This window comes from Protomyctophum bolini (genome assembly GCF_963924005.1).
Source record: "Protomyctophum bolini genome assembly, chromosome: 8".
Taxonomy (NCBI): domain Eukaryota; kingdom Metazoa; phylum Chordata; class Actinopteri; order Myctophiformes; family Myctophidae; genus Protomyctophum; species Protomyctophum bolini.
In genome coordinates, this window is record NC_137869.1 from 10,024,000 (window position 1) to 10,132,386 (window position 108,387).

Sequence of the window (108,387 nt, forward strand, 5' to 3'; positions counted from 1 at the left end):
CCTTGCCGTCTTGTTTCCATTCGCGTCCTATATGAACCCTTACCCAACGGCTGGGTCGATGTTGGTTGCAGGCTGCTACATTATCAAAGCTGCACCGTGTAGTGATTGATTGAAAGACGTTATGCAGAAAGAATTTTGTCATTTTTGTGTGTTGTGTTGGTACATTATATGCTATATTATCGATTTTCACATTTGCATCTGAAGGCTAAAGTCAGACTCAATCTAGTGTGTGTGTGTGTGTGTGTGTGTGTCATTCAAACTGCAGTGTGTGTGTTCATTACATTAAAATTGCAGTGTTGTGTCGCCCGCAGGGCTCCCGTTTAAAGCGCCGCAGCAAGTTGACCAGCCAGCGCAGTGTGATCATTTGCTTCTGTCTCTGGAACGACTGTTCTCAGAGTAGTGCAATTTGACATAATCACAAAACCACTGCAGCCGCCGCAAAACACAAATAATCCCCAAATCGGAGTAAATATGGTGCAAAATAAAATCACCGAAGTCACCGGATTCCACCGCTCTTTTAAGGTGAGACATTTGACACCAGTACAACAATAACATACAATACAATAATTTTCACACAAACGTGTACATGTTGCAAAACCATTTGCTATATGGTTATAATATAATCTAATGAGAACATAAGGAAACCAAGTTTTCCTTTGTGTAAGGTATGGTTTGGTGTTTGCAGGGAATGCTATTGCATGTTTATCAACATGTTATGATTATACAATGGTCAGATAACCATAACCTTTTGTGGTTGTTTCGGAAAGTGTGTATACCGTTTAGTGTGTTAACCGTTTATATGGTACAGGGAGGCATGTTTTTATTAGTTATGACTCGAGAAGCTATAATGTATTAATGCAATGATGTATTGACACTCTAAATAGCATTTCAATTACTATATTCTGCTCCTCTAGGGCCAAAATCCATTTGAATCTGATGACTTCACCAAAAATGGATCCCATCTTCTTGATTCGTCATTTAATTTTGATTCCTCCCCAAGACATGGTGAGTGGTTTTATGTCTGTAGTCTGTGAAACAGTAACTTTCCTATGTTGGACCAGGAAGGGTGCCATAGATTGTAGAACCCTTGTTGGCCAATGATCACAACATAAACTGAAATGGCAATTAAGGCCAGGCGGCATTACTGAACAACATGGAAGACATGGACATGTTTAGCATTGTCAATGTTTAATGTACATCTTCATACATGCACGTCAAAATGCTTTATAATAATATTGATTTTCAAATGAGTGTGCTGCTCATTAGAAATGTGAATGCATTGACTTACGCCCCCCCCCCCTCTTCTTTTTTGCTTTTCTTTGATAGACATACCCTCTAGCCAGCCTATTGACATCCCCGATGCTAAGAAGAGAAACAAGAAGAAGAAACGTTGCCGGGCAACTGATAGTTTCTCTGGACGTTTTGAGGGTAAGCTACGGTTTGTCAGCATGTTGATCTCAGAACAATGTTAAAGAAAAGCAAGGTCAAGACATTAATAAATACATTTCTGTTAAAGACATTATTCTAAGTTATATTTTCCATTAACCTTTCAATCGCAGATGTCTACAGGCTGCAAGAAGAAGTCCTAGGAGAAGGTGCATATGCTAGGGTGTTGACGTGCATCAACCTAATCACCAACAATGAATATGCTGTTAAGGTAAAGATCTTAAAACCCTAATCATTGTGGCCCATTTGAATCTGGACATGATTTGACCTTATGTAATGCCATAACAGTATTTCAGGGCTGCTGCGATTCTTTGACTACTGTAGTCTGAATTTTAGTATCCATGTGAGCAATGAACATGTGACCAACTGGTTATTGAGCCCACGCACAGTTCTGGTCAAATCTCTGACTATTATCTACATTTTTATATTGGTGCATTTTCTTCACAAAACGTGCCATGGCAGCATACTTCAGCAAACACCCACTCTCCTCTAAATCACGTTTTTAGTTTGGTAAATGTCTTTATGAAGCTTCCCCATGACAACCAAGGTAGTTTCTTTCTCTCTGCATATCACCAGTTTAGTTTTTGCCTCGACTGGTTTTCATACTAGCGTTCACTGCCACTGGAAACGGGCTCTGACGCAGGGCACCTCAGAGAGAGATAACAGTCAGAGGTGTGATGTCACACGTCAACCGGAGCCTCACTAAATGAAGCATTAGTGAATGAGGAAGTATGCAGGGGTGTTCAGTGATACAAAACGGGCGCTCACGTGTAACCCGATGACATTTGTTTGGATATTCATTGGTCAACATAATTATGGAGGATCAGACCTCTGTATAATAATTCATAGGATATGGATTACTAAATGAGGGTAAAGATAAAATACTGGATGAATCACTAATCGATTGTAATAATAAATAATTTGTAGCACCTAGTAGTAGGCCTCCCTTCCCTGTAGATGCATAGATGGTCTATTTCTTAATATGACGCCTTCCCACTGCCTAAGTCTGTTTCCCATGCTGATGAGTGGTGTGGATGTTACATTTCAAATGAATGTGTGGATACTGCTTAGCCTTGGGCTGTGAATTCATTGTAGTAGTACTGGACATGTAATGCTATGGGGTTCTTGTACCATTTCATGTTTTTCAATGTCCATATGGAAGAATAACTTTGAGAGGGTTCAGGAAGGTAATGTTAATTATGTGCGTCACCAACTGTGTCCTTGAGGATGAGGTTTTGGTACCAGTGCTTGTGTAACTACTAACTAACCTCGCTGGTGTGGTGTGTGTGTTACGGTCCTGGGACAGGAAGTAAATGTTTTCAGAGTTCAGCGCACCAAAGCAGATGTCTGTAGGGCCCCCTGTTATGATGTTGCTGTTCTAGTTTTTGAATGTGAAGCGCTAGCCACTGTTCACACAGACATCCCCTCACTGTTTTCTCTCTCCATTAGCCTATAAGAGCTCTTGGAACACAATACCCACCCTTTTGCTTTGTTCCTATTGGCTGTGGATGCTTCTAGTGGCGGGAACATTGTGTACTTGTGGCCATGCCAAAACAAAACCCACATATGGAGAGAGGAGGGGTGCAGGACTGTCCTGGGGTGTTTACACAGTTTTGTTCTCCTTGTGCAGTAGGGCTTTATTTCTTCTCAAATGGGGCATGTACTGACAAATGGATTCTGCACTGTGCTGCTGCATGTTTTTGTAACTTTTCTGTTGGTCCTGTTTTGAGTGTGTGTGTTTGTGTGTGTGTGTGTGTGTGTGTATATATATATATATATATAATTTTCCCCCTTTGAACGTAGATTCATTTATATTTTGCCAACCAATTTGATTATTTCCAAAGTCCCCAAGAGGTTTACTCTTGGGCATTCAAAGCCTATTGCAGACTGCAATTTGCAGTTCACTCCAGTTCAAGGGCTATTTTCGATAGTTCAACGCAGTGTCACCTTGAGTGAAAGAGCATATATTTTTGAATAAATACTGCAATGGAATTTGCGCACAGGCTCCCACAAGTGTACATGGTGCATTAGTCATGTTGTTTACCCAGGGATGTTTCTCTTGGGACCTAGCAGTATGGGGGGGGGGGGGGGCTGGTGCAGTTCTAGTAGTGGAGGTCAGTTGGGGTTAGGGGTGTGTTTAGACTACTCCTGCCAGATGTCCTTCTCCTCCACCTAGTCAAGGGGGTGGTGGTGTTTCAATCACAACAAAGGCCATAGAGCTCGGGAGCCATGCCTGCCTGCCTGTCCCGTCTGTCTTGGGCCTCAGCCCTCTACCCCTCCTCCTCAAGGTTTCTTTCACAAGCTTAGATAGATTTACAGAGCCACAGCGTGACTCAGTTGGGCCTCTTCCACAGCCAGACTGCTGTGAATCTGATTTATCCCCCCCTCTGGTGGTGTACGTGACTGTTTCCGCACAACAGTAAACCCTCTTTCTTCCCTGGGGCACTGATGCTATGTTTGTATTGTCCAACTCATAAACCCCCTAGCTATTACTGTCGTCTCTGCTTATGACAATTTATCTGTTTTGCTCCCGTCTTTTTTTTTCTTCTTTTTTTTCTCTTTACATTTTTACATGTTATAGTCTGTGTAATTAGTTTGTTGTGATTGGGAGAAAGTGGGCTGATGTGGGTTGTCTGTATGCTGACTCAGATGTGGTCCAGTGTGTTGTTGGCTTTAGGCTGCACACTAGCCTCTTGTCTGTACATTAATCCTAGACACACACACTGCACTCTGGCCCCACTGGGTTTCAATGGCAACTATAATCCTACTAGCAGGAAGAGAACCATGCACACCCCATGAGCAGACAATAGCTGTGGCTGGAAAATTCAGGCCCTTTGCTTTGGTGTCAGCAGTCTCTCTTTCTGTCTCTCTTGGCAGTGTGATACACGGCTTGCATGGGGCCCCAACCATGTTGTTTCCAGGATCTGCTAGCTATATTTGGAGCGTTTTGTTTATCAAAACTATTTTGTCGACTCTTGGTGTCACTAAGGATCACCGTGGCTACTTAAAAGCACTTAAGATTGGAATATAGGTTACACACACAAATGTTATATTTAGAGTTTTGGTGCCTATACACATTCATTCCTTCAGTTTGGCAGGATGTCAGTAGAAGTAGGTTAACCATCCTTGCTGCATTGTCGGGTGAACTGGGTAAAGGTTGAACTGGAAGCAACCCAGGAAATTCAGGGGTACCTTATACTATATACTAGTACACATGATTAGTGCTATACCATCTGTGACCTATAGTTGCCATATGTAGTAATACATAATCAGTGTTTTTCCATCTGTGACTTATATTAAACTGTCTGGAGCCTTCCTCTAACTAACCATTGCGTTCCGTTTCAGATCATTGAGAAGAGGCCAGGTCACAGCCGTAGCCGTGTCTTCCGTGAGGTTGAAATGCTCTACCAGTGCCAGGGACACAGGTAACCCTACAGCATAACCCAGCAGTCGTTTCACTAACACAATGACGTGCGACACTGCCACAGATTATTTTAAGCCATTGAGACCTGAGGCGGAGTCTACAAATGCCTTCTAAATCAGTAGTTTCAAGATTTTAGATAATGTCATTTTGAATGGCCAACGAAAAAATCTAAAGTGGCACTGATGCTTTCCCGGTTTACTGGGTTAAACTCAAAGATGTGGTGCTCGGGCCCCGTTATTCCATTACACTTCCATGTTACTATAATGGTGCGATACCCTTACCATGTGATCCCTAGTGCCCTATTCTGGACATGTCAACTTTTGACAAACTTAGATGAACCTTCAACAAAAATGAAAATGGCAGATTTACAAAGATCACAATGAAATGCTGTGAGCTTGTAGGAGTATACACTCCTGGGGGAGGGTGGTGTCAATGAAGTACAAGACTATATAAAATCTATATTGTAGTGTTTATGTTAAACCATTTAGCTCAACTCATTTAAGTAAAGTGTAACTGGCCAGACTTTAATTTCATGCCACTACCATAGGCTGATCCCTTTCTGTGTTTTCCCTCAAAAGGAATATCCTGGAGTTGGTTGAGTTTTTTGAAGAGGAAGACAAATTCTACCTGGTGTTTGAAAAGCTGAGAGGAGGTTGGTACATCCAGCAGAAGGTTTAAAAATCATTTTTATTTGTTGTTAAACAATATGGTAAAGCCCCTCTTACCGTCAAGTCTGTGTGGGGTAAATTTAACCATTCAACCAGTATGTTGTGGCTAGATGCTGTCAAAGCAGAGTAATGAAGGGGTTCACTTGTTCACCTTTTTCCCCCCTTTTTTTTTTAGGGTCTGTCCTCGCTCAGATTCACAGAAGGCGACACTTCTGTGAGCAGGAAGCCAGTGTTGTGGTGCAGGACATCGCCAGCGCTCTAGATTTCCTGCATAACAAAGGTAAGTCGACTATAAAGGGTTCACAGATTTATTGCTTTGTAGGAATGGGAATTATTTGGCTATATTGGAGAAGTGTCCCCTAAAGCTTTACTTAATTGTACGACGGTGCCTTGTGTAAATGAGAGACTAGTTAAAAGTCCACAATGCGTTGTTGATGCAACACGTTGTAAACTTGTAGATTAGTTATATTTGCCATGCGACACCGGCATACAATGAAGAATAAATCGGCTGCCTCGCACCGCTCCACTCTGCCTTCCTGTTAACAGACTTCACACAGACCACAGTGACACGGAAGCCTTGGTGTCGCTAGGCTTTTAACTTGCTCTGTATTAGAAAGCACCAACATATAGCATACAAGTGTACACTGGGTATTCTGCACATTTAAAACGTTACCGTTTATTTAAGGACTTAAGACCTTTTTAAATGTCAAATTGTAAAATTTTACACAAAGGGGCAAATATTGTGTCAATATGTGTTTTTCAGTCGGGTGGTGGTTAATTAGGTGTATTTATTTCAGGAATGGCACATAGAGACCTGAAACCTGAAAACATCCTGTGTGAGAATTCAGACAAGGTGAGTTTACTACAGGCATGCTCAGTTAGAAGTGCACTTATTAGGGTGGCAATGTCTGTCTCTGCAGTGATAAATTACACACAAACATTTGTGTATTTTGTTCACTCTCATAACTGACATTTCGTATTGATTTCTTCTTTTTGTCAGATCTCCCCTGTCAAGATCTGTGACTTTGACCTAGGCAGTGGGATCAAGCTGAACAGTGACAGCTCACCCATCTCCACTCCTGAGCTGCTAACTCCTGTAAGTCTGCCAGCCCAGTCGTCTGTTCACCCTATTTGTGACTTGTCGGCACGTATAAATAGCAGAAGGGAAATGCATGCTATTGGGAGGGGTACTGTAAACATATAAGGAGCAAGGCAAAGGTTAATCTCAGTCACATTGCCTGCCACTATGGTTTGTCACCCTGAGCTGTATAAGCAGGGTGTTTCCTTTTTTTTGTTGCTAGTCTTAAACAATGCCTTATCAATGCTGGATGCCTATTGGTCAATACTTGATGGTGCTAGCTACAGGAAAGCCCCCTGATTGGGAGAGGAAGTGTTCTGGTCCTTGAGGTTGAGGACAATGAGGTCACTGTCGGGTGTTGACTCTGAGCCTGTGTACGTTTGCTAACTCACCGTCTCTTCCCTGGCAGCTCTCATGCTCTTATCATAGCTGAGATATCGGCTACACTCAGGTAGATACGCACCTTGGTCTAACGTCCACATCCTGCTGCTTATCAGTCCCAAACAGTGAGGCACATGAGTTGGGTTATGCGTGTTTATCATCACAAGGTAGAGCACTTAACTTGGAGGTTAGCTTTGAAAGTCAGAATGGCAACTTGGAATAGTTTTAAGAGGGTACATTTCAAAGGAAAGGTTTTCCACTGTTTGAGTCAACAGATGAGTCTGCGTTGGTTGTCAAGCCGGGTGTATCGATGGACTAGAACAGGTGACAAAGATAGCTGTAGGGAGTGAGGGAATTGTGGGATGGATGGTAGGGGGTTTCTGCCTTGGTAACCTGAGCTTTCTTTAGCCAGACGGACGGCCCATCCCTGTACTATTTGTGTGGGGGGGGAATAGTTATGGTGACACTAGGGTCTTTCACATGTTTAGTCTATGCTGACTACAGGGTGGAGCTGCTTCATTTCTAGGTTGCCCATTTGTCCTCAAGACTTGACAAGAGTGAGTGGCATGCCTGCTTGTTGCTTGTTGCTTCATTCTGCCTGTTTTTTCTTTTTTTTTGCTGTGCTTCTCAGATGTGTCTTTGTTCTTTCTGCAGATAATTTAATGAGCTAAGTAGCTAACCTTTATTTTCAGCTTTTAAAACAAAGTAAAGGACAGGACCTGGTGTTCTATCCTTGAAATGTTGCAAGACAACTAGAGGGAACGCACTGTTTTACAGGGCTTTATCCAGTCATGAGGAAGTGGAGGAAATCAAAACATAACAACCCCCCTCTCTCTGGTATAAACCCGCAGAAGAGAAAAACAACATGCCATAAACCACCAACCCCGTCTCTGCCTATAGTTGTCTCCACCCACTGGCCCTCACCACACTTGTGCAAGTCTGCATTTTCTTTGTATTCTCCATACAAAAGGCCATGCCTACAGCCTGTTCTCGAAATGTAGTCTTGCCCCCCAGACCTAGCAACTGTGCTTTGATTGGCCAGAGCGGCGGGAGGGGAAGGGAGGGGGAGGGGTGTACAGCCAAGTCTGCTCATGCGCACTCTCTTGTTTTCTTTGCCTTGATCACAGGGGCAATCTTATCTTTTCATCTTGCTGTAGCACTCGCTCTCTCTCCCTATGCCTGCATTCCTACTGTGGTTATTGCTCAATAGAATATGGCATTGCATCCATTTATTTACCCCTCCTTTAGTGTTCAATCCAAGGGCTGAACTCAACTAGTGCTCATACTGTGTTTGTAGCCTGTGTATTTGGTATGTGCTGGGCTTACAGACAGGGAGGGCAGTCGCAGAGGGGAGGAGTCGTTTCTAGGAAAATGCTAATTCCAGCCTCTTCTAAGAATTCAGTCTGCCTGCGAGTGACGGCCTGTCCGCTGAACATTAAATTAAATCTGACTGTACATGTGTGCATAACATGCACCAATGAACTGCATGTACGAGGCTGTGTACTGGCTGCATGCAAATGCAGTACACACAGAACTCGTGATGCTCCTAAGGGGAAGCGAAGAGCTGCAGCAGTTGTGTGGGTTTGTTTGGCCCAGATTCAGATGCAGCTGCAGGGCTGATGACAGAGCTGTATCTGTTCCTGTAAGCCTCTTCGCCATAAGCCTTTCGTTTACCAACAGCAAAGGTGTGTTTGTTATCTGTGGGTGTCAGCTGACTGTGTGGTCTGACCAGTCACCTGGTTTGAGGAAAGCCCCAGACGGCGTTGCCAACAAATCCTCTGGTGGCGTCTGCTGATTATCTGCCATCTGTACATTGCAGAGGGATTGGAGTTGAGACTGATGCAAGCCTGCACAGGAGTGGCATCAGTACCTGAGTGGAATGATTTGAAGTCCTGCATTATAAAGACTAGACCTTACCCGTTCTGAATATATATGAACACCTAATGATGTACAGTGTTGGTGATGCGATGTAATAAGGGTGTTCGATATGGTGATAAATATCGTCGGGATGATACAATGTCTCCACGATACTTGCTTTTTAGAGTTTATCGTTTCCATCACGATAAATTCGCTGCATCAGATGCATGTTCTATGATGTGTAATTTATACTTTTGCAGTAAGACAGTATTGTTCACCAAAAATAACAAATCTACAAGCTAACAACGCTTCGCTACTGCACCGCAATGCAAGACATTGTTTGCTTATAGATCGGTTATGTTCTGAGGAGCACTCTCAAAGTCGTCCCCCCCCCCCCCCCCCCTTTCTTCTGGGCAGAGAGGGACACACTGCGCTCCGCACAGAATGATATGTAAAAGAAATGGACGGGCAATTATACTCAGATGTCAAGCGAGTGTAGGTTGAGAAAGGGCTATTTCCCAAAAAGAACTGTACGTCAGTGTTATGGAACTATTTCGGATTCTCGGTAAAGGACAAGGAACATTATTTTCAAACTGCTATAGTTTTGCAGACGGCCACTTCATAGTTTGCAAAAATACACACTGTGTGTTACATCGTCCATCAGTGTTCTCCCTTGCTCTATAATGTAGACTACATTAATCTGCAACGCCAAAACTCAAGAAACTTTCATAATGACAATTTAAAGTGAATCCTACTTGATGCGGCGTGCATCCATTGATGATAGCCTACTCCTTGTAAACTGAGTTTGAAACGTTGCCACGTTCAAAAACTCAACAAAACGTTATAGTATTCCATGAGCTTAGGCCAGGGGTGCCCAAAAGATAGATGTTGTTCTACCAGTAGATCACAAAGGCTGTTCAGGTAGATGACCTGCCCCTAAAAATATATAATACAAAATAAACTATTTTTGGCATCTGACACTTAAGTTGACTTGATTGACCTGTCCGCTTAAACCCACAATGCAATACGTGCACACAGTCACAAACATCAGTAGCATTAAGGTTATTTAAAAAAGAAAACTCTACCAATTAAATTCCCCCCCCTCCATTTCCCATTCCAAGTGCGTTTGTCTCATATATAACACCAGCGCCGCCATTTCAAAGCCCCCCAGGTACATTTTTAAACTATTTTGGTGGGTAGATCTTGTTGAGCTTGTCGGATTGAAAGTAGCTCTCAAATCAGTGGCTTTGATACAGCAGTAGCCAACATTCATCATCGGATTGCCTTGTTAACAACATTAAAAGAAAATTGCCCATGTGGTGTTTTTGTTTGGGCTGGGGGAGCTGAATTTGACCTGGATTCTGGGGGTTGGGATGTGTGTTGTGGGGGCAGTCAGTGGTTGTGACGATGGTGGTGGGGGTTGGGTCTGTCTGAGGCTGAGCCCGACAGAAGACGCTTTGTCTGAGCTGAGATTCCTGCACTGCAAAATTTCATTACATAAGGGTGCAGCAGGGTGGAGGAGGAGCCAGGAGACAGCTGGGACACGGTACTAGGGAACAATGGAGGCCTGCTCTATGTAAACACATTCCACCATGAGGATGATGGGTTTGGATTAGGACTAAACGTTACTAAAGCATTTCAGCTTTAGAGCACTGAGGACTGCTTCAATGAGAGTAACAAAATCAAGATGCTTATTTAGAGAAATATTGATCAGCTATTTATCCACAACACCGCTGTATGAAGAACTTCAATTCATGAAGTATAAAGTTGAAATTGATTTAAGTCAAGTGTGTGTTTCTGGCTACTTTAAAGCTGTGCAAAGGAGGAAGTACTGTCTGGAATGTCTTTGTTCACGTCTTGCTGAACTAGAGCCCCACTACATTTAATACCCCTCCCCCTCCTCTGTTCCTTGGGTATTAAAATGGCATTTGGTGTTTTGCAACTAGAAAGTTGCGTAACGAGCAGAGGCTCAGCTTTGTTTGTGGTTCTGCTGGACAGCCAATCCTCTTTCTTCCCCCCCCCCCTGCTCAGTCAGTGTTTGGCCTAGTTTCTGTCTGAGCTACATAACATGGTACCACTGGAGAGAGGCTGCCCTTGCTCTCGGCTCATTCTGCTTGCCTGGCCTGCTCAGCGGAGTGCTGAAAATGGACAATGACTCACTCACACTGCTGCCTGCCTACCCACACCAACCTGCCTAGCCCTTCCCCTGCCTTGGATGGATGACTGCACATTATGGTCCTGCTAATGCCTCCTTATATTTTCCACAGAAGAGAGAGGAAAGCATTGGAGTAATTTCAAATGGATCGACCACAGTGGATAAGCTATGCCTCCCCCTCTTGGCCCCCTTAGCTTTTTGCCCCTGCTGACTCCTAGTGCTCCACCATGTGACTCTCATACAGGCAGCCCCCCACACAAGGCCCCAGCCTCTATAAAGAAGCACATGAGATATCAGCTGAACTAAGGAATGTACACCTTTGTTCTCTTCCCTGCTGCTGACAGTGCCAGCTTGTGTGCACATTTTCTTTTCTCCGGTTTTATTGTACTAAGTAACGGTCTCTACCACCGTGTTGTTTACACAAAACACCAACCGAGGCCAGATGCCAACTGTGACTCACACTTTATTTCCCTCGGGGCTAACAAAACATTTTTCTTTGTCTCATCCCCCATCCCTTTTCTTTTTTACAGTGTGGCTCTGCAGAGTACATGGCACCTGAGGTGGTGGAGGCCTTCAGTGAGGAGGCCACCATTTATGACAAGCGCTGTGACCTGTGGAGCCTGGGAGTCATCCTCTACATCATGCTGAGTGGCTACCCGCCCTTTGTAGGCCGCTGTGGGGGTGACTGTGGCTGGGAAGTGGGAGAGCCCTGCCACACATGCCAGGTGAGAATGTTAACCAGATGAGCTCTGGTGTCGCTGCAAAAATGTCACATTGAGTTTGTAGAATAGCTATTTCCACTTAAGATATTTGATGTAGGAGGGGAAATGGGAGTGAGCTTATAGACCCCTGGGAGACTCCAGTCGATTAAGCCATCTCTCTCTCATTTTCTTCTATCCCGTTACTACTACTTTTGTTGCTGGAGTGCACCTGAGACAACATAACCTAGCCCCCCCCCCTCCCCCACCCCTGCACACTTGCATTATATAGTCCAGGGCACACGTGACGTGCTCCACACACAAGTGTAACTTGAACCCTTTGCCTCCTCAGGTCACGGTGTGTATATGATAAAAATGCTATCCCTGCCCTCTCCTCTCTTTTCAGAACACTTTGTTTGAGAGTATCCAGGAAGGAAAGTATGAGTTTCCTGCGAAAGACTGGGCTCACATCTCCTTAAGTGCCAAAGACCTTATATCCAGACTTCTGGTACGGGATGCCAAAAAACGTCTGAGTGCCAGCCAGGTGCTGCAGCACCCGTGGGTGCAGGGGGTAGGTCAACACTCATCAGAAACCTCAAACACATGTTCTCTGCATGTTTATGGAAGGATGTTTGTGTCTATTGGGCCACCTGTTGAAACCTGTCTTTTTCTCTTTACACAGGGTGCCTTTAACACTTTTCCAACATCCATTATTCATCAGAGGTGAGACTTTTCTTTGGAACATATACAAGTTGAAGATTAAATTGTATTGCAAGTTAAAGAAATTTCCTGTTGGCAGTGTGTCACTGTTTTAGTCTATTCATTTATGGTCGTGTCTGCTTGTCAATCAGGACCAGCAATGCCAGGGACCTGACATTCTACACCGGCCAGGCTATGGCTATGAACCGGCAGTTGGCTGAGCAGGATGGAATGGAGGACCAAGAACAGGAGGGTCCGCTGATCATAAATGCCAGCAGTTGCTCCTCCATGCATCTCTCACGTCCTTCTAACTCCAAGCTGGCCGGGCGCAGGCAGAGGAGCGGCCAGCCTAATGGCGGGCCTGTCTCCGCTGCAGAACTCTGCCAGCTTCTGGCCCCCCTAGTCATTGTGGGAGACTGTGCCTGAACCCTAACTTCTGACTCGGATCATGTGACCCTGTTCTCCTCCCTTCCCAAGTTGTAGGGCCCCTTGCTGACTCTAGCTGGCCTTGGTTCCTCAGTCATTCAGGCTTTCTCTGATCTGTAAAGGGAGACTGCTGCCTCTATCCCTTCTGCTAAATGCCTTGTGCCCCTCTGCAGCACTTAAATAAGCACATAAATCCAGGGCCTGCATATATCAAAACAAATATGCATGTCCAGGCTGGGGGAGGGTAGGCCAGCTTAGAATCTGGGTTGAAGGGGGAGGAGGCATTATTTTATAGTTATGTTTTCTTGTCCTTCAACTCGATTCAGAAGAAACTAGTACATTTGTATCTTTAAAACCAAGCTCAGACACCAAAGGACAACCTGTTGTGCTGCTTCCACACGTTACAACTGGATCCACTGTGAATTACGTTATCTGGAATGCTCTCTTGCCTGTATGTATACACACGAATGGCCCTTCTGCAGATACATACAAGCTTATGCAATATGCCAAGATAAAGGCCGTTCTGTCTAGAAGGGGTTCAGTGTAGGGGGTTAAAAAGGGGCTGTGTAAGCCAATGCATCTGTGCCTGGTGTGGTCCATTATTGGGGGGGGGGGGGGGGGGGTGATTTGGGGTCTCTAGAAGCATTCACGTTTATTTTATTTTTTCTCCATTTCCATTTGAGAAATTCCTCACAACTGAGTCTGTTGTGTGAGTGAAGTGTGATAAAGCCACATTCTATCTTCTGTGGCCATGTATGTTAAAGCTCTTAAAGCCACGAGGCTGTCTATAACCAGCCAGTTATAGCCTGACCACTGTTACTGGTCAATGCAGATGTGTTTTTCAATTATGAACCTATGCCCAGCCCAACTACCGGTGGCTCTACTGATGTTTATTTTTATTTTTATGATGCTTAAGTTGTAATCGAGCAGTTCCTCTGGAATGTCAACACATCTGAGGCAGGAAATTAAACCGTTCCTGGATTGTTTTCCCTGGGTTGTGATGCATGGCCACAACCAAAACAACAGGGCCTCTTGAGTCAAGCTTGGACTATGACTACTTAAGTTCTTGGCACGGCTACATCATTTGATAACGGGCTCGGGAGCTGAAATTGGTCTGGTGTTACATTCTTTGAGACACAATTCTCACACTCTTTTTCTATATATATATTATTTTTTAATTATAACCTGTTTTTGTCACCAAGAGTCCAGAATATGCATTAGATGTAAAGGTAAAATAAGCAGGGGGTTGAGCTAGTGTCACCTGAGTGTAATTTGTAAACGTTAATCAATTCGTTAACTTGGAAAGGTTGGATATCTTCCCCCCCCCCCCCCCCCCCTTTTTCTCTTTACATGACCTCGGCTCAGAGTTACCGGCAAAAATGGTATGACTTTGGGAGAAATTCCTAGAACAAGATTATTGAAATAAATAGGCAAAGGAGTGTTTGGAGGATATAAAAATGGATAGGGGTTAGAAAAAGGAAAAGCATTCCAGAAAAATAAAATGCAAAAAAAAAGAGTCTTCCAAGGACATGTAGCTGTATTAATGAGTTGACTTTGTTTGTTTCGACTCCATGTCTATGTGCCACACTGATATTGTTCTGGCTGTTCTAAGCTCTTTTCTATAGTGATTCTAATGCAGGTGTTTATCAGTTCAGGTGGAACACCGGATGTTTTACTTTTTTTTTTCTCTCTTTTTCTTTAAAAAAAGATTGTCTTTGTATATGTTTTTGAGAGTTCAGAGTATGTGGTGTAAGAGGTGAGGTGGTGGCAAAAGTTTCTTTGTTTATCTGGAGCGGTTTGTGCCCAGGGAAGGCTTTTTGTTTAACTTCTCATTTGTGTCAGCAGCAGTGCTCAACCTGAATAAGTTGTCTCTTCCTGTAAATGACAGGTAATAGCATGATGATGCATTCTGATGACACCAGCCATTCACCAAAGAGGGGTTTAAGTCATGTAATTGAACGAGTGAAAAGTTGAGTTATCCATCTCCTAAACAAGAAATGGGTAACTAGTGATCCATGTGATGTTGCCTGCACAACAGCGTGCGGTACTCTGGAAAAGGTCTCCCTTGGTGTCAAAGGGCCCATTATGCTGATACTAGGACACTGATTGTAATAGTTCTAAACAACCTTTCTACCGATGCATCGTTGTGGGGTTTTATGTCTTATAGTAAGACTTACTTGAAATTTGTGTATGCAGCTGTTTTTGTTCTCCGTTTGGGAAACTACTTTGCTATCAGTCATATAAACAAAGCATTAAGATGATGATTAAGGCAATCTGGGTTTTTTTTTAAATACCTACTCAATTCAGTATTTCTGCCTTTTTCTCCCTTTTGAGTACCAGACAAGTTTCTCCCTATATTTTGTTAGGGTTGGGATTCTCGGAAATGCACAAAGATTTGGGCCATACTCTCTGATATCTTGAGGGGTATAAGAGTTTCCTTGGTCACGACCATTTCTACTTTTGTCAAATGCAGTAATTTGGACTGCTTTTTTTATTGGGGAGAGGGATAGAATGATATCCCAAGCCTCAATTCTTTTTATATTGTAAGTCATTTTGAAGTCAGGAAGTGTTAAAATTCAGTCAATAATTTAAATGGATAGTGTACCAACTACACAATTTGAATGTAGCCCACAGGCAAAGCATTTAAGATCCAGCAGCATCGATCAAACGTTTTATAAATAGTTCATGGACAGGAGATGGGGTTATGATTTCTGTCCACTTTTGTTTTCTGTTTCCCCCCCCACCCAACACTGTTGTAACACTGTCAGAATCCACCCCAAGCCCAACATGTTCATGGGAAGAATATTTGGAATAAATGCAACCTTCAAATATTCCCCCCCCCCCCCCCCATTTAATATAAGCACTTTACTGTACCATGTGAATGATTGCAGTTCACTCAAAGCAACATTTATGACAGTTGCTCCAGAATTTTGTATTGTTTTTCTAAGAAAATAATGCAATAAATGCTTTGAACCACAAATTGCTTGTTATTTTTGCTTTGTTGACAACCACTACTTTCTGAAATGAGTGCTCACTAGTGGTGGAAATTATGAATGACCACAAAAATAAAATTGTAATAACTACAAAAAACCAGTAAAGTAAAAGTACCTCAAAGTTGTAGACTAAGTTAAAGTAGTACTTAGTAGGCTCCACTTTAGGCTAGGCAATTTGTTTATGTACTTTGTTACTTCTAATCTCCAGTTTCATATTTACTATAGCAGCCTTATCTTTTAGCTGAGGTAATCTGATTTAATACTGTAAATCCTTTTTACTTTATCAGCAACACTCCCGATACGTGAGTTGACTTATATGGCTCATTTGTCCTTGACTGTTGGTAAACATGAGTTCATTTCAGTCATCTTATCCCTATGCACAACGTGTTGGTTTATTACCTTGACACAGAGAGCCTGTGGGGGTTTTCAGAGCAGAAGGACCTGTTCTCTCATGATGCAACCTGCTGCAAGTGCTGCCCTCATGTTTTCCCTGGAGATACAGTCTCAGAGAGTTCTTCTGAACACATCAGGGCATGCTCTCACTCTAAATGCCAACATGTGTCACTTCCCCGGTATTTTTAGTCATTCTTAGTCATTCAGTATTGCTTGTTATTGCACTCCATTGCATCTAGACTAGAGTTGACCAAGTACAACATGATATCATAGCCATATGCTGCCGCCTAGATATAGTCCACTTGCCAGAATATGAACCCAGGCATGTTGAGTACACCAAAGTTTTATGTTACAAATGTTGAGTATGGGTCCGCCCCTGGGCTTCTGTTTAAAATGTAATAAAAAAGAGTTTGAGTATGGGTCCCTAGCATGTAGAAACTGCTGGATGCTAACTTGCATATGTTGAGCAATTTTCATAATTGGCATAATATGTGACCATACCATTAACAACCTATAAGGAAAAATAAAATCAAATTTTCATCATACTTTTAAGTAGCATGTGTCAATGTGACATGTCAAACTAGGGGTTTTTCATGATGCTGAATCCATTCCAAGCATTATTTTTGGACGAAAAACACTCCTTGGGCTAAAAACGGCCATAGCCGTCATGATGCAAAACATATGCAAGTTAGCATCCGGCAGTTTCTACATGCTGGGGACGCATACTCAACATTTCTAACATACAACTTTCGTGTACTCAACATGTCTGGCAAGTAGACTAGAATAGAATAGAATAGCTCAAAACAGCGGTACAAAGCTAGCCATTCATTACCAATGACATTGTGTTAGGACTGTTTGTGTTTACACAAACTCTCAAAGCTTCATGGACATGGAACATTATATGAAAGTGTTTGTAGGCCTGTATGCCTAGACTAGCCTATGTGTTCCCTGTGCTTCTTCCATTTTATTGTGATACTTTTGTATGTTATCCTTTTATAATAAAATAAAATCACACCTGTGTGAAGTGAGTGGTGCAAATCCGTGTGGGGGTCCCCGGAAGTTCCAGACCCACAGGAACTCTCCAGGGTGCCGGCCCGAAAACGGTCAAGAAATGACTTTGTGGGGTCCCCGGAACATCCAGACCCCCAGGAACGCACCCAGTGGGCCGGCCCGGTTCCGGCGAGCCGCCCGCATCCGAAAATGGTTGAGAAATAACAGAGTTAAGGTGGTTGCACACGATGCGTTTTTCTGAAAACCGACGGAAAACGCGCCCAGTGTGCAGGGACCTTTACCGTGTGGGGGACCCTCTACTGTACTGTCACTGTACTGTACAGTAACACCCCAAATCATCATATTGTGTGTGTCAAGTGTGTGTGTGTGTGTGTGTGTGTGTGTGTGTGTGTGTGTGTTAGGCTGCGCAACAGTGACACTTCGTTGTGAAAAAAAAGACCCAGCCAGGGAACCAGTCACCCAGGGACACACACAGGTGTCTATAGGAGTGGTTGCAGCACTCAAAAATGACGCAACATCAATGTGCTGGTTAATTTATTCATGTGGCCAGCCTGCCATTAGGGGACATGGGTTACGTCAGCAACATGCACTAATGTTGCGTTCAGACGGGCAGACGCAACGACGCGGTCTACAATTCATTGTCAATGGAAGGCAACGACATGACGATGCAAAGACGCAATGATGCTGCATGCTCCAAATGATACTCTCCCATTCGTCTTTGAGTCTGCCCGTATGAACGCACCGTTACAAGTAGGCCATTTGTCTCCCACTGGTGGAAGGTTTTCTCACTGTCTGGAAACTGCTGGGGGAGAAATGGATTCAGTTGTGTGAGAGACTGTGTTGTGTGTGTGTGTGTGTGTGTGTGTGTGTGTGTGTGTGTGTGTGTGTGTGTGTGTGTGTGTGTGTGTGTGTGTACACGTCTCATTGTTGGTTTATTTTTGATTGAGATGTTCTTATTTTATTCCTTTTATTTTATTGTACAGCACCTTGTAACACAACTGTTTTGAAAGGCGCTCAAATAAGAACATCTCAATCAAAAATAAACCAACAATGACATAAAAAACAGAGCAGCAAAGACAGTACCTAGAAATAGATAAAATAGAACAGTACATAGAAATCAACAACAAAATTAAGCAATCACTGGAGCAAGCCAAAATGTTTGCGGTGCAAATGAGTTTTTAGCAGCTTCTTAAAGATGTCAACAGACACAGTGTTTCTCAAGTAGAGTGGTAAGTCATTCCACAGCGTAGGAGCAACAAATGCGTAAGCTCGATCTCCTTTGGTTCGCAGCTTAGTGGCGACCTTTGTCTGAAGACCTAAGTTGTCTCATATTCACCTTGGGGTGAACCAGTTCACTTAAATAAATTGGGCCCAGCAGCCCATGAAGAGATTTATAAGTAATTAATACAAATTTAAATTTAATTCTGGAGTCGATTGGTAACCAATGCAAGGCCGCAAGCACGGGAGTAATGTTCTTTGTGTATTGGTTAACACTTAACAGTCTAGCAGCCGCATTCTGCACAAGTTGGAGGCGGTATAGAGGATCGACTCAATGTAGTAAAAAGGGAATTAGTTACAATAGTCCAGGCGGGACAAATAAAAGCATGGATAAGTTTTTCCAGGTCTTGTGATGTTAATAATGTTTTAATTTTAGCAATGTTTCTCAGTTGGAAAAAACATGTTTGGACAACCTTTTTTATAATTATGTGGTTCGAAACTCATTTGGTGATCAAAGACTACACCTAGATTTTTTGACACCTTCGTAAAATGTGCTGTAATACCCATAGACTCTCGGGTCCTATAATTAGGATCTCAGTCTTGTCAGGGTTCAACTGTAGGAAGTTTTGGGACATCCAGTCCTTAATAGAATTAAGACATTCTTTTAAAATAGATATAGGTTAGATTGCTGAGAGGATTTAAAAGAAAAATACAATTGGGTGTCATCAGCATAACAATGATATGAAATATGATTAAAACAACTAATTAAAACGCCAAGAGGTAGCATATACAGGGAAAATAAAACAGGGCCAAGAATCAAACCGTGAGGCACACCACAGTTTAAGTGCGCGGACTCCGCGGAGGCTGACACATGGTCATTGATGGAAACAGCGACAGTCCTATTTGACAGGTAAGAGGCAAACCACTGTAAAGCAGTCCCCCGTATACCTACCCATTCCTCAAGCCTATTAATGAGAATGGAATGGTCTATTCAATAGACCATTCCATGGTCTATTGAATTGCAGCCGTCCGTAGGTGCCCTTGTGAAGGCCTCCAACTGTATACCTTTCGACACAATAGACTCTATTGTGTCGAAAGGTACAGTTGGAGGCCTTCACAAGTCAGTATCTACAACCTCAGCAGTGATCTTAAGGTTGTTCCTCTCTTCACGTTGGCTCCCGTCGATCTCCAGCTAAGGTTTACAACTAAGGTTGTTTGCCATTGTGGGGAGATTGGATAGAGAAGACGATGCCCACCCTCGACACTATTTCCTCCAAAATAAGAAAACCTTTGCTCCCACACAGATCAAGTTCATCCAGTGTGGCGGCATCTAAACCAACGGACCGCAGTGAACAAATTATGGAACAAAACTGCCTGTAATACAATTTAAACACAACATTGCGTGGATTGGTGGTTTTGAGAAGGTGCTGTTGAACAGTGTAAAGTAACTAAAGCCTCATTTGGTATCAAGGTCAGGTGGTGGTGCTATAGGCTACTGCTGTGCCAGCCCGATCTCACCTAAACAGTGAAATAGCACGGATTGGCAATTCCGTACATATACACGCCCAAATCCTACATATTATACTACTACTGTTTTGACCACAACGGAGGCGTGGCTTTCACTAGTATTGTATGGAATTGCCAATATGTGCCATTTCACTGTTTTTGGATGAGATCGGGTTTGACAATATTCTATGTTATTGGGTTACAACCAACTCGGACGGGGAAGAGTCGGCTCTACCAAACTTTGCAACATTCGACACAGCAACTCGGTGTCTTTTGTGGCTATAGTTCAGTAGAGGCAGCGCCCCTCCGTCAGTCTGGGGAGGATTTCAGTGTACGGATTTTGGGGTTTTCTAGGCGTGTATGTACGGAAATGCCAATCCGTGCTATTTCACTGTGTTTGGGTGAGACCAGAATGGCTGTGCCACTACCAGACTAACTGAATGCCTTTTTGTGTGTGTGTGTGTGTGTGTGTGTGTGTGTGTGTGCGTGTGAGCAGTGTGTGCGTGCGCGCATATTACAACTTCAACAACATAATTGGATCAATCAATCAAGTACAAATACCAGTATTTTTGTATTCTTCGACAAAGTGTGAAATATGGTTGAAGTGAAGTGGTTAAACCTTTTAAATTGGCATAAAAAGCAAACGTCTACTGAGAGACTAGGATACGACCAGAGTAGTGAAGAAATGTGTGCCCTGGGGTCTGTGTTCCGTATTTGTAATGACGTAGTAGAGAATGCGACACGTGGGAGTGGAACTTCTCGCGACAATTTCCTTTCCGACCATCCAACATGGCGCCGTAGGGACGTTGTTATTATTCCGTTGCTTGTACAAAGGCTTTCAATGTATTGTTTCCAGCGAACTTCGAATTTACATTAACCCGAACACTTGCCGGCGGGTATGGTAGAATTATCTGGAGATAATGCTGAGGTCCACCGGTTTCTTCCGAGGGATTGACTGCCCGTTTTTCAAGGAATATAGCGACGACAAAGGCGACAAAAATGGGTGTAAGAGACCGTACTGTCACTTCAGACACAGCAGCCAACAGAGACGGACGTCACTCGCCACCGCGATCGATGCCAAAAAGCAGAGAGATCTTCAGTCCAAACACAAGGGTATTTGGTTTTTTGGATTATGTTGATGTAGTTAACATTGTTTTTAGCATACGGCTATCCGTGTTAATGTGCAGCAGTTCTGGTTTCGTTGCGCGAAAGTCTGCATGTATTATATTTTTATATCACAATGCATGCGCACAGTAAAATCCTGTGTGGATGTAACCAAATGGACCCTCTCTGACTTAGTTACAATGGATAAAACGAACACTGACGATGTTACTGTGTTTAGTGTGTTAGCACAAACAAGGGACTAAATTAATTTCGCTCCTATGCCACCAAAATGTGGAACGCCCTACCTCTACAGTCATTAAGTCATGCGAATCCCTTGACTCCTTCAAAACTGCTCTCAAAGGGCACCTACGGACGGCTGCAATTCGAAACTGGCCCCCGTAAAATCTGAATCCCCCACCCACCCCTGTTCCCCCTCCCTGTATGTTTCTTTTCCCTTTTTACCTCCTATGATGATTTCCTGTTTTGACTATATAGTTGTGTATATTCGTGCGTCTCTAAGTGTTTTGATGAATTGAAAATGGTGGGCCCTATTGTAAACAAGTGCTTTATGGTGTCGTCCACTCACAGTTAACAGTTTTTGTATTGAGTTGTACTGTAATTCTGCAAACTGTTAATAAATCAACCAATCAATCAAAAAGCCCTGGAAATCTTAGGTAACTGAACGGAATATTTATCTGTGGGTTTTGAATGTTCAACATTGGGATCTTTTGTTAAGTAGACCTGAGAACAGATTCTATAAAATGTCTTCTAAATCCAGAAACAGTTTTCTGAAAAACCTATGTTTCTATGTCAGTGGTGCTCAACCTTTTTCATGTCAAGGACCCCCAGAATTATCTGTATTTGGCTGCGTACCCCATCTGAATATATGGTGTTCCTTCCAGGGACCCTCCCAGAAGTAAATATTTTAGCTAAAAACGTTCACTTTGAAAGAATATATATTCAAAGATCTGCGACACGTAGCACAGCACTCTGAGCTTGTAGATCTGCTATATTTCAATAAAGCATAAACATAATGCTTAATACACCAAAAGGTGTTCCCGCCCTGAATGGGTTAAAGTGCCATGTGATGTATGTTTTGTTATTTCAGAACAAGGGTATGACCCATGCAAGCCAGAGGTCACAAGGCATGAAGAGCAGCAGAATGGAGACTCATCAGGGGACTTCAGTGGTGCTCTGGAGCTGGTCAAGCAGCAAATTGAGGCGGTCCGCACTCAGGTGGAACGCCAGAAGAAGAAGCTCTCACAGATCGGGGATGACGAGTATGAGCCGAGCTCCTCCGCCAGTTTGCCTGCACCGGTGGAAGCTGTTAAAAACAGATCCAGTCCATCAGCAGTGACAGCGCACTTGGCATATGACCCTGGGAGTTATCAAATGGCCACAGTGGACTATAATCCCACCCCTGGCTGCAGCAAGTACACTTTGGATTCAGACAGTCTGGGGAACCATGCTAACTCTATGGAATATGTCCCCACCGCTGTGAAAAAGTCTGCTTCTCAGACGTACACCCCCCAGGTCTCCTCTCCTCACGTGCCTAAATACTCCAATCACAAATCCTCCTCCTCCTCTAAGTGTAAATACACCCTGGACAACTCCAAACCATCCACAGACATGGAGTATGACCCCCTCTCCAACTACTCTGCCACAATTGCCGGGAAGATTAAGAGGGATGAAACTGCACAGGCTGCTAAGGTAGATGTGAGCAAAGCGCATAAACTGTCAGGGTCAGGGCGATTATCAACAGATGAGGAGTACTTCCCGACGGTGAAGAAGCCTCGGCAGCAGAAGGATGAGAGTGCACGTGGTGCTAAAATAGAGGTTGGCAAAGCACATAAAGTGTCAGGGTCGGGACGATTATCAACAGATGAGGAGTACGTGCCGACGGCAGTAAAGAAGCCTCGGCAACAGAGGGATGAGAGTGTACAGGCTGCTAAGATAGAGGTGGGAAAATCTGTTAAACTGTCAGGGTCCCGCCGATTATCAACAGATGATGAGTACGTGCCGACAGCAAAGAAGCCTCGGCAGCAGAATATAGACACACAAAAGTACACCTTTTCTGACTCGGAGGAGGAGAGCTCTGGGACAGAATACCGGCCCATTTCGCTTAGCAGCCTCCAACGAAAGAAAGGCAATGGTGGTTCAGTTGAAGATGCTGTTGGGGCAGGGAGCAAGGAGGTAACGGGAGGAGCTCTGAGTATGCTGACACAGAGGAGCAAGGAGGTGTCCAGAGAGCAGGCAGGGGTGACAGAAGAGTGGGACAGCTGGGATGATAGACTGCAGAAAGATAAAGAGAAGAATGAGAATGAAAAGACGGTCTCAAAATCAATCAAAATTCAAAAGAAGAGCAGCAAGTGTGAGAAGGCGCAGAAAGTCGAAAAGGACTTGGGTAAGACATCTAGCAGTAGTCATGGTGGTAACCATAGAAACATACCCAGCAGCAAGGACAAAGTGTCGACAAAAAAGTCAGTCTGCGAGTCTTTGAAAAAAGACGGCAACAGTCAGGGAAAGAAAGATGATGAGAAAAGCAAGGTCAAATCGGACGATAAAGTTCTGAGGGAAGGCAGGGAACAGAAGCGAAACGACAGCAAGTTAAAAAGCACAGAAAGGGTCAAATGCGACTTGGGCAAGAGAGATAAGGACAGGGAAAATGGAGGAGGGGAAAGCAAGAAACCCAAGTCATTGGACAAGGAAAAGGAATACAGCAGGCAGAAGATTCATCACAACAATGGTAAACTAGACAGCAGCAGGATGGAAAAGGACACCAAGAAAAGCAGTAAGAGTGTTTCCAGCAGCAGCAGTAAGAGCATATCCAACAGCAGTAGCAGGACCATTAAAGGAATCTCTCTGAGCATTAAAGACAAGATAAAGAAGAGCAGCAGCAGCTCCTCTGATGGGAACCTTTCAGTCAAGAAGAAGCGGCGAGTGGCAAGTCTGAGCCATGCTGACCTTTTTGGCGACGAGAGCCCGGATGAGAGGGAGCCCGCAGATGAGGCAGACGATGACGTCAAGGAAGTTGTGGCAAGGACATTGGACAGCACTTTAAAGAGGGGAGGAGGTCTGAACAAGAGAAAAGCCTCAGTGATCACGGTCTCCTCCTCTGAGGACGAGGGTGAGTGTGGTGTGGAAGAGGACATCGATTATGGAGAAGTGGACTTCTCAACCCTCCAGGCGGATGTGGACTTTGACTCAGATCCCATGGAGGAGTGCCTGCGGATCTTCAACGAGTCCAAAGACGTGAAAAAGGAGGACAAGGGGAGACAAGCCAAACAGGTAGGCCTATTGCTGCACCGTCCTCATCCTTTAACCCAACACATTCAGTCGGCATGAGATATCACTGTCTGTTTCAACTACTGTGTTTAATCCACCTGACCTTCTGTAAGTGTCCCATCCTCGTGCCAGTTTTAACTGCCTAGATTCCCATGAATATAATAATAAAAAACAAAAATAAAACAACATGATTATGTCTTGAATGACAATTGTTGTCGTTAGGAATCATGTCAGTGTGTTGTTCTCAGCCCTCTAGAGATTCAGAGGATGAAGAAGGCAATGAGAGCACTTTAACTACTCTCTTCCCTGGTCAGAAGAAGAGGGTGTCCCATTGTGTGAGTTTGACATTTTAACATCATCCTGGATTAGGATATATTCATTGAAGAGAAGTAATGTAACCATATATTGTGAGATTACACAGAGAAGTACAAGGCATCAAAGAACATACATTAACAATGATAAATTATTTGCATAGAAGCATAATGTAGGTGTAGGCTATGTAGGCCTTTACAACAGTAATTATCCTCTCGTTCGTGTGGTTATTTGTTCTGGAGTAGATATCCCTAGAATGTAATGGTTTACCCTGTCTTGCCAGACTGAGACAACCCCCAAGGTGCGACCGTACAGGAGACCCTCAGCCCAGGAAATGTGCTACCAACGGATGCAGATAGCCCAGCAGCAGGCTGCCCAGCTTGCTGCCGCTGTCAAGAGTGCCTCAGCCTCCCTGAGCCCCAGCCCTGGCTGCTCTGGAGAGAGAAAGAGAATAGCACACCGTCCCAACTCAGTGTCTGGGTCCTCTACCAAATATGGTATGAAAACACCATCTCCAACTTCTATTTCCAACTCAAGTTGTTTTTTTAAATTGTCTTTGGGGTTTCACTTTTAATTAGAGTCAATAATTCTTTACTTTTACTTTGTATGCTACTATGCTTCCTCCAACTAATTTTAATGCCCAGCCATCTCAAAATCTTCCATGTGTGAGCTGTGAGCCAGTACCAGTACAATGACAGTCGTCATGTGGATTGAAGTAATCTGTGTGTTTAACTCGATACCTGCAGATGCCAAGCCAGCTTCCAGTCGAGTGTTATCCCCCAGCACGAACCTCACGGCTCATCTGTCTGTCAAGACCCACACCTTCACTGGTATCTTGTCCAAGACCTCCACCACCATTGCTCAGAAGAGGGTAGCGCACACACCCACCATGAAGGTATTAGCACAGCTTTTTACAGTGTCTCATCATTCGCACACATGCCATCATACCTGCCTTATAAATTACTTACTGACATGTCTTGTAGGATTTAAGACTTCAGGCTTTTTGGATAAAAATGTTGTCTTCGTTACCAATTATCATTTCTGTTTTCATGCTTTTTGTTTTGGCTTCTACTGATATGATATTATTCTTGCTTTGCATTTTGTATGCACGGGGCTGTATTTGTCTAGCCTTGATAACTGGTGTTCCACATTGGCAACTAACTAACTTTTATGCTTTTATATATAAATAGAGAACCTTTTATAAATGTCTAATATTTTAAATAAATACAAATTTTCCCCATGTCCCAGAGCTCTTCAATGAAGCGTCCTGTCATCCCTACTGACTTTGGGGCTAAGGTGCCGACCAACGTCCGCCAGCGCTACCTGAATACCTTCATTGATGAATGTGTCAAGTTCTGCCCGTCAGAGGATGCTGCCTTTCAGATGGTATGGAGGAAGAACACTCTGCACCCCCTTCCATAACACTTTATGGCACATTTGAAATGGCATAATTACAGGTGGTCCTTGGGGAACTGTTAAAAATTACCCGACATACATACATTACATACATACACCTTTCCAAAACATTTGAATATCGTGGAAAAGTTGGTTTATTTCCATAATTGCATTTAAAAAGTTTAACTAGATTTCATAGATTTAGTGCACACAACGTAAAACAGAATGTGAAGAAATCACCATTTACTCCTCAATTTTTGCAGAGCATGAATGTTTTAATCTGAATGCCACATTAAGAAATTAGGATCAAATCAATCATATCAAAACATGGTACTGTACAGAAATGTCAATCTTCAATACTTGTTTGGGAATCCCTTTGCCTTCATCACTGCCCCGCCGTGGCATTGAGGCCATCAGCCTGTGGCATTGCCCGGGAGTTATGGAATCCCAGTAAAGTGTACATTTTATTTGGGAATCAAGGGTTTGGAGGAAGACGGGTGAGGAACAGAATCCAAGCTGCTTGAGGTCCAGTGTGAAATATCCACAGTCGGTCATGATTTGGGGTGCAATGTCCAGTGCAGGTGTTGGTAAACTCTGCTTTCTTAAATCCAAGGTCACCACAACAGTACCAGAATGTTTTAGAGGACTTCATGATTCCTTCTGCTGAGGATCTTCCAGCTGGACCTGGCCCCTGCCCATACCGCCAAAAGCACCACAACCTGGTTTGATGCCCATGCCATCACAGTGCTTGACTGGCCAGCCAATTCACCGGACCTAAACCCCATTGAGAATCTATGGGGTATTGTCAAGAGGAAAATGAGGGGCATCCATAACTCTCGGGCAATGCTACAGGCTGATTAGCTCAATGCCACGGCGTATCGAGGCAGTGATGAAGGCAAAGGGATTCCCAACCAAGTATTGAAGATTGACATTTCTGTTTTGAAAGTACCATATTTTGTTTGATTTGATGTGATCCTAATTTCTTAATGTGGCATTCAGATTAAAACATTCATGCTCTGCAAAAAATGAGGAGTAAATGGTGATTCCTTCACAGTATTCTAATGAAATTCTGTTTTAGTGGGTTTTATGAGCTGGAAGCCAAAATTGTGTAAAGATAAACGAATAAATACTTGAAATCATTTATGTTGTGTGCACTGAATCTAATCTATGAAAGTTAAACTTTTTGAATGGAATTATGGTAATAAACCAACTTTTCCATGATATTATCTTTTTTTGGAAAGGTGCTGTACATGCATACATACCCAGCCGATCACCAAACGTACCTAAGTTACGTCAACGTCATCAACTTGCACACTCTGCTCGCGCAAGTAATAATGCCCACATTTGAAAACGGTTAAGACAAAATGTGGACTCGCAATTAACATTCAGCATTTCAGAAACGTAGCAAACTCAGACTAACGAAGACTCACTTCCATTCATATTATCGGATCTGGGAGAGTTGCTCATTGGATATACTGTAGTGTGGGTGGGGATATTCGACTAGGACGTTGGGTTATACGACATGTCTAGTATGACAATCCCATATATGGATAGATCTTATTGACTCAGTCATCGTGACAAAGCATAGTCTGATAATATACTGTATAATAGAGGTGCAGAAGGCGAAGCATCTTGGTTTAAGTTCTAGTTGGACACCACTGCGGTGAGCTATTATATATACAGACTGTCTTTTAAAGTAAGCACTTCCTTGCTCTTTCTTGTACTCTTTGTTTGTGTGATTGATGTTTGACGTTATATTATCTATGCTGCTGCATTGTCTGACGGAAGCCAAACTAAATGAGGTTTTACTCTTATGTACCTGTACACAAGATGTAACAATGTACAACCCTGAACCATGGAAAATGTGAACCCCACCGTAACAGGGTCTGTTGTTTCAGGCTCTGGATGAGGAGAAGACTGTGTACGACCGCAGCAATAGCAAGAACATCTACCTCAATGTAGCCGTCAACACTCTGAAAAAGCTTCGCGGGAAGAGCAACTACGCTCCCTCACCAGTGACCAGTATGTCAGCTCAGTTTTCATTCATTCAACAATAAATCAAAGCACTGCACAGTACAGAGTCAATATGTACATTTCAGCTATATCGTCCTCATGGCCGTGTGAACACACCTACATGCAGGTTTGTGTACCAAATGTATGCAATTAGCCCAAGCTAAGCAAAACATCAAAGTAAGTATTGTGTCGTGTACAAAGTATGTGTGCAGGACTCGTCTATGTCACAACATTTATTTTCTGTCCGGTCATGTTCTCCTTTGTAGAGGCCCCAGCATTCACAGGCAACAGGAAGCCTCTGTCCCATGAGGAACTGCTTGGGGGCCGTCTGGCTGCTACCACCAGCTTCACCATTAACAGGATGGGCAGACAGCAGGAGGAGAAACTTACTGGTGAGGAGCAGGGATATATCCTTTGGCCATGGTCACAAATGGACCCTAGTATCCCTAAAATATAAACAAGGGTGTGAATTTGATTGTTGATACAGTGCTTGAGTTTTTTCTGTTCTTCATCGTGCCCTTGGATTGTAACGTGACATTTACGTTACAATCCAATTTAACCTCTTAAACCCTATATGCTTAGTTGAGCTTTTGGTCAGATTTTTTCCCTAGACTACACCAAATATTTTCACAGAAAACAAGCTTATTTACCAGCTTACAATGTGTTGCGGGCCTTGTGGCACATTGTGATGCATTGTGACGTTGTTACGAAGGCCTTCATGTTATCTAGAATTTCTAGATGATCAGACAGGTCACCTTTGTTGTGTTCTAATTGTCATAGTCATTACATCTTTTTTAGACCACCTCCCAAACCACACAGGTTAGATATCCTGGTTTAAGTTCTAACCGTGCACCACTGTGGTGGCTCCTAGTCCTAGCCTTTGAATAGCAGTCCTTTCCTTTAGTAGAATTTAATAGACGCATTGTAAGCTATTTTTGCAGAATGTAAAATCAGTCAGCAGCAGTGTTGGGCAGTAACGAGTTACTACATATTACTGTAATATTATTACTTTTTCCAGTAACGAGTAATATAACTAATTACTCTGCAGAAATAGTAATATAGTAACTATTTACTCCGCCAAAACACGCTTCGTTACTTATTACTTTCACTTACAAATGAGCGTCATTTGTTTTGGATGGTTACGCACCGCCATTCAGAACCACCGCCATTCAGAACCCTAACCCTAACCGGGTTTCTGAATGGCGGTGTTTCTGAATGGGGGTCTGTTCCCGTTTTGGTTCATTCGTTCGGTTATGCACTCATAGTAGATGGTTGTTGCATGGCATACAAAAATAGAACAGATCTACAAGCTATCAACGCGTAAAAACAGACGTGCGTTGTAGCTTGTAGATCTGTTTTTGTTGGCCTGCACAGTTATGACGTAGCGTATGCGTCTGGGGTCTCGTCTCACTCGCTTCACTTCCAAAAAACAACAGAGACAGACAGAGACCATGGGGAAAAATAGAGTCTGCAACACTGGTATGAAAAACTCAGCTCCACTGGTTTATTTGACTCAACGTTTCGATCGCTTAGGATCTTCTTCAGGAATAGACAGAGACCATGACAGAGAAATGTATCGGTATTATTTTGCATTCTTGTCCGTCAAAGATGCCAAGTATATTAATGTCCGTTGTAAATCTATCGTTTATCTAAACGTTTTGAAGCATCTGTTTAAAGACGCACGAGAAACACAAATCTGAAGAATTGGCTCGTCGCTGGGTGTATTGTTGTAGACTAGAGGTTAACCCGTCCCTCATGAACAGTTGACACGGCCTCATTTAATCAGATCCATCATGGTCCGGAGCGGTTGCTCAAAGACCTGCCCGGAGTCAGCACTGTTTAATGCAATGTATGTGTGTGTTTAATATACGTTTCTTTTTTTATTACTCATGAAACAAGTTGTAAAAGTCAACAGTATGTATATCCATAGAATAAGCAAGCATCACGCTAGCAGACAATACACTAGTTCTGTCTTTCAATAATTTTATTATTATTATTATTATTGTTATTATAATATTTTCACAATCTGATACACAGATACGCCTTCTACTTTCTGCTTGCTTATGTTATGGATATAGGCCTAGGCTATACTGTTGACATTTACAACTTTGTTAACAAAAATACTTATACATGCAATGATGCACAAATAATTTGCATTAAACAGTGCTGCCGGGTGGGTCTTTGCGCAACCGCTCTGGCATTGGAAAAATAAACTTTGAGGTCCAATGTTAGGCTGCCTCCAATCTGAGAACCCATCGGCAAATAAAGGAATAGCAGCGCCCTCTTTTTCCTTTGAATTGGACGTGAGTCAACAGTCTGTCTTGAAAGGCTTCCTCAAAAAGTTCAGAGACTGTTTTATTGTTTGTTATAGGCCTACTGTCCGTTTTGAGATGCTGCAGCCATGTGTGTGCAGTTCAGATTGTTGATGTTGAATCCCATGTGGAATATGCAGCATAAAAAGGCTGATGAGAGACTGATGACTATTTTTGTTTTATATCCTGCAATTATTCAGTTTGGCTGATTGGAGACTTCTTATTGGATTCAGTTGTAAAAGGAGCTGGCTAAACAGATTGTGTTCTTTTTGTGGGTGGAAGGGGCCCGGATGAAAAATAATATAAAGTAATATGTAACAGTATTACTCTTGATTCCAAGTAATAAGTAATGTAATTATTACTTTTTCTAAGGAGTAATAAGTAAACGGTACAGGAGTATTGGGGCAAGGACAACCAGGATGAAAAACAGTTTTTTCCCAAGTGCAGTGAGGCTCATAAACGAACTGCGCCCCCTCCCCCGGCAAAATTGAATGAAGCGTTGGACTGAACTGGACAAAAAAATGCACTTTGGATGCACAACAGCACTTTAACAGTGCTGGTAACGTTTTGTTTTTAAGGATAGCACCATGCCACTTTATTTATTTATAGGTTGGGGTGGTGTTGGTAACTTTTAACTTGTCCATATGAATTGCACGTCATCATACATACTGGGGTCTCTTTTTAAATGTCTGTCCATGTTTGGTTTTAGTTTTTAGCTTGTGTTTTTAATATAGGCTCTATTTTATGTTGCACTGCCAATAACTGTGGGGAAACGATATTTCATGTTCTTTTGTATGCAAGTACATAGGAAAATGACAAATAAAATGATTCTGATTCTGATTCTGAGTAAAGATATTACTCTCCTAAGTAATATTGCCCAACACTGCAGCAGAATGGTACAGTATATAGCACTATATTGCATGTAGGTTAGTAGGACTTATCACTGAAGCTCTAGCTTGTTTATTATTTTTTCAGCGAAGAGGAGGCTGGCTGTTTAATGAAACGATTCAGTAGCCTATCCTTGTGACCAAGCCCAGAGGAGGAGTTGTTCTTATTTTGTTTTCTGTAAACTGCGAGCCCCTGTGTCTGATTCAGTATCCTATCCTTGTGACCAGGCCCAGAGGAAGAGTTGTTCTTATTTTGTTTTCTGTAAACTGCGAGCCCCTGTGTCCTGCAGCCACCAGCGCTTCACACTTTACTTGGTTTTGCATTATATATTAAGGTCAACAACAACATGGTGGGCTGACGGTTAGAGGGACTCCCCTAACTGCAGAAACAATGGATCAGTTCCTGCAGCAGTGTTTCCCGTCTTAACTCCCAACTGTTCAAGTGAATCTGCTTAGTGGCCAATTTTCTCTACATAGAACAAGAGCAATGTTACAAAACAACATTCCTCCTTGTATTTCTGTATGCTCCATGTTATAATGGAGGTATTGAGGAAGTGTTTTGTCATGTGCTCTCTGTGCAGAGGTGTTGTTGTACAGGAAACTGAACGATTACCTGCTGACAGAGGAGCAGCTCCAGGAGCATGGCTACCCGAGATCAAACCCAGATGCATCCGGGCGGGCTGTGATCCACAAACTACCGGAGACGAAGGCCCCTGCAGACCGTGAGTGACCATGTTTACCCAGCAGTGTTCATATCCTATTATATTAAAATTGGCTAATGGCAGGGGCCAGGGGGGGCAGACCACGGACACATCACTCTGGCTCAGCCATAACCATAAATGGAATGGCAAAGGTTCTGGACTACTGGATATATATATGCCTATGGCATATTGTTGCTGTCCAGCAGAAACCAGCTAAGTCCATTTTTCATGTTTGTAATCCCCCCCCCCCCCTTAAATCAGTGCTATTGAACTCTGTGTTGGTTAAAAAATATTTAACCAACAATGACCAAGTATTAGAAAGTGCTTCTGATAAAACCAGCTAACTCCATCTGACCATCAAACTGTCTGCTAAAGCAGCTAACTCCACCCCCTCTACCCCTCTCATGCAAGACAAGTATCTGACAATATATAAAGTAAAGTCACAATACTGACTTTGTGAGGCAGTATTGCTTTGTTTAAAAGAATATAAGGTTTTATTTCAATTGCTGAAAAAAAAAAAAAAAATCTTCATTTTCAGATTTTCTTATTTTGGAGTTAGCTGGTTTCTGCCTGACAGCAAAGATATATATAGATATCCAGTTGTCCAGAACCGCCCATCCAACCGATCTACCCATATGTTCCCCTCTAGTTATTAATCGTTTATGACTAAAGCTGTCATTCATTCTCAAGTGTTTGAGATTGATTTAAGATTTTTTCGTCTAAATCTTACCCCTCTACTTTATGATACGTATCCAGCATTCACCAAGATATGCTGTCGATGTGGGACAGAATACAGGATCAACGTTAATGGCAACTGTGTGCGCAACGAGGAGTGCAATAATCACTGGGGGCGCCTACGGAGGCACAAAGGTACACTTGTACATTTTTATGCCAAATACTTATCACGTGACGTTAATGTCTTTGTATAATCAAATCTTAACTACTGTTGTGCTCTGTTATCTCACTCTCTCTGTCTGTCTACCAGTGTCTGGAGGCTGGGAGACGAGCTACAATTGCTGCTCTGGGGCGGTTGGCTCTCAAGGTTGCCAGGTGACCAAGGTAACAACTCCTAATACCTGTATATATTATCATTCAATGTCATTCTTTGTTGTCTATTAAGAAATCAGACAATGAATGATCCAGTGTGTGAAACCTTCAACAAACTTGACTTTTTTTCCCTCTCAAATGATTTGGCACCAATCAGTGATGGAAAGAAAAACGTACTGACCTATCCTGACCTATCCTTTCACAATTCTGACATTCTCTTATATGCCTGGTATTTTTTCTGTTTGCTGGATTGTTAGAAATGCAACTGTGTTGTGTAACAGTGGTAGTAATGATCCTTTTACACTATTGCCATTGGGGTTAACTTAACTATATGCACATTGAGAGTGGGTACTGGGTTCAAAAGGTCACATACTTAGTTTAAAGGATAAATCTGCACACTGAACTATGGTTCAGACTTTTTATTTTAAGTTTGCATCCATGCAGCGGGTAAATTGAACCACTAGGGGGCAATATATTGCCATTGTTTTTCACAGTAAGAGTAGAAGATGGTAGTCTCCAGGACCATTATTTTTCTTTGAAGTAGACGCATACTGATTTCATTAGATGTTCTTTCATGTGGTGCAGACTGAGTCAGATCATCTCTAGTGTGTGATTCATACTGATTTCATTAGATGTTTTTTCATTTGGTGCAGACTGAGTCAGATCATCTCTAGTGTGTGATTTATGCTGATTTGATTAGATGTTCTTTCATTTGGTGCAGACTGAGTCAGATCATCTCTAGTGTGTGATTCATGTGGTGCAGACTGAGTCAGATCATCTCTAGTGTGTGATTTATACTGATTTGATTAGATGTCCTTCCATTTGGTGCAGAGTGCAGACTGAGTCAGATCATCTCTAGTGTGTGATTTATGCTGATTTGATTAGATGTCCTTCCATTTGGTGCAGACTGAGTCAGATCATCTCTAGTGTGTGATTCATTTGGTGCAGACTGAGTCAGATCATCTCTAGTGTGTGATTTATACTGATTTGATTAGATGTCCTTCCATTTGGTGCAGACTGAGTCAGATCATCTCTAGTGTGTGATTCATTTGGTGCAGACTGAGTCAGATCATCTCTAGTGTGTGATTCATTTGGTGCAGACTGAGTCAGATCATCTCTAGTGTGTGATTTATGCTGATTTCATTAGATGTCCTTTCATTTGGTGCAGACTGAGTCAGATCATCTCTAGTGTGTGATTTGTAACCTTTTGTGTTTTCACAGCAACATGTGCAGGATGGACGTAAGGAGTCATTGGACGGCTATGTGACGACGTTCAGTAAACAGCTGCCCGCAGACGGTAACGGAGGCGTGTACGCTCTGGATTGTGAGATGGTGAGCAGTTATAGAAAAAGTACTCAAATGTTTTGTAATAATAATCAAAGTAACTAGTAACTCCACTAATACATGTTGTAAGCGCCCTCGGTTTGTGAAAGAATTAGAAGTGGATGGTCTCAACGGGTGTCGTTTATTGTTTCTTCGGGTACAGATGAAGGACAGGAAGTTCCAAAGTAAAAGGGGAACCAAATTACCAGAAATGTCAAATTAAAGGTTAACCACATAAGCAACGAAAAATAACAATTAACACCAAGTGTCCCCGGCAGTTACAAATGTAGTGGAGTAAAAGTACAATACTTGCCTCTGAGAAGTAGTGGAGTACAAGTAAAAGTACAATACAAGTTACACTGATGGTGAGGGACAGGATTCCATTTCAGAAACAGTTAAAAATGTATTCAATGTAAACAGCCTATAGATGGAGACACTGGCTCTGCTCTATTCACTCTGTGCTTGTTTTGCGGAACAGTGCTATACGAAGCAAGGACTGGACCTGACCAGGGTGACGGTCATAAATTCTGAGCTCAAAGTAATCTACGACACATTTGTGAAACCCGACAGCCAAGTGGTCGACTACAACACACGGTGAGACTTCACTCTTACTAGTTTCCTGCAACTTGATATGGTAGCATTTGCGCATGGATGGGCACTGGGCAGCTATAAGCACCACCTCACACGAGAATTACGCTCGCCCCCGCGCACGCACACACACACACACACACACACACACACACACACACACACACACACACACACACACACACACACACACACAAATAGCTTTGGCTTACAAACCCATGTCACTCATCACTTTCTCTCACAGTCGTGTACTGTCTCACAGATAGAATTTCTCCCAAAGTCTATTTGTAAACAAGCATTAAACTCGCCCAACTTCTTTGAAGAAGGCCTGCTTTTCCAAAACTACGCTTTAATCCCTGTCATTTTGATCCTTTCGATTTGCTTCACACAACTGACGTTTGGATGAATATCAAAACAGTTATAGCATAGGGAGTTTTACAGTACAGTGTGTGCAAGTTTTTGTTAATGTAGCATAATTAAGTCATAATTTTGTTTTGTAAGTCGGAATGCCTTCAAATAACCACAGTCCTAGATACTGTTCCAAACACACTACGTCTTTATCGACTGAGCAGGTTTTCAGGAGTAACGGAGGAGGACTTGGAGAGTGCCACCATCACGATAAGAGATGTTCAGGCAGTCCTACTCAGTATGTTCAGCGCAGAGTCCATCCTTGTAGGACACAGTCTGGAGAGCGACCTTTCAGCTCTTAAGGTACTCTCACTCAGTAGATCTCAACCTGGAACCCAAATGCCCTCCATGGGTATGTGTGATGATGACTGGTAGTTTGTTACTATAGTGTAGAACTGTAGATCATTCAGGAATATAATAAACCATCAATTAATTATGTGAAATTGTAGATAGGTATCCCAATGTATGCTCCTGCTCCTAAACTACAGATGTACTGTACCAAAGTACCGTATTATACTTAGCTACAGATATGGGACTTATTCTTGTAGCCCCACAAATTATAAAGTTTGGTCCAAACCACACCAACGGTTCCTAGTAGAACGCATATAGACACAAGTAGATGCATGTTGTTGCAAGCAATTAACCACAGCTCCTTTGAATTTAATCAGTTGGGTCGACATGCACCACCATGCACCGAAGTGCAACAGGACATATCACATCGCTGCGACGAACGATAAAACCGCTCTGTTGCGTCTCGACCCATTGGTGTGGTTTGTGCATAAGAGGCTGTCATTTTTTATTTTAGTCTGGTGTCCAAGTTAACATTTCTACTGTCAAGTTGATCATGGGCTTAAACCTTTTAAAACCGGTCTCTTCTTCCTGCCATGCTATTCCAGCTTATCCACAGTATGGTAGTGGACACAGCTATCGTGTTTCCTCACCGTATTGGCTTGCCCTACAAGCGTGCCTTGAGGAACCTCATGGCCGACCACCTCAAGCGGATCATCCAAGACAATGGTATGTAGCTCAAGCAAAAGATGATCTATGTGTGTATACTGGAATACCCTTTTACTGCGTGGCTCTGCAGTCTAGCCATCTATAACACAGCGCTGTCGGTCTGTGTGTCCATGCCATTACCATGTGGATCCCTAGATCGCTTTTATAATTAGGGTTGGGGATCCGGAACTGGATCCAAAATCACATTTGGAACCATTTCCAGAACCGGGTTTATCACACTGTCAGACCTTGTATGTGGACTTCACATCTGCTATAGTGGTTCTCAAACTTTGATCATCATAACTCTGAGGTTTACAAATCGGGTCCATTTGGTTCCATTTCTACCCTGTCACTGTCAGAGTTAAAGACTTAAAGGTTTGTTTCACCCCTTTTGCAACCAGATCTTATTTTACTGATGTTTCGGAGACAAGAAACACTTTCCTGGGGGTTTTATGTGGGTAATATGTGTTTTTAGATATTTTAATATTTCAAAGTGTCTGTGATGTCACAGACACTGGTCTCACTTCCTTCCTGGACTACACTTCCTTCCCTCCCCCTCTCCACAAGGTGGGGTGCAATCCAGTCAAACCCTAGTGACTAGGGTTTTCGTCCAATACGGCCCCCACCCCAAACTGAGTTCTACATCCCTGCCCTAGTCCAACACACAGACTACTTTATTTTTCTGGAGACTTATTATTACTTACAAATTTCAAATTGTGCTACTGTTATCTACTACAAATACTATTAACATTGAATGACTGGAGTTTCTTCCATCTGTGAAATGTCCCTTGGAATCGGACTGTTAACACAATCTGTGCCGGGATGCCTTCAAAATAGGAGCTCTGGGGTGCCGGAAAGACACCTACAAAATCCTACAGGATCCCAAACCTATTTACAATCTGCATTACATTCACCCATCCACACACATGTTCACACTGACGGCAGAGGATACCATACAATACCATCGAGAGCACACTTGGATACTAACCCACAGGTAGTCAGGGATCGAAATGGGAACCTTTGTTTCCCAAGCGGTCGCTCTACCTCCTGAACCACTTCGTGGACGTTTTTAAGATATCTTTGGGCAAGTTTGGGGGGCTTTTTGGCCTTTATTTATAGTTACACAATAGTCAGTCTGGAAACAGGGAGCGGGAGATGGGGAGAGACATGCAGAAAAGTTCATCAGGAACGGGACTCGAACCCGCAAAGCACTGTCAAGCTACATTGTAGCCTACTGTAGAAACTCAGACCATTACACCTGACCGGTGTACCAGTCCACACCAGATCCAGGCCGACATTTTTATTAATCAGCAAGTAACCCTACATTTCTATTATTGTATCTATAAGCCTATAAAGTCTAGGGGGTGGACCCTAAACAAACAATAAATGCAGTTTGTACAGATTGTGTCATGACACTCATTTATTTTCAATCTTGTGTGCGTTTCCAGTGGAGGGCCACGACTCCAGCGAGGATGCTTCAGCCTGCATGGAGCTCATGTTTTGGAAGCTCAAGGAGGACGCAAAGGTCAAGAGATGACCTCTGACCCTCCACTCTTCTCCCCTCATAATTTCCTGCCTTCATGTGGAGCTGACACCACTCTTGCAGACTGAAATGCTGCAGTGGAGCGCTGCCTGGTGGCCTCGATGGGCCGTTGAGTCCAGTGCTGGAGCTTCATTATGGTGTTACTCATTGTCAAGAAAGACAGAGGGTGGGAAGGGCGGATAAAGGAGCAATGGTTCAGCCCATTAAGCCTGCGTTATACTTTGTTGTGTGCAGGGGTCGCGCACCGAAAACAGCAGATCTACAAGCTCACAATGCGCGCGACTTCTGCTCAAAGCTTAATATAACTCTGGTTTTAGTGTTCTACCAGGGACAAAGCGTACTCTGATTGTTGTTGTTGAAAGGCGCTACCTCCCTATCCGTCAAGAGCATTGCAGTGCAAGCCCCTTTTGCTGCTGAGCATCTGAGGCAAACCATCATTTTCTCATTTCGGTTCAACACTGTAAAATCCTGAGTGTTTTAAGTTCACTCAGGATTTTTCCAGTGTGAATTATGTTACCTTATTTCTGTGTTCTTCTGTCAAATGTTTTTTCTTCTGGTTGAGTCTGGTCTTTTCTTTTAAGGATTCACAAATAAAACCTTTCTATAGAAGTGCTAGAGTATGTAAAATGCCAGGGCATTGTCTGTTGAATCATGGTGATTAATATGCTATTGCTGCCGAGCCTTATGCTCAGCCCAACTTGCACTATGGAAAGGCCCTTGTGTTGTAGAGGGCCAATGTCTTCGAGTACCTCATCTGTACGTATAATAATGCATACTCCTGTAGTCACAAGTGACTACTTTTTAGAGTAAATTATTGCATTAATGTCATAGAGGCTATGGAACACAGAACGTTGCTACCTAAATGCACTTGTTTATTCCCCCCACCCTTTTCTTGTATACTCACATCAGGTTTAATGTGGTTCATATTAAGGTCATTTTCTTGGCTCTCAAATATGAGTAATTCTATAATACTTGGCAAACGGACCCCTTCCCCAGACAGAGGTTTTAATTAATGTCTCTGCGACTACCAGTTTGGTAGATTTGATGGAATATATTCATTCAATAGTACAAAACATGATATTGAATATATTCAGTAGTCTCTTTGTGCCCTGTGCACTGCATGAAAGAAAAGATAGGTATTGGAATCGCACAGAAAGAACATACTGTATAGTCCTTCACAATGTCAGACCTTGGTTCAGTATTGATCTAGAGATCCAATAATTGCAGTTATAATTTATAGTATACAAGCTAACGTGCCATTTTATGTTGAGAGTAAGATGGAAGATATTGTACATGAGCGCTGTAAATATGCTGTAAGTAGTTTCTTTTTGTATTCGTTCATTTTTGGGGGGGGTTTATCTTTTTCTATTAAAATGACTAGTGAAAATGAGATGCTGACTTGTCAATGCACCTTAACAAACCTTGTAAATTACAAACCAACACTGTTTGACAGTTCGTTAAGCTCATTTACAGTACAGCACAGGACTCTTGTGATCCCCATCCGTCCACCCATACATGTGTCCTTTAACAGCAGGTGCAGAGGCAGGGAGTGAGGCTCCTTTCTTCAGCAGATGTGTAATTTAAAACAAAATGGGAGAGAAATGCTAAATGGTGAAGCCCATTCTTTCTTCAGCATTTTCCTATTGAGCTCCTCCTGTCACATGTCAGTATGCATTTCCCCAGGCCAGGCCACAGACCCCAGGTATTAAAGAGCCAGTTAGCTGGAATCAATACCTACACATTGTTCAAGTGACATGGAGGGGGCGTCCTAGTGTTTATCGAGTGTTGAAGAGATTTGAACATGTGGGGCAAAGCAGCTTAGAGGGGTCTTCCTCATTATCAAATTCGATCAGCGACACACTCCCTGTGATCACCTTTTGACTAGCGGGGGTCGCTAGGGGGAGGATGGGGCCCTGGACTGAGCTCCAAGGGACTTTGAATTGACCCCATGCTGAGGGACAGAGAGGCTTTATCTCTTTTAAAAACCAGAGGAAAAGACAACTTGATGCTTGATTTACTTGCCCTGTTCGATTCTCAAATGGATGCTGTGCTTTACCATTTGCTGGATGTATACCATATAGCCTGCTTTACACTTTTCAATACTATCATCTGCCAAGCATTCTATGTAATACAAGCTCACAACGCATCACAATGCCACACGTGAGCTTGTAGATCTTAGAGATCGTCTATTTCCGGCATGCGACAGCAAATTAAGCATAATATCTGCCAGGCAGTCATTGAAAAAGAAACAGACAATGCATTTTCTCAACTGATTTTTTTAATATTCTATTTATTTTCTTTTAGGTCTGTATGAAACTCTGTAGTGTGCAAGTTGACCAAAGCCTTTGGAGTTTGTATTATGGACAGGCTTAAAATAGGAAAGGTTGTTTGAAAGCCAAGGTCTTATGCAAGGGTGTGTTTGGAGCTCACCAAGTAGCACCCTCCCTCCTCTGTTGGTGCCCTTGACCCTGTGGCCAGGCCATGCTGAGCTGGCCAGTCCACAGCTGCCTGTCCCTCTCTCTGACATTAATCGCTCAGTCCTGCTGCCCAATTAAGTGACTGATCTTTACTCAGACCCTCATATTGATCTGCCCATTGAGCCACCTATGGGCATACTCCCAAGGGAGGAGGGCAGCAAATCATAAGAAGCTAATAGGAAGGTAATAATAAGGCGTCCTAAAACTGGAATTACCAAATGCAATGCATTTCTCAGACTTCAGTTCTCCACCGTTCCCATTTAGATTAATTTTGGGAGCCTTTGGAATTTGGCTCAGTTGGACCTTAAGAAATCAGTTTAAGAGATTGTCTGGATAACTTCTTTATACTAATTTATATTGATAACTGTCCTTATCTTTTGCTATATGAAATGGAGCTAATCACCAATGAAGCATACAATACAGGTGATGCTCATAGCTCCATGCTCTGTGTGTGTGTGTGTGTGTGTGTGTGTGTGTGTGTGTGTGTGTGTGTCCTTTGTGTGTGTTTGCACACAGAGCAATGTCAGTCTAAGCTGTGAGTGTGTCATAGTCAGTGTCAGGGCTCCCAGCATGATCCTGGCACTCACAGGGGCTTAAGAGGGGCTACTGACCCACCGACAGCTCTCCCTGTCTCCGTCAGGTCAAAGGCCACCCGGCCCTATTGATTTCCGCCAATGAAGAAGTGTTTAGCTCATAGCTGCTCTCTCCCCCTTGGCCCACATGCTCCAATACTAACATCACAGCCGTGAAAGGGTTTCAATTGTGTTTTGCATGCCAATCGATCCGGCTGGTTCCGAGGGGGCCTGCCTTTGAGCGTCTCTCCCACAGATAACTGACAACAAACAACTCCCCGGCTGACAGCTCCTTGTCAATACAAATTTCCACTATTGATAAGTAATTAAAGAAAGCACAGGTCTGTTTTTTGGCAAAGCCGGCTGCAGGGGTGTTCTGTTCTCTTAACTGGAACATCTGTTAAACAGGAGACATTAACAAAAAGTAAAATGAAAACCGCTCCTCCACCCTCATCGTCCTCAGTTGCCTCCCATTTCATATCAATCTAAAACTATTTTTTTAAAGAACTCATGAACAGAGTTCTGCTTGGGATTTTATTATTATATTATTCAAATTGTTTATTCCTCTTTGTACAGTAACAGAAGACTCCTGAACTGGTCTATCATTGCAGTCAAACTAAACACCTGCAGGCAATACTTGAATGTGCCATATAGCAACGTTGCAATAACCTTTTTTTGTTGCTTGATGACAGGAAGCTGGACAAAGCTTGACATTCTATAAAAGTTATTATTCACATTTTCATAGTCTTATTTCTAGTAGAGCTCTAAAAGCCTGGTGATTCTCCATGCTGTTAGACAACTGATATTAAACCCTACATGTTTTCACCTGCTACAGGGTGAGACTTATCCAAGGATATCCTTTGTCTTTTATTCGCTGTAATCCATGGATGTGTGTAAGTGGTTCTTCTAAAAGGTCCGGGTGCATAACTCCCTTTTAGCCGTTTTAAACACTACAGTAGTACAGGACAGAATACCTTCTCTTTTTACCTCTGAACTTTATTCATTCTTGAATCCTGAGGCATACTTACCATGTTGCTGGCATCATCGCAAGATGTATAATCCTATGTTGAATGATAACCTATGTTGAATGATAATCTCATGCCATCAGGGAATGGGCATTGGTGTTGTCCTTGCGTCATTACTCATTTGCTGCACACTGTAAAAATTGACCATTGCAGGTCCAATTTTACACTTCGGATTACTCTGTATTTTTCAATTTCTTTGTATTTTGTTTGCTACAGGACTGAAGACAAAGCAGGTCGGCGGTGGATGGCTGGAAGGGATAGGAGCTAATCAGTGAGGCCATCACTCATTTGGAGTGAACTCTGAGTATCTTGACAGTGGGGCTAGGGAAGAGGTGAGCCCAGCCAGACCCTGCCAGGCCTGCAGAGGGGTAAGTGATCCAGGGGGGCAGTGAGTCCAGGGTGGTGGCTATGGGAGGGGGGTCACACACACAACCGTACTCTTTGTGTGACTATAATCCCCCCAGCCAACACAGCTTTGGCCAGGTTTCATCATGAAAGTGCCATGAAATAACTACTTTTTTTCTCTCTTTGCAGTAAATCTCCCCTAATCCTGCAGGCTGCGGAGACAAAGGCCTCTGGGACCTAATCCTGGAGCTTTTAGTGGGGTTGAGGGGCTGGCCGACAGAGCCTCTTCTAAATGACTTATTTCTATCGGACACTAATATAGCTTGACAGCCAAGAACAGCGAAAAGAGGAGGAAAAAAGCCAAGGGAGAAAGAACACAAACATTTTCACATATTGGAGGTCTGAAGTGAAAGTGAAAAGAAATTGGAAGAGGTGAACCATGGTTATGTCTACTCCCACAGCACATAAACCTGTAATAACCTGTTTTGGTTGCTTGATGACAGGAAGCTGGACAAAGCTTAATGTTCTATCAAAGTTATTATTCACATTTTCATAGTCTTATTTCTAGTAGAGCTCTAAACGCCATGGTGATTCTCCATGCATAGACAACTGATATTAAACCCTACAGGTTTTCACCTGCTACAGGGTGAGGCTCCATGGATGTGTTCTTCTAAAAGGACTTAAAGGAGCATAACACCCTTTTACTAGCCGTTTTAAACACTACAGGACAGAATATCTTCTCTTTTTACCTCAGAACTTTATTCATTCCTGAATGGTCCCACAGCACATAAACATCTCATTTGTTGAACAATGAATCCTGATACAACCATATGACCTACAATGCATGACATGCATTGCATGTTAAAGTAACATGTTATTTAGAACAGCATGGGTTTCTTTCATGAAATAAGTTATAGCTGTTTTGTTGTATGGTGCAGTTTTTTTTGCCCAGTGCAAGCCAGTAGCTACATCTTTCTTACCCAACATCTTAAAATTGATGATTGGCAACAAATACTTGGGAAACATTATCTACTGTATATGTTACGATCTGATGCTTAGCCTATTGGTGCTTTATTGGTGCTATATTTTACTTTGTCTTTGCTAACCCCAAACACCCATGGCACTCTATTAACACATTTGCACACATCATTCACAATGTAAGTGAGTGTGTGTGTGTGTGTGTGTGTGTGTGTGTGTGTGTGTGTGTGTGTGTGTGTGTGTGTGTGTGTGTGTGTGTGTGTGTGTGTGTGTGTGTGTGTGTTGGTGTGTATGTGTGTGAGGGTGTGTGTGTGTGTGTGTGTGTGTGTGTGTGTGTGTGTGTGTGTGTGTGTGTGTGTGTGTGTGTGTGTGTGTGCATGCGCGTATGTGTGTGTGTGTGTGTGTGTGTGTGTGTGTGTGTGTGTGTGTGTGTGTGTGTGTGTGAGTGAGTGAGTGAGTGAGTGAATGACTGACTGACTAATACTAATAATGATAATGGATGGCTTTAGCCTTGTTTTGTTATTTTCCTTATTTAGCTGGAAATAATAGTATTCTTTTTGGGAGCCTTTGGAATTTGGCTCAGTTGGACCTTAAGAAATTGGTTTCAATGGGCAATGTCTAGATTAAACTTCTCATGCTGACAGTTTATGGGCAAAATATGGTGCCTGTTTAGCAAAACAAACCATAGAGAACCCCCCCCTCTGAGAGGAGGCTGTCAAAGCCAGGAGTATGGGAGAAAGAGGTCTGAGAACACAGGACAATCAAAGGCTGTTATTTTAATCTGTCCTGCCTCGGAGATTAGCCGACCACATTGTTTTAATTGTTTTAACGGGAGGAATGAATCGCTCGCTTATAGGGGGATCCTTGGCGTAAATCTCCCAAGTTCAATAGTTTCAAAAACTTGAGCCTCTGCACCTCCCTCTTTTCCCTCATCCCACCTAATCCCAGCTAATACCTTTCTTTCTATTGGCTAATGGCTGAGGGGAGTCGAGAGTAAATGCTTCTTAAATAGTTGTGGGTGAGAATGATTTCGGAGAATTTGATCCATGAAGTAGGTGTGGTGCACCCAACGAGGACAGCGCATCATTTGGGATATATTTGGGACTTAATTGGACCTCTATGTGCAAAAGTGCACAACGATCTTTTGTGCATCAGGTAAACTAGAAATGAATCCAGCTCTGTTCTTCACTGGAAGGTTAATTCATTAAATGTAGATTATTATTATTATTATTATTATTAAATAATATTCAGCCACTACCATTAACATTTTACGCACGGGAACTATAGCTTAGCCTACTGTTACGTTTTCATATAGGCCTAGAAGGCTAGCTAGCAGATCACATGCATGATTGCATATTAACTTTCCCTTCTTTTTGTTGCCACGATGTTAACTTTTTCATACAATTGCCTACTTAGTACTTACGGATGTTGAGGTTTAAAATATGCAGCTATTTTTTTCTCCTATTCCAACAAACTTTCAAATTAACAATGCATTTGTCAGGCCATATTACCTATATATGCTCTATATTATATAGATTCACCATGAATTCACGTTTGAGTTTATGCGGTGCATCAAGTTATTGTGGCAACGGCGTGTATCCTCATCACGGCTTCAACTCCATGCTGGTTGACCTTCACCACCAGATGGCGGAACAGTACCGAGTTTACTCTTCGGCCAGTCCCACAGTGCACACCCTTGCTGTTGCTGAGAGACTGGCAGGTAGGTTCTCAGAAGAACATGTAATCACATTAATATAGGCTTACCTCTTTATAGTATCTTATCAACAAAGGTGATGTAACTAAGCCTATAGTATTTATTTTCTATCTCAGACTGAGAAATTACGTATCTTTTTTTCAAGTTTTTGAAAGTCCTGAAAGTTTGTTCAAAGATTACCTATTTCGCCCTCACTCTCAAAAGTAGTGTATATTGTAATAATGCAATTATGCCAGTAGGGTTATTATTAATTACAGTGTCAAATATTATACAAGGGCGGATTAACCCCCACGAGGTACCCTGGGCTGGTAATTTTCTGGGGGCCCGCACGGGCATGCAGAACTTTCATGATTTTTTTGTTATCATCTTTTTGACCTAAATTTAACAAAATCATTGGCCAGTGAAGGGCCCCAGGAGCCCTTTTCAGGGCCTCAAACGCAGTACCGCGCAGCCCAATTTCCCCGAAGGGCCACTGAGAGCTAAGGGTCCCTGGGCCACGGCCCCAATGGCTAATTTGGCAATAATATTATATATATATATTGCATATTTGCCTTTCGAGTTGGACAAGAGGCCTGAGGTCATGACATCTCGCATGTAGCAATTTAGGAATTTCATACAATTACAATACAATTTATGAGAATAAGTGGGTCAACATACATAATGCTTCTCATCATGGTCCACATTGTTACCTTTCAACAAGTCCTGATTGTTTTGGTGACGGGTTCATTCTGTCCCTGTCCCAGCAGAGCTCATTCTAGAAGCTCGCTATGGCAACCATCAGAAGCAGCGTCGCAGCCGCACAGCCTTCACGGTGTCCCAGCTTCAAGCTCTGGAGAAAGCCTTCCAACAGACACAGTACCCAGATGTCAGCATGAGAGAGAGACTAGCCGTCTGCATCAACCTGCCTGAGGCAAGAATTCAGGTCAGCATAACATGATAGCCTACTCTTCACAAGATCAAACCTTACCTGAAACGAGTGTTGTCAACAATAGTGTCTTATGATTGTCTTTTTTAGGGAGGGGTGTAGGAAATGGTGCTGACATGCCTCCTTTGCTTATATTATGAACTGAATTTAGGGAATAACTAATAGAAACTATTCTTTAATGTCTCACTACATTGCTTTTGTAACAACTGAGAACTGAACCTGGGCCTCCCACATAGGAACGGACACTAAAGCCAAACAGGTCTTCAGGCAGAGAGTACACTGAGTCACTTTGCTACACTTGCAACTGCAAATAAAGAAATACAAATAAACAACTACTGCTCACACTGAAACAATGTTCTGTCTCATCCAGGTGTGGTTCAAGAACAGGAGGGCAAAGTTCCGTAAAGGTCAGAGATGTTCCCCGCTTTCCAGGGACTACATTCTGGAGGAAACACCCTACAGCAAGATGGGAAAAGATGAGGTCAGGAGGTCCAAAGACAAAAACGACATCAACAAAATACACAACGACGAAGATGACGAGAGTCCTCCTTCTCACACACCTCGTGCAGAAATAAAGGATGTTCCCACTCGTTCCTCCCCTACAGACTCTGATGTTTCCCAGTCCCACCTTCAGCTGCTAGTACACTCGCCTCTGCTTTATCAATTTGCAAACGGAGAGCGACACAGCCACCTACCATGTCCACAGGCTCAAGAAATGCTGTCCATGGAGCTCCCCCTCACACCAGCGTTCTGGCCCATCATACAGCAACACAGCCCTGCCTTAGGGGCACTTCCCTCATCAATTGTTAAAAACTGTAGCTTGTCCCCTTCAAACTGCTTGCTGAAGTAAACCTGTGCCTTATGCCCCCCCCCCCCCCCCCCCCCCCCCCCACACACACACACACACACACACACACACACACACACACACACACACACCCCTTCGTCAACAAACACTGTCCTCAGGGCTGTGGACATGTGGATCCAGGTGCACGGTATTATGTCAGCAGAAAATATTGAATAATAAGGCAGAGAAAGGCTGCTGCATCACCAGCATCAACATGAACACAGATGGAGTTTGGGCTGCATAAGCTGTTCAGTGAGTTGTGTTGTACACCTGTCTTTTAAAAGGGCTGTAAAGGTGAGGGGATTTGTGTCACCAGTACTCTCGGAGGAGGTTGTATAGTAAATGATGGCAGATTCATTGTCTTCTTCACCCCTATACTGGTTTTTAATTCAGTCAATGTTATTATGTCTCTGTTTCGTTGAAGCTATGACTTGACTCTTTTTCATGACAGAATGCAGGCAAAATATCACAATTAGAATATGTTCCTATAACATTCTTTGTATTATGTTGACATGTCAAACAAAACAGAAAGGAGAGGTTTCGACAAGCTAGTTGCCTTCTTCAGGGTATGTGTTGACATGTAGCAACAAAGTGATGCTGATGACACTGACAACACTGGGGTTGCACAGCACTTCTTATGTAACAATACAGTAACACAAATGATTGGTTTGAAAATGTGAACATTGGAAATAAAATGAACTGTTGTTTAATAATTCTTAATACTTTGTGGAATAAAATACAGACAAAACACATTTAAAACTAAATCAGATGATTTTCCATAAAATGATGCAAACTCTTAAGCATGACGTGAGTTTGTTTTTCTCACAATGATGAATAAACCTTAGGGCCAACTGTGGATATATCTATTGTCATATCAGAAATATTGGCCTCAATATTGTGTGTGCACAGTTGCTTCAAATATAAAGTGTGTTATGTTTTATGTTTAATGGCAATCTTCAACCTTACTAATCATTGGATACATTTTTATAAAATGTATTTTCATGTATTTCCTATACATCTTTGTATCTCATACATTTCTCAAACCAGTATTTATATTTTGTATTGTGATACATTTTTTGACCCAGTATTTGTAATAGTGATTTAATAGTGATAGCAGACAGCAGAGAGCTCTATGACTCAGAGCAGCAGTCGTACCCAGACAGACAGCAGAGAGCTCTAGGACTCAGAGCAGCAGTCATACCCAGACAGAGAGCTCTAGGGACTCAGAGCTGCAGTCGTCCCCAGACAGCAGCAGAGAGCTTTAGGACTCAGAGCAGCAGTCGTACCAGCAGTGGTGAGGGCACCTCATGGCAGTGGTGAGCGCACCTCATGGCGCGCTCTGCTTGCGTACAAGTAGGCCATACATGGCCTATACTTGTGTGCAAGGCGCAAGTTGGAGAGAGAGAGTGCATTTCTAGTTTCATCTTTTCGTGTGATAATATTGTCACCCACTTTAACTGAGAAGCCATCGGCCTTGATGATTACTATTTGATCCAAAGAGAATGGATTCAGTTTTTCCCAGCTGTAATGATAGTTTGTTATCAGTTTGTTATCAGGGTGCAGATTATGAGGTCAGAGCCTAGGGCCTTTTCAACCTGCAGTTTGTTCCTGTCAGAGACCAGCAGTGCCGAGTCATTCGTGAACAGGAACAAGTTGCAGTCAATGTCATGTCGTTTACATAAATTAGGAACAGTAATGGTCCTAGCATGCTTCCTTGTAGAACGCCACAGCTCACTGGGAAAGGAGAGGGACAGTGTTCCATTCACCTCCACCATCTGTTCTCTCCCCTCCAGGTAGGATTGCATCCAGCTATCAAAACCAATTGCTTTTAGCTTATTAATCAGTATGGAGTGGTTTACGTTGTCGAAAGCCTTTTGGGGGTCCAGCATGACCATGCGGCAGTATTTGCGAGCATCCACCTCATGTTTGATGTGGTCGCTCAAATAGAGGAGGCATGTGTCAGTGTAGTGGGATGTTCTGAAGCCAGATTGGAATTCGTACATTCGTTTTTTGTGGCAAGATACTTTTCAAACTGTTCATAGACTATTAGTTCTATCACTTTCCAGATGGAGCTAAGAATAGAAATAGCTTATTAATCAGATTCAGTATGGAGTGGTTTACACTTAGTGTCGAAAGCCTTTTGGAGGTCCAGCATGACCATGCCACAGTATTTGCCAGCATCCACCTTGTCTTTGATACATGGTCGCTCAAAGAAAGGAGGCATGTGTCAGTGGAGTGGGATATGTTCTGAAGCCAGATTGGAATTAGTTAGTTCTTTATTGGCAAGATACTTTTCAACCTGTTCATTCATAGACTATTTTTCCAATCACTTTTGATGGAGCTAAGAATAGAAATAGGGCGGTACGGGGTCTAATGTTGTCTCTGTTGTGCAAAAAATGTATTAAGTGTAGTCTCCTCTCAGCGCAGCATGCAATGCAACTGCGTACGTCTCCCTGATGTGTTGGCTTGTATTCTTCAAGGGAGAAGCGCTCACGCTCATTTGTCAGCATTGGAGTAGTAACGCAGGCTCTGGAGTAACGTAGTGTTGGCTGCTGCCGAGTGCGACGCTAATGCTTTGCTTATCGGCAGGAGGGGAGGCTTATGAAGACAGAGACAACAGCAGAAAACCACAGGAAGGAAACAGCAGCAGACAAATACATTCTGAAAATGCGTCTCAATAAATGAACAACCGTGACGCTGACGACACTTCGATGATTCACGTGTGAAAAGGTACGAGATGGGTTTCTTCGTCGATGTAAGTTCATTTTTGTATGAGTTCTTCTTTTCGACGGTGCTATGTCGCGCCGCAATGCATATGCAGGCTAGTGCTAACCTAACCTACGTCCACTGTCGTTAGCGCTAGCATGGTTGCTAACGAGCTTTTTAAGGGCTACTTATACATCGTCGCACGAGCGTGTCACTCGACATAAATACCGCATTTTTAAATGATCGGGTGTCCACACTTTTATCAGTTGGAAAAACGTCATTTTTGTGAGTGACACTCTTGCTCTATTAAGTATTATTAGAAAATGAGGAGTTGTCCGAAACAAACGTACCTCTTGCTCTCTCTCTCTCTCTCTCTCTCAGGTGAAATTATGAACACTAGTGTCTGTTGTGGAAAATGTTTATTTTACTGTCATAATGAAGAGTTGGCTGTCTACAGGACGGGCGAACGTTATGCTTCTATGAATATTTCACGTAGCTGGCTAACGTTAGCCAAATTCAAGTGTTTACAGTAGGACTGGGTTTCCTGCTAATGGCTAGTTGAACGTTGGCTAGCTGGGTTTCTAATTTCTATCAGCAAAGGCCAAGAAGAGCGACGTTATGGTCGCCAGGTTGGCTAACGGCAGGTCGGCAACCCACTGGACCTATAGTGGTTGACATTGAAATGAATTGATGTTGCGTACAAATCATGGCTATTATCTAGATAGTAGTTGGATAATGTTACATCGCTTAACGGCATCTGGCCTAGTCAAGTCGACCCAGCTAACATTAGCCCAACGGTCACTTTAGTTTCACTCCTCGTCTCCTCTGGTCGTACGATTTATGCCATGAAACACAATTGTGTTACAGAACGCAGCCTGTGTTTTAATAAGGAGTCTGCAATAAAATGAGCTAGTAGTAGAAGCATACTTTAGCAAAACATCCAGGGCACTGTTGGCTTTATTAGATCGTAGTAGGCCTACTGCAACTATTTGGCGTTATTATCATGTATATATCTGTGTAATGTAGTGACAATTAAGGGATAGACATTATAAATGGCATGCTGGCCCGGAAGTACTATTTAGAGTACCTTCCGACCAGTAGAACTTGCAGAAGTTACCCAACTTCCACTTACTCAGGGCCACTTGATTTTGTGAAATTGTCTGGTTAATTACAACATTGCGTTATGTGTTGATTAAAAATAATCACTGTGCCAGAGGACCAGTGGCAAATTTGAAATTTCCCTTAATGTTAGCCGCAATTTGCAACTCTTTTTATAATGGGATGAATCTAGAGTTGCAATACCCTCCATTGACTCCCTACTCATCCAATTTTCATCTGCGATCGATCTGCTTGTATTAAACAACGTTAAACTCCCCAACATTGCAGCTCTAGGCCAAGCTTGAATTATCCTCTTTCAATTTGCAGAGCTTTTGTTTCATAAAAATCCATTGTAGACATGTTATGAGCTACTTTCTGTCAAGAAATTCTGTGCAGGTGATTCTTGTTGTGTTGGAGTTTAAAATCACTCGTTTCATATGTTTCAGATTGAAAGAGGATAATTCAAGCTTGGCCTAGAGCTGCAATGTTGATGAGTTTAACGGCGTTTAATACAAGCAGATCGCAGATGAAAATTGGGTAGGGAGTCAATGGAGAGTATTGCAACTCTAGATTCATCCCATTATATAAAAATCTAGAGTTGCAAAATGCGGCTACCCCTGCAGTATGGTTATTTTCATTGTAATGTCTAACATTTTATTCGGGAATTGTGGCTTGTGGTGGTGACCTCGAGCTTTGTGGGGTTGGGTCAGTTTCTGCTCAGTTTCATGTCCTACTCTGGGTCCAACAGTACAATACATAGAAAATAAAAATACAAAGTGCTTCTTGAGTGCACAAATATGACATTAAGTAACATACATCAACAATCCCTAACATCCACAACCAGGGCAATCTAATGATCTTGACTTGACTGACTCCATTAGTTGGAAGAATACATTTGTCTCACTCAGAAGCAATCAAACAATCCTGTTTTAAAAACACATTTCTTACTATTCTCTTCATGGCTGCTTGACAATTTAAGTGCATAATCATTACTTTGTGTAATTTGTAATTTTAGTCCTTATTAGCTTACTTTGAGCTTTTGCCTTTTAATAACTTTTCCATTGTACTTATCTGGTGACCAGACAAGATGACAAGAGGCTAAGCTGTCTCTCACTTGTTCTGTAACACGTGACATGCTACAAGGAAAAGGGAGTGATTTAATGATTGACCTGGCTCATACCTGCCTTTACCACATGCCTCTCAGTCTTGTTGCTGTACATACAAATAATACAGACAAATACTTTCTAGTAGGGCCAGAAAGTTTCATTCCTAGGCTCTGGTCGTATGATTTATGCCATAAAACACATACTTATGTGTTTTAATTATTGTGTTTTATTTTAGATTTGTGGAATTGTTGACATAACATGTGGACACGCAGGTTATCACATTTTAATTCCATTTGCCAGCCTGAAATATAGGGCAATCTATATTAATTGGCAACACATTAATTTGGACAGTTAATTTTCCACTATTGGTTTTCTGACTACATTGTAATGGTTGTCGCTTAAAAAAAGAGGTTTGATTTGAAACCTTTATGTGAAATGTTATATGTTTTCCTGTTAAGAAAAAAAATATTATTATATTATTATTATTATATTATTATATAATAATAATAATTGTATGACTGGGACACCATCATTTTCTAAATTTGTATCAGTATTATACACTTCTGTCTGCCAGTAGTGCCTATACTGCACTCTTCACTCAACACCTGCTGTGTTGCACATAAACAAACATGTGTGTAGGCACTGGCAGGCATACTAGGCAATGTGAGTTTGTGGCCTTTTAACACACAGTCAAGTCAAACTGTTACTCATACTAGACCGTATGACCATGATGAGGCCCTGTGTATGAGAGAGGGACTTGAATAATGGTATTTGGCTTAGGCTCTATGAAAATCCTGCTTTTTGGTTTAAGCCCTTTTCTAAAGGGATCACCTTTTCTGCTGGGATGCTATTTGGTGCATTCAAAAGTAGGCTGTATTTTACAAGAGGCCTTTATGCTCATGTCTGAAGTCTACTGTGGAATATTTCCGCTCATATTGATTGCTTTATTGAATTTACCCTGTGCTTGTCTGTGAACAAGATCCCATTTCAGCTGTAGTATGGAACAGCTACTGTAGACATAATATGATCTCCAAGTAAAAGGTTGAAGATTTATATTTTTGAATAATTCACTATATCGTCGGGTCATGATGAGGAGTTGTGAGAACAGATGATTGATTCTGTGTGTGTCTGTGTGTGTGTGTGTGTGTGTGTGTGTGTGTTTCCCAATATTTTACCATCTTTTCATTTGCTTTGTTCATTTTAATTTGTACTGGTCTCTGAACACAATCTCTGTTGTGGGCAAGAAACAGTTGGTTTCACACACACACACACACACACACACACACACACACACACACACACACACACACGCGCACGTGCACACACACACACGCGCACAAAAAAAGCCAAAGATAACGATACTTTACACATGGCCCAGGGACTCGAGTAACTGATTGGTATATAACTGTTTTTGTTCTTTTTACTTTTCAGATATCTTTCTGACATCGAAGTGAGGAGGACTTGCAGTCACGACGTCGTTGTTGACCTCCCTCGCCCTGACCCTGCACCATGGAGAATGTCCAGTGTCTCACCAAAGATTGACCCGAAGGAATGAGGCGCTGTGGGGGACGTTGCCAAGCGGCCTCGTGGATGCAGTAGCTGTGATTTGAAGTGTTTATCTATGACTAGTATTGTGTGCGTGGGCGCATCCTAGCACAGCCTGCCCACTTCAGGCAGGGATATGCTACTTTGAGAGTGGAGCAGGAGAAACCGACAAAGGAACCTCTTTGCTAAACGAGGGACGAGAAGAAACAAAAGGGAAGCGCTCGGCGACTGGGCTGCCTGAGACAACACGGGCGCTTTAGCTGCATTTTCACCCCACTTAAGTGTCTTTTGATACTGTGCACATTTAAACTGCAGCACCTCTCCTCTGTCTCGTGTTACTTGTCTTCCTCCCCCTCCCTAAAGTGTCCTCTGGCCGTTGTTTTGGAGTTTCTATGGTTTGCATGGCCGGGGAATAATCGTGGAGAGGCCAGGGTATCACAAGCTTATGGATTTTGATAAGAGAGGGGGTAAGGGAGAGACAGAGGAAGGAAAAAAGATGTCCAAAGCAGCCGGCAGCAGGACTGGACATGTGGGCCGGAGTTCAGGGACCAACTCTGGAGTTCTTATGGTTGGCCCAAACTTCCGTGTTGGGAAAAAGATTGGCTGTGGAAATTTTGGAGAGCTGCGGCTGGGAAAGAACCTCTATACCAACGAATATGTGGCCATCAAATTGGTAAGGTCATCCTGCTTCATGAATTTGCAGGCTAGGCATTGTAACATATTATTTTGTAATGAATGCAGGATTCCAGTCACTCACAATGCACCTGTTCTGGGACACTCCCAACTGCAAAACATGGCACAGTATATAGTTTTTCATGCTAATTTTGTTTCGCCAATAATACCGCCAACGATTGAATATATTAAACGCACTGAATTGAGTCAAGTTTCCCTGCAAAGCAGCAGATCATCCTAGTGTACCTGACTCAGTGACCTGAGAGAGACGGGAAGTAATTGAAAGCTCCAACCCCCCCTCCCCATGCCCAGAGGCAAATATTAGCTTGTCTTCAGCTTGGTCCCATGTACTGTTAATGACTCAACCAAGCTCTGCTTGCGTTTATCAAAGAGGAGGGAATAATAAACTGGGAAATGAGACTAGACACTTTAGGTTTATAACTCTAGAGCTTGTATGTTGTACAATCAAAAACGTTTTTTCTTTGGCTTCCTTGTATCATGGAACTCCCTACATAGGCCCCAGCCATTTATGCTAGACTACATTTTCTGTAATTTTGTGTTTTCTCTTCAAAACACACTTTTTGCTACTACTGCTACAAATTTAGGCCAAAACTCACACAAATCGCCGGTACACATGATCTCTGGTCATGTGAACAAGATGTGTCCGTCAGATCTTTCAGATTCATTACTAATTAGCTATAACTGCATTCCAAACTTTGCGGGCCCTGTGTCGGCAACTCGGTCTGGCAAGTTTGCCAGGCCGAGGGGAGCACACTTTCGTAGTTTGTTTTGTAGTTTGTTTATTTTTGCTAGTTGATTTCTTCCCAATGGCATCAAGTTATGTACACGTATTCTAAATTAATCTACCTACTTTCAGTAAACTGGTTCTGGTAGTCTTCAGAAATAAAACCTGAGTATATTATTGGTTTCCAATAGTGCTAATCAAAGTGGATCTTAACTATAACGGCAACAACACACCTTAACAGTTGAGAGCTTTATCAAAACCTATTAACCTTTTTATACTGGATACAAACATTGAGATGGACCTTTGTGGTCAGCTGGTTGTGCGTGTGTGTGTGTGTGTGTGTGTGTGTGTGTGTGTGCTATGTTTTGCACTGAAAAGCAAAATTACGAGAAAGAAAAACAGTGGATGAAGTCATAACTGAGAAGATAGTATCGGCATAACTTTTACATATTGCAGGATAAATGTAGCCACACCATCCGGTGGTGACTTGAGGGAAGCATGGATTTTCCAGTTCTGTTTCCGTCATCTCTGGCAATGGCCATGACATCGCAAAAACGAATGCAAGATGCCAGTAAGCTAACTAGTAGCGGGACTAGCTGCTTCTTCTGTAAAATGTGTTATTTATTTGTTTTCGAATGCGTGTTTGTATCAAAATGCTAAGGAAAGCATCAAGTTTAAACACAGGATGGAGAGAGAAAATTCCTGGGACAACTAAGAATGTGCTTCTGATTTTAACTTGGAATCGTTACACCCCTACTGATTTGTCCAAAATGTCCATACATCATGCACTTAAAGTTAATAGTGGGTAGTGGGCCATAATTCTATTCTTCTCGGACAACGCCTTAAATTGAAGTAATCTAGCTCTGCCCGAGTCTCAAGTTAAGTTGTACTGTAGATGGTGGTGCCTGCTAACTGAACCCCAGGCCATACAGTAGGGGCCTGGCATCATCTCCTCCACAGGCCTTCAGTTCAGTGGTCTGTGTATGATTATCCTTACATTTGTATCTTCCAGGGAGGTCATTATCTCCGAACAGGCATCCATTGAAGGCTTTGCTAACCACACGTAAAGCAGAGGTTAGGTTAGCATACGGCTGTAATTGCTGTTCTCTTCTCTAGAAATCTTTAGACGTGCTGCTGCCACCACTGTCTCTCTCCTGCCTGTGAGCCCTCCCATCTGTTTGGGTATTTTTATCCCTGTGACGTCCAGCTATATCTGGATCTGGCATTAGGACCACAACATTGCTGCATGGCTCTTGTGGCTCTCTGCTCCCAGTGTTTTATCTGAATGAACCCTGAAGCAAGGAGGAGGTGTGCTAATGGTGTTCACTCCTTTAACATGGTTCTGGTCTGGAGGATACCTTTTTTTTGTTTAATGTTTGCAACCATGATTTTCTTCAGTGTTTGAGTACACTCAGTACAGAATGCGTTATTCCTAATAGTTGTGTATTTCGGCGTACTGTAGTTGGATGCATATTTATTTGTGCCCCTGTGACGGTAGCTGTCCGTTACCATTACTGGCATTGCAGTTTCACTAAATTCAGTGCGATTACAGTTTACACCTTTTGGTTCTTAGCTTTTTGAGCGTTGCCTCCGCTCCCTTACGGAGCTATGTGTGTCTGTATGTATGTCCGAGCCCGTAAAGCTGCAACACCTAAAGTGGCCAGTACAGTACAGCACAGAGTAAAGTGGCACAGAGTACACTACAGTAACGGTACATTCCTGGGGCTCTGGATGTTCCGGGGACCCCCACACGGGCCGGCACCCTGAGCACGTTCCTGGGGGTCTGGATGTTCCGGGGACCCACGCACAGTACACCACTACAAATACAGTACAGAGCACAGTAGAGTACAGTAACAATAAATGTATAGTTGCACCGCTCAGTTCACACAGCTGTGATGTTTTTAAAATCTCTTAGGTAAATGCATTTTCTACTGCTCCATGTGTCTGGATCGTTTTTTTTTTTCATTCTTTGAGAAGAATACAAGTTTAGGTCTTAGCCCAGGCCTGGCTTGAGTCTTGCTCCTCTGTCAATCCCTTGGCGACCGTCCAATCTGGTGCAGCTGTCTGTCCACATGTTTCTGTCTGTCCCTGATCTCACAGCTCCCCGGGGTAACCCGGTGAATGTCACTGCCTGACCAGTAAGGCCTCTCTTTTGTCAAAGGCTGTTACTGAGCTCTTCCTTATGGACTAAAACATATAACAGGCCTGTTCTCTGAGAGCACCTGTTGGTGCATGCCTGGCAGGAGTAGTATTTCCTTTGTTTGCCATTTACTTTGGTAACAAAAGTGAATAGAATACTAGGCAGGCTATAATGACCATTTGGACAATGGAGTAGTTGGAGTGGCAGTGCAATTTGATGAGGATGATTACACATTAAGTATATGAAATGTGTGCATAGTTAAGAAATGTATCCATAAAAAAAATGTCGGACTCCACACATATTTTACCAAATTAATGGTATGGCCAAGAGCCAAGAACTTATAATGTAAATGACACTTTTTAAATGTCTTTATAAAGATTGGTAGACTCTTAATAAGTGGTATTTTACAATGTGGTTGAAGGTTGTATATATATATTTTTTAATTAAACTGCAAGAAACAAGGCTAAGTCATTAGGGGAAGTTAATTCTTGCATACTGCATTTATTACTCTCTAGAAGATCTGTTCCTTTATACTGTGTATATGTTGTGAATGCCTTTTGTACTTTGACAGACTTTGTAATCACAGTTTGCATTGGTGGGTGCCTAGGCGGTGCCTGACTGCACCTGGGACAAAGGTGAATGCCAGTGTCACCCTTCTCCACCATGTGATAGTGGAGACGGACAAAGGTGTATTAGTGGGTCCTGTGCACAGCTTTCTGTCACTTGGACTGGAACTGTAGTACATGTTCCTGCTAAAAGACCCAGAGAAGGAGAGGGGGGAGAGAGAAGAAACCGCTGAGCGTTGAAAGGTCGTCTTTGTTAGCAGGCCTTGTCGACACACACAGTGGTTCAGTCTTTGGTTCAGCTGGGCACTTTCTCACACTGACAAACGTCTGTGTGCTGGAGGCAGGGTCTGATAGCTGCTTCTGTAAGTACACTGCAGGCTTTACTCCCATGGGGGAGATCCCAGTGCCTTAAAGGAACACCAGCTTGAGCTTCCAGTGGCTGCTGACTAACACATCTCACTGCAAGAACCACCACCCATCAGACTCATTTAAGGGATTTGGGTGCTTTGCTGTTCTCACCCCCCCCCCCCCCCCCCACAGTCCCTTTCAGTGTGGTGACATAACCATTGAATTCAATGAGGAAATCTCTAAAAGCCTCTCAAATGTAATTATCTTTTCATGACTTTTAAACATATTTTATTTCCTGCAATCTGCATATTTTGGCTTAGCCATGTGATTATCTTTCTCTCTCCCTCTACCTTGGGCATATCAACTTATCAAGGTCATCAACTCCCTCTATAACCCCATGCTTGTGTTTGCCTTGGGCATGAAGATAGGACACATACTGTACATGCACCCATCCAATATATTCTCTGGGCTTGGCAATCCCCTCTGTACGGCAGGGGTGAGAGTTATTTCTATTCAGCATGTATTTCAATATAGTCCCCATTTGTATACCTAGTCATTCATTGACAGACTGACGTATGGGGTGGTCATTAAACCTGCTGCTTGATAGACTAGTTTAGCAATAAGTAATACGCTGGTGGTGAGTAGGTGGGCCGGGCCCAGCCTTTGACAGTGATGGACAACTTGGGCTGTAACTGCGGGCCATAATATTTCCAGGACATTGGAGGAGAGTGATAAGTGAGTCACACTTATGAAGACTCTTGCTGAAGGGCCTCCCAACAGCACAGGGACAGGGGGTGATATCAGAATGACCTTGTGCCTCATAACTTGAGTATATACATGAGCAATGTGAACTCATTGGCCCACTGTACATTTTATGTTGGTCATGTACATAAAGAGCAGTGCTATCATTGTATGGCTCAGCAGTGGTGGTCCATTGCAGTAACAAAGTTGCCACCAGTATTTAGGGCTGAGCCAATATGATTAATTACAAAATTGTACGATAGACATTATTAATTTTGTATATGCCAGACAATAACTTGTTTTAACTGATAGGCTATTCATCTGCTTGACGTGGCTAAGATGCAAAGGCACAAGAGAACGAGGCAGCTTATCCAAGAGATGCTAGTGCATCGTGGCCAGTTGTGCCAGTCTGACTGGAGGAAATCTGAGTTGCTGTATCCTCCTCTTTTTCGCTTCCTCCCACTGAATCATAACAAGCAGCTCTTATTGCAGGCAAGCTCAGCAGCTTACAGAAGCTCACCATGGGGCAGTCGTAGAAGTAGTGTGAAGACACAAAAGCTCCATCAGCATGTTTTGCCTGGAATTAAAGTGGCATTTTGATGATTCAAGTTCCTCTGTCCCTCTGCCTGGGTTCCCTGGCGTGTATGCTGAATGTAAATCCTCGGATGTCAACATCATGTAAAAGCCTCCTTTTAGTCATCAAGCGGGTCCTCTAATGAATCAGTAGACAGTAGCAGTTTCCCTCAACACACACACACACACACACACACACACACACACACACTGATTGAGGACTGATTTAGTAGCGGTTATAAAAGTAACCAGGGAGAGCTTAACTGATGTTGATTTGCAGGTAGCTACTGCAACCATGTATGTTTTGTGCAGAATTATGTGATTGCAAATTTTGACTTTGCACACAAGGCATTGATTTAAGTGTGGCACAGGGTGTGGGCCTGTATAGCACTGAGAGCGGTGTGTAATTGTAGCCTCTACTAAGCTTACTTCCTGGTTCATGGAAAGCCATTCGTCATATTTTCCATTGGGAGTTTTTTGTAGTTATGCTGACGCTGTAGTCATGCCATTTAGGCTAAATTAAGTGAGAGTTTCTAGGCCATCAGAACAGGGTGGCATTTTCTAACCGATCTCCAAGTCAGGTAGAGTATTAATTTGATTCTGATGAGTGACTGTTGAATTAAGTGCATTTTTAATATTGTATGCATTCCTGTCTATAAAAACCCCTTACCACTGGCAGGTTAACAGTATGGTTAGTGTTGTATATTTATTTCTCCTGCTCCAAGAGAGAATACATTTTCAGGTGGGTCATCTACATATCGCAACGCATTGAGAGTTGTAGATCTATTTCCACAATTTCTGAAAATGTATGAACAACCGATGAATTTAAATGAAACGATTCCAACAATTTTGCTAAAAAACGTGATTAGGTGATGCGTCGTAATTGTGACAGGCCTGTATAAAATACATAAAATCATAGTAACTGAGTTGACTGGTTACAAGCCCCTCACCAGTTAAAAGCGTAGCAGTTATTGAGCTTCTTCATAACGGACCAAATAGGAGATCGAATGTGGAGCGTTGTTGTCAGAAGCCATTAAAATATACCATTTTCCATATGTAGGATCCTCAACATACATATGCCTTCCAGATGTTTTGGTTAAAGTTAAAGAATCCACTTGTAGAGGGCACACCATGTTTGCACTTTGCAGTCATAGTGCCTGATTGCTTTATTGACTTAAAAAGATGATTTGTCCCTTGTGCTCAAGTGAGGGTGGAGCTGCCAGGCAGGCACCAGGAGTATCGCCATATTTTTCACAATATTGTATTGATTATGCAGCCCCTGATATCATTATGTATCCAGGGCTCTGGCACTGTGCCATGGATGTTTTATTTTTGTATCCATATTTATCCGTAACTAGATCATAGATTCCATTATTCCAATAAAACCCTGCACCACTACTTTTCCAAATCAGAGGTGTCCAGAAACTATTATTTTCCAATGTTAGTTTACTTGGGACACCTTGAATTATCTTATCAGTATTTTGTGGCGTTCACAAATAAAGCAAATGTTTATGCAGCCATGCAGGGGGATATGGTTAAAGGTTCATGGTTTCATCAAGGCTATGATAGAAGAAGGTATGGTAGGTCCAGAGTAATCTAATATGAGTGTGGCGACATGCTTTGATCTCACCGCAAAGCGGGTGCCTATGGGCTATGCGTGAATCTCCTTTGTGTGCGAGCATAGGCATGGCTGAGGCATGGTAATGCCCCGCCTGCCTGTGATTGGTCTACTGACACTGCCCGTCTTGACTGTCCTCCGAGACGAGAGGTTACTCCGTGGTGAGATTGAGAAATAAATAATAGGCTACAAGAGAATGACAGCTTGGCACTTTCTACAAAAATAAAACGTACAAGTTAGCGTTCTCTTGTATCATACCATACTACTTGTATTTACACCACTGAGTAACCTCGCGTCAGACTATCCAGCATATCCACCTCGGAGGACAGTCAAGACATGCAGTGTTGGTAGGCCAATCAAAGGCATGCGTGGCGTTACCATGCCTAATCTCGGACGCAAACGGAATACGCATGGGCTATAGTTCCAAACATTGCTCCTATGGCTGGAACTATCCCATTGAGTTAGAATGACCACTTCCGCATTCCATTGTTGCGCTACTCTCTTACTAGATTACTCTGGGTCGGTCCACGTGGCCATTGACATGCATGGAGTCAATGAGGGCTGGCTGGACCAGCTTGTGAACACTATTTTGGAACAATTGCGTCCTTTTATTGTCAGTTAATCGTTCAGGAATATAAAATAACCTATCATAGGTTGTTTTCTAACAACCACTTGTTTTTCGATATACAGTACACTCTGTATTGAGGCATCTCAACATTGCCATGTATCATTTCTAGCTCAGCAGTAATGTAATATTTGGTTGTCAATGATTGACAGTCTCGAACGTTCAGAAACATACTTTATGCTCTTTAGATACCTGTACACATCGAAGAAAAAAAAGCAGCAGAAAACAATTCCTTCCAGTGTGACAAATCTGCTGAAATAGCTGGATAGTTAAAATGACAAGATACCTCCAACATCTACAGGAAATACCCATTCTAAATTCAGTGGCAGCCCTCTAATCAAAGATATTAATGGAGTGTCCTTTCAAAATAATTTCAAGTTAATGGCTAGGTTTCACAGAACTGGGGGAAGCTGAGGGTTCTACCTGGGGGCTTTAAGTCAGAGTGAAACAGGAGAAAGACTGGCCATCGGCCAGCTGTTGCTTTCACACACACCACTCGACACCTCTGGCCATAAAGACTGCCTACAGGGAGAGAGCAGCAAAATGTAGATTTTTATTTTAGACATTGAGGGAAGTTAATGGGTTAACCGATAATTCCCATGCCTATTCTCCACTCACTTGATTCATACAGTTGGCAATGTAGATCCTAGCAGGTTGGTGGTAGAGATGGAGTTTCCAGGCACTTTAAATTGCTATTTCTAAAATGAGATGTCATATCACAGCCAGTTTTAGATTAAATGTTTAACTGAAGTCAGACAAAGGATCTATTCTAGGTCTTATTTCCAGTGGACTAAAAACATTAACATGTATTGTATACTCTGGCACCGCCATGCTGCTAATGGTAAACGGACACTTTTGATTCCCACTTAGGCTGCGGGTGAACATTACTAGAAATCATTCACGGTAGCAAGTTGTGAGATTGAGGCTATTCCACAATAGTTCCACACCCTGCTGAACAGTGGTGGAAACTAAGTAACTAAGTACATTTACTCAGGTACTGTACTTAAAGGGACACTTCACCCTTTTTGCAAAAAAATATAGGTTAATGACGTTTAGAAGCTTTAGAACACTTTCCTGGGGGTCTTTATGTCCATGACATCAGCTCACTGCTACAATCTAAAATATCTAAAACTACACTTGACTTTTTGTTTTTCTCTTTTGCTTTTTGTTTGTTTAATTTTCTATTCTTCTATAAATGTAATTTGTTTTTGTTTATATGTTATGCATATCTTCAACAGTATTTTGGAATATGTTGAGATAAGGATAGGCACTAATAAGCTTTAAGCTTCTGCCTATGCCTTTTCGATCACAAGAAAAAAGTTAACTGTTTTTGTGTAATGTCTCCCTCTGAAAGATCGAAATAAACTATTCATATATTCATACATATTACACACACAAAGACCCCCAGGAAAGTGTTCTAAAGCTTCTAAACGTACAATTTGGAGGTATTTGTACTTTACTTGAATATTTCAAATACTTTTACTTGTACTACTTGATCTCTGATCCAAATATTGTACTTTTACTTCACTACATTATAGGAAAACTTTAGTTACTATACTAGTTAGTTACTTTGTAGATTTTGATTATTATTACAAAACATACATTAACCACTTCAACCTTAAATACATTTCGGCCATTTGACAATAACAAAAATACAAACTCACAATGCGTTTCGAACTTGTGAATCGTCTATTTTCAAAATAGTTTTTTTTAAATGCATTTGACGACTTGAAATGAGACATTCTGCAGAGTGAGAATAACTTTTACTTTTGGTACTTTACGTACATTGTGACGCCAACTTTTGTACTTTTACTCAAGTGCATTTTGAATGTCAGACTTTTACTTGTAACAGAGTATATCTATATTGCAGTATTGATACTTTTACTTGAAGGCAGAGTATCACGCTGGCATCTACTTTATCTCAGTTTAATATGACAAAGTTGTGATAATATTCGAAAATGCAACTATAATGCTGTGTGAACGTGAAGTCGGAGCGGACTAGTGGCCACAAATCCCTCCCACTGGAACCCATGTTAAAAGCCCCTTGGAATTTCACTATTTTAGCGTCTTTATAATGAAGTAAATAAATAACCTTACCTCTTTGATTAACATGACCAATGACATGTCTGCTATACACAAGCAGAATAAAATACAGAATGGTAGGCTACTATCACCCCCGCGGCTGGTTGTGTGTTGAAGGGTGCTCAACAACGCTGATCATCAGCGCGGCCAAAGTGAATCGATCATTGTGGAAGAGGAAGAAGTGGGTGTGGGTGAAAGAATGAAAGTGAAACGACATGCTCTGTTTTGTGTGCATACTGTTTAGTTTTAGTGTATAGAGTCGTGAATGGAGTGATGTTCTGTGACTTGATAAAAAAGGGGGGGGGGAAACGATGCAATAAACCAAACAAGATTTGATAGAGAACATAGCTCAGAGCCGCCCCCGCAGCTATTATAGCTCCGAGCCTCCCCCGCAACTATAGCCTAGAAACAAAACGTTTGCAATTAATCAATTGCATCAATGAATATGCATAAACAAGCTTGATACAAGGCTGTCGCTTCCAAGGCTAATATAGCAGACCTTTGTTTATAGATTGATTTTAGTTCTCCACTCAGAATGAGATCATTCCGAGCAGAATAATTCATACATGTCTCACATTCATTACGGTGACTGTCTGAGCCCAGCAGCTGACGAGTGTGTATCGGTGCTCGTTCATCGCGTTGTTGAATGCGCGTCACTCGTTACTGGTGGTAGTTCATTCATTTGATCCAGTTGTGTAGCTCAAAACCTCAATGAAGTGTGCATTGTGAAACACGATCATTTGGGTGGGAAATGTAGAAGTAGTAGCTGTTTGGCAACTGCTAGAGCCCTGGCATATATTTTCAAATGGGGGTCAGTTTGGTGTCCTTGCTCCTTGACATGAAAAAGTTTGAGGCCAACAGTAGTACTAATATAGATTAATAACAAGTCCACATTTTATTCTGAACCCTCCACGAAAAGGCCTCGTTATCTGACCCCTTATCCATCATTTATACGTTATGGATAATTAGTGTGGACTTAAACTGTTCGTCTATAGTACTTGTAGGTCACACACAGACTCAAGCACCCTCACACTCACAGTACAATAATAATTGCATGCTTTGTAAGGCTACTATTGTTTTTATTAATTTAAAGAAAAATCACCTCTGTTTGAAGTGAGCTCTTATCATCATTCGTCATCATACATCGTCTCATTCTGTCCAATCACAATTTGTGTCCTCACTTAAAAGAAAATTGACAACAGATTGTTGGTGCTTACATTTTGGTGTGTGCTCCTAAAAACTTGTGGTGCTCCTACATTTTTAACCAGTGCTACCAGTAGTGGTGCACGATATTGATTTTTTGAAACCGATACGATAACCGATAATTTACCGCTCCTCAAGACCGATACCGATACGATAACCGATAATAAAAATATATAGACATGAATAAAAAATAGAAATACATACTAGTGAGTAACGGTACATGTAACACAGCTTTGACCTAAGCAATTACAGTATAGTAGGCTATATCAGTGGTTCCCAAAGTGGGGTTCGGGGACCCCCGGCCCCAGGGGTACCTGAGGGAGTTCCAGGGGGTCCCCAGCTAAATGATATAGTTAGGAACCAAATGGACCCTTATGGGTCTGTAACTCTGAGTGTACAAATGGAACATTTCCAGTTGTATACTCTCAGAGTAAAAATAACATTGATTTTACAATATAAATTGGGAGTCCCAGAGCAAATTGTGATTGGCCAGATGACGTATGATGATAAGAGTGCCCCTCACTTCACACAGGTGTGAATTTTTTTAAATGAATAAAAACAACAATATAATGTCTGTGAATGTCTGTGTGTGTCCGGTCAGTTGGCCTCAAAACTTTTCCATGTCAAGGAGCAAGGACCCCAAATTGTTAGCCCACAGACACCCATTTGAAAATATATGCCAGGGCTCTAGCAGTGATTCTCATCATTTTTATTTCAAGGACACCCAGTTTGACATGCATTAGGCTACTGACCCCCCATTTAATGCCATTTACATAAGGGACCTCAATTTATAATTTTTTATTTATATCGTAAAATCAATGTCAACTCTGAGAGGGTACAAATGGAACCAAATGGACCTGTAAGGGTCAATTTCGTTCCATTTGTAAACTCTGACTCCCCGGATCCCACTTTGAGAACCACTATTGTCTGTGTGTGTGCGTGTGTAAACACAAATACAACACTATCCAAGTTCCAGTGATAGACGTTGTTGTTAGCATATAAGTCATTAGCATGGTCTGTAGCATCATGTAGCCAAACAGCTACTACTTCTACATTTCTCAACCAAAACGGTCGCGTCGCGTTTCACAATGCTACACAACTGGAGCAAATTAATAAACTACAACCGGTAACGAGTGACACGCATTCAACAGCGCGATGAATGAACGAGCACCAATACGCGCTCGTCAGCTGCAGTGCTGAGACGCTGAGACAGTCACCGTTCGTATGAATGCGAGTCAGTGAGTGAAATGAGAGAGGGGAGATAGAGAGAAGCAGGCGGGGCTATTAGCCTGCTATGGAACTACACACTGCAACAGACAGAGTGGAGAAGCGTCTCTCTCTCGCTCGTCTCAGCCGTTCCTCCGGAGAGATTGGCGACTCGGGGAGCGTTTGGGCGCACCACAGAAATGATTGGTAGTCCCATAGTTGCTACCAACTATATTTTTTATGGCGCATTTGCGTCCAAAATGATCGCAATTTCGAGCCCATATAAAGTATATTATCGGCGCTATTATAACGTTATCGAATTTATCGGGATGACGTCATAATTGCTAATATCGGGTCGCAATTTATCGGGACGATAATTATCGTGCATCCCTAGCTACCAGGTAAAAAAAGTTAATTTCGAGCCCTGGATCGGATAATGCCAGGTTCAAAATTATTGTTTCATCACATATTGGCAAAAAGAGGGGATTTTAGATGATGTGAGGCCCGAACCTCTAGTAGTCTTTCAATATCTGTTACTAGCAGGGCCGTGCTTAGGCATCAAACTAGGGGTGGGCGATATGAACAAAAGTATTATCACGATATTTTTTGAAGCCGTATCGCGATAAACGATATTATTACGATATTTTTTCGGGCCTTTTGCCCCTCCTATATACGGTTTTAGTTCAATGTTTGTTTTAAAAACACCATTAACAATAAAGAGAATTTAATGTTTGTTTTGACACCGTCACACGTCACCTAATCATAGCAATCAGCGTGCCCCTCACATCACACGGGTGTGATTTTTGATTGTTATTTAGTTACTTAACAGTACAACATAACAAAAAACTAAATACCATTTAGTAGAACCTCCAGAAAAACGCAGGCAAAAATATTATTTAATATTGATTATGCGATGGAATATGCAGGGTGTTATGTGAATTCATGCGGCAAAATCTGATAATCACTTTTAAAAAAGTGATTAACCTACACCCTATGGTATTGGTTCTCAAAGTGGGGTCCAGCAGTACCAGGGGTCCCCAGCTAAATTTATGAATATCATAAATATCTATTTAATCATACACATTGGCTATTTGAAAATAGCCGATCTACAAGCTCACACACAAAATATTTTCAGATGGGGGTCCGCAGTCAAATACATATTAATTTAGGGGTCCTTGAGTGAGCAGAGCCATGCCTTTCTGCCTTTCATGATTTTCAAGGCAAAAATGCTAAGCTTTGTCAAAGGCAAAAAGAATACCTCATGTCATTCCTAAGTGAAACTCCGGTTTATGTTGTGGTTTTACTCTCTCTAAAGGGATTTAAAATGTTATGCTTGCAAGTGTTGCTCCCATGGAATACTATAACATTTTGCTGAGGAGTTGGTTTGCTGGATACGTTTTTGAACGTGGCGACGTTTCAAACTCAAGTTTACAAGGAGTAGGCTACCATCAATGGACGCACGTAGGATTCACTTTAAATTGTCATTATGAAAGTTTCTTGAATTTTGGCGGAGCAGATTAATGTAGGCTACATTATAGAGCAAGGGAGGAGAACACTGACGGACGTGTACAGCGCAGTCAGCACGCACTTGCACACACACACACACACACACACACACACACACACACACACACACACAGTGTGTTTTTGCAAGTGGCCCTAAACTAGAGGAGTTAAAAAATAATGTTCGTTTGGTCCGTGTCCCTTACCGAGAATCCGAAATAGTTCCATAACACTGACGTACAGTTATTTTGGGGAACTAGCCCTTACTCAACCTCCACTCGCTCGACATCTGAGTATAATTGGCCATCCATTTCTTTCGTCTTTCTTTACATATTATTATGTTCAGAGCACAGTGAGTGTGCAACGTGAGTGTAGACCAAATCCTGCTTCCCTCTCTGCCCAGTAGAAAGGCGGCGGGGACTTTGGTGTTCTCAGAACACAACCGAGCAAACTATGCCTTCATTGCCTTGTATTGCGGTGCAGTAGCGACGCGCTGTTAGCTTGTAGATATGTTATTTTTGGTGAACGAAACCGTCGTACTGCAGAAGTATAAATTACACATCATAGAACGTGCATTCACTGCATCTGATGCAGCGAATTTATCGTGATGGAAACGATAACTAAAAAGCCGTATCGTGGAGACATTGTATCGTCCCGACGATATTTATCACCATATCGAACACCCCTAAGGCAAACCCTGGTATGAGGCTCCTGTGTCGGGACCCATACAGTATGTGGGTCGCAGACTTTTAAGGGTTGCAACTTGCAAGTAAATACACCTTTTATTTCGTGTTTCCTACATTTGAACAAGTTCATGAGTCAGTGTTTCTCTTAGATTGTGAACCTGAAGGTGTAGGGGAAGAGGCACAGTGTGCTGTGCGGAAAACTTTGGGGTTCTCAAAGTTTTTAAATTATGACCTTAACGGCTTTGATTTATGAATCATGGGTATGTCCAAAATGAAGCCAGCTCCTGTATGTTCTTTTACTGTTGCACCAAAAACATGCCAGGTGAGTATAATGTCCCAGACACCCACCCCATAAAAACAAAAGCAGAAAGACTGTCCATTATTGGCACAATGGACAGTCTTAACGTCACGTCCCGTGTTTTAGGATTCTGAACATCCCTATGGGATCACTCTACTGAATGGGCACAGTGGTGATGATAATTGGCCTGCCCGAGCAGCCTTTGTAGGCCTATCTGTTGTTGGGGGTTTCTGATTTTGGTACACTAAAACTAGACGTTAGGTTTTTAAGGAGCCCAAATTAACCGACTTTGTCATATATTATTTCTCTACAGAGGCTCCGTGTTGGATTTTTTAGGGCCTCAAATAGATTGGAGATCTCATGGGGCCCCCTGATTCATTGAGTCCCCATGATGTATTTTTTTAGGGGCACCGTATAGATTGGAGAGCTACAGTATATGTTTATTAATTAATGAATTGAGGAGATGTCATGAGGTCCCCTGACTCATTGAGGTCCCATGTTGGATTGTTTTAGGGGCACCCAGGCACCGAATTATTTAACCCCTGCTCGTTATTAGGGTAGGATGGCTCAGGTTAGAAGACAGAGTACAGCAATGGGCCTGGTCTACATGATACACTACACCTCAACCTCATTGATATATACCTGTCTAACTACTTCACACTTCAGCCCCCTGGCCACATGTTGGATTGTTTTTAGTGCCCCTGAATGGATTGGAAAGCTAAATATTTATAATTAAATAAAAAGCCCCCCTGACTGTTTGGTGCCCCAAGCAGCCTCCTAGTTTGCCTACAACTAAGCATGGCCCTGGTTACTAGTCAAAAAGTACTTTGCAGAAAAGTACTTTAGTTAAAGGCCTGTGTTCGATGTCTGCCTAACTGCAACCTGCAACAGTATCAATACACATGCACGCGTCCCGTCGCGGACCCACAGCGGATCAGACGTTGAAGATATGGGGGGTGTCATATAGTAACCAGACACCGCGTTACAGCCGAATGTATACTACTTCGTATTCTCGACACTCAGCAGTGAAGTATAGTCTTGCATTGCCAGACTGTTGCCTCTCGCAATTTCCAAATGCGTTCTGTCATACAGTCTGGAGCAACAGAAGCTCTATCATCAGTAAAATATAAAGCGGAGTGGCGCCCGCTGGCCAAGTGGTCCAGGCGCATGCCACATATAGGCTTTGGCCTGACAGCGCATCGCGTGTTCTAGTCCCGTTCATGACGACCTTTGCTGCGTGTCTCTCCCCTTCACTCTCTCCCTCTTTCCTGTCTATCTTCACTTGATACTATCAATAAAGGCAGAAAAGCCAAAAAACGAATCTTAAAAAAAATAAGATTTATTTTTAAAATATATTTTCGTGAATGGAAATAGCAGCTTCCTTACTCTGAGGTGTAGTTCCAGACTATATAGTATTCGGAGATTGTGGAATAGTTGTCTGGCTACGCGAGACTACAGTAGGTGAAGTATAACTCAAGCGAAGGCGTTACATTGTGTGCGCATATGATAATGGCCAATGTCGGGCAGAACAGACAGATTTTGATGACAGAGGTTTGCTTAATTATATATGTAGGGTATATTATATATCCCCACAACAGCACATGGTCAGTGAAGGTGATTTTCAGACTTTTCCAGACCTTTATCTAGGCAGGAGTTGACCAATGTTTACGAATGCATTACAATTGCAGATTAGCAACTGTGATATGAACAATATCCTGCTTAGATTTATTTTTCTCAGAATCTATGGCCAGAACTTTATATTTTTTTTTATTTTTTCCATGGAATCTAAATCTGACACTATACTCTGTTTAGTGTATTCTGAATCTTGTTCAAACAAGGGTAGGTGCAATAAGCCTCGGCTTCAGCCTTCACCTTTTCGGTACCACTAGTACCACTAGTGGAAATTAATGTATGTACTGTAGTGTACGTCTGTATGTACTCCTTTTATTAACCGAAATAAGATCTATCTATCTATCTATCTAACAATGGGGTCAGAACTACCCCATGGATACTGCAGGTTTGTAATGGATATTGATGTTGTGCTACTTTTTGTCTTTCTGCCGTAGTTCCATCCTCATCTCATTCTTCATTGTACATTCATTCATTGTTGGTTTATTTGCTTGACCTGTTCTGATCTCCCTGAGCTGTGGTGGAGATCATACTTAGCCTTTTTGACATCAGATGGAGAGCTGTTTAATCCCAGGCAAAGGATGGAGCCAATGTTCACACAAGTCCAGGGAGGCCACCGCAGGTTAAAATATACAATCCGCCATCTAATCTGCAATGACATAATGATATATGTTCCCTATGAGCTTAGAGCGCTTTTCGCTCAGTTAGAATACTAATCATGGATGCTTGAAATGGCATCGACCATTTCATTTCACGCCCAGCCCAGTGATTCTATAACTACAGGCCTTGATGTGAGCAGGGCTGTGCTATTTGAAGTATTTTGGTGATGTCAACAAATGCCAGGTTTTGTTTCTTACGATGTCGTCTCCTTTAAAGAATAGTGTCGCGGTGTGTAGAACTTCAGAGTGATGGATGGTAAAATGATTATTCCATCAATCGATATGCTGATTTATTTATGGACTTGTCAAGAGTTTGAGAAAATCCTCCTCACATCCATTTGCTCAGATCTGAGGTATAGTGCAGCTGACGTGTAGCGCCGGCTGCTGCAGCAGCAGGTCAGACAGTGAAGAGCCCTTCCTTCTGGTCTGTGGGTCAGCTGTCCTGGACATGGGCCAGCAGCACACTCTGCAAAATGCTGCTCCATGCGTGACACCAAGGGCCAGGCTCCACACAGTACCTATTGTAGGGCTGTGTTAAGAGAAGGCTGATAAAAAAAGCTTATACTAGATCACTCGTCACGTCTTTAACGAGTTTCATCATTCAAAGTGGTTTGAATATATGTTTTGCTACTATTATGCATAAATAACTACACTTGATTTAATTGTGCTCGTCTAATGCGCCACCTATCCTACTATAAATGCGCCACACAAGTGTGTGCGTGTGTGTATGGTTGTAATGCACGTAACTCGAGAACCGTTTGCCCCACCGACTTCAAATTCGACACACGCGTCCCACACCCCCGCAGGGAATGCAGTACTCGGCCTCGAGTCGGTGGCATACACCGTTGTCCAGAAATACCACAAGTGGCTCTGATCAGGCTCTGCCAGTGGGCCTAATGAGGCCAACTCCTCTCACCTGTGCAATTTCCAGCCTCTGCCTCAGACAATTGATTGCCATGGTAACCCCACACCTGCCAGTTGATTACTTAACCAGTCCACTTTTCACAGTCAGTTTGCACTCTTCAGACACAGGCAGACAGACAGATACAGAGATCGCCATGTGGGAGACAGACAGTTAACATGGGTGCTATCTGCTATGACATAGTTATAATAGTAGTAGTTATTGTACTATTACAGTTGATCTTGAAATGCTGATTATCCTTAAATACAGCTCTTCTCTCATCCATACCAGGACACCGTATGCATGCATCCAGAAGTCATGTTGTTGTAGAATTTTGTTATTCTTTACCAGTATCCTACATTATACAAGGTAGTACTGACCAAGCAATCTGATCAAAAGAATTCTCCCCTAATTTGTAACATGCAAACAAAAGATTATTTCTCCAGATGTTTATTTACAGCTCTGTGCTAATATAAAGATTATGAAAAGAAAGAAAGTTGGGTCTTGAATGGTTACATTTGGGGTCTTTGTCATGAACATTGTGTGCCTCTAAACTTCTGAGACTGTTTTTGGAAGACATGGCTTTGGGGGTGAAAAGTAAGATGATTATCTTACCACTGCCTAGTCCCTGGTTTAGGACAGGTACACATTACAGTGGCCTCTCATCAACTTTCACTGGTATATTCAAACTGCCAAAATTAGTAGCTTGTTTCCAACTTTCCATCACATCTGTGCTTTTCCATGACGAGGTAAATTATGGGCGATTGCTATCTTTGGCCATGGTGTTTTAAATTTATGACCTTGTATAGCCCTGGAGATATTGGTTGGTCTCTCTGTCTGTCCAACTTTTAAGTCCCAAACAAAGATATCTTAGAAGCTCCTGGCTAAATTGCCATAGCGTTTGATGCTAAAGTAATTGCCTGGGGCAAGTAAAAAGGAATTGTTGGCAAGTGAAACCCGTCTTTGATCTTGCTGCGATGCGTCTGACATCACATTATTTATTACCCTCTTTTAATGGTTAGGCGGCTGTGGCTCAGGAGGTAGAGTAGGTCGTCCAATGATCCCTGGGTCGGCGGTTCGAATCCCGGCTCCTCCTGTCCACATGTCGAAGTGCCCTTGGGCAAGACACTGAACCCTACATTGCCTCCAATTAGTTGGTCGGTGTGAACTTGCCACCATTGGTGTGTGAATGTGGGAGGTGGAAGTGAGGACGCTGGCGTCGACTGTTCGCCGCTTCACCTCCCAATGTATGAATGAATGAACCATTGTAAAGCGCTTTGAGCACTTGGAAAAAACGCTATAAAAATGCAATTCATTATTATTATTATTCTTTTAGTCAATTACAATGACTCCACAACACCTGTCAAAAAATATAATCATGTGCTTGTTGTACTACAACTTCATCCTATCGGAAACAACACACAACCGTGTTAGCTTGTAGATCTGAAAGGTCTCAGACTTGATGTCATTGCTAGGCAACCCTGAGTCACAGCACAGTACAGCGCCGGTGCTATCAGTGGAAAACATTGTCTGGAGCCCTGCACTGTGTACAACTGACATGACTACTGATTGTTTTGATATGTACAGTTTTGCTTTAACCTGTCCATGCTACAAGATAATTGTTGTTGGAACCAAGTTGGAAGTTGATGTGAGTGTCGCTCACATCAAGACCCATGGTTATTATTAAGACCCATACCACATAGGCTCTGATGCCTGATAACAAGGCCCCTGTTGGATTCCCGGGCCAGACGGACCTTTGTTACTGCCCGACTCTCCTTGTTTCCTGTCTTTCTACTCTGTAACTATGATTAAAAAATCTAAAACTTGATTGATTGTGTTGGACAATCACCAGGCAATGCTTTTGAGTTAAAAGTGTCTTGTGAGAGAAATCTGTGTTGCACCTTCGGCAATGGTACCCCTATGCAGAGAAAGTAGAAAATGAAATAGGATTTAAAAACTAGGGGGCAAAAACATGACAATGTGCTTCAACATTACCCTGGTGTTGGCACTTCAGCACCACTATATTGAAGGGAACGATTATGTTTGCGATGACCTGAAAACTGGGATGAGAATGACGGTTCCGAAATCTGTCTGCTGTTTTATAACACAGTGGTTGGACATGGTAGTTGTTTCTTTTTTATATTTCAGAGTTGAATCCTTGTTGCATGAAAAAAGATAATGCATCAGACATTTCCTGGTTTGCCCTTAGTCATTTAGTCTATCATGCCGGGAGATGAGTTGAGTCTAAGTACGTAAAGCTGCCATAAGCCTCTGTTTTCCACTGTAAGCTGTTTTGGAAGGTCCTGTGGTTCGGTGCCATCTGTTTTGATTTATTATTTATATATATATTTTACCCACCGCCGTGCGTTCACTGTGCCTCCTCCTCCCCGGCATGGCCTGACTTGCGTGACATGTGCCCGGCATCTCCACAGTTTCACATAGGATGTGGATGATGTCACGGTGTCGCCCCGCCCTGCCTGTCTCAGCCCGGTCATGTGTCGTCCTCCTACTCTATGCTCCACTCTTCTCTCAAACACACACGGTCTCTGTCACTGGATGTCTTACAGTATTTTTCACTTTAACTCTCTCACTCCCTCTTGTTTCATGCTCTCCCACTCTCCCAGTCTCCCTCTTTCTCCCTCTCTTGCTGTCAGTGTACTGTACGATGGAAAATAATGGTAGCTAGGGTTGCACTCTGCACTGATACTGCTGCTGGTATTGGGTCGTACTCTGCATCAGCGAAGTCTGCCAAAGCCCAGAAAAGAGATTCCCCACACCTCATTTACCTACTTTGTCTTTTCTTGAAGGCATACATTCTGACATTTCTTGTTTGCAACCCTAGCAGCTAGGAATGCTCCGAAAAAGCCATGACATCAGATTAACGTTTAGGTTGTAAAGCTGCTACTAGAGATGTAATGGAAAATATGTTCTGAATGGTTGATTATATGCTGCTCGTCACCAAGGCCTTAAGGTGTTTGCGCACACAGCGTGTTTTTCGGGACAAATATTGGAACTAATGTCAATCACATTTGCATTTGTTTATCAGTTTTTCGCTTCGTCTTCACATAGCTAGACATAGTCTTTCACCCTTTGAGCAGTGCTGTGGCCCCTTCTCTGCTGAGAAGGTGGTCATCTCGTTTAAGTACTTGAAAAGTACTAAAACTATGAAAAGTCTGATTGGGTATGAAAATAGGCAGCAGGGCCACTGGGCCAGGGCACGCAACACACTGATTGTATTGTATAATCAAGGTTGCTCAGAGAGAGAGAGAGCTCAGGGCTCCAGACAAAGAATTTTCACCTACGTCCCGGAACTGTCCCAAAATACAATTTGAACCGTCCCGAAGTAAATTTATACCGTCCCGGGAAAAAAATGCACCACTCAAATTGCGAAATTAATAACTGTATTCCTATTGTAATAGAAATACAATAGGCCTACATGCAGTACATTATTTGTTTGGCTTCATGTTTCTTCTGTAGATAGACGAAGGAATAAAATCAATAACTGTGGAATGAGAGCGTTTTGGGCAGTGCATTCTACAGTGTTGGGGCACCATTGCAATACAGAACAATCTGAGCATTGGAAAACATCTGTTGCTTCAGAGGATACCAACATATTATTTAATGTGCCGTAACCGTTTTATCTGGTCAGCTGTGGGTTGCACCGACGTGGCTGCAACTCCTACTTGGAATAACATTAGCCCCATATGGAACCTCTCAGTCCGCTATAATGTAGCTCTATCAGAGGGAGAGGTTCCATCCATGTTAAAGCAGCTAGCAAGACTAGCATGGAAGCTAACGTTGGTGTAGTGTAGCGGTAGCCCCGTGTGTCCATATGGAACTTTTCCCTCCGCTATAGCACACAAGACACAACCATGGTTTTATCCACGCTTCCAACCGATTTTAAATGTAAATGTCCCATCCACGGGGCAAAAGCAATATGAGCGGCGTCTTGATTCCTTTGGGTGAATGAATGGTGGTGTGTTGTTGTCAACTTGTCTGACTGACGGCACTGCAGACAGTGCAAAAAGTCTCAGCAGCGCTGCTAGTCTCATGCTGTTCACCGCTGCACATGTTATGTGCATTTTCAATGTTACAAACTCCTCTAGTCCCGAAACCTCCCAAATAGATATTTTATAGGCCCCGGGACGCCGTTAATCTCGAGCCCTGAGAGAGCTTCTCCAATGTATTGCCAATGACGTGATATAATTATCACAGGGAATGTACTTGAGACAGAGAATGAAGCATTGAATCTATCAATATCTAGTATTTAGAAATTAGTAATTAGCCTAGATTTCAGCAAGATTTGTTGCCACGTTTGAGAACACACACACACACACACACACACACACACACACACACACACACACACACACACACACACACACAAAGCAGTAAACTGAGAGGGGGGGGAGACTTTGCATTTATCAACTTTCCTGAGTTGCGAGTCTATTGGATTTCTTTGTGCACTGCTTCGTCTTTGCACGTACATTGTGTCAGAGCTGATCTACAGGCTGACAACGCGTCCCATCTGTGGTCTTGTACATCGCATAATGTTATCTGCACGACACCATCGTGCAACGGAAGATAACCGAGACAGACTAGATTGATTGCAGCTGCTCATCAATGCAAACTGCAAAGCCGTTATGTTTCATCAACGTTTTGATTGCAACTTGGAATAGGCAAGTTATATAAAAGTTTAAGGGGATAGGATAGATATGGACATTATAGCTATAATCAGCGCCGTTCAGCGGGCTGACGGCATTGCGGTCCTCCTATCTTTCTGTACAGTAGCAATCCAGATACATAGACTACCTCAAAATGATCAGAGTGGCCCTGATCAACTCTGGACGGTTCAGTTTGGATCTTTGATCAGGGGAGCATCCTCACTGCTGCTGCTCCACTCAATTTCGTTCTGCAAAAACATTGCAACTAATTTAAATAATTCGCATCGCACTCATTGTACAAGGATGTTTTGCGGGACGTTTTATTTTTGAGAATTTCGGATCTGCAAAACGCATGACAAAACGCGGTCTGTGTGCAAACAACTTTATTGCTGGCCAGCCAGAACTGTTCCTTATCGCCATAGCTCTTGCTCATGCATAGCTCTTGCTCATGCTATTATAGGCTTTAAAGTAGGCAGTATACCCTAGCCTAGCCTATCGTGGTGGAATGTTTTTATACCAGTGTAAATTCTTCCCAAGACACCTCAAACTGGTAACACCAGTTTTGCCATTTCAAGGACATATTACTAACATCTGCTAGCAAAAGTAACGTTTTGAGAGCCGGCCGGGTGGCGATAAACATTAACAAAAGCAGCCTAGCTAGCTCTGGTCGGGGGGGGTTTGGCATGGATCGGGCCAATGGTGCCGGAGATTAGCTGGTAACGGACGGAAGAAAGGAAGGAAGGACGGACACACGCACGCACGCACACACACACGGACGGCGTGCAAAACATACTCTCTCCCCATGCCTTCGGCCTGGTGGAGACAATAATTGGCCTTGATATGAAAAGGGTTGAAAACCACTGCAACATTATGTGGAATACGTCCACTTTCAGTACGCTCCAATGTTAAGGAGTAGACTAGTGTATACACTGGATGCAGAGCTGATCACTTAAGGCTCTGTAGCCTCACATTTTTCACAGTATTGTAGAGTAGAAGTACATTGATAGTAATTTTAGCATCAAACAACCAAAACCGCAGCTCAACTTCCAATATACTGTAATAAGCATAAATCATTGCTGTCGGGAGGAAACCACCTACGGTAACTCTATTTTTGAGTTTTTCCTTTTTGTCTCCACCAGGCCGAAGGCACGGGGAGAGAGTGTGTCCGTCCTTCTGTCCGTTACCAGCTTTGCACACACATACCCTGGATTCCAACGATGAACCTCTGCCCCACATTTTCCATTTTCCATTTTATAGCGCCACCATGAGGCAGCTTTTCACATTTTTTACCATAACAGCACTGATCTGCGTGAAACGTTGCATGCAAACTCCCTAGAGGCCAAGGACAAACCTTTGACCTGCATTTTTCACATCTGCCTTTTATAGAGCCACCAGGAGGCCGACTTTTGTAAAACACATTTTCTTTTATATTACTCCTCCAGATTCTGTCCAAAAATCTTGCCAATCGTTATGCAGTATGTCTATAGTCATGTGCTCAAGACGGATCTGTCCGATATTTCATATTCCATCCTAATTGGCTAACCTTGGCTTTCAAAGTTTGCAAGATTGGCCCTTTTTGAACAAAAAGCGAAGTCTTTCACACACTTTCTTACTAGGCTGAGGAATATATCACACCCTTTTCACATTGGTCTGTTATAGCGCCACCAGCAGGTGGATTTTTGCAAAACACATTTTTGGAACAAAATGCCTTAAATCATTCAATTGTCATCAAAGACGTATGAATAAATGTCATCCTTTTCACATTGGCCTATTATAACGCCACCCGACCTGTCTTGGTGGAGACTTGTTTTCTTTGCATAAATTTGTGCTATTGAAAACCCTTTACGTCTGTGTTGGTTGCTTGGTTCCAAAAAATATAGAACCAATGAAAAGTAGTAAAAAGTGCTTCGGATCAAAACCTTAACTCCATTGGACCCTCAAACTGTCTGCTAAAGCAACTAACTCCACCACCTCTCCCCCTCTCATGCAATATTGACAATTCGCAACACGCTTTGTTTTCAAAATATAAGGTTTTTCTTCACTTCCTAAATATGTATATATATATATATATATATATATATATATATATATATATATATATATATATATATATATATATATATATATTAAATTTATTTTTTCTTCATTTCCTGAACATTTTGGAGTTAGGTGGTTTCTTCTCGACAGCAGATATTTCGGTTAGTATAGGGTAGGGTAGGATAGCCATTTCACCATGGTGTTGCCTATACTGTAAACATCGCTAGTACTCAATTAAAGTGCTGTTTTTTCCCTGAAAATAGTCAATTTAATAGGCTACATTATATGACAAAGACGACAACTGTCATGCTGACTGAGTCTGTCTTTGTTTAGTCTTGGCTCTCATTACATTTTCTATTGATTTGCTATTTTGAGTTGTCACGTTGTCTTTCCTGAGCAAATGCCACTACAACACCCAACCATCCCTAAACGCGAGTACCCTACAGGAAATGCAATGCTCAAATATTTATTTAATGCTGCATATTAATTCAACTGTGGATTCTGAATGTTGTGTCTAATGCCTTCCCTTTGTTTCTTTCATTTTTCAGGAACCCATAAAGTCCAGAGCGCCACAGCTCCATTTGGAGTATAGATTTTACAAACAGTTGGGAAATTCAGGTAAGAGGGATTGTTGTATAGGGCCATTATGTTTCTGGGGCCTGAGTGAATGTGGGCTGGGCCTGCACACTGGGTGGATGTGTTTTAAAAACAATGTACTTCATGGGTTCACACCCAAACATACCACAAAGCAGCCAGACAGACAGACAGACACACACATTACTGAAGGGGCTTTCGCACCACTATAGGAGCTAGTGGAAGGAGTGAAAGCTTCCTTGTTTGCCTTCAATACAGCCCCACTACTTCAATTCGGTGTATAGCTTTTTGAGCAGTGCTGCCCAGTGCCCAGCCCATGGCAATGTGCTGTGATGCATTAGCTGTTGCTCTCTATGGCCGCGCAGTGGCAGCTCTTTGATCTTGGATGGTTGACCGGCTCACTGCTCAGGGGGAGAATCAGATGGTTGGGAGGGACGGGGACTTGGAAGGCTTCACAACATTGCCTGCTTGCCTGCCTAGGCTCATCTGTCATGTGCATCAAAGTGCCTTACAGGAACCTCACCTCATTATTTATTCAGAAATAATTTGCTGACATTTGACCACTACTTAGTCAAAGCGACAGCGAGAGCTAAAACGTTATAATTCCATAGACAGACACTATTTCCTGTGATATGAGCGACCTGATGATCCTATAGGAGCAGACATTGTTAATATAATCCTTATATTTGAGGACAGCAGAATTGTAGAATTTGTATTTTTTTCTACTCTGCCTACCAAACCAAACAATCGGGCTCTGAATCTTCTGCTATCTCAAGATTTGATTACGATTCTTGGGGTCACGATTAGATCAAACAAAATTGATTAAAAAAAAAAAAACGATTATCATAAAAAACAAAAAATCTCAGTCTTGTTCTGAGAGGAGGAAGAAACATCTGCACACTTGTTTCTAGAGCTCCACAAGAGACTTACTTTATTTAATGGTAAAAATGCAATGTTTCAACCCTTTAGGTCTTAATCAGGCAAAGGTATTCTTATTGTTCTGGACTTTAAAAACCAAGTCTAGCTAGTAAGAATTATATAATACCATATAGAGGGTAGTGTAAAACATTCTTGGCTTTGATGGTATCTTAGATTAGGTGTACTTCTATTTGATGCAGAAACACAACATTATTGCTTTCGTGCAAGTAATTTTAACGAGGGTCAACGAGGGTCAGCTGGATAGTGACACACACCTCAACTGCTGTGCTGAAGTGACTGGGGTCACTTGACTGAAGACATGATAATGTTTACTGTGATTATGGTAAACTTGCATTTCATATCACAAACACCATATAGTAAAAACTCCTGTAACTGTTTTATTGTTTTTGCTATTATTGGATGTTATTAATCGATTTTGAATTTTATATAACGAGAATAGATTCTAATTCAAATATTTTTTTCCCAACACGCCTACCAAACAATCATTTTAAAGTGAGAATGATTCATTTAGCTGTAGAGGGGGCTTATCCATGTGAGAGCAAGTGGGTGAATCTAGCCTATTGCTTGACCCTGCTCTGATGGCGTGTCTGTTGCAGTATTGTTGCATCTCTGTGACTGAATAGGGTCTAGCTTTGTCTCCATGTAGCCTATGGCTGATTTCCATTGATGACTGTTGAGACAATAACGTGTATTCAAGTGTAACAGTCATGTTGTACTTGCTGAAGTTATTGTGTTAGCCAAATGACAGTGTCATAAATCACACTGCTGTATTGTATTGTTCTGTTCTAATGAATTTAGTCCTATGAACTGAGATTGAATTGATTAAGTGATGAGCATTATATTTGTTATACTCTGGTTGGTGTTCACTCTAAGGATATAGTCTAGCAGCCAGTTTAGCATTAAACTAATGGAAAGGGCCAGGGAGATACGATACAATATGTCCACATGAGATAACTATAACTTTTCCCTCACCATACTAACTACTGGCCATTACAGCTAGCAAACTAAGACTTCTTTATTTGGTATCTAGGAAGGTTAATATAGTCAGAACGCTCACTTTTGTTATCACATATCAGTTTGTATGTCCCCACCCCCCAGCCATGCATGCACGCACGCACACCTTTTTGAAAAGTGTGTGGTGTTCTAGTATAGTGCTCACCTGCCAGTTCCCTGGCTGCATGTGCCAACAGCCCTTAACTGTTAATAGGGAGCTGGGGCATTAGGGCTGTCCTAACCTATTTATAGATGGCCTTCTCCAAGCAGTAGGGCCATTATCGTATATCTACTCGGATTGCCTTCTCAGCCAGAGTGCATGTCTTTCTGCCCTGCCTTCATGGTTGACTGTTGGCTGGTGAAGAAAGCCAAGAGAAACTCCTTGCATGTGGGGATGAGGGGATAACCTCAGGGGATCGGCATGTCAACTGTACTTGTTTTTGAGCTGTTGGGCTCGACCATGATTTATTTGCTTGCGTAGCCTACTAGTAACACAATGTGTACACACACACACACACCCCATTGATTGTAATGAAGCTGTAATCCTGTGTGCTACTCTCCCCTGCCAACCTGGGGAGATCCCCAAACTGAGCTCATTCTGCCGTCAATGCATGAGGAATGAGCTGGCCGCTTATCACCTGACAGGGTGGAGTTTACCCGGTAGGACGTGGAAGGAACAACGTTATTCCAACCAGTTCCTTTCCCCTCCATCAGGTGCCCCGGCTGACCAGGGAGAGGCAGTATAGAGACCAGGATTACTGCATGTTTTTTGTGAGGGTACCTAGTACCTACCCTAGTGGACACAGGGAGAACATGCAAACTCCACACAGAAAGGTCCTTTTGCCAACCCAACCTAGGTATGGGCATTGATGACGCAGAGGAGAGAATACGCTCCCAGCACCCACAGCATCCCTGGCAGGATTTGCAACCTTCTAGCTGTGAGGCGACAGTGCAACCGACTTGCACTGCGCCACCCCCCCCGGGCCCCCCCTCAGTAAATATATCAGTAAAACTCTCTTTACTGATATTACTGACTCGGAACAAGATTCAACCACGTTCACAGGCTAGAAAACGGGGCATTTAGTTGGCTGCCGCTAAAACATAACTACAATACTGGCCTATCTAGGGCCCAGAAATGAAATGAGTTGAAACAAGGATTGTCCTCAGACTGGTGGCTGCATATTGCTATTCAACGATGCAACTGGAGGGCCCACTTTGGCATCGTACAGTCATCCGGGCAGCAGCTTAAATCTACTTATGTTGTCAACATAGTCAAAGGGGCCATGTGATCCCAGAGCAACTCGGCCTCAAATATGTCACAGCGTGGACTCCTCGGTGTTTAATGGCCGAGAGAAGCTTATGTAGACAGTGTTAATTCTCTCCTGTCTTGGACACATCCCAGCTGCTGGGGAATCCTGCTCCTGTGCTCACCAACTCGTTACAACATTCCCATTTACACTAATTATTAATATTCCAGAGAAAGTGGATGTGGAAGATGATAATTCATGAGCAGAAAATCTGGACCTTCATAGATGGATTAGTATTAGTAATTAGGGGTGGCCATTTGGAGACATTTTTATTAACTGGTTACTGTTAGGCTTGTGGGATAATTAACCGTTAGCCGTTATGGAAAACAATCGCTATTTCTTAACCATTAAAAAAAAGACATACAGGGTTTTTCGCGTCCCAATCCGCCCGGATGGAGGAATTGGCAGCCACAACGTTACGTGTGTTATCGTGAACACATGCACTGTGATGGCCACACTTTCCCAGTAGCCTAAAGGTGTTTCGAGACCACAAAATGGAATGAGCGGGTCCATTTGGTTACACACCCAACGTAAAATTACTGTGTACATTTTATATCCGTTTATATGATCATATATCAATAATATACCACTCGAGGGAGGGTGAAGACGGCTACAGAAAAAGAGTGAGCTGGCGTGATGGGACTGTTTTTTTTGTTTTTAACCAACACGGACCTGCACAACCAAAGTGAAGTGATTGGAAACAAATGTATATCTTCAGTCCCCAAGCCTCTAGCCTGACTTTAGCCATACTGATAAAGTGGATTCACTCTTGCTTCCTCCCCTATATCATAGTGGGGAGGAGGTGTTAGTGAATCCACGTTGTGTCCGGCAAAGCCAGGCTACCAAGCCTCCACCACCGCATAGTTTAGTTTACCTACCAGACAGATTGTCTGCATTATCTGCATTATCATACCACCATATTTTATCGGTTCGCCATTAGCCATTAGTGTTTGTCTGTTACCAATTTCTTAACAACTAACGGATATCGGTTGGACACCCCTATTAGTAATAGGAAAGCTGCATGTTTGAACTGTATTGAGATTTTAATGCCATGTTTAAATTTGTACCTGCCAACAACTCCGGACTGAGGCCAGGACTGAAATTATATTCTTCTGTGGTTTGACAGTTTAACTCCTAAGTGCACCTTCTTTAGATAGCAGACCATTAATGATCAACTGCTAATACAGATTGCTCCAGCTGCACGATAGCAATATCAGTAATGCTGCATTCACACGGGCAGACGCAAAGATGCAACGCTACAAAGTGTATTTGTGGATGTTGTAGCTTTTTCAGCAGCTACAAGGGTCTGATTTGCTTCATAGATTCAAGTTGCTGGCTTCCATTGACAATGAATGGTAGACTGCGTCGTTGCATCTGCTCGTGTGAACGCAACATAACTGCCACACAGTAGTCACTCATACCTACCTGAGCCTCCTACTAGTCAAGGCAAATACAGCTCCATCTCAATGAATTTGAATATTGTGTAAAAGTTAATTTTTTTCTCCTAATATAATTTAAAAAAAATGAAACTTTCATATATTCTCAAATACGACACTGACAGGAGCATAGGACTAGTCTAGGAAAATTGGCCTCAGATCCTGTGCAGCAGGGGCGTGGCCCAGTGCGTTGCGTTTCAAATGAAATGCGAATCAAAAGACAGGGGCGGGTTCCACATGGAGTGGGCGCTACATCTAAATAAGACGGAAGGGAAACAATTGCTCCTTGAGCGGTGGTGGCCTACTACAATTCAATTTGGAATTGGATTCCCTTCGGACTATTTTCATGGTATGCACAGTGCTTCAGACCGGAAAGGGGAGTGTCCGCTCAGATTCTGAGCGCAACGTACTTCCCTCACAGGGATACGTTCCTTTTTTCCCAGAAGTTCCTTTTTTCTCGCCCGCCTAGTGGCGAAAAATAAAACTTCTGGGAACTCAGATTAGCATAGGACAACCCACACACACACACACTGTGGTCTGCAGAGAGATACGTTGACGGAGACCGCTGTAGTGTCGTGTCGCACGTCTCTTTGCTTCACTTTAGATTTCAGTTCACTGGCCACTGCTTAAGTCAGCCATGATGATAGGCTACCAGTAGTGTTTACAGTTAACAGACAGAAGAATCGGAAAACCATCCTGCTTCCTTCGAGTCAAAAGTGTGGACATATATTTTTGCTTCCCACTGTCCAGTGAGTTATGAAGGCACACAACGCATCGTTAAGGAAGCGGCTACGGTTTGTCGGGTATGCGCCGCCTCCACGAGTGCCGTATCCCACAGCCTGGCAAAACGACAAATATGAGCCAGCATATTAGCAGGTATCACAAATATATAGATCTGTCCAAAGATGACACAGCCAACAATTCCAGGCTCGTTTAGAGCCAACTCCCACATAATTGACCTGTACTAAAGACATTTCCACGGTGATGTTGTTGAACAAAGCTTATCGTGCCTCTCGGGAATTGTTGGTGTTTGTGCCTTTACACATTCTATATTACAGTAGAAACTTAGACATGCGACCCCTTTCAGTGGTGGAAAACACTGGGTTTAAACATTTGATAAGCGTCTAGAACCACGTCACCAAGTCCCAAGCAGATTGCATATGACCACCAGTGTTATTTACTAACTTATTTAGTTACTTAGAGTTGAGCTTAACAATAATTTTGTCATCTCATCATCATCATCATCATCTCGCCCAAAATTGGTTAAAATCTAAAGTTGAATCAAGTCGTGACAGCCCTAGTCCCCACGCAGTCAGTCCATTCCCATAGGTTTTACACACACACACACACACACACACACACACACACACTGGCTTTTCATCTGTGATCTCTGTATATCTGATCTCAATATATTTGCAGCAAACTTCTTCATTCAATAGAGATGGTACCAGTGACATGGTGCCAAGAGAAAAACAATTAGTGGAACTTCATACAGATTTGTAATTTTCAACCTATCTTCATATAATAGGTCCTTACTAATAATCATGAAAAAAATGGCACGATTTTTTTCTACTCAGTCTGTGTCTCATAGGAGGTCTGTGGGCAGTTTCATCATTCATCATTAGGCAGATTTTGTTTTTAAACAAGATCTTTTTACAAAATTATTTAGATTTTCATTATCGTGAGAACGATGGCTTCCATTTTCGCATTGCAACTTTTCAGGACTAGAAAGCCTGCAGTTTTTATTAGCTTGTATTCCCCATCGATGATGTCACTGGAAGACAGTTTCTGAACTGCCCACAGCCCTCCTATGAGACACAGACCGAGTAGAAAAAACTTGCACAAGTTTTTCATGATTATTAGTGAGGACCTATTATATGAAGATAGGTTTAAAAGTGGTGAAGTGGTCCTTTAAGCTTGGGTATTGCTGTTTGCTATGTCATGTAGGATCTTTGTCCTTTTGGATGCTGGTGGTATTTGTGTACACTAGTCTATAGCTCAAGTTTGCACACGCCTGATCACATTTCAGCCCTGTTAGGACATCTCCTGAGTGACTAATGGAAGTCACTCTTCCTCCACCTACCTCCTCTCTGTGCAGTTCACTAAACAATCTAAATCTTTAATACACACCACCTCTTCATCCTCTCTAGTCTCTACACTATGACACGCCCTAAACTGACATGTCATTGTAAAGCATTGTCTCTAGCTGACATCATACAGGTCTCTCTCTCTCTCTCGATAGATCATGCCTGGGATACAATGGGCTGGATTGTGCTCGACACAACAACGCATTTTTCTATAGTCACTATAAAGAGAAAGAAAAAGAAGTGTGTGGCTGTAGCAGCACTGTTTCCATTCCAGGGAATGGCTGCAGACATTCTCATTCTGTTTAGGGCCCATTGTGCTGAATACTATAGACAAGTGTCCTGACTCCTGTCTACCTAATGCTAGAACTTAAAGTTACAGTCAAGGGTGTGAGTAGTGTGCTCCTCTGTGCGCAGGTCTTCGCCAGGCCAGGTTGCCTACCCAGGGCCTGCAATGTTAGTCGTAGCCAATCGAAATGAAATATAAAAAATTACATCTTGATCACATTATTCCAGAGATTGTGTACTAATTTGTGTGAATTTTGGACAAAATGTGTAGGAGTAGTAGTAGTAGCAAAAAGTGTTTTGAAGAAAAAGCAAAATGGCTTATATAGACACGTTTCATTGCAGGCTGGATTTAGTTGGGTTTATTACTGTGTCTCATGGGAAAGGACTCTTCCACAGAAGTAGTCGAGCCTGATTGTCCTGTAGGTTGTGGTGAGAAGTAAATTGCTCTCTGCTGATGAAGGTAATTGGCTCATCATGCTCAATTGTTATGTTCCGTTTCGAGTGTTTGCTATTTACCATTAACGGGAGGGGCACACGGTCACCGCGTGGGAGAACAGTTCTACACCGCCTTTGTTGTCGCTGGCAAGTTGCCGTGGCAGCAGTTTTGGGAAGTCGCTTAACTATTCTGCAGCCGCCTGTGTCACAATAGACCTCATACAGAAATTGTCCTCAACAAAAGGGAAACAAATTATACTCGGCAATTGTTTCTCCTTCATGTGACGTTTGTTGCCCACGGTTGTAGGCTGTTCCATCTTCCTTTCCATTCCTATTCCCCAGTGGGACGGATCATTGATATAAACACAAAACGCATTCCTCTTCTGTTAACTCTGTTGGCTTTTGAACGCCCTCCAGATTATTGCCTGGCTTTGATGAGTCAGCCTCCCACTGATCACTTGTCACGGCGTCGTCTGTCACAGGCATCACTACCAGGCAAATCCTCCAGCCTAAGCACTGGCAGGTGTGTGTGAGTGTGAGGATGCACATGCGCAGTGCACTTTGTTTCTCCGTAGTACTGACGTTGTGTCAGTGGTGGTCAGCCGTAATCCCTCTGGTCAGATGCCAGAATACACATACCTTAACACTGTGTGCTTGCCGTACACATTTGCATTCTCTCTCTCACGCACGCACTGACACACACACGCGTGACACACATACGTGCTTAGTAATGACATATATTTGGAAGTTTTAGTCATAGTTATAAATAATAAATAATAGACACTGGAATTCCCTTCCCATCCACTTTTGTTTCCAACATGCCAAGAGTCCGACAGTCATTAGACTGACACTCTACCCAAACGTCATAGAATTGCATGCATGAACGCACCGGGCCGAAAGTACCACGAGTCGTTCATGCGTTCATATTTTAGGCCCAGTTCCGCTCGAGCTGCAGTACCTACGTTTGGCCAGCATGTCCATTTGGCTTCAATGCGTCCTCTCGGTGGCCGAGGCTTAGTTTTAGCCTGAAAAGGAAGGCTTTTGTTGCTCAACCAGTCAGTCTCAGCTAATCGTCCTATCCCCTCGGGCTAGGTCCCTGCTTTTTAGAAGGTTAATGTTTGTAGCCTCTTGCTCGTGAGGGGAAGATAGATGGAGATGGACAGTGTAACTATTGAAGTTTGTGTGTGTGTGTGTGTGTGTGTGTGTGTGTGTGTGTGTGCAGCCCCCTCTCATAGGTGGCGTAAACAGAATTTGTTTTCCGTCAGCCCAGATAAATAATGTCCATAACATGCTCCTCACAAAATTCGTCCCGATTATTACACTGTTTCGTGCACATTTCCATTAGCTTCTGTTTTAGCCACGGTGTGACAAAACCATCAACATTATTGACGTGGAAAGGTCAGGCACAATGAGAAAAGAGAGATGCAAAACATCAGGGAGTTTTTTATTTAATTGTCACTTAGTCACAATCAATCTGCACTTTCATTCTCTCACTCACTCACTCACTATCACCCTCTCATTCCCACCCCCTCAATCCTCTTTTCACTCACTCACCATCTATCTCTCACACCCCCTGTTGTGCCAGCAGATTAGTGTGTGCCCTCGGGTATTAGCTGGATGGTGAATGCTGTGGTTTTGCCTCCACTGTTGTCCAGCTCCAGGGAACAGAATGAATGGCTCTGTATGGGTGGCAGGTGACATAATCAGCTCTGCTAGGACTAACATGGCCTGAAACACTGTACCCTTGGAGCCTGGAGCACAAGGTCGTGACCGAGTCAGTTTGTTTGTGTATCGAGGGGTCTGAAATTAAAGGTTATTCGGAACACTAGAAAGTTCTCATCTGAGAGACTTTGCTAAATGTGGGCTAGACACTGTGCTTTAAATGTTGGGACAACTTGGACCTCCACTCCTCCAGTGGTGTTCTTTCTCCTGTAGTCGGCAGAAATTGTGGAGCATTCATTTTTGCTCCAGTGATTTCATGATTTCAGTAAGGAAAACATGACATGTTGTAATAATAAAATTCATTGTTTGCCAGATGCCAGTATGTGTCTTATAAAACTCTTAATGATTAACAATATTTCTCCCAGTAGCACAAAAGGCCTTGCAATCAGATGAGGGATTAATAAAGAGGGCACTCTTTCCTACATTTTGTGTTTATATGAGAGAGAAAGAGCTTGCTCTAGAAGGTGTTAGTGATGCGTGAGTTTTTTTTTTTTTTTTTTTTTAAGTTTACAATCAGTTGAGACATTTAGGAAACTGGAGTCAACGGAACGGTATATTCAGCACCAGGTAGGCTAAAAGGCTATGCTGCAGGTTTGGTTTAGCTCAGGGTATAGACAATTAATCTTTTGTAGATAGACTGAGTGGCAAGGCACATTTCAAGATAAAGTTAGTTGACCTGCAGCCGGGATATCATTAGAGGCATATACTTGATCAAATAATTAACACATTATTCATGTGTTGACCCGCCCCGCTATAATTGCATCTGAAATGTTGACCGGTCCGCCCACCCACCCCACGGGGACCTGTGCATCACTACTAGGTGTGGTCTGCAGAGGGCAACTATGCATGTGATTTGTGATTCCGTTGAAGTTCTCTTTAACCGCACCCCCATTAGCCCACAGCCAAACCTACTAGTTGGCCTATGTTTGGAGAAAGCGTATTGTGATGACGATCCATCCACATTCTTCTCAAGTCATGCACACAACAGCCAAACGGGGTGTGGTGGCTAATAGCAGATGCCTCGTGGGTGTTGACAGGTATCTTGAGTGGTGTTGTTATAAGAGGTCTCACTTGATGATCACAATGGTTTTTTGTTTTGTTTTTGTTTTTTTAATTTTTATCCCACGATTTTGTAACCCAGTTTTTCTTATCACCCAGTGCCAATTATCTACAATGGGTTTGTTTTAGAGCTGGGACTCGATTAAAAAAATTAATCTAATTAATCAGAGGCTTTGCGATTAATTAATCTAGATTAATCGCATTTTAATCGCATATCATTATTTGACCCGAGAACAGTGAGAAAGCAATTTTTTCAAATGGATTTTGGTATTATGACTTTATGAGTAAAGGAATGAATAGTGAATACATAAACTTCAGCAACAAAACATTGTTTATTTTTCATCAGGTGGTACTTAACCAAAACCAACAGATCAGTGCCATTTTTGCCATAAAGTGCATGCTTTTTTTGTTGAATATACAGTCTAGTACCCTACATATTTAGGTAGACCATATCAATTCAAGGACCTGTAAACTCACAAGTAAAACAAATTTATACTATTTCAAGTACATTCCAGAACAAAAGCAGTGTTTTTTCAGAGTTTGTTATTTTGTCAGACTTGGACTTAGTCATATTGCCTCTGAAACCAGGCATCAGGTCGAGTGTAGGTTGCGACGTTGAAGAAGACGGAGTAACGTGAACTTCCACGCTAGCAGCAACATGTTTGGCATTGATGTGATATGTGAGGGACGATGTGCTGCGGTGATAGGCAAATTCTTTGTTGCATAATATGCATACAACTGCATTTCTGTCCACGCTTCCATCCGCTCGCTTTTTAAATCTAAATTTCCCACTAAATTTCCCAAGCTGCGCGTTCTTATTTGGGTCTGCATTCATGCTAACGTGTGCTGTTTCAGTTTGTTGTTATCGTCTAATACTAGCGGAAGTGAATGCTCAGACAGCAATGTTGCTGCTGGGTGCGTCAGCATCTTAGGTAAGTGGAAACGTGCGCCCAGTGAGAAACGTTCCGGTTCGGCGGTGAAAACAAAATATGCGATTAAATGCGTTAATTATTTTAACGCGTTAATTTTTCTGTAGTTAATTAATCTAAATTAATCGCAATTAGTCCCGGCCCTAGTTTGTTTATTCGTTTTATTTTTTATTTTACCCTATTTTTATACCCCTTTTTTAAAATTACAATTATTGGTTTAGCAAACCTGTCAGAAGCTTGATGACCAAGAATAAATGATAAAAGTTCAGCAGGGCCTGGATTTGGTGGGGAATTTGGGGAATTGTGCATATTTCAATTGACTAGAGGTTCATCTAAGTTCATCTATATTCGGGATGAATAAATCCCCCCTATGTGAGACATATATCCCCCCCCATTTAGAGCACTATTTTTGTGAGGAGCTTGAGGACAGAGCCAGAGGTCCACAGCTTTAACTGTATCTAGGCTGCCATTACTGCTATAATGCTGTTCAACGCCAGCTTAAAGAAAAAGCTTACAGAACCACGTAGTTAAACTCTGCTGTTCCGAATGTGTATGGCATGCAAAATGGTGACATCAGTCATGAAAAACAAGTGCTCTCCAAGTGCACATTTGAGTGTTGGTAATCTTTTACCACTGGAACATATTTTAATAGTGTACTGCAGATGTATTAACATAATCCATTTGTGTGTTTGTCTCCATAGAGGGAATCCCTCAGGTGTACTACTTTGGCCCCTGTGGGAAATACAATGCCATGGTGCTGGAGCTGCTTGGGCCTAGTCTAGAGGACCTTTTTGACCTCTGCGACCGCACCTTCTCCCTCAAGACCGTCCTCATGATAGCCATACAGCTGGTAAGGATGCATGGAGGGCAGCCATAGCATTAGCGGTAAAGTTGCACATGCAAAGTGACCATGAAGTTGAGGTTCATACTTTGTCAGAGGTTTTTCCAAATATGTTTTGCATCACTGGATTAATGAGGCCCTTCAATGTACATTTTGTATGTGATTTTATGCTCCATAATTTATTTTAGGATTGAAAGCTTACTTTCAATCCACAATATACACTGGGCATACGGGGGTAGCAAAATACCGCTCTCCACGGCTCATGATGCTTCACATTTAAAAACAATAGACACATTAAAAAGAGGCAAAGCCTTTTAAAAAACATTAAAAGGTAGAAAGACAACATTGGCAGGAGAAAGTTCTGATGTACTATGTGCTGCATTAGTGCATTGTGAGCTTATTTATGCAAAAGTGTAAGCCTCATGTTTACATTTGAAAAGGGCCTCTGAATGAGTGTTCTCTTCTGGCTTTTGCCCACCAGATAACACGGATGGAGTTTGTCCACACCAAGAGCTTGATATACAGAGATGTCAAGCCAGAGAACTTTTTGGTGGGACGGCCGGGAAGCAAGCGGCAGCACACCATCCACATAATTGACTTTGGTCTGGCCAAAGAGTACATTGATCCCGAGACCAAAAAACACATCCCTTACCGGGAGCACAAGAGCCTGACGGGCACAGCACGCTATATGAGCATCAACACACACCTGGGCAAAGGTGAGGAGATACAAGACCGACAGGCAGTACTCCAGATGAACCATTTCACTTGAGAACTGCAGTGGTTTGTTGTATTTAAAATGGAAGGCAGTCCCAAAATGTACAGTAACAAACCCTGCCACTCTCTCTTGTCCTTAGCAGCCACTTAAGAAAATGTTCTCCAGCTTTCCCACACGTACGTATAACCCTCACCCACCTTGTGTGTCTTTTTCAGAGCAAAGCAGAAGGGACGACCTGGAAGCACTGGGTCACATGTTCATGTACTTCCTACGAGGGAGCCTTCCCTGGCAGGGCCTAAAGGTGTGGTTGGATGTCCCCCTCATGCCGTCAGAGTTCTATAATAACTTAAATGCGGCGTGCAGAGAGGTGCTGTTTCCTCTTACACTCTCTTTGGTGTGGTGTCCTGTTTCGTCCATATCATCCGCATGGCCTCGGGCACACAGACTAAAGTTTACACCTCCCCAGGAAAAGAACGCCGTTCCTAACACCCTGATGGCACTGGAAGGTCTCCACACTGGTGTTCTATTTTTGTATATTTGTGTGTATGTGTGTAACACTGAGTGCACATTTCATATGTTTAGGGAATCCCCACCCTTTCAGGAATATGACTGAGCAAAATGGCCGCTGTGTGAACACGGTCAATTATCATCTATTGATTTATGAATGCTTAAAACGTTGCTGTAGTTCTTTCCTATGGTAAAGTCAAACACAGAACCCCCTGTAGCCAGTGCATATCCATGTGACTAAAACGCTTGGGAATGCATTTGCAATAAAAAGCACCTTGACGGGGGCATAGGGCTAAAGTACTTGGAGAATGAGGTTCGATTCCTCCGGTGACTCCGGCTTGGCTGGACACTCCAACAAACATAATTGGCTGAGGAAGCCAACAGTGGAGGGTGTTCTCTGTCGCTGCACTAGTGACTCCAACAGAGTGGTCAGGGCGCCTGTTAGGCAGGGAGCCAAACTGGGTAGGGATAGCATGTCCTCCCAGTGAAACGTCACACTGTCACTTGAAAAGAAGCACCTACTGACAGAAGAGACATGGATGTCTACACCCTTCCCAGAGTACAGTAGCGGTTGGCAGTGACGGGGACTACACTACAGTATGCACATTGAGGGGGGGTGCCAACAACTAGTTGTAGAAGAGAAAATAACAGTTGACGACAAAGCACCTTGTGTATGAGATTTAAATAATATTATACCTATTCAACTAATTTGCCCCACCAGCTATGCAATGCCCCAAATTGCTGTACATTTGGCATGGCTTTACTTTGGACAGGTCAAAGTAGATTCACCATTTATTGCAACAAATGGTATACAGTTAAACTTGGCGTTAAAGGCTCAGCACTCTCCCACACTGGGAGATATTCTCTGAATTTTGTCAAAGCAGCATAAACAAGCCCAAAGTAACAGCTTGAACAAATCTACAATCTCACAATATTAAATATAAGGAATTAAAGTTAAATCTGACTTGCCTAAGCCTGCAGAGGAGATACCCTGTTACATGTATTTTTCAGAATGGACAAAATTATATATTTTTAATACGGAATGAGATATCGGTAATGTATCGGCCATGAACAGCAATTCATTATATCGGATATCGATATTGGCCAAAATGTCTCATCGCACATCCCTAATTGATATTTAGTTTGAATCAGCAGAAGTAAATTCGAAAGTATTTGAGCCTATGCCAGACTCTGATCAAAGGTGGAGGCTGGGGTGGTGGAGGCAAGTTTGGCAGCAGCAGTGTCCGAGAAGCAATGGAAGCGCAGCTACTAGTGGTGTCAAAAAATATCGATATGAATCGATAATCGATTTTAACATTAACGATGCGACTACATCGATGCACGTGTGTCTGGATCGGTCAAAATAGCGTCTGCATCGGACGTTGGTTCGATCCTAAAGCTGCGAATCGATATAATTCAACTAACTGCGGGAAAAACACAGATGTACAAGCCCAAAGCGCTGTGCATTGCGACGGGTAGATAGCTTGTAGATCTGCTACTTCCAGCGCAGGGCGGGCGCATGCTTATGATGACGCTCTATGCATCAGCAGCCAGCAACAACAGACGAGCACTATAGCAGCATAAACCACTCGTTGTCAGACGGAATACACACGCAGATACGAGTCACGACACAGCATTATTGCACATCTGTGCTTTGCCTTTCATCCACGCTTCTATAGCCTTTTACATTTCATTTCCCATCCACGGGCACAAGCAACGTGATATCAACAGCTTCCACCCGATCTGGATGGTCGTGTTGTTTCTGACGAGGGTAGCAACTTTAGCATGGGAGCTAACATTAGTTTAACTCTGGTCCATATCGTTAGAACTGAAGGAGTCCTCCTTAATAACTCTATGGTCCATTCGTTCCCCAACCCTCACACTCGATGCTGCGTTTACACGGGCAGACACAAAGACGAATGGGAATATCATTTGGAGCAGGCCGAGCAGCTACTGTACACGTCTGTTTGCATCGACAGTATGACTGTATCGTTGCGTCTGGTTTCACTGTCCACAGCAGGCAGACCTGTCAAAAGAAAACAATGCACTTCCCAAAGCTCAGAGATATCATATCTCAGATATGCCACCACCTATAAATTCAAACCCAGAATGTCTTTCCCCAGCTATCTCATTCCACTTTCATTTATTTTATTCCATAGTCTTAGTTTTTCTCTTATAAAGTTGTTTTTATTAGTTTTCCAATGTTCCCCTTGAAAAGCGTCTAAGTACTCAGAGAAGCATTATATAAATAATAATATTATCACTATTATTATTACTACTTTTTTAATTGCCTATTCATTCATTGATTCACTCGTATCCAAATCCATTTGAAAAAAAAGCTCACTGATCAGGTCAAATAGGCCTATTGATATGCGATTAAAATGTGATTAATTGAGATTAATTAATCACAAATCCTCCAATTAATTAGATGTTTTTTTTAAGTCCCAAATCTAAAAGAGGTTAAATGTGTCAGATCGCACCGTATCGTATCGAATCGCATCGAATCGCATCGAATCGCCTCAAATTCCACAAAATCGAAATCGCATCGAATTCCACCGAATCGAATCGAATTCGAATCGTTCTGTGTATAAATGTATCGTCTCTGAATCGCATCGTAGCCCATGCATATCGATACGTATCGAATCGTCTTGTAAAGGAGAGATGCACACCCCTAGCAGCTACTGTGAAGCAGTGAGCCGAATTTTAAAGGGGCGGCCAAGTGTGACGTGATCAGCTGAGATGTGAATGACTAATATGAAGCTAGGCTGATTGATACAATCAGCTGACTGACAGCTGATTGGCACTGGCAAGCGACTCACGTGTCCCTGTATAAACTAACTTGTGCTTTATTTTGTGACCTTACTGTCCATACTCATATTTTGGTGGTGTGGGAGGAAGTTTCATCATTGTTCTGTCAACTGACAATTTCTCTCCCTTCTCAGGCGGACACTTTGAAGGAGAGGTATCAGAAGATTGGTGACACAAAACGAGCCACACCAATTGAAGTGCTTTGTGAAAGCTTCCCCGGTCAGTAGAAACAGGCTTTGTGTCTTTTGTTATATCACCTTTTCATCACCATTTTAATGTCACTTTACTTGTAACTGATATTTATATATTATAAACATGATACTAATTTGTGGCCTTTTGCTGCAGAAGAGATGGCCACCTACCTGCGTTATGTGAGGAGGCTGGACTTCTTCGAAAAGCCTGATTACGACTACTTGAGGAAACTCTTCACTGATCTGTTTGACAGGAACAGCTATGTCTTTGATTATGAATATGACTGGGTCGGCAAGCCACTTGTGAGTCATTCATCATCTCATCTCCCTCTCCTCTCCTACTTTGTTCAGGCTTCTGACATGAATAATGGGAATGCATACTTTTAGCAAAGCCTGGCATCTTAACAATCCTCACCTTGTGGGTGTTTTGTTCTGAATTTGACTTTATATTGGGTTTTTCTCATCCTTATCACATTCTCTGTCTGTTCATCCCGTATGTCCTCCATAGCCCACACCAATAGGTCCAATCCCCAGTGACACGCCTGTACAGCCCAGCAGAGACAAAGCACAACAGCAGACCAAAAACCAGGTGAGCTTTCCACTGCTTTCCACTGCTACCACCACACCCAACCATGCACATGCGAATAACGAACCATGTACCTAGTCAAGTCAGTCAGTCATGTTACCCAGTTTGCTATTGACCCAAACTTATCAGAAGCTTGCTAGATAATTGGTCGCTGTTCGATTCCTCTACCCGTCCTACTCTTCCTATTTCCTCCAGTTACACTCTACATTCATTTTTTTTTAAATAATGAAATGCTTTCACCTACTAGCCTTGCTCTGTTAGAAAGAAAAACTGCTTATTTCACCCAAAATAACCGTTCCTAATCCTGAAAGCACTGCAGCTCAATTTGTAAAACGAAGCATCGTTTTCTTTGGCTTTAGCATTGTATGCCACACACCCAACCACCCTAAGCTTTAGTCATTACATGCATGAGTTGAAAATGCACAGGGCATTGTTCATACCAATAATGACAAGCTTTATGCTGCTTAGTGTGTGACGAGCTTTATACCTTTTTCCTTATTTTCTTTCCATAATTCCTTTATTAGCATGCTCTCCACGCCTTGATCTTGCCATGTTATCAGTTGGGACACAAATGATAATTCACTCGGGTCTCAGGTTAAAATACTTTTTGAACATTGCTGAATCATGTGGTACAAATCAGGTTTTCATTGTTGATCAGTCTGACTTATGGTTTCCTGTAAAGTTACAGAAAGCATTTGGTTTTATGATTGACTTATTGTTGTGGACTCTAGCCCCCATTTATTACTCTCCACTCTAGTGTGATTGGCATATTAACAATATTAAACCCTCACTTATGCTTATGCACACCTTAGCATCAAAATATGTATTCCACAATGAGCGATTGTTTGAAATGGTGATCCTGAGTTATACAGAAATCAGCAGATTACAACACATGCTTGTAGATCTGCTATTTTAGCTGCACAACACAGACAAGGAACTTCAAAGAAATCACACCCGTGTGAAGAGAGGGGCGCTAATATATTAAAGTTAACTCATGTTGCTACGATTATGTGATGTAATGGTAAAACAAACGCAGACAAAACAAATTCTCTTTATTGTTAATAGCATTTAATGTTTGTGTTCGCGACTAAACAAACATTAAACTCTGTCCATTGTCAATGGCGTTTGTTTAACTAAAAACACACATTAAACCTGTATATTGAGAGCTCCCTGAAGGGCAGCACATTGATATGATAATGGAAGGTCCCAATTTTTCTCTGTACGGCAAATTAGGTCCTAGAAATTTTAAGTGAAAATATTGAGTGATACTTGAATTCTTGAAGGGCTGTTATTGTGCTTTCCCCTTGAATGAAATAGAACTAGTAGAACTACCACTTTGTAAATTGCTAAATAGTGGATAAATAATATCCATAGCTAACTGTTTAAAAAAGTACATCTGTACTTACTGTAGGTGGTATCTGTCTGATCAAGGCCGTTGTTTTTATTCCTGCATGATTTATTAGTGTGTTGATCTGTGCTTTACATGCGTTTTTGCTTCCCCACCGTCCCCTTTTAACATAGATTTGTCTTAACAAGCCTGCTTCTGCTTGGGAGATGTCTTCTATAATTTCTTTTGTTTGTTTTTGTTTCTTTCCACTTTTTTTATTCACCCTCCCTCCCCCTCCTTCATCACCACCACCACCCCAACACCTCACTTCCCTCTACCCCTCCACTCCTTCAACCCCCTCGCCCCTCCCATTCTCACCCGACCACCAACACCTGCCTCCACCCCTTTTGCTCTTTGCGTCAGTCGCCTGAGCCCAAAGGAAGTGAGTCTCAGCCCACTCCCGTGACCAATAAGGAGACTCTGGGGTCGCACCTCACAGCTGAGCGGCTGGGGGGCTCTGTTCAGGTACTGCTGCTGCTGCTCAGCTAGCTTAATGCATGACGCTGCATGGCTGTCTCTGCTTCCTCTCCCAACACTGACTCCACACTGCCTGTCCACCCAGGTTGTCTATCAACCTGTGACTCCACACTGCCTGTCCACCCAGGTTGTCTATCAACCTGTGTGCTCGCACACCATTTTCAATGGCTGCGTCTGCTCGGCCTGTTCCGTCTGCATTTGCTCATGTATGTGTGTGGCTAATTCGCTCTAGGCTAATCACAGACATGACATCCAGCAGCTACTGTCATTCAAAACCTTCATGAAGAGGGGAATACATACAATACAGCATAGCCATTGTCAAGTTCGATGAGCATAGCCGGTGAGCATTGTGAATATCTATATTAAATTGGCTAAAGAGGAATCCAGTCTGTAGATGGAACTTTTCATGACTTACCACATGGTAAATAGCCATTTATTCATTATTAAGGCCTTTATGACATAATTTTGTGGAATAAATATGCCACCTAGTGTTTGTTGGTAGAATTGCATCCTATGCCCTAAAAAGGAAATGGGTTATACTAAGCTTCTCCACTCGCAAGGCTGGAATTACGATACGATCATGACTTCATAAGAATGTTGTAATGGTCTCCAACGCAGCCGATGACGTGATGTGTGTAGGTGAAACACATTTTGTTTCCTGCTCTTTGGTGCGTGCAGGTGATGAGCTCAACAAATGGCGAGCTAAACACTGATGATCCCACCGCTGGACACTCCAATGCTCCCATCACTGCTCCCACCGAGATCGAAGTGGCAGATGAAACCAAGTAAGATTAATATTCTGACTTACACAGGGTTTCTGTTGGTTATTAATCAAATAGTCAAAACAGTTTAAACCAGGTTGCTGCAGCTTTTAGAATACATTAATATACCATGGGAGAATGAGTCCTCATCATCTATTGTTGGCCTATTCAGTATTTTAGCTGTGACGTGAGCGCCCCCTCCTGAGATACTTCCGGGTCCTACTTTTGTGTCGCTTTTGTGTCCCCATAGTTATACTGTGACACTCCGTCGGACTAAATCTGAGACGAAAACAACCACGAAAGTCGCCATTTTATTTTATTGTGTCAACTAAATCCTCATTAATGCAAACTAGATTCAACATACTCAAGCCTGCACACATTCTAAATATGCCACCGAAATATTTTACCGAGCAAATGGACTGTTGCCACCTTCAATAATAATGATAATAATAGTCTTTATTGTCTCCACATCATATATTTTTTTTGTCATGGACACTTGTACAAAACATTAATAATTCTACTCGAGTTGGAAGCATTAAGACCCATTTTAACCCTCAATGGCTTCCTTTCTGAAAAATAACGTCATTGTAAAAAGATTCACACGTTTAGATATTCTATTTACAATGAGATGCGGATGGGAGCTGGTGCCACTTGGACCCGGACGTAACGTAGCACTACAAAATGACGTCGGACTTAAATACTGAATAATTAGCTATAAGATGGTACTAGTAGAAATAAAATGTGTTTGCATCAGACTGTAACAGTATGGCTGATTTTCTTCCGTAAAATAACTCACAAAGTGAAACTTTCATATATTCATTTGTTTTGTTTTAATCTTGATGGTGCCAAGTGCTGTCTGAAAAGGAAGATCAGCATCAACATAAACCTTGTATGAAGGCACACAGTGCTGTAAAATATAATAGCTGGTTGTGTTGAGACTCTGGACTTGACAAAACACAGTGATTTTGGCCATGTTATCTGCTGGTGTTGATCCACTGACAGTGAAAACTTAACAATGGTTTCAACACGGACATCTTTTTAGAGTACATTGTGCCTGTATGCACAGGCCTCATGGAGATGCTAATTTTCCTTTCCAGCTCGATTTGGCACCTGCCCACAGTGCCAAAACTACTAGTAACTGGTGTACTGACAATGGTATTACTGTGCTTAACTGACCAGCGAACTGGCCTGACCTGAACCCCACAGAGAATCTAGGTTGTATTGTCAAGAGGAAGGTGTGAGACATGAGACTCAACAATACAAATGCATTTACGGCTGTTATCAAAGCAAATCTGGGCTTCCATAACACCTCAATAGGGACAAAGGCTGATCACCACCTAGGCAGAGATTATCCCGCTTATTACATGGCTACTTAATACCTAAATTAATAAATTGACAAAATGAGATACAGTATTTCCTTGCTTGCGGCAATGAAAGTATTCCATAAGTGTCGCGTTGGCCGGCGTCTGCCCAGCTGCAGCACTGTCGGAAAACAAGGAAGTGAGTTGATCAAATGGAATCCATTTTCGGGTACTGCTTTGTCTATTTATCACTCAAATGTTTTCAAAAACATTTTTGAGAGCAATGTTTAGCTGTAAATGACATTGTGTGTGTGTGTTTACATGACTGTCATGTTGGAAACGGCAGTAAATCAAGCGGGGCACAGCAGGTGCTCCGAGGGTTTGATTAGGCATGGGTCTGTTATCAAGAAATAACACACCGCTGAATTCTGCCATTGGCCAATCAGAATCAAGCATTCAACCAAGCTATGTATAATAAGCTTTCAACTAGGTTGCACTGCTGGCCACACTTCACTCGTGATGTATTGGTAAATGTGTAACCATTGACACCTGAGGACAAACGGGTACTACTACTACTGCATCATGATGATGATTCATGATTAGGTGTGGCCACTAGCAGTGCTGCCTAGATAAATATTTCAGCCAGTAGGGGGCAGTGTGTACTGTGACTTTTTGAGAGGGCGCTTAAACTGTTCTCTAAAATTGTGTCCTGCCAAACACACTTGTCTTCTGCCTGCAGGTGCTGTTGTTTCTTCAAGAGGAGAAAGAGGAAAGCCCTCCAGAGGCACAAATAGAAGACATAAAAGATTACGGGGAGGACTTGAAAACATTCTGGTCACTGTTTTAAATGGAAGCAACTACACAAGATCACCATCTTTCTTTCCAAATCCCCATCAATTGGTATATCCCCCTCACCCCCACCATCGCTCACTCTCTGCCCCCTGACCTCCACACACACACTTCTCTTTCTCAGTGCTCCCCTGCTACTGGCGGGTAAAGGAATGTTGTGGTCCTACCGACTTCACAACAGACACTTAATTCCTTTGTCAAAGAAATACAAATGTACCTGCATTATAAGAAGGGGCTCGAGAAAAAAGTAAAAAAAAATGAAAATGAAAAAAGGAGGAAAAAAGCTGTAACAATGAACCGTGAATATGAAAAAAGACAAAAATAACAATACTGTTTGAAACAGTTGTATTCTAGATTCCATACAGAACATGTATTGTTCCAACAGTCAGCCATTGGTCTGAGGGAACTGTCGTGTGGGTCGAGTTGAAAGAAATCTGCTTCTTTTTTGCGTTTCTTTTCTTTTTTTAGAGAGAGAGAAAGAGAGAGAGAGAGAGAGCGTGAGAGAATAGTTCTTTATTTGTGGGATCAAGATTGAACTAATGATATCACTGCAGTCACTGCAAGACATGACAGGAAGCATTTCATCTATATTTTTTTTCCCCTTTTTTTTTTCCTTTTCCAGGATTTATGTTTTTTTTTTCTTTTTTTCATAGATGGATCTTCAGTTTTTCAAAGTCAAATCCCTGGATTGAAACCAAGACTTTTCCTTTTTCTGTTGTAGTGTTCTGGAATACATTTTTTCCCCCTTCTCACTTTGGCTTTTTTTTTGTCTGTCGATGTTGTAGCACAGTCACTGGCCTCAGGTACTGTGGAAGATTGAGAGAAATGGATATTAAGCTCTCTTACTGTTATATTATTATTATTATTATATTGCACTTTTGGGGAAAATAGTAAGAAAAAAACTTAAGTGAAATTTTAGGTTTGAAATTAATGATTAAGGAAAAATCTTAATAAAGACTGAACTAGGATGAGTCCTTCACAAGACTATCTGAATTATGGCCGTGAAATGTCAATTTACATAAAATTATATTTGATTTTTATTTCTTTATACAAGATAATTTACCAGGAAATCATAGTTTGTGCCTTTCCAAGTAAAATGTTCAAAGCTCAAGTGAGTGTCCCGCGATGAGATTTTATCTGATCTGTCCCAAATGTTGCTCACTGTATAACTGTGTTGTGTGCGTGTGTGCGGGCTTGCATTTATGGATGTATTGTAAATTAATGTGCGTCATGGGACAAGTGCATGCACAGTCAAATCTGGAGTGTAAATTAAACACTCCGGATTGTACTGTGTAGGTCCCTTCCTCATACATCTTGAGTTCACATCTCTCTTCATTCTCTGCTATGACAATCAAAGCATCCATACAGTGGGGGGATTGTTGTGTCCTGAGCCTACTGTAAACTACTGTTGAAAGATTAGGACCCTCAGGGGAACCTAGGAGACTATGATGACAGCAACTCAAACCTGTTTGTACTTTTTTTCTTGTCTTTTCTTCTGTTTGTTTGATTTATTTATCGGAAGGCCACAGTTGGACAAGCAGCTTTGTGAGGTAGTCTCATTGTTTACAGGGTCTGTTGTCTCTGAAATGAAGGGACTGCTGTTAGCTGGGCCTTAAAATGAAGAATCCACCAAATCATTAGTACTGGAATGAAAAATCATCTTTAGTTTTTTTTTTCTTTTCGTTTTTTTAACCACTGCTGCTGGTAACAGTAGTTTCTAGGCATCTCAATACTAATGTGTCATTTTCTTCTATTTTTTTATCTTTTTTTCCCCCCGGCCTAATGAAATGTATGTCCCACAACTTGGTGCTCTGTCATCTACGTTATGTACAGTTAGCCATTTCAGAACTCTGCTTAAGTTTCTATATTGGAGATAGTAATTTTATGGCCTTGAATTTGTCACTGTCCCAACAGAGCTTCCTAATATCTGTGATTTGCATTGTAAATAATCTAAAATATTTAGGTTGAATTATTACACCAGACTGTTTTCATCATGACAGCAAGTTTTGAGTCATTGGAAATGAGTAATCATTCGAAGCCAGAATGTATACATCTGTCATATGAACTCTTTATTCTGGGTTATGTTCCCACAAAAACTATTTCTCTTTTCCATAATTTTGATTTCTGGAAAAAACAGGTATGATTTATTAAAATGTTTTCTAAACTGGAGACTAGTTAAATGGTCAACTCCAGGGTGTTTGAGATCAAGCTGAAAAATTAAGTATTCCACTTAAACACTGCTGAAGCCACTAAGAGTTAACCTAACTGTATGAGGAACAAAATTGTTTAACGTTTTAGTAATATGAAAATTATGTTGCATATTATTTTATGGGTGTACCGTGACAGAAACTAATTGGTCAACTTGAGGGTTGGCTCTCATTTTCCAATTGTCTAGAAACCATTTAAATTGATATTAAATTGTCTAGTGTGAAGGGAAATGAAACTTGACTTGTATAAGCAAGAACTGGGTTTCAAGAAGTGGAGTGTGTACCATGTTTGACTCACTCATGTGAAAAGGGAACGCACCCCTACAAACGGCTTTGATGCTCACGAGTTTTCATGACCACAGCTTTGTTATTTGGTTATTTTTGACTACTTTGAGTTATCAACATTGCGCAAGTGTATGATGACATGCATTCTATAATACACCCTTGCGGGGGAGAATTCATCTCAGGATATCCTGAAGAGAAGACACTGCAGCGCAAAAATGGAACCAATGGTCCATTGATGGTTCAGAGGGAAATCTGGCATCCTGTCTTTAGGGTATTAGGCTGACTCTGGGTGCTAAACCTGTTCAGCTGACCAGCGTGGGACCCAGTTTGGCATAATCTTGCATTAGGTTTGTTTTATGGTTTCACAAGATTTTTGGGAAAGCGTTTATTTGGAGATGCTCAGACCAAGGTTGAACTGTGTTTGCATAACGTTTGTTAGTGTAACCATTTGCATCATGTATTTGTAAATATGAAAAGTACAGAACTTTAACTGTGAATAAAGGAACTTTTATCACGGGAAATTAATCAATCATGGATGGAGCTATCTATGTCTACCAGCCAACCTTTGCCGATCTACAAGCGTGTATGTTATGCGGTGGGGCACCTTTTAAACGACCTTTGCGCCTCTTTGTGGTTCACTTTTTTGTTAGTATATTACCATGCCGTGCTAGGATTCGAGGGCACATAATAGGTGTGTTGCTGCTTATTGGGCAAATAGCGGATGGAATCTGCACACCCCTTGTTGGATACGAATCTGACGGAACATACAGATTCTTAGGATATGGCAAGAGAAAATCCTGGCATTTATTGGGTAAGTATTCCACAGCTTACTTGTCAGTGCTCCCTCACCTGAGCTCTTGATTGCTGCCTTTTGACAACTTTGCCCAGAACGTAAATCTTACTAATACACATCTCAGCTCTTGTTTGCATCCATAGTTTCACTGTAGCGAAAAGGAGAAGATCATTCCAGCAGCTTATGTTGTGGCACTCTTTCCAGGAATGGTTTGCGTGCTCGTTTCTTTCCCCTTGGTCTTTAGCCCGTGTTTGGCCTCTGATGCCAAGTTGCCAACACCCTGCAGTGGGCTCAGCTGACCCACTTCCCCCCTTCATCATCATCGTCCAGTCTGGCTGGGCAGCCACTCAGATCTACCACCTCTGCCTCATCCCAGAGCTGGTGTCCAGTGACGATGCTAAGGTGGAACTTCAGGTGAGGTCACAAGCCAACCACAGAGCCACTGCCCTTTTGGGTCATAACACATATAGTCATAACATGAGGTCTCTGCTGAATAACTTTCTTGATTCTTTTCAACTATTTTCTCAATTTTCTAATGGGCCATTTATCCCCAGAATAGGTAAGATTGTGTGTGTAGAAGTGGCTCACAGCCTCAGCCTGATGGCCTCAAAAGTCTAATACCTCTCGGCCCAATCGAGCCATAGACCAGTGGTCCCCAAACATTTTTGCCCGTGCACCCCCTGTTAGCTCCTGACCTAGCTTACACACCCCCAAACGCTCAGTCTTGTAGTATTTGGCTGAAAATGATCATTTGTTTAATATGATTATGGCAAATAATCACAGAATGTCACTGTACTGAGAGACATGCAGCTGCTGTATACATCTCCTTACAACAGTGTTTTACCGGATTTAGCTTATGAGTCTGTGCTGATCGGTACCTTCCTGTGGAGACCAACAGCCTCAACAAACTGATATAGGCCTAGTGAGTTGTGGGAGTGAAGCTCAACTCCCTGTCCTTAGTGCCAGAGATAAGGAGACTGTCCAAGTGTCATGCTATCATGCTATCATCCCGTCCTCTCCATGATGAACTATAGTCAACAGAAGAAGCACGTTCAGTGAGACTGAACCACATAGTTCCCTATATGCCAGAATGCACTACTGAGCAGCATAGGTCATTCATGCGTGTGGCCATTACTATCTATGGGTGTTGATTGACGTGTTGTGCAATGTAGGTCTAACGCTTGATTACATTAATTTGAATGTATCTATATTGCGTATTGCCTTTTACTGATGAGATCAACTGGGGTATACAATTTCCCCTCAGATCAATACAAGTATTTCTATTCACTTCACACACATTTTAGTCTTTTATATATAGTCTTTTTATACAGTACAGACTCAATCCTTTCCCCATTGCGATCCCTATCATTCCTGATGACTGTGTATCCTTCAATCTCTATCTCAAGAGTCTTCTACAGAGTCGTCAAGTTTAGTTTCAGAGAAGGAGTATATTTACAGAAACTTGCATTTGAACATTCTGAGAGTTACACTGGAAATTGCAGTAGACTACCAGAGGAAAATTATGTTTCACTTTCCACACAACTCTCTCACAATCTCTGTGCAAGTTTAAAGCTAAATTCTTTGATTGTTCAATGATTGTTTGTTTTTTCTTAGATAGGCCTACATCTTTTAAATGTGTAATTCAATGTTTATCTGTAAAGGATGCAGCCATGCCACCATCTAGTGGCTGATTATTAAACTTTTTTTTTGAAGGGTACTTTACTTGTTACTATTTTGCTTCTGAATGAGAAAGAGAGAGAGAGAGAGAGAGAGAGTGAGTGTGTTCTGGGACTAACACAACCACCAGACTGAGACTGAGCTACACTTCCTAACCGTCTGCCTACTATACCAATTAAGACATCAGAGACATACTCTCCACGGATTACAATCACCCAAAGAGAGTATAATGACTATAATGACACCCGTGTGAAGTGAGTGGTGCAACTCCGTGTGTGGGTTCCCGCAGACCCACAGCAACGCACCCAGTGTGCCGGCCCGGGTCCCGGCGAGCTGCCTCGTGTCCGAAAGGGTAGAGAAATGACAGAGTTACCATTTGGGGGTATAGATTGTGCATTACTGTACATTCTACCACAGGTCGTTTCGAGGAAGCAATCTGATTGTTTGAAACAGCCTTCTAGCCGTGGGTTAAACCAGCACCGTTCAACACCTAATCAAAACAAAGAATTCAGCTGCTCTGTTTACCCAGAGCGCTAGCAAACTCGGTGGCTAGGCTAGCTAGTTTCTTGGGACATTTGTGGTCGTAGTGACTACATCTGTCATTAAAAATATATATTCTTTCAGCGATAACTGTGGTAGAATTACAATATTACACTCGAGGGTGTGGTTTAACGTGATTATTGCCACTCCCTGTCGTGGCAATAATCACGTTAACCCACACCCTCGAGTGTAATATTGCTTAATTCACCCATTCACACACGCATTCATACACCGATGGCAACAGAAACCATGCAAGGCACCAACCTGCACATCAGGAGCAATTAGGGGATCAGAGTCTTGCTCAAGAACACTTCGACACTAACTCTAAGGGGAGCCCACAGGGTTCGAACTGGCGACCTTACGGTTACCATCCTGAGCCACCACGGCCGCCCTGGCACCTGACATGTCCGCCTGAGGCCATGTTCAGTTTAGTTTGACCTAGGTTTTTTTTACCCATTCTGGGCGGGAACCCATTTTGCTGTTAGCATTATGTTATGCTTTAGCTATTGAAAAATAGCAGATCTACAAGCTCATAGCCGAGCTTGTATAGGTCTGCTATTTTTGAAAAATCGAAGAGCGACTGACATAGAAGACATTTTTTTAATCTGATCTCAGGTCAGAATGGGTTAACAGTTTGTTGAATGAATTGTTGTGGAAACAAATTGTTTCAACAACAATCTTTTCATGCATTAATTTTCCTACTTTTACTTAACTATACAGTATAATAAGTACAACGTCCTTGTATATGATCCCCCCCTCCCAGATGAGATGCTGCATATCAAAGGGCCAATATAATCTAAACTAAAGTCAATAAAGTCTATACACTGGACTGGACTATAAAAGGCACACGTCTGCTGTCATGGGAAGTCCGCTGGACTAAAAAGAGTGTGTGTTCGCTATTCATATCCTGAAAGACTCAGAGCAAGAGGTGTTGCAATTTTAATTTGCAAATAACACCTCATGTTAACCAGAAAAATATCACAAGTGACCCCAACAGACTGGGTTGTTATTGTGTCAGGCAGAAAGAATTACGCCAGCATGCAGTTTGTTTTTCTGCAAGCAGCTACAAACTGGGATGAAGAGCGTTTTATCGCTCGGCTCTTTGGCTCTCTAGTCTAGTCTAGTCTATACGCAATGTCACGACATCCGCAGTATCATTACTGTGGATTTAACATCGCACAAGATGTTGATTTAGACATCCTTTTAGACATCCTCTGCCAGTTCATGTTCCCTGTCTATATCTCAGCCAGGTTATTAAATGCCCTTGTTGGGGAGTTGCACTGGTCTGACCTGTATACGTTTTCAGACAGAAAAAAAAATCAAAGAAAACATTCCCTTTTGTTCTATTGTTCAAACACACACCACACATTCTCATATAAACCTTTTTTTTTTTCTTGCATCACTTTCCAATATTCAGTGTTGGTCATCTTCGACATCGCCCCCACATCCGAGCCCCGTCGAGGTGTCCATGGCACTTAACCCATTCTGACCTGAGATCAGATTCTAAAAATGTCTTTATACATCCTAAAGGTCCTTGCATCCACCCTGGAGGACAAACGAGCTGCCACCAACTCTCTACCACCACCAGCATCCAACCAACAACGGACAACTACCTTTGTCCGGGAGGGGGCTAAGGTGACCAGGAGCTGCTCCACAACATCTGAGCGAGGCCAGCTACGCTTAGCCCGTGACTGGAAGATTCTGGCTGATATTGGCCGACAGCTGGTTTTTCCTCAAGAGATTACAACAACCACCCTGAGACCTGACCTGGTGCTCTGGTCCCCTTCTCTAAAAAAGGTGTACATCATCGAACTCACAGTACCCTGGGAGGACAGAGTGGATGAGGTTTATGAGCGAAAACACCTCCATTATGCCGAGCTTGCTGCTGAAGCACAACACCGCGGCTGGAACGCTGAGGTCCGCCCAGTAGAGGTGGGATGCAGAGGGTTTGTGGCAAGATCTACTACCAGACTGTTTGCAGACCTGGGAGTCAGAGGCCAGAAGCAGCGCGCAGCCATCAAAGCCTTATCGGAGGCAGCCGAAAGAAGCAGCCAGTGGCTTTTCATGAGGAGGAAAGACCCCTGCTGGGCACCGAAGTAGCAAGCCAGGAGGTATGCGGTCAGCTTTGGCCTGACTCAGGGAATAGGACGCCCCTGCCATGCATAGTCCCACGAGAAGTTTGCCATGCATGGCTCTCTTTCTCGTGACGAGTCTGGATTGACGCAAGCTCAGGTCTGATCAGCCTGTAGCTGGCCACCTTGGGGAGGGTGTATAGTGTTAGGGCCGAAACATCCCAAGATCCAAGGATACACTACTGATGATGCGTATCCAGCTCCCACCATTCACCACCACTCATCACCAAGACGGCAGGATGACATCAAGACATTCTACCATTCATCACGACGACACTCTTAGGTATGTGCTTGCACAAAGGAATTTACATCTTATCCTGTGTTTGATAAACTGACAGTTTTCCATTCTGACCTGAGATCAGATTCTAAAAATGTCTTCTACGTCAGTCGCTCTTCGATTTTTCTAAAATAGCTGACCCACAAGCTCGTAGCGCACCACTTGG

At 42.4% G+C, this 108,387-nt stretch overlaps 3 protein-coding genes across 7 annotated transcripts in view; all 3 read left to right on the top strand.

Moving 5' to 3' along the window:
• Window positions 1–14,292, top strand: part of mknk2b (MAPK interacting serine/threonine kinase 2b) — a 15,012-nt gene extending 720 nt beyond the window's left edge. The window contains exons 2-14 of the mRNA XM_080770786.1: window positions 312–522; window positions 915–1,005; window positions 1,327–1,428; window positions 1,560–1,657; window positions 4,792–4,871; window positions 5,449–5,522; window positions 5,714–5,818; window positions 6,336–6,391; window positions 6,539–6,634; window positions 11,540–11,734; window positions 12,114–12,278; window positions 12,390–12,430; window positions 12,559–14,292. Coding sequence (XP_080626912.1) covers window positions 472–522; window positions 915–1,005; window positions 1,327–1,428; window positions 1,560–1,657; window positions 4,792–4,871; window positions 5,449–5,522; window positions 5,714–5,818; window positions 6,336–6,391; window positions 6,539–6,634; window positions 11,540–11,734; window positions 12,114–12,278; window positions 12,390–12,430; window positions 12,559–12,832 — 1,428 coding nt within the window. The 5' untranslated portion in view covers window positions 312–471 and the 3' untranslated portion in view covers window positions 12,833–14,292. The remainder of the gene's footprint in view (window positions 1–311; window positions 523–914; window positions 1,006–1,326; window positions 1,429–1,559; window positions 1,658–4,791; window positions 4,872–5,448; window positions 5,523–5,713; window positions 5,819–6,335; window positions 6,392–6,538; window positions 6,635–11,539; window positions 11,735–12,113; window positions 12,279–12,389; window positions 12,431–12,558) is intronic.
• A 6,451-nt stretch (window positions 14,293–20,743) lies between these two features.
• rexo1 (REX1, RNA exonuclease 1 homolog) lies at window positions 20,744–39,259 on the top strand. The gene is made up of 16 exons (XM_080770781.1): window positions 20,744–21,066; window positions 22,166–24,345; window positions 24,591–24,677; window positions 24,938–25,151; window positions 25,401–25,549; window positions 25,903–26,040; window positions 27,948–28,071; window positions 28,329–28,454; window positions 31,843–31,983; window positions 32,719–32,832; window positions 32,948–33,021; window positions 34,231–34,341; window positions 34,811–34,926; window positions 35,493–35,631; window positions 36,225–36,345; window positions 37,773–39,259. The coding sequence occupies exons 1-16, from the start codon at window positions 20,874–20,876 to the stop codon at window positions 37,859–37,861; spliced, it is 4,116 nt and encodes a 1,371-aa protein (XP_080626907.1). The 5' UTR covers window positions 20,744–20,873; the 3' UTR covers window positions 37,862–39,259.
• A 9,925-nt stretch (window positions 39,260–49,184) lies between these two features.
• Window positions 49,185–103,323, top strand: csnk1g2b (casein kinase 1, gamma 2b). 5 transcript variants are annotated; one of them, XM_080770788.1, is made up of 12 exons: window positions 49,185–49,505; window positions 53,092–53,878; window positions 78,650–78,719; window positions 90,589–90,737; window positions 91,210–91,444; window positions 91,659–91,744; window positions 94,893–94,977; window positions 95,104–95,252; window positions 95,458–95,538; window positions 97,286–97,387; window positions 98,078–98,184; window positions 100,201–103,323. In XM_080770788.1, the coding sequence occupies exons 2-12, from the start codon at window positions 53,651–53,653 to the stop codon at window positions 100,253–100,255; spliced, it is 1,347 nt and encodes a 448-aa protein (XP_080626914.1). In that variant the 5' UTR covers window positions 49,185–49,505; window positions 53,092–53,650; the 3' UTR covers window positions 100,256–103,323. The 5 variants fall into 5 exon arrangements, with proteins under 5 accessions (XP_080626914.1, XP_080626913.1, XP_080626915.1 ...); XM_080770787.1 differs by having other exon boundaries at window positions 49,185–49,480; XM_080770789.1 differs by having other exon boundaries at window positions 49,185–49,480; window positions 95,107–95,252.
• The last annotated feature ends 5,064 nt before the right edge of the window (window positions 103,324–108,387 follow it).

Coding starts and splice junctions, on each gene's coding strand:
- rexo1 (XM_080770781.1), top strand. CDS start 20,874: ATGCTGAGGTCCACCGGTTTCTTCCGAGGGATTGACTGCCCGTTTTTC. Junction 28,455..31,842: donor GCAGGAGGAGAAACTTACTG/GTGAGGAGCAGG, acceptor CTCTCTGTGCAG/AGGTGTTGTTGTACAGGAAA. Junction 36,346..37,772: donor GCGGATCATCCAAGACAATG/GTATGTAGCTCA, acceptor GTGCGTTTCCAG/TGGAGGGCCACGACTCCAGC.
- csnk1g2b (XM_080770788.1), top strand. CDS start 53,651: ATGGATTTTGATAAGAGAGGGGGTAAGGGAGAGACAGAGGAAGGAAAA. Junction 78,720..90,588: donor CAAACAGTTGGGAAATTCAG/GTAAGAGGGATT, acceptor TTGTCTCCATAG/AGGGAATCCCTCAGGTGTAC. Junction 91,445..91,658: donor CAACACACACCTGGGCAAAG/GTGAGGAGATAC, acceptor TGTCTTTTTCAG/AGCAAAGCAGAAGGGACGAC.